General features: G+C 43.3%; 5 protein-coding genes across 5 annotated transcripts; 2 read left to right on the top strand and 3 right to left on the bottom strand.

Annotated features, from left to right (window-relative positions):
* Window positions 1-2,873: 2,873 nt before the first annotated feature.
* ints6 (integrator complex subunit 6) lies at window positions 2,874-23,679 on the top strand. The gene is made up of 18 exons (XM_041950355.1): window positions 2,874-3,299; window positions 3,438-3,515; window positions 4,101-4,250; window positions 8,871-8,960; window positions 10,181-10,364; window positions 13,771-13,896; window positions 14,203-14,354; window positions 15,103-15,255; window positions 16,249-16,381; window positions 16,564-16,658; window positions 16,744-16,854; window positions 17,562-17,777; window positions 18,237-18,363; window positions 19,703-19,845; window positions 19,964-20,150; window positions 20,782-21,159; window positions 21,428-21,521; window positions 21,864-23,679. The coding sequence occupies exons 1-18, from the start codon at window positions 3,189-3,191 to the stop codon at window positions 21,955-21,957; spliced, it is 2,622 nt and encodes an 873-aa protein (XP_041806289.1). The 5' UTR covers window positions 2,874-3,188; the 3' UTR covers window positions 21,958-23,679.
* A 304-nt stretch (window positions 23,680-23,983) lies between these two features.
* On the bottom strand, window positions 23,984-29,751 carry serpine3 (serpin peptidase inhibitor, clade E (nexin, plasminogen activator inhibitor type 1), member 3). The gene is made up of 8 exons (XM_041951463.1): window positions 29,487-29,751; window positions 27,766-27,993; window positions 26,553-26,795; window positions 25,682-25,880; window positions 25,470-25,570; window positions 25,168-25,254; window positions 24,939-25,022; window positions 23,984-24,036 (listed from the first exon to the last, which is right to left on the bottom strand). Exons 1-8 carry the CDS (start codon window positions 29,749-29,751, stop codon window positions 23,984-23,986), a joined length of 1,260 nt encoding a protein of 419 aa, XP_041807397.1.
* Window positions 29,752-41,500: 11,749 nt separating this feature from the next.
* On the bottom strand, window positions 41,501-66,742 carry LOC121616524 (protein FAM124A). Its single transcript, XM_041951326.1, has 4 exons — window positions 66,544-66,742; window positions 61,636-61,667; window positions 47,851-48,611; window positions 41,501-42,822 (listed from the first exon to the last, which is right to left on the bottom strand). Exons 1-4 carry the CDS (start codon window positions 66,597-66,599, stop codon window positions 42,001-42,003), a joined length of 1,671 nt encoding a protein of 556 aa, XP_041807260.1. The 5' UTR covers window positions 66,600-66,742; the 3' UTR covers window positions 41,501-42,000.
* Window positions 66,743-68,454: 1,712 nt separating this feature from the next.
* Window positions 68,455-73,521, top strand: tsn (translin). The gene is made up of 6 exons (XM_041951182.1): window positions 68,455-68,622; window positions 69,175-69,268; window positions 69,379-69,475; window positions 70,030-70,145; window positions 70,233-70,312; window positions 71,171-73,521. The coding sequence occupies exons 1-6, from the start codon at window positions 68,557-68,559 to the stop codon at window positions 71,399-71,401; spliced, it is 684 nt and encodes a 227-aa protein (XP_041807116.1). The 5' UTR covers window positions 68,455-68,556; the 3' UTR covers window positions 71,402-73,521.
* Window positions 73,522-74,866: 1,345 nt separating this feature from the next.
* Window positions 74,867-90,581, bottom strand: si:dkey-91i10.2 (uncharacterized protein LOC555224 homolog). The gene is made up of 6 exons (XM_041951012.1): window positions 88,891-90,581; window positions 82,303-82,501; window positions 80,718-80,916; window positions 78,468-79,060; window positions 76,015-76,160; window positions 74,867-75,701 (listed from the first exon to the last, which is right to left on the bottom strand). Exons 1-6 carry the CDS (start codon window positions 90,579-90,581, stop codon window positions 74,867-74,869), a joined length of 3,663 nt encoding a protein of 1,220 aa, XP_041806946.1.
* Window positions 90,582-117,788: the final 27,207 nt, after the last annotated feature.

Genomic DNA, 117,788 nt, shown 5'->3' with positions numbered 1-117,788 from the left:
GTGGAGAACAGACACATTAATCTTTATCTCAACAGGAACAGGAGACCTCTCAAATGGGTGTCTGCCTTCTGATAAAGGCCTGCATCTGGACGATAATTTATTTACAGTAAAACTCGCCAACATTTACAACTGCTGGCTTGATGGGATACAGTGCAAATTATTTACTAGCATTTATAGCATTTTATTGGCATTTCTGGCTGCATTGGTCATTTATTAAAACACACAGTCACTCATTTTTAAGGACTTTTATATCTGCTGACCTTACTTGATGACTTATTGAAAAGTAAGTAAGTATTTGGAAAGTGAGAAACCAACAATAGTAATAGCACTTTTTCCTAAATAGCAACAACATGTCATTACCAATTTATTTGATCAAAACAGTACTACTGATGCACTAGAGTCTAATCAAACAGCACAATGAGAACTTTCTCTCTTGAACTCCCACCGTGAAGACCTTTCCCCTCTGTATTCTCTGCATCTTAACTGTTGTAAGTGTTGATGGTGGAGTTGCAGCTAGCCAAACTCAATAGATAAGTCATAGAGGAGCAGCTGTTAAAGTACCCATCTTAATGTTTTCAGAATAATAAATACGACATACATTGTGCGGGCTGCAACTTTAGGTGCTTTTATACTGAAAAAGACAACCTAAAATCGTTTCAAGGTTATTCTTGGTAGCTTCACACACGTCACTGTCGGACCAAGACAATAATCAAGGCTCTTTTGAGAACAAAACACTTCACTTCCGGTTATGACTTTCATACTAAAACACTTCTGACGATCATATGTTTTGATAACGTAAATAATCATCGTAAAACAAATACTTCAAACACATTTGGGTGTTAAGTGTTGTATGTTAAATCGACAAACACAACAATAAGTCACATCGTATGAAAACACCTCAAGTAAAAGTAGCCTACCTTGTACAGACTGTTTACAAAAAGTCGTGATACACAAGGACAATTATTTCCGCTCACAATATGTCTGGACTTCAGAATAAAGGCCTAAAACAAGTAAGGTAAGTACAAGTAAATTATGTGGAGAACTATGAATTTGTGAATTTGAGCTCTTTGAGTATTCTTTAAATGTCTTTTTTTTTTTTTTTTGGAGAAACAGCACTAGAACATAGTAATAAAGGTATGATGAGAGTCAACTATAAAAATGTACTAAGTTTTTCACAGAATATTACTGTTTTGCCAATTTAACAAGGCAAAAAAGAAAACATTTAGACTCCAAATATTAGATGGCAAATTACTTATATTGTGGATATTTTTTCATTTTTATGCAAATTTATATCAACTCTAATCAAGTGGACTCGATGTAGTTAAATGGGGAAATCCTATTTTAATGTTGTAGCTTATCAAGTTAGAGCTATGACAACTTTATATACTGTTGAGTATTTTAACCCATATCGATGCATCATATTTACAAAATGATCATATGTTTTGTTTGTCAAATCTGGAAAGTAGCTAGTAACACAGTTAAATAATTAAGCATAATGTTTTTCTTTCTTTTGGAGTTTGCCAAAAAATGAAATGAAAAGTGTCTGAAATTTGTACTTTGGGTAAAATACTTGAGTAAATGTGGGCTAGTCTTTCCTTTCCCCCACTGACTTAATGCATACCATATTATCAGTTAGCTCACACTGCCAAAGTATATGTCAATGCAACTAGTGTAAAATTTTGGGATCCTAAATGCCATTACACCGGCTACATAAATAATTTTATTCTGAAAAACGTGTCAATGACACACCGGAATATGAAATGTTGTGCGTGTTGCTCCAAAGAACTATGTCAAACAAGAGGCAATAGACCTTCCTCCTCTTTGCTACCACCGGATGGTTTCCTCTTATTTTTGCGGAAGTGATGATATTTTCCAAGGAGCCACATTATGTAAATTGTATTGCACAATCGTGCATATCTGGCTGAGTGTCATGTGGCATTAAGAGTGATCCTCAATTCAACCAGGATAATGTGGAGCATGTTGGGGATCAGTTGAAATAATTCTGAAAGTGTGTAGTTGTTAAGACACATGATCTGACAGAACATGTTTGTGTAAAGCCAAACTGATAGGAAGCAACATCAGAAGTCTGCCTGCTACTTTAATAAACCTCACTTATTAGATCTCTTTTCAGAATAATGCAGCCATCATTTATTACTATTAACGAAGTATGTACCTGATTGCACAAATGGGAAAGAAAGACAAAGTATAGCCATCTTAGAGCTGCAGGGTGTGTGAGTGCGTGCGCGCGCATGTCAGTCCCTTGCAGTGACTATTCGGCTAAAGCTGTCTTCCTTCAGATCGTTTCGCAGAAAGGGCTGTCTTTATTTGGTCAACACATGAAAACCAAGCGCCACAGTGTCAGCGAATACTTTCTGTGTACCCTGGATGCACTCATGGGTTAATATCCCACTGCTTTTTGTTTCATGTTGTCCATCTTTGCCTTCAGTTTTGTCTCTATAGTCTTCAGGGGTTGTCTTTCACAGTAGCCCACGCCCGTGCATAGGATGAAGTAAATGTTGATTATGTAATCAGCTCTCGGGTCAGACACAGGCCCATCACTAAATAACATCTGCTAAAACAAATACAGTAATGCTCCGAAAAAAAGCGCGTCGCCACATATATTGCATTCTTTAACAGATAATGCATGTACAGAATATTTTCCTCGCATTCCTGCCTCTCGGGCAAGCAAGCATGCGCATGAGACGCTCAGCTTTGGCCTAATTTGGATATGGTAATGAGGGGCTTCATCAGCCAATGTGGAGTGAGTATTCGCACACGTGACCCTCAAGGACCGCTTGGAAGGCGGGGTCAAGCACGGAGCTTAGGTTAAAACCAGTGGAGAAGGCACAGCGCATTCAGTGTAGGGAGAAGCAGGGACTCACTATGAGGGGGAACTTTGTTACTATGAAACTTAGGAATATTTGCAAAATATAGTAAAAATTATCAAAATCCCTCGTGAATCAATAACCTGCCCCTAGGGTTTGAGGTTTTTAGTTTAGTTTGCCCGGAAAGGGCTTCTACACTCACTATTCTTACACTTTTTTGAAAGAATGTGTGAGACAGACAGTTAGCCAGCTAGCTAGCTAGCTGAGAGGTGATACAGGCGGCAGGAGAACAAAAGATTTTTTTTGCGTTTTGGCCGGTTGTACTGACACCAAGTCCATGCAGAACGTGTCATTACCATCACAATGCCCGTTTTACTTTTTCTGATAGACACGTCCGCTTCAATGAACCAGCGCACCCATCTGGGCACTACCTATCTGGACATAGCAAAAGGCGCTGTTGAGACTTTTATGAAGGTACTGTAACCACGGGACACATTAATATTGGGAGATCCCGAGCGGGATTGCGGTTCAGATCATCTTTGTGCTGTTGCAAGCTCGCCTGTCAAACATGATCTCTCGATAACCGTAAATAATTCTCTACTATTTCCACAGCTCAGAGGGAGAGATCCGGCGAGCCGAGGGGACCGGTATATGTTGGTAAATTTTGAAGACGTTCCGTTCGGGATAAAGGTAGAGTTTGTTTTCGGGTCATGTCCAGCTTTACATTGCGCAGATTGACTGTCCCTCCATCGCTCCACCACGTTGTGAGCACTACATCAATTGTGTAGAGAAAATCTTCAGGAGAAGCTTTCATACCCCTTTTAAAACATGGCCGACATTTTGTTTCAGTGTGAGCAGCAAGGAACTCTGGGTGTTATTTATACAGCGAGGTGATATCTGGGGGGGAGGAGGAGGAGGAGGAGGAGGAGGGGGAGACAGACTAGCTTACTTTACTTGTTTAGACCAAATTGCCACTTTAGTCACGGCGCACATTGCGACTTCGCCACTTTGTAGTTTGTGATCCCAGGCTGGTCGCAGCAGTCCGGTGGAAGCAGATCAAGGTCTTGGCTGCAGTGCTGTCACATTATTGGCTTGATAGACAGGAAGCGACCTATATATGTTTATCAGTCAAGACTCCTCATAAAACAACCAAGTTAACAATTGACTTCTGTAAAAGTCGCCTGGTGGTCACAGCAGTTGCAGAGTTAGCTCTCTTTAGACACGTGATTAACCAACTGTATTGTTTTTGTTTTGTTTTTGTTTTTTGTTTTAAAGGCTGGATGGAAAGAGAGCCATGCCACATTCATGACAGAGTTGAGGAACCTCCAAGCAACCGGACTCACAACTATTGGCCAGTCCTTGAGGACCGCTTTTGATTTACTCAATCTCAATAGATTAGTGACTGGGATAGACAACTATGGACAGGTATGTAGCACTGAAGAGGCAGAGAAGAAATCAGGGTTATGAAGTGTTGTGACAAGGTGCTGTATGCCCCCACAGACCCCCTTCACCCACCCCATGCCTCCCCTCCCCTCTCCCCAGTCTTACAAGCATCAACCACCTGCATACTGTGACCCCACACACTTTCAGTCATGTGCTCATGACGCAGACATAACAGCAACAAAGAGGAAAAAAAGACAGGAACAACTTTGTTTTCACCTCAGTGACCTTTATTGACTTCACCATTGATCTGGTGACTGTGTGACATACTGCCGCTCTAAATCATGGATCGCTTCATGCTAATATTTTATAATGTATAGAGATTAGAGCCGTTAATTAGCTTTGAAACATCCATCCCATAGAAGTGCATGATGTCTTTAAAATCTTTAGGATCTCTTACAGCCTCACAGGGATAAATAGTCAATGAAGTCTGCACAGATATGCTGCTATTTTATTAGGTACACCTACCTAAAACTAATGCAGATCCGCTGTAACTGCTGCCTTTGAGAGGGTTATAATGTTCAGTTTGGTTGAAACTGTTTTACAGAAGTGTTATTTCAACTTAATGCTGAAGTTGGCGGTGCTGCAGAATTGTGTTCTGTTATCTGAGAGATTTCTTTTTTAATATTTAGTCAACCTTCACTGGCATAAATGGGCTGGACGCAATATTTGAAACACATCTCGGTAAGAGTACAGCTTCTGAAATGACCATAAAGGTGAATGTGACCTCTCTGAAACAGGCTTTAATAAAAACTGGACATTACAGCCCTCTTTAAGGTAGGATTCAGTGCTGGGCTGTTGTTTTAGACTGCATCATTTTTTAGGTAGACCTAAAGAAAATGATAACAGGGTGTAGTTTCCTGCTTGCCAGAGGACCTTTAAACTTTCTAGGGTACTTTGAGTTAAATTCTGTAGCCGTCTGTGCCTTGAAGCTTTTTGTGAAAAAGATGTGTTTTTTATATTTTACTGAAATGTCTGCTGTGTTGCAGAAATTTACGTAGATTTGTGCAGTTCTTTTATTCAAGCCAACAGCAAAAGCTATTTATCTCGCAAGAAAGTTATTTAAATATTCTGTTAACAAAATCATGAATGTCAGGCTATTCAAGAAGAGGCTTTATGATGTCAGACTCATAGATGTTACTTCCATTGTGTTGCTCAACTCCTTTTGAATTTGTGAATTTGAAACAAGTCTCTCCTCCAGCTGAGCAGCAGAGTCGGCCTGAATCGCAGCTGGAAGCCTGCGTTCACGTAAAATTAACTGGGACTGAATATGCCAAGCGGATAGTCAGTGAGCCTGCGAAGTTTGTAACTAATTCGATAGTGGCCCAGCTCCAAAAAGTGCCGCCTAATGACCTCACCAGTTCATGTCTGTGGTCAAACTTCCAGTTTAGGGAGGTACTTTTTGAAACCAGAGTGGCTCTATCCTGATAGAGTCTCATTAGAAAAAAACAAACAACAGAAAACGGCTCGCAGGCGATGTGTCGCATCACCCTGTAAGATTTTCCTTCTTCTGTCCATCGTCTGGCAATGAGATGCAGTTTTCTGTCTGGGGAACAGATATTATTATTATTATTATTATTATTATTATGCATTTAGAAGTCTAGACCGTAGCCAGTTTGACTGCTGGCTGAGTCTTTGCACTCGTGGTTGATACAGAATCTGGACGTCAGTTTCCGAGTGTGGAGGTAAGTCGGGAGGTGGGATCAGTAGTGAATGATTAGCTAGCGTTTCCTGGAAGATGGAAGATGCCTACCATCCAGGGTAATGCATACACACAGCATACATAATGCATGTCGGACACTCTGGGAGTCTGAATGTCAAATGCCAACCACGCTGTCGGAAGCAATATGGACACAGACACATGCCTGTGAACACCGGCAGCACATGCTGAGGTCAAGGTTACTGCGTCCTGCGCCGGTCACCAGTGACCTCTAATGACGGGGTTTCTAATTTAATGACCAGTTCTGTCTTCTGTACCTTTTCACACCTGAAGGAAAGTCAGTCTCCCCTCTACACCCAGTCTAATTTTGACATCATAACTAATGCTGTGATTAGTGTTTTTCATTGTCCTTTCAAAAACAGTGATATGAACATTGTTTAAGGGCTGCAACTAATGATTATTATTGATTAATCTGTCGATATCTGTAAAATTGTCATTAGGTCTTTATAGTATTCAAAAGTAATGTAACATGTAAATCACAGTGTCCTGTGGCCCGATGTGACGTTTTCATATCGATGCGTTTGTACGACAAACGGTCCAGAACCCGAAGAGATTCAGTTTACAATCACATCAAACTGAAAAAACCATCACATTTGATACGTTTTGCTTGATAAATGACTTAAGTGTAAGGGATTATTTTTCTTGAATAATGTTCAGTCTATTAACTAATTAATTATTTTAGTACTAAAATGTTGCGTCGCATCTCTTCTGAGCTGGTTTCTGTTGTCAGATCATATTTTATTACTCTTTTCGCTTCCTTTAAGTGAAGGTTAACCAGTTTTGCCTGAAAGGATTTTGCATGGGAAGTGGAACAAATGCACTTCCACATAAAATGAATTCGTTCATGAGCTGAAGTTGGACAGAATCACCTGAAAGCTTTTTAGGTGCAGCTCTTTGAGGTTTCATCAGCGCTCTGATGACTACACACACTTTTTGGCTGTAGTTTGTGTCTCTGTTTGCTTCAGCAGCTGTAAATCAAAGCCAAACCAAAGTAATGCAGCTCGTGCTCAGTCGACTATGTGTTTGAAGCGTCCCGTATGATAACTCAATCTCATTCGCTTTTTTTTCCCAATTTAATTCATAAAGAAAAGTCGACTTTGATTTTTCACCCTTGTGTTTGTAAGTGCTGAGTGTGTAAGAAGTTCAGTGGGGTATAGAGCTAGAGAGGGAGAAGACAAAGGGGAGTAAGGCTGTGGGGGAGTTAATATTGCCCTGGAGTGCTTCTCTCTACAGTAACAAAGAACCCTCCAGGTTGCCAGGCATCTGAGATGACTCTCCCCTGGGAGATGGAGAGGAGTATGGAGGTAGCGAGGGAGCCAGCCAGCGGGTAATCCTGACACTGATCACAGTTTCATGAAGACGGCAATGAAGGAGAGGACAGGGAAGGATGACAGTGAGGAAATGACATGTCCGGTGATGTGTGGTCGTAAGTTAACAAGTCAGCGGTGGTGATAAACAGGGCTCTAATGGATCTCAGTCAGTCTGGCATTGTGTCAGCACGCCAGAGATCCTGCGGTTTCGGATGAATTTGGCTGTAGCTGACTACATGGACGACCTGTCTGCGAAGTCACTACAGATGACTGAGGCTGCAGTTGCTGATTATCTCATCACTGATTCAGGTGTTGATTAGGTATTCACTTTGTTATCACATACGGCAAAGAAAAGCAACCTCCATGCAACTCTTTTTTTCTTTAAATTTGACTTAAATGAGTATCAAAATAGTTAAAAAATAGGTTGATTATTTTTCTGTTGATCCATTGGTTGACCTGTTGTGTCAGCTCCACATGTAAGGATGTACTGATTACATGGGCAGGGCTGGCTGCTGTTCTGTATTGTCTGTATGGACTGATGTGATGTCCAAAAATCTAATTTGAAGAGCTGTATTTTTTATTTTTTTTGTAAGCCCATTGCATAGCAACAGTAAAAGCTAAGGGAGCTGATGTGACACGGATGAAATCATCACTCGTCTGGCAAGTTAGCCTCATCGGCAACTAATTAGCATGCTAAAGAAGTGTTTGATATCATAAAGGGATTTTGGGCGAGGGCAAAAAAAAATAGCCAGGTTGTCATGGATACCTGCAGTACAGTGGATCTTGGTGGTATCCTGCTCTGTTTACTTTGGGCTGTTTATGAAAGTGGACAGATCCATCATTCAGCAGAGGCCACAGCCTCCAGGTAGGGTCCAAACTGAGTGGGTCCACGTCCATCAATAACTGCACCGCTGTCTGAACAGGATGGCCTTTATGAAGTCTCTGTATGAGTCTGCAGTGCGGTCCAGCGTGCAGACTGTTTGCTGACAGGACTTGGGCTGCGTTGAGGTTTTACACCGTTAACTCACCATGTTATTCTGTAGCCTCAGTGGAGATCCCACAGGGCTGATGCATAGTGATAAATGCAGTGCTGCTCCAGTTTCATTCTATCAGTGTGGAGTGCTGGTGTCATGAAATATTGTGGGATCTTGCAGAAAAGAGGTTTCACAAAGATCCTCAGGTAATGTGCTCTGCCATTGGAGGATGGAGTGAACGTACACTGCAGACACAGACTAATAGTGATCTCAGATGTCTGGATACAGTCACTCTGCTAAAGACTGTCCTCTTACTGTTTTCTTTTATTATTCCCATGAGTTCATGGGTTCTCTCTTTCACACGCCCACTCACTTAAAATAGGTCCTCTGTAAGTTATCTATATAATGATACGTTATATGTGCTCATTTATGCCTCAGACTTTCAAGTGCTATAAATATATGAATTTTGCTGTTGGCTTCTATAAATGCTCTTAGCTCTTTTTGCTTTGACACATTGCTTCTGTCTGCTCTGGTGGTTTAGTTTTAAAATAAATTGTGAATATGTCTTTTTTTCTCTCTCTCTCGCTCTCTCTCTTTGCAGGGAAGGAATCCCTTTTTCCTCGAGCCTGCTATCATAATCGCCATCAGCGATGGCAACAAGTTGACCAGCAGCAGCGGAGTCCAAGATGAGGTCAGCCAAAATGTCCAATCAGAAGTGCTTCCTGCACGGTTGGACGACCGCTCAGCAGCCTGTCCGATCACACATCCATATAGACGATGTTCACTTTAGCACAAGCATCTGTTACCTCATCAAACTCTGCCCCACTATCATAACAGACCAGTAAACCAGCAAATATTTGCATTTCAGGACACACACACACAGAGTTCTGGAATTTTTACTTAAGTGACTCATACAGTGATTTTTATTGTCGCAAATCCTCTGTCTTTAAAATGTTAGGGGGGCATCATAAGCTGTCATCTGCCGTCTATGTTGAGTATTTGTGCTGCTACTCCTTGTGAGATGGAGAGGACTCAGTTAAGCCATATAGTCAGTTTGTCAGCCACATAAGAAAAACTCATGGAGGTCAAACATATACAATGAAATCCTTGATTCTGCAGCCACAGTCTAATTTATGGCTTCTTTGATAATTCCAGGCTTGTGCTTGTTCAAACCGGGCACAAATTACTAAGTGATGTTCGGTGGGGAAGTTTGACTTTAATTGCAGCTCTTCTGACAGTTATTTAAAAGTCTGCTGTGTAAGAAATGTCTCAAAAGAAGATTTATGAGAATCAGAATCTGCAGTCGTGAAGCAGTCTAATGGAGAGAAGCCAGTTTCTGTGAAGGGGCGATGCATCAATACTGTAAAATCTTTTCATAGCATGTCATTAGCAGTGACTCTCTGCTGAAATGTTTTGAGGAGTTAATTGTTGTTGTTTAATTGCCCACCTTAGACCTGCTTTTGTATACATGATGACGACCCAAACAAGGGGTGGGCAATATAAATTAAATCTTCTGTTATGCTGTATAATTTTACATTGTTGTAGCAGTATATTCTAGATGTACACATTTTTAATGCAATTTCAGTTGAAAAATGGTCTTTAGGTTAGATAACCAAATGGGAATATCTGTTTTTGGATAATGCAAATACCTGATAAATCGACATCCTTTTTCAATATTCCCATAAAACATCACAGTCACTAATTTTAGTCTGAATCAGTCAGTGACATTGCAAGGAGAGCTACCAAGGTATAATCAGTATAAATAAATCTCTACCAACTTATTTCTGTCCTCTCTCGTATATACATATCATCAAATCAACCCAAATCAACACTCAACCGTTGCCTCTACTCATGATCCATGGTTCATTTTGTCATACACACTCAATCCTCTGTTTCCCCTCCACCGTCCAGCTCCATCTGCCTCTGACCACCCCGCTGCCAGGTAGCGAGCTGACCAAGGAGCCCTTCCGCTGGGACCAACGTCTGTTCGCTCTGGTGCTGCGCATCCCCGGCAACGCTTCAGTGGAGCCCGAACCCCTCGGTGGCGTCCCGCCTGACGATTCTCCAATCACCCCCATGTGTGAAGTCACTGGAGGTAGGTGGTCTGAGTGCAAGCTGGCGTTTGGTTACTGTATAATATATGTTTGTAGAGTGCAATGCTTGAAGGGGCAGTCCACCAATTTTCCACGTAAACATGAGTTTACTCGTGATGAAGACTCCCACTCAGCCTGTTAGTATAATGTCAAGTGTGAGAAAATATCTGAGGTGTCTTGAGATAGGCTTTGGACTTGAAATGACAGAAAACCTACATCATTAACTGGAATGGAGTGAGAAAGATGAGGATGTTTAACAGGCATGGTAGGTTTAATGAAGCATGCCATGAAGTTGCATTATGGGAGTTGTAGGAGCCAGTGTTTTTGGTGCTTGACCCAGAGGATATCTCAGCCTATGCTGCACCGATTTTGACCATTATGTTTTCATTCTGTCTCTTACAAGACTTACAAGTCTTTTGAATAGTCAAATGAGTAACAAGCTAGAACCATTATGGATTTATCCAGAGCATCCTTTGAGTTAATTACTTAGTGGCTCCAAACACAGAGGGACATTGTGACTTTGTTTTAATTGCAGCAGTTAAACTGGTGACAATAATGAAGTTTTTTCTTATTGTATCTTAAAAACAAATATGCCCAGCCCTCATAGGATTACACAACAAATCCATTAACCAGATCCAGCATGTAGCCCATACATTTTCAAACAATACGACATAGTCCAGAAATTAAGAAATCCAATTCACATAATGTACATAATTTGATTGAGGCCTTTGAGTCTGCAGCTTTTATTGATTATTAATGAAGTCTACCTAACCTGCAAGAGAAATAAAGGTCAGTCAGACTACAGTCATTCTTACCTTCTTACAGACAGCAGGCGAACCCAAGTATTCAAATACTTGATCATCTGGACACAAGAATACCCATGTTACTTGTTATTATTTACACAATACCATAGGTACTTTTATTTTGTACAGCCAATCGTTTGTAAATGGATGTCATTGTAACCTTATTTTGGAGAAACATCATAGACGTATTCCTCTCGGGAGGGGCACCAGCCTAATTTGTGCAGCAGAGCCTGGTGGAACATGCTGGGACAAGCTCAAAGTATTTATAACACCAGATCAAAATAGCTATTTGTTAAATGCTTTCCGTAGCTCAGCTGATGAATCATCTCTGTCAATACAAAGAAAGAGGAGAATAATGGGGTGGGGTTTTTTTTGTATTTTTGAGGGGAAAAAACTGAGTGATAGAGAGAAAGCTTGCCTTGACAGCTGTTTTTCACTCCAGTGAGGGACAGCCCCGAGCTCTGTCTCAGCACCGGCTTGCTCAACATTCAGAGTTACCTGTGTTTACAGGTTTGCCAGTGGGAGCTGAACAACCCAGTACAAACACAGTATGTTCTTGTTTTAAGCATTGAGCGAGTCTGCTGGAGCTGTTGTCGAGGGGTTAAGTGCTTTGCTCAAGTGCACTTCAGGAGTAATTATTGATTAAGGTTAGAAAGCCCAGATTTTTCCACCTGGTCCAGGATTGGTGCTGATTTTCTCCCCGCTCACAGGCCCGTCAAGATACTTTCGGGCCAATGATTTTGATCCGGCTTTAGAATAAGCCGAACCCTGACTGTCTACCTACCAGTGTTAAAGAACATCCACTTGTGGAAGTAGACTTCTATCCCTCCTGTCTCCAGTCCTCGCGCTGCCTGGTGGTGGAAGCAGCTGGCGGGAGGAACACACTAGAACGATGCTGATGGCAGGTTAAGATTAACACACACACACACACACAGACATAGAGAGACAGAGCAGAGCAGAGCACACCAAAGCTCTGTGTAGCAGTCAGTGGTGCTGAATGCAGAACATGACACAGCTCCATTGTCACTGACGGTCTACAGTACATGCTGCCTGCCTGTCCATTACTGCTGATGGCAGACCTGACACAAAGCCACGGCCTATTGAAATGAGCGAGTGAATGGGTGCATAACAAGGTCATTAGAGGTGAAGTTAGAGGTGGTAAATGGCCAGAGGGCTGAATTAGGCTAATCAGTAGTAGCTTTGTAAAACAGTGTGTCTGATTCATGTGACTGTTGCTGCCCTGACTGATGCCGTGACAAATAAACTAAAGCAGGTTTGAAGCTTTACAGCTGAATTTCATGCAAATGGGCCTTTTTGAACGGCCGTAACTTCTACTAAGTGCAAAGGACTGATACAGCACCATAAAGATGAGTACGGTGTTAAGCAGAGAGCACTTGAAATTGCACCGTATCTACAGTCAGGCTCTGCAGTGTGTTAAATTCAACTAAGAGTACTCTACGTTCAATTAATGTCATGCGCTTATACTATGGAATGTTTTCAGGATAAATTCATGGTTCGGTTTGGGACTTCTGAAAGTTGCCACCATTCTGGATCTGGGTTGAAGTTAAATGCCCGTATTTGTTACATTTGAGCCAGGCACTGATCAGAAAGTCCTGATTTGATTTATTTTGGGTTGATTTGATTCTCCTGAGGTTCAGATACACCAGATAAATGCACAGATGTCAAAGTGGTTCTCAGAATTTATGCGTAAAGCATAGATGTCTGTAATTCCTCAAGCATATTACTTTTTCACAAAAATATAGCCTTTTTGTTTTCGCTCTAATAACTTAATTTCCACAATATAGACATTTTGCACAGCATGTAGCCCAGTAACCACAGTCTACACATTTTATTCAAAGTACACACATTCTGCTCTGACTACCTGTAATGTGAAAGTGGTCATTCATTGTGACAAACCCACAGAGGATTATCACACATCTCTGTAGTTCCCCTCAGCTCCATGAAGTCTTCCAGCCTCTTGTAGTTCAGTGTTTTATTTTTATGGCTAATTCACTGTGTGATTCAGTCTTAACCCCGTTCCAGCAGCAGCAGACTGCTGTTTTCAGCCGTCAAGCTCCGATAAACCCGCTGTACACTACCTGCTCAGCACCAAACAGCAGGCAAAGCTAGTGACCAGCTGGTGAACATAGTGGGCCTTCAACAGCTGAAGAGACAGTTTTTTTTTTTTTCCTCAGGTGCTGGTGGAGCTGAAAAGAGGGTGAATACTAGACTTAAATACGTCAAAGGGCCAGAATTGCGATTCCTGATGGATGTGTTCTGATTGCAATGTTAACACCTTAACACATTTGTTAGAACAACCTCAATTTAGACAATTTCACAAGTGTTGGTCTTTCAGCTTCTTCCACTGCCCCCTGGTGGCCCAGAAAAATGAAAGCATGCAGTTTAAAACCTTAGAAAGCTAAGCCTAACTAGATTTGAAAGGGTCCTGCTTTAATAGGTGGATTCAGTTTTAATTCATATTCAGTTAAAAGCCACCGAACTCCAAGCCTAGAACAGTGTTTAATTTCTTCACATTTTCAGGTCTATATATATACAGTACATAAAGAAATACATATTTAGTGTGTGTGTTTGTGTGTTGTTGCAGGACGTTCTTACAGCGTGTTCTCTCAGCGTATGTTGAATCAATGTCTGGAGTCTCTGGTGCAGAAAATCCAGAGTGGAGTGGTGATAAACTTTGAGAAGACCGGGCCCGACCCTCCTCCTTTAGAGGGTAAGAGAACATTTCTTTGCAATTTATTCCTGACTCTGCTTCTGAAACACCATTTTAACAACTGCTGCACTGCATCTGTTTGATTAGCAGAGATTCTCTTTGCCGTCTCCCACTCACTATTCTTTACTGGTGTTCACAAGCAGCTGGTGGATTCCGCTATTTAAACCCCCACCTTCGCGTTGTAACTGCCCACACACTGTTACAGTTTATCAAAATCATTTTGTTGTGTTTTCATACCTTACAAACACTGCTGATGGTTGTTTAACTGTGAAGTCAGCGTTCTCCGTACTGTATCTGTCTGTGCAGATGCTCCAGCTGAGGCGTTGAAGTCCGGTGCACAGCCATGGCATTGTTGTCACAAACTGATTTACGTCCGGCCCAACCCTAAAACCGGTGTCCCCATCGGTCACTGGCCCATCCCTGAAGCCTTCTGGCCGGACCAGAACTCTCCAACACTGGTAAGAAACATTGGGAAGAATCAATAGAAATATTTTACTTGAAAGCATTGGAATGACTTGACCATGCACCTTTCATACTGTTGTACCCTTCAAGGTCTCTGCTAAGTCTTGGACATTTGACTAACAGCTTTATTCATGACACAAAGTGTCAGCAGAACAATCAGAAAGTAACTTAACAAAAATTATCTTTATATCTAATTATTTTCAAGTTGCATCCAAAAGAAGTCCGCTTATAACAAAGATGCAATAATGGTAAATAGACAGACATAAAATCTTTGTTGGGTTACATGGACACGAAACATTAACTGTCACACAGTTCATTCAATAATAATAGAGCAAAAGGGGAAGTAGTGAAGGCAGTAAACCAGAATTACACAGGATCACATATATTGGACGATGTAACAGTAAAAGTACATCATAGGAAGGTTGCAGCAAATGTTCAATTTCATCAGGTGTGCAGAATATTCACAACTGACATTAGTTTATAACTGATGAATACAGTGTATGTATCTAGCAGTCTATGTAGGATGTTTCCTGTCTGTTGGCATTTCATTTTGAATTTACTTTAATTTTCATATTGTAAACAGAGATTAAACAGTAAAAACAAAAGAAAGAAAGAAACAAGCACTCTTATTTTCCATGTCAATGTTTTTTAAGTACTAGGACTACCAGCTATACAATTGGAAGTTGAATATCAGAATGTATATGTGATGCAACATGCACTATATCCTCCACACCCCCCCCCCAGCCCCCGCGCTCAGCCCACCCCCATGTTCGTTTCTCCTGTCTGGACGCGGAGCCCATGGTGATAGACAAGGTGCCCTTCGACAAGTATGAGCTGGAGCCCTCGCCCCTCACTCAGTACATATTGGAGAGGAAGTCCCCTCACACCTGCTGGCAGGTACAGCACCGTCACAAGCACAACACAAAATAACAAAGGACCTCAACACTACATCTGTGATCCCTAATGTTTTTAACCTTCATTTAATCCTGTCACATAGCTGGATAGGAGCAGCCATGTAGTCAATGCAACATTAGACGTTCCACCATATTTGCTGGGTGTTGATGGAGACAGTATGTGTGAATTCAGAGATTAAGAACATGGAGTCACTGAATGTCTAATATTTGAGGAATAATGACTTAGTCAATAACTGTCATATACTTTTGACATGCTAACTTACTAAATGATACATACTAAATATTAGCAAGCTAAGCTAATGTGGCGTGCAAACATATAAAATGTTCCAGGCTAAAAGTCAGTATGTTAGCATTCAGATGTTTTTAAGATGGATGTTAGCATGGTAACTCAATGTATGCTAGTATGCTAATGTTAGCACAACAGCAGCTGAAAGGACAGTTGGGTGTAAGTACATCTGAGGCGGAAAAAGTCTGTCATTTTTCATTCATACCACAATTTAGTTTCTCCATACATCCTCAGGGGGCTGCTAGCCTGTCTGTTAACTTATTTTTGTCTGCCTTCTACCAAAGCAGGCAGTTGAATACATAAATGGAAATGCTTGCTTGATATTACAATAAGAAATGCACGGCCCTGTCCTACTTTTCCACATTGAATGTGTGACAGGGGTTAGTTGAGGAGAAAACATTAGCTTAAAAATCACAGAGGGAGTGTTGAGAGTGCAGTCTTCTTTTTTAAAGAAAGAGTTCACACTTCTCTGCATTAGATGTATGTGCTAACCACTGATAGTGATATTAATGGACTGACATGGCTCAGGTACACATCCTGGTGATGGTTATATCCCAGTGAACCAGCAGCTCATTGACCCAGTTAACAAAAACAAACCTAACCTAAATGTCTGCAGGTTGTATGCTCTCTGTTCCTGGTTGAAGACTTCTAATGTACCACATACCCATTGATCGTCTGTCTGTCTTTTAGGTGTTTGTATGTAACAGTGCCAAGTACAGTGACCTGGGCCAGCCGTTTGGCTACTTAAAGGCCAGCACAGCCCTGAACTGTGTCAACCTGTTTGTGATGCCCTACAACTACCCCGTGCTTCTGCCACTTCTGGGTAAGACTGATGATCCATGTCACATGTGGTCTTCTTCCTTTTTTTTGTATGTGCTCCTGTGACATCATTACTCCTGGCTTATATATTTACATATATTTATTTATAGCGAAGAGGAAAGATGTTGCAGATTAATGTCCTTTTTTCAATCCATACTTCTTTCTTTCTTTTCTTGCTTAATGCAGACGACTTGATCAAAGTGCACAAGTTCAAGCCTACCATCAAATGGCGGCAGTCCTTTGAGAACTACCTGAAGACCATGCCTCCATATTATATCGGGGTCAGTGTTTTTTTTCCCCATTTGATTGCCATGCAAAGACCACAAGAGACGCTGCACCGGTCTTATTGCTGTGTTCTTTCCACAGTCCCTGAGAAAGGCGCTCAGAATCATGGGAGCACCAAACCTGCTGGCTGACAACGTGGAGTATGGCCTGAGTTACAGCGTGGTCTCCTACCTGAAGAAGCTCAGCCAACAGGTTAGAAGCTGGGCGGTTGTGCCGTGCTACCTTTGAGCACATATCACAGACAACCTGTGCGTGGCTGACTGTGTAACAATGGGGCTGGGCATCTCTAGCACCTAACTGTGTGTGTATCCAAAGCCTGATATATTCCTCTGTGATAGAGCTCCATTGTTCTCCAGTAACTATTAAAAACCCATCAAGACACACCATTCCTTCTTTACAATGAGCACTGTTTTTAATTTTAGTCATTCGCACATACACTGTCCTGCTGCCATAATTACTCACCAAAGCACCAAGTGCAAGCCTCCTGTTTGAGCAACTTTCGATCACAGATAATAGTACTGAGACATGGACTAAAACATTGTTTGTGGTCTTTTCATGATGTTTGTTGACAATAACAAGTAGTTTTCAAGTAAAAAAATGCATGATCAGATTTCTATTCCTGGTTACTTATGCTCTAAATCAGGAAACACTGATTTAGATCTTAGAATAAGTTTACACTCATTTTCTAAGTAAGCAGGACAACATTAAAGTAAATTAAACTTATCAGCTTTTGCTGTGGGTGCCAAAAATTCAATATCTTATTGATGCCTGGCATCAAAAATTATACCCAACCCCTAGTGTGCATGCTATTTATATTGTCTTATTCATCAAGTAAGAGGTTGAATATAACTTAATTCAAAATGCAACCACTCAAATTACTGCTTTGCTCACTTTTACAGTCAAAAATCGAGTACGACCGCCTGATTGCCTCGATTGGTAAGAAGCCGCCACCAGAGTCCGGCATCAAGGTGCGTTGGCGAGGGGGAGGAATATCTCTGGCTCAGCGCAGGGACTTCATCCAGCAGCTGCAGAGTCTCACAGGAGAGACCCCGACTCTGCCCATGGAGCTCAACCCCAAAGAGTTCCAGGGCTTCCACCTGGCTCTGCTCAACAAGGTAAGTTTGGATTGCTGTTAACAGTTTCTCAGCAAAGTTTTCCTGAGTGTACACGGCTGTCATAAGCATAAGTTATTCAATCATGATTACACATATCAACATTTGTCTGTACTGAGCTGTATTTACTTATATTCAATTTAAGAGCAGTACCTTGTTCAAATCTCACTTTTACTCATTCGTTTTCTGCTCAGCCTTTCACTGACTTCCCGTTTTTCAATCCAACAGTCCTCCTGAGGCCTTTATTGAGATGCTTTGTGTAGTTTGTTTGGGTGCTTGAGGGCTTTGGCATTTGAAAAATGTCCATCTCTCTCAGACTGTATCCACTGTAAATCTGCTCTGTTATGGCCAAAGTGCTGCAGTATTTCACCAGAAAGCGACCGTCTTTCCTGACTTGAAAGAAGGCCATATTTAAAAGCAATCGCTCACTTTCCACTCCTCTCTGTCTTTGGTCCACACCAGGGCCTGAAGCCACAGAGCTTTAGGAATCCCTACGACATCCCTCGCAGCCACCTGCTAGACCAGCTCAGCCGAATGAGGAGGAACCTGCTCAACACCAGCGTCTGTAACCTCAGAGGGCAGGACTCAGGTAAGTCAAACTCTGTCTCCCACGCCCATCGTTGGGTTTAGTCATGAGTGTTGTCTGTTTTTCCTGTAACCGCACCCATATCTGATGCCTGGGTGAACACTTAAGCTGCTGACTAAAGGTCAGTAAAAAGCAAGATTTTCAGCTGGCTCTTTGTACTCTGCTGTACTCTTTGAGAGCAAAAAGTGTTTAAAAATATTCGACTTTCATACCACTACCAAGATTAGTATCATAATACTCAGCACCTAATAGATCAGGAAACATCATCCCATCTTTGGGGTTCTTTTGTCTTAATTAAATGGTGTGGTAATGGTAGGTTGAGCATAAGATCCACAGAGGGTCAAATGTTATGTATTATAGAACTGCCCTGCACAGTGCCTATGTATTAATCTATAAATCGTTCAAATCAGACAAACCATGATTCTACCAACAGGCCAACCACATAAACACTACTCCATCAAGCTAATCACATTTTGTTAAACCAGGAGCATTATGTTCACTATGGCCAATGTTGTGTTAAATTTGTGACATGTAGCTAGTAGCCCTGTGCTGTTTGGCTAATTAATCATTTTAAAAGGCGCCAAAATGCGAAATAACTGTAGCTTAATACGCTTTTTGTTTTGGAACTCACACTTTCTGGTATGCTTGTCATGCTATTTACCACACAGGGCAGGCTTGACACTGACACGCTATGCTACTGATACACTAGATGTTTCATCATTCAGTAGCACATCACCAACCTAGCAGCTGGCTAGCCAGCTAGCTTATTTGCTACATTGATGTCTTTGGTTCTCCTTGGAGAGATCCTGGTGTCTGTCAGTGAGATGCTTGGCCAGGACTGAAGTGTTTCCTCCCATGCATGACACTGTTTTAAAGCTATTTTGAACACATGTTTCGTTATGTCAGTGGGTTCTCAATCAGCACCAGCTCTGTAGGCAAAGTAGTCCCACAGCAGACTTTGGCAGCCCGTTCTGTTTACCAGTACAGGGCGTGGAGGTGTTATTTCTGAAGATGACACGCTGTTGGTGTCAGTAGTAGATATGTTTAGGCAGAGACCTTGCTTCTCTCGCTCAGCTGAGGCTCACACTGGGGATTAATGCACAGGTGCATGTCCCCTGACCACAGATCATACAAGCGCCTGACTTGACAACCTCTCTAGTACTACCACCTAGTGGAGATTCAGAAATATTACACATATCATCTTCTGTCACTTATTATATTTGACCTACAACTATACCAAAGTTTGGGAAATTCTAATGGTGACCCATGTTTAGTAGCTAGATTGTGGTATTCTGTGCAACACTTCCCTCCATGTTGGTGAATTTCCCTGTCGGCTGTCCAGACCAGCTCCACAGCGTGCCAATAGCCCAGATGGGCAACTACCAAGACTTCCTCAAAGCTGCTCCTCAACCTCTTCGAGACGCGGACCCTGAGCAGCCAAAACGGCTGCACACATTCGGCAACCCTTTCAAACTAGACAAGAAGGTCAGTCCCAGCGACTCATATCAACCCTAACCCTCAGCCTCTTTCATTAGTGACAGGCAGAAGCAGATGAGTGATTGAGAAACATGCAAACTGACCATCTCCCTCACTCCCCTCTCAGGGCATGATGATCGACGAGGCGGATGAGTTTGTGACCGGCCCTCAGAACAAGGGGAAGAGACCCGGAGACAGTAACAACATGCCCGGCGGAGGACCCAAGAGACGTCGCTGCATGTCTCCTCTGCTGCGTCTGGGCAGGGCCTACACCCCTCCAGTCACACCCCCTGCCAGCCCCCGACCAACAGCAGGTGCGACTATGACACATGTGTAACAACACGTCTTAGTAACTGAAATGATAACTTTTTACGATTCAATCACTGTTGTGTCATTTTTGACTGCTTGTAACTTTCTGTGACTTTGGAATTGAGGCCATTTCTGCTGACACAGTTCTTCTGAATCACTCTGGATCAGGCTCTTCACTGGTATCAGCAGTGGCACACAGTGCACCAGCTTACACTGTGAAAATCTGACTCTGTCCCTTAAGGTCCTTCATCTTTCCTCCTGCCTTTGTTGGCACATTGATCCTTTGCTCAGTGCGATAATGTGAATCCACGGCAGGAATATGGATCGCACCACACGTGCACATATATGTACACAAAGCAAACAAACAGGGGGACCACTCCTAAAAACCGACAGAATGAATATATATAGGATTCATAATTGATCAGCAGACACAGAGATGCCTTGACTTTTTGTCTCGAAAAATTGATCAAGCTGCAAAAACAGTGTATTACTGGTATTATTAGTATTTGACGTTACTCAATGTTGCCTTTTGTTATGCCTCAGTAATGTTATATAACACTTTTAACACATTTCTGCCTTCCATCCTACATGATAATATGTGATAAGTAACTTTTTTTTTCATTTCCCAATCTGCAGACATGGACATGAATGACGGAGCCCCTGAACCGGACCTGATCATCAACCACCTGAACCAGAACCACTACGGCTCAGACAGGGGCTCTGACTCGGAGGTGGATCATCCCTCGAGGCCTGCCGACCACCAGGAGAACCACACTGCTGCAGACCCCCAGGACCTCCGGCACGGCGACGGCGACGAGGACGAGAACGGGCGACCCCAGGCGGGAGAGCTGCCGCCGGGGTGCGAGGGAGGAGCGGAGATGGTGCTGGTGGAGGACCAGCTGCCTCGCTACCTGTCTCCTGCAGCTCTGAAGAAGCACATTCACACCGAGACGACGAAGGTCAACAACGAGCTGAGGGCGCTCATCACCAAGGAGATCAGAAAACCTGGCAGACGTATGTAGCCAAACAAAAAATTAATTGGCTTCTTTATTGAACAAAAAATAATTCAAATAAATAGACCAGAGATAAATCCATCATAGAATTAATCATTATTCGCAGCCATAGAACTTGATAATCAAAACATTTTCTAAGGAGTGCTAATGGTTATTACTTGCTCGCGTTCTACTGCAGTGTAGAGAACTGGATTAAGGACTTCAGATGTCCTAGAAGCACAGCAGTAATGAAGTCATTAATCCTCGTTCACTTGCTCTTTCTTTTTCAGACTATGAGAAGATCTTCCTCCTCCTGAAGCAGATCCAGGGCACTCTGGACACCCGACTCATCTTTCTCCAAAACATCATCAAAGAGGCGGCCAGGTACGGAGCTGAGCCCTCTTCTCACCTCACAGAATGACTGATATCACCATGCTGTCATAAATAAGATGTGAATGGAACAAGTTGGAGTTCGGGTTAAGAAACAAATCACACATTTCTCTTTTGTAGGCCCTGTATCACTCACCTACCTCCCTTCACAGCGTTCATCAAATTTAGAGCAATTCTATGTCCTAGGCTAGGTGGTGATCACCAGCAACACCTCATCATCCTGTTCCTGACAGGATGAAATCTGATTATGAAACAGCTTAAATGTTGCTTTTAGTTGACTTCATTGTACAGAATGCAACCCATAACACTGGCTCTTATCGTTTGTTCAATGCAAAGGTTCAAGAAGCGCGTTCTCATCGAGCAGCTGGAAAACTTCCTGGAAGAGATCCACAACAGATCCAATAACATGAACCACGTGGACACACTCTGAGACCGGCTCATTCCCAAACCGAACTCACTGATAATGAACCTGACAACCCTCCACATCCTCCTAAACCACCCCTCCTGTAATGGGGCCCCTGTGGAGACGAGACAAGACTGCATCCAGCCCTCAAACTATCACCTCTTCAGTGGACCCTCTTCATTATCTCAACATTGTCGATGGTCGTTTTTTTGGTTTGCACAATTTTCAGATACCGAAAAGAGGGAGTGAGGAAGCATTTTATTGCTAAAGGTGAAATATTTTCCTCCACAAGGAGAACATTTGAGCACGGTTGTTTTCTGATCTGTGAAACCGTCCTGAGGCATTCCCCTTGATTATTCTCCTCCCCTGAGTCGATGTTCTCCTTTTTAAATGACAAACGAGCGAGGAGGCTGGAGTCAACGAGGTAGTGCAGGACTTTTCTTGAGAGGAACAGATGGCAGCCTGCGCCTGGATGTTGTACTCAGTTATGTTTTATTTGTCATGATGGGACAGACAGTGTAGGTTGTGTGTGTGAGTGTGTGTGGTTGCGTGTGCGTTTTCAGCCAACTCAGGGTCAAACAGGATCCAGTGGAGATGCTCACGAAACACTTCTTCTTCCCTCATGCCTTTTCATTCATTCACTTTTCCCTTCTCGTTAGGTGTTCGACTTTTTTGCCGTTTTGTTGTGTGGGAGGATGAGAGTCTGTTGTTGTCTTTGACTGTTGAAATTTACTTTCTACACTCCACTAACTGAAGCACTCCACTGCTGTGCTCTTAAATGGGTATGACTTGGCTCAAGCATTGAATTCGTCAACTTGGGGTTCAATTCAAACCTTGAATTTCTCGACTTGTGGTTTACCTACCAGACTGACAATTGATATTAATGAAATAGTAACTTAAGAATGAATAATTTTTGTTCCCCCTCGACGGGGGACTGACACAGTTTTCATTACACCTGGAGACGGCAAACTTAAAAAGTCTGTCTTTTGCAGGTCAGGTTTTCAGAGCGATCAACACAAAGTCAAATCATTTTGAATGATGCAGCGTCATTGGTTACAAATGTTGAAATACAGGGACAAAAAGCTCAGGAACTAACACCAATGCATACTCAGCAATAACATTGGAGCTACTTTTACCCCCCATTTTATCTTTATTTTAGCCTGAAACAGCTTATATGCAACACAAACCGTTGTCCCCTGGAGTGTTGATGAACTGAGGGCTCGGATGCCAGCTTGTCCCAACGTGCTGGTCGCTGCCAAATAACTAATCCCCCCCCCCAACTCCTCCCCGCCATGAATCTCAAACCAACTTCTTGTCACTTAACCGTGAATGCACTTGTGTAAATTTGAGAATGTTTATTTAATGTAATTTAAAAGAAAAACTACCTTTTGTTGTAGAAGTTTGTTTTCCAACAATCTTCTTTATTTTTGTTTTGTCAGACCTGTTCAATTTTCTCAAATATACACAAATAATCTGAATTAAGGTCTAGAGGTCAAGAGTTGATTTCTGATTCAGAGGGCAGCCCTCTTCTGTTCCCTCCCTCCTTGGACAGGGACCAAAATCTGCCATACTTGTCTTTGTTTGTGAAGAGGCCGCTACCAAAAGAGTATTTTGAATACACTGTAAAGATGTAAATAACCCTAGAGTACTATTTAAAGAGAATGTTCAGTGGAAAACGGCCTTTTTGTAAGTATTTCCATGAATAAAGTTTCTATTTTACACTGTGAAGGGCCATGTAAATAAAGTGTTCTGTAAAGATGTGACTCTACGTGTTTTTGTCCATGATTGTCGGTCGTTTTAGCAACGGTGCGTCAGACAGAAAAGAGGCTTTTTTTATTCTGAATTATGGAAGAAAGGAGCAAAACACCCTGAGTGTAAAAACATGTATTAAAATTTTATTTACAGACATGTACAAAAATATTGTCCCTCTTCCTGAAGTGTCCGTGGACCCTCCTGTTGGTCCACAAATAAATACCAGTAGGGAAATAGGGGTCAGGGTAGGAGTATGTGTGGGTGTGTGTGTGTGTGTGAGAGGTGTTTGGGTGTGTCAGTGTTAGGGTGCTTGGTCTGCTGGGTTCATCACTCGGCCCATGAACAAGATGGATCCTGGCATGGAGAACACAACAAAAATAAGGTCAACACAGTTACAATTAATCCATTTAAGGGATTGTACTGCAAGTTGTTTATTTATGAATTTAAATTCCTATGAAATTCATAGAACTGTCCACTAGGGGTCACCAAATCAGAAATGTACAAATCCTGCGCATAGGGCCTTTAACTGCAAATCATTTCATACTTAATATCGTTGCTAAGTGCTGTTTTGGGACTTGATTGTATTTTTCTACCTTCTAGACAACTGTTCGATTCAGTTTGTCTCTGTATTCTATGAAAATCATTAGCAGACTTGTTTGAGTCGCGTATTGAATCACAATGAACATTAAATCTGCATAAACTTTTGTCAAGCATAAGGATCAGGCTGCAGATTCTCTATCATTTTATTATTGTCACAAAATACCGAAAAAAGACCAAAGCCAACAGTGTGTTAGTCTGTGTCTCAATACTTTATGATGTTGCTCCCCTGTCTGGCACAACAATGGCGCTCAATGGCACAAAGCAAAGCTATATCAGACTTGGGATCCACAAACGATTTCAATTTCCAATTGTTTTTGGTCTTTTCATGGGATTTGTTGATATTGCAAATAATATAGAATATCACATGACATATCTGCTCTAAGTGCAGTCTGTTAAAAATGAATGCAGACTGGATGTTTACTGAGATAAATCACACAGCTCAAGCAAGCTCTGAGAGTTTGCTGATAGATTTTCAGATCAAACCTAGTTAAAGAGAGACACTATTGCATGCTTTGCAAAATGTCTAATTGTGGTATAAACGATATGTGATTGGTAGTAAGGAGTTGAAACGTGCAAAACTACTGGTAAATGGTATCATTTAAACAGCACCCCCTGCAGACTGGGATGATGTAAGTCTAGTGTGGAAAAAGAAATACCTGTGTTAACCTGACGAAGCAGAAATAAGAACGGCCGGTCCGCCTTGAAAACAGGAGCACGGGATCGTTTGAGTAGCACCATAGCTGCAAGGATAAGAAATAGTATTTTTCAGTGACTTCATCCCAAAACCATTTATTCTGGTAAAAGACATGGATGCAGGCAAGGAGAGTCATGTTAAAATAACATATCTGTAAAACTCCTTTCATCATGATGCAGGGCATTTCTGACCTGTAGCAGCAGCTGCCTTCGTCCCATCTTCTGTGACTTCTATTCTCACTTCATGGAAGGCATCAGACACATAAAGACTCTCCTCCGCTGCAGGACAGAAGACACAAACTGTCAGCAGTCATTGTGTGACCTGTAGTTTACGGGACATCGCGTTGTTTGAAATCTGGGGTATGTTTAAAGCAAAAACACACTGCTTCGACTGGAGCTTCGTGTGGGTAGATTCTGTGAAAACTGGATGAGTCAGACTACAAGAACTGCAAGAAACATCCAGACTTGATTTTCTGATGAACTGATGTGCTCACCTGATATTCCACTGAAATCAGCTGCTGTCGGATTAAAGGCGTCACTGATGCCCATGGCGGGAAGCACTGACCTCAGATTGAATTTGTTCTGCATTCTGAACCTGTGAAGACAAGACAGAAATTTGATTATACATCAACTCCCTCCATTTTGAAAAAAGAAAATGAAATTGATGCTCAGTGTCTGAGAATAAACACATCATCCATGCATTTACCTTGGTAGGAAAATGTCCATCTTGGTTCGCCGCAGGCCGGTGTCCCAGGAGGCCAGCTGACGAGCGGTGAGCTGTGACTCGAGGGAGGACAGCGGCGTCTTCCTCTCGCTGGGCAGGACCACCTGCAGGCTCAGGGAGCGGCCCAGGTAAGGCAGCTCCAACACAGTGTAACGCTGATCCGACGCTGTCCTGAACTGACCTGCCAGCAACAACAAGTTCACACGTGCAACTTATTACTTGTTCCACTGGTTTCAACATTTTCAATAGTGTTCCCAGTGACTTAGTGAAGTCTTGAAATTGCTTGTTTTACCTGATCAATAGCCAAAAACCCAAAGAAATGTACAATGTTATGAACCAGTGAATTCTCACACTTGAGATGCTGGAATTATAAGGTGAGCAATGATGGTGTGTTCCTAAAATACATAATATACAATATGCAATCCATTTGTCCAGTACTTTGTATAACAAACTAATGACATTTAGTGTGTATCAGCAAATGTTAGCATGCTAACATGCTAAACTAAGATGGTGAACATGGCAAACACTATACCTGCAAAACATGAGCATGATAGCATGGAGAGCGGGACCGTGTTAGTATGTTTACATTTGCAGAACTAACACAGCCACTAGACTGGCTGCCTTTTACAATGATCGAGCTCTGTTCCTTCCTGAATTAAGAACGAGCGACTGAGGCGTTTTCTTTGTGAAGTTAGACGATTGAACTGGCAGCTAGTAGGATGTTAAGGATGCAAAATCTCCTCAAACCATATGCTGGACATTCTTTTTACAGTAAGATTAGTTGATTTCATCAGTTCATCAGGAATTTGTTCTTCCTCTTTCGATGGATAGATGGATGGATGGCATCTCTTACCAAAGCTGACCTCTGTTGCCTGGTACATCATGGGCACCTTGATGGCACTCCCATCAGAGAGGATGAAGGGCAGGTTTTGAGTGTTGGTGAACAGGAACTGTTTCTGCCAGACACCCCTGAAGGTCACCGTGTTTACCAGGGCCATCTGCAGCCGGTGGCCCCACCACAGGGCCTCTGCCTGGACCTCGCCTGAGCCCGACAGGTCCCCACTGCTGCTTCCTGCCTGGAGGTGCCACGTCTCATCTGGGAGGTGACGAGGGCAGGGCACAGTTTAATGTAAAGAGCATGACGTCTTCAACTCAGCAGTTTCCAGATTAGTGACTTATGTGTTTGTGAGAAGACATTTTAAACATAACCCAGCCCCCAAATATGTTCCTCATACAGGGTCACAACACGATTCATAGGACAACAGAAATAATCGTACTTTTTTCTGTGTACATTACTGATAGAATAGAAAAACTATTTGATCTTCATTTACTCCTGAAAAAATGATTGGTGCTGGGCAGTCAGTGTACAGTGGTCTTATCAGAGTGTGTTTACTGCTGCTGGCAACAAGGTTGATGAGAGCAATGAGAGTGAACCCAACGGTTAATGTGCCATAAAACCAAAACAAGGAGCTAAATGAGGCTCAAAAGCTTCATAGAGAATTCTCTATGGTTTCACCAAAGTCAGCCTTTTCATATTCTGCCCAGTTTCAGGGCAGTTTGTGAAATAGTCACGAAATGTATTAGCTCCATTTTTGTGACAGCATGACTTCAAACTAGTAAGGACAAACATGAGAGTACAAAGAGTGAGAAAGTCTGCAGAGCGATGTGATGGACGGATGGATGTGATGGACGGATGGATGGATGGATGGATGGTGTTACATTCCTGTGTGAAACCAACCAAACCAAACTTTATCTTTTCCTAAACCTAATCAAGTAGTTTTGGTCTTTATACTCAACCAAACTGCCGTCACCTGACATGTTTTTCAGCATGCTTTATTTTGAAAGTCTAACTTGATGTTGCTTATTTATTATTGCTAACTTGACCGTGGAATGAGAACGATGGTAGCAAGGTGCAGGCATGAAAGATACTTCCAACTGAAATACACAATATTTAACAAACTGCAGTGAGACTGTGTTGCCATATTACACACACTAATTTCATTTATTTTCAGTATAAAATACACATCTTTAGAGCTCTAACTCTTTAATACGGCTGTCTTGCTTACCGTGGTTGCTTCCTGCTCGCTCCAGCTGGCTGCGAGTGTGGTTGAGTTGGCTGAAGTTGGCTCGGACCAGGCTGGTGTTGGCCCAGACTGCTGCGTGTTGCGTGAACTCAGTCAGGAGCTGGACGCCGCTCTGTATGAATAACGTGCAGGTCTGCTGCAGCCACATCCCCTGGCTGGTGTTGCTCATGTCACTCTGTGAATGCAACAGGAAGTCTTGTACCTGGGCATCTGCAGGACAGGAAGACACAGGACAGGTTAGACAGGGCGCTGAGTTACGAAGGCTTCAGTTTGAATTTTCTAAGCTGTAGAAAAATGGATGCACAAGAACAGTTTTTGCACCACCAAGCTGCAAAAATACTGCAAACTGATCACCTGGTTGACTTTGTTAATCATCTGCTCTGCTTCAACATCTTATTATCGGCAAGTATAATTCACACCACTTTCAAAAATGCTGAAAAATACTTTGCAGATATGTAAAAAATCTCCACAATGGAAGGATCATTGCTTAAACGGATTCAACTCAACAGCCTCTAGCTTGTTTCTTCAGCAACTTAGCTGTATTTACACCCTATCCCTGCAGGACTGAGAGCAAACAGCTGCTCATTTGACTTAATTTTTAGCTTTGCTAGACACACACTCTCTGAGCCCGGTGACCACAGGGATCTTCTCATCTGATAAAATCCAAGAATTTTCAGATAAAAGTCAAACAGCCTCTTTCAGTCTTAGTATAAACTGCTTATCTCTGCCTCTGCATTTGAGTGTCCCTTTGTATATGTGTACGATCTTATGATAAACCTGAGAAAAGCAGTCAGAAGAAGTCTACACTGTGTGGTTTCTACCAAAAGATGGCGTCTTTCCCGTAGCAGTGCGGAACTTATCAACCACACACTGACCCTCAGCCTGTTTTACTAACTTGCAAATACATGACTTTAGAGCTGCAATGCTAAGTCGATTAATCAATTAGTTGATCATCAGAAAATAAATCCACTAACGATTTTAATAATCAATTAATCGCTTAAGTTGCTTATTGAGAAAAAAATGCCAAACATTTGCTGGTTCCAGCTTTTAAAATGAAATGTGAGTATTTTCTTCAGTTCTTTACAGTTTTTTATTATTAAAACTTGAATATCTTTGAGTTTTGGACTGCTGATCAGACAAAACAGTCAAAACTGAAGACATCAGCTTGAGCCCAGAGTCACTGTGCTGATAATTTATAGACAAAACAATTGATGATTTATGCAAATAATAGCCCTACATGATTGTGATGTTTTTAGCTCAGGCTAGTTTAAAATGAACATTATGTGTAACAGAGGGAAATAATTGTCATACAACAGCCGAGGTATCCTGATAAATTAGAGCCCAGTATCATAAATTTCCATGCCGGACTGAAGAGGTAGATCACATCATGCAGGTAAAAGAAACAGCAGCTCCAACTCTCATTTTGTTTGTAATTAAGCACACTGACCTCTCGACCCTGAGGCCGAGCTGCAGGAGTGGTTAATGAGATTAGAGTTGGTGTGGAGGCAGGTATTATGGCTCCAGACACCACTGTGCTCTGCAGGGCCAATGGCAGCAGCTCCACACCACCTGGTACCAACAGCACTGAAGGCCACCAGCAACCTCTCCAACCTCCCTCTCGCAGCATGAGGAGCAGCTAAAGCTACCTGCATACAAGCTTTGCCCTTTTCACCTCCATATCCAAAATGTGGGATGACTCTTACCGTTGATGTTGTAGCCGAGCGTTCCCTCCAGCTGAGCCAGCGTGTTGCCCCTGGCGCCTAGCTGCAGCAGCCCCAGGGACAGGGAGACACTCCCTGGTGACACGATCAGGTTGGAGTTGTTCTGTGTCTCGGTGAGCGTCTGGTAGAGGCTGACAGTGAACCTGGCATGCAGCTCTCCCATGCTGTCCTGAAGGCTGCCGTTACAGTGGCTTCTCTCCACCAACCACAAGCAAATGAAGAGTGAAGCCACGGACAGGCGACACATGTCCTCAGTGCTGCAGGAGGGGAAGAGTCCACAGGGTGCAACAGGTGGCCCAAAAAACGAACTCCTGGAAGCCCAAAAGAAAGAAAATAACTGAGGCCAGGGAGGTCAACCAACAGGCTACTTTTTACTGACGTTCAGTGGAATCCACACCAGTATTGTGGTGATATGAGCATATTGTGAAATCATTTTACAAAAAATGAAAAGAAAAATTAGTCAAGGAGCTTCTTGATGTATTGATTTTTTGGTTTGCACCATTTTACCTGATGTGGGCGGATGCATAAGAATGGGGGACATTTACATTAACATCAGTTTCATCATTTTAGATGTGGGTTTACGTTTACGACAGAAATAGAAATCTGGAAAATAATCTTCTTGCTTGATATTTTGATTTCAACCATTTCGCCCAGAATGGGCATATGGAGCATTATTCATAACTCCCATTATGAAAATACAGAGACAAGACACTATGGGTTCATGTTTTTACTGTGCTATTTAAACTGCACAGGATGAGCAGAAAAATCTGAAAAGACATATATATTACTAAACACAGACATAAGTTGCAATATGGCATAGAGGTGCAACAGCGGCTGCCTTTCCATACAATAGAACATCATTATCAGTTAATCCCACCTGTGTTCATTGTGAAGTATTACATGGTCACTGTGGACAGAATATCACCTCTTAAGCCAATCATGGACAGGTCATGTTCCCCCTGTTGTGATTTTTCTACTTCACTCCATTTTTTCTGCAGCTACAGTAACAAGATAAAACTGCCCCCACCTTGACTGTTACTTACACGTTAATGCACGAAATGATAATAACAATAGTAACAGAATATACACATAATATAGTAGTAAAATAACATTCACTTGGGCCATTATTCTGCATAATTATCACTTTAGCCTCTTTTACATGGTTGCATTTCTACTTTCACTTAAGCAACGGATCTGAACACTTCTTACTGCGCATGATGAACATCTAAATATATGTAGCCCACTGATATGATGATCCTAATGACTCCCATAAACAGGCACACCTCTTACTATGGTAGTGGACTGTTTTTCTCTCCTCAGATGAAATGTAATGATGATTCAAAAGCTCACAGGACTGCTGTGGCGATTTTTCATTCATGTATCAGCTCGGCAGAAGCGATGACAGGTGCATCCCTACCTGCGGACAGGTGAGGTAGTATCCGTTCAACTCCAGCTGTTCTCTCAGACTGGCACCAAACCATTCAACCCCCTGCAGGCGAGCTGTGTCCTGTCTGTCCCCGGCTGCCAGTCACCGTCCCCGGGTCCTTGTCTCTGACTCTGTCCTCTGCGGTCTCTGGTTCGGTCCTCCGGCCGTCTCTCACTGAGGCAGCCTGTAGTCATAAGACCGTGTTTAAAGGGGAACGCTCCGCGCCGTGTTCGCGGTCTCCGTCGGCGATGTCCGTACCACTCGTCCGGGATTCCTGCAGCCTCGGGGCTATAAGGAGCCAGGCGGAGGGAGGCATGTCACTGACCAGCAAATCCCAAACCGGGCAGAGGGGAGAAAAAAAAACACCCACACGCGCGCGCACGGCACGGCACGGTCGGCACGCATGCATGCACGTTCGCTGGAAATGTATTTTGGGGTCTATTAATAGGTTATTCACCGTCAGTAAAGATACCTGTCTGAGATTTCTGCCTCCACCCCAGTAATATGGAAGTGAGAATGTCCGCACACATGTGGACAGTTTGCTGGATTTCCTTACAAAAAAAAAAACATTTATGATAAATTATGGTACAAGAAAAGAGGTTTTCATTGTTTCTACCTACTAACTTGCCATATTTTGTTGTTTATTTGCTTTAATGAGTAGAGCGGTCCCATCCTGTATATGATAGCACACCCATGTGCATAATAACACCACTAATGTAGATACTGTGAGACTTTAAGCAGCAGGCTTTCACTCAGATCTCTGACTGGAGGACGCTCAGTTCATCATGTGACAAATGATTTGACAGGAGGTTCAAAACTTGAAATGTCTGAGTGACAGCTTGTCTTGTCTTGTCTAAACTCCAGATGGTCAATGAGATCCATTAGAGCCTGAGTGATCCTGCCTCCACGTCAGCAATGAGTAGTAATCATTAGTAATTAGGCCAAATTTGTCCCTGTGGCCCAAAAAGAGACCACCATTATCAAAAAGACATCTGTAAAACATTTGACACCTTTAACTGCAAACAAGGTAAATAATTACTCTCTCTATTATGAATTTCTAATCCAGGATGGTTTTGTATTTGTAAAAACCTTACCAGAGATCAGACAAGCGACTTTTATTTATCATCCCAATGTGAAGTCCACAGGCTGTGTGAGAGTGCACGGGTGAGGCCAGCTGGATAAACACCAGTGCACACGTGCAGTGTGCCGCCGAAAGAAGAAGCAAGCCCAGGAGCTAGAAAACAGGACTTTACAAGCAATTTTCATTCAAGTGAATGGGAGCCATCTCTCAGCCTGGCATCCACTTCCTGTTATACTGACCTGATACAGCCATGACAGTGGTCTCAGCGTTCTCATGTAACTCTTAGAAACAAAGCAAATAAGTGTATTTCTCAGACATTGGCAAGTGTGATTAGCCACATGGGCTGGCTACCAACTGCCCTGTGACCCCAGACCCTTCATATTGATTCTGTGTTAACTGGTTTGTGCCTGGTGTGTGTTGCTGTTTGGCAATATACACCTCTTCATTATTAACCGGCTGGTCCTCCAATCTTGTAGGTGGGCCCTGTGTTGACATTTATAAGGAACCTGTTCCAAAATAAATTCTAAGATTACCACAATCTATCTATCTATCTATCTATCTATCTATCTATCTATCTATCTATCTATCTATCTATCTATCTATCTATCTATCTATCTATCTATCTATCTTTTTTGTCATTATTTATGGCAATATCGTACTATCACTATACAATATGACAGATATTGTGATTCATTTTTATAGTGATAATGTTAGGTAAGGTTGTTCGGAGTCCTTTCTAAGATGTACAGAAACAGAAAATGGTTTTCAAAGGTTACACACACACACACACACACACACACACGCACACAGACGCTCTTTTATACAAGTCATTTGGCCTGTTGTTGCGATGATCAAAAGACATTTCTGCTCTGAGCGTCACACTGCTGCGTCAGTGTTTCTAATTGGTGTCACTCTGTGGAATGTGGGCTCACTCATCATGGACGTGTTGCTGCTCCAACATCTGATGAATAACAGCATCTGATCCATTAGGAAGCATTTTATTAATGTTCTGCACAGACATGCACTGCAGCGTAAATACAGAACAATGTACAAGTTATAAAATCAAAAACTAAATTACATTATATATATGTTCATATGTATACAATATTGTTGTTGTTGTTTTTTTCAACAATACGATTTTTGGGATTTGTCTACCAGGGACAGGATTTTGGTATTGGGAGCATTATGGTTTCCAAGTGTAACATTAGAACCAGAGCCAACACATCTGTAAACTACAATCATCATCAAGTCATCCTCCTATTCCTATTGTATCTGATGTTTGTTTTGCTGTAATACAAGTGGCAAACAGCCATTAGAGGCAGGACAACAAGAGGCAGGACTGATAAAATTCTTTCCCTCCATGTCAGCCAAAACTGCTGGACATCTCCTTAATCCCACTAGACCTTAGGTCTTTGACTGCCATTACATTTCAAATCAATTACACAAACAAAGTTTTGTTAAGGTCCACAATATCCATCATTATCCGCTCTCACCAGCTTTTGATGTCATTATTTTGCAGTGAGGGGGAGACTCACAGACTACATGAAACAACTTTAGTCTAATTCACTTTTTAATTCAGGGCAAATCCTGGTTATAAGTACAGATTGGTTGTTTATCCTTCTGACCTTTACCATGCACATATATATATATATATATATATATATATATATATATATATATATATATACTGTATACAGTATATACTCACTGAACACATATGAAAATAAAAAAAATCGTCTGTTGTGAATGATAGCATGCCCTGAATTTCACCTAAAATCAATCTGCTATGCGGCGATCTCCCCTCTACTGTCCCTCTTAATTGGGGACATGACAGTCAGCAAAATAAACTGTGGGAGACAACATGATTGGTAGCCATCAGGTATTTGGCTGCTTTGTCTAACGGGGAATTCCGGCCATTACTGGACTTGACTAATTAGTGGAGCCATGGCTTGGCTTCATTAAACGGCGTTGCCACATTCTTTAAAACGCCCCGACTCTGGACACAGGAATTTGGATTTTTCAGGACTGGGATGGAGGAGATGAGACGTCACGGTAGCTAACCAAAGACAATTGTTTGAAAAGATGCCACCATAAACAGCAGCTTTCATCTGAGCGGCTGCGAGGCCTTTGGAGGAACACCACCAGCTCATATTTGTGAAGTAGAAATAATGATTTGTGCTCTGCGTTTCTGATCCCTGGACCAAGTGCAAAGCAAGCTGCCGCTGCTCTGAGGGGTCGGGATGGAGGGCAACTTACTCAACAGTGTCACTCTGCAGTGTGGAGTGGTGCTCAGGAGGCCTCAGACCGACTGGACCTGCATACTAAAGACAATCATCCTTCACTCATCTGTGCTGGTAATTACGTGTACTCGGCACCGTTTCATTGCAACATGCTAATGTGAGCAGCGCCGCCACTCTCACCGCTATATGAGCTGCCACTTCACCCACAGTTTGGTCAGCTGCCACTTGGTTCAGGTCAGGCCAAGCTGAAGCGGTGATCCAGGATGCCAACCAGTCTGTACCAGGCTGCAGCCAATGCTGCTGTAGTACATGACAGAGCTGTCCTGCCCTTTCAGGGTCCAAGTCGAGTCTCAAGTCTTTGTAAGTAAATGGAAAATGAAAGTGAAAGTCTTTCAGAAAGATGACCATTACGATGACAATTTTCTGGCCAGAGTTGTGTTTATGCATACAGTTCAGACCATTCAGTGAAAACACCTAATGCTGTGAGTTGCAATGCAATACCTGCCTGCTGCTGTCGAACATTTTTAGCCATGTGGCGTGGCTCTGACCTAGCTCACCCACAGCTGGATGGATTGCCATTAAACCAGGAGAAGACCCTGATGGCTCCTATAGGAAGAATCCTGATGATTCTCTGAGTTTTCCTCTGGCGCCGCCATGAGGTGAACATTTTTTTATTCGAGTGCACGGTTCGATGGATTGCCATGATACTTGGTACAGACTGTCATTTTCCTCTCAGGAAGAATAGTAAGAACTTTTGTGATCCCCTAACTTCTCCTCTATCACTACCGTCATGTCAACATTTTCATTTGTCCAACATCTATACAAACCAGTAACATTCCTATTAACCTCAGCTTTGTGTTACGTTTTAATTAGCAAACGTCAGCGTGCTAAAATTCCAAGCTGAGATGGCAAACATGGTAAACATGGTATCTGCTAATTTTCAGCATGTTTTCAAGTTGCCATGCTAGCATTAGCATTTAGCGCAGCCTCACAGAACTGCTAGTGTGGCCAGCATTCACTGGTGAATTTATTACAATGTTAATATTTGACATTTTAAGTGCACCTCCTGGGAGAAAGGGGATATTTCAGCATTGGTTGGGTTTAGGAGTTAATCAAGTGATGCATGTCAGTGAAATGTCCTTAACAATGCCACTAATACCCAACATGTGCAGGTGCATGTCAGTGTGTCCAGGAGCTTATTATTATTCCATGAGAGTTTTTCCTTCCACACTGAAATATGTTCGCTGATGAGTCTGTGTGACTCTGCGATGCCTCCGCCTTTCTCCGCATGGCAGCAACTTAATCCCTAACTAACGGAGACTGTCCCCAGGCTCTCCATTCAGACCGATCTCCCCAGTCCCCTCTCTGTCGCCTGACCTTTGACCTTGCAGGGGAAATGATAATGAAGGAGGAGGAGGGGGGTCAGTTCACAGAGTGGAATGACCGCAAACCACAGGAACTCTCTGTTGCTCGTCGTCTGTGTTTCAACTTCATCCAGCCTACAGAAAGGCAATTTGTGAAGGAATTTTCACGGAACAGAGACGAAGAAGAATAACAAAAACAACAGCAGCATCAGCTCCATGGGGCTGTACCTCAAAGCAAGCTCAGATTAGTCTGGCTCACTTTGTGTTACCTGACCTCACTGAGCCTAGCATCGATATTCCTGGATAACCAGTATCATAAACCTGGTTATCAGCTGGCTCTGTAAATTGTGGTTTTTCCAATCCAGCTACAAGCTCATGTGAAACAGGCAGAGTCTGATGGGAGACAAACTATTAAGCGTACGTATGTGATGCACATTATAAACTTACATTTAATACAAGCCTGTTTGTGCTGCCAAAGAAGAGAAGTGAGAGGAAGAAATGCAGTAAATGGGCTTCTGACTCAAGTGTTGTGTTTGTAATCTTGGGAGATCGTCATTGTTTTTTAGTACAAGAGAGGGTGTAGGTTTGTTCTATTATCATCACAAAGTCACCTCATGTTATTTGGAGCGCAGCTATGGAGTAAGAGTATAAAAGCTGGACGCTGTCATGATCTTTTGTGCAGTTAAAATGCAGCTAGAACCGTCATTATGTATTTGATGTTGCAAACAATCCCTCAATTTGTTAAAAACAAACAGCAATGTGAGCCTGCAACAGCAAAATCATTCTACCGACCTATAAAAGTGATCTGCTGCTCTTTATTACCTGTGGCTTTATTGGAAAGGCAGTGCTTTTGTCAACACCGGGATCCTGTTCAGTGAGCTGATTGGTCAGTAGTTTTGATCTGATCCTCCAAAGGAAACCTGCTCCGGAGCAGGTTAGCTGTGCAGCATAGGTTACCATGGTGATCCACCCTGGCGAAAAGTGAGCCAGCTCATGATAGTGCAAAACCTGAGTTAAGGCCAAAAACTATAGTACAGTCATAGTAATAGTGGTTTAGTGGTAGAGTTCAATATTGAGCAGAGATGCACTGAGCACAGTTCGGCTGTGTTTGACTCTCTGCTTCACCTCCAGTGCCCTACTTCCCTTCAGGCTCCTGGGCCTGTGGGCAGTTCAGGCGGGGAGGGATTAGAGGGGATGCTGGTGTGCGGGGCCGGGCCAGGCTGCAACAACGCCAGCAGCGCTGTGAGCCGGTGTCGCCAGAGCGATCTGCCAGGTACGCCACGGCGGATTAGAGCCACTAGTGCTGGCACTGTGAGAGGGGCGACGTGAGGGGACGTGTCCCACGTAGCCCTCACCTCGCAGGAGCATGGCTCTGGAGAACCATGGGAAAAATGTTGGTGGTTGTTGTTTTGAACACAAGAAGGTGGATGGCAAGACAGCGGCTGAGGAAGACATAAGAAATACATTTAAATGTGGGAAAAATATCGTGAATATTCTCTACTGCAACAAAGAGGAAAAAGAGCCAGGACAAGGTCGTAGATCATTCTGGCTCTAAGAGCGTATAGTTGAACTGTGGAGATTTTTATTGTGAGGCTTTTAAGAATCAGGTTAGTTTATTGTTAAGCAGTTGTTGTAGCCTTTTCATCTCATATCTGTTGCGCTGTAGCACCATCTGCTGCCATTTGCTACTGAAGTGAAAAGCTTCATTCAGCTTTCAAGGTTCAGTTCAGGTCTGTGAGGACTGACAGTCAAAGGAGCTCTCTTTGCAACTTACCTTACAGAAATCCAAGGAACAGCACAAGAGTATTAGTTCACGCAGGTTTCTGAGAGGATTTGTCATTTCAACCATAAAAAAAAAACAGCTGAAATTTCAACCAAGTTTCAAGTGTACAAAGGATTCCCATTTATCAGCCATCAGATGATCTGCATGATCGACCTGATCTGATCTTTCTTTTATTTATATGGATTAAATTAGTGAGACACTCATCAGTGACTTAGCTACATACATAACCTTAACATTAACATGGTTTTAGCCATCAATCTGAAACACATTGGGGCAAATTAGATATTTTTTGGCTTTTGCCTATTTACTAATAAGGTTAATGAGGCATTCTAATTCAGCAGATATGCAACCAATGATCAGCCTGTACTTCATACTGAAAATTTCAACTTTCTATATCTTTGACCCATTTTTAAATCTAGTGCTTTTTTTATTTGTACCATGCTTGAATGCATGACTGTATGTCATATCCTGTGGCATGCTGTGCAATACGCCATTTTTTATATTTCTCAATCACGTGTTTTGTTGTTACCGTTTCAAAATAACTTTATTAATCTGAATGTATTTCCCTCTCTTTTTTAATAAGATACTGGTGGTCCCCGTCTGAACCTTTTATCACTTTTGCTTGTCGTACCCCCATAGTCCCATCGGATGAGTGAGTACCCCTTCAACCAGGCCCTTCAGTACATGGGATAGTCTTTATTGATTTGGCAAAACACAGTGGCTGTGGTGGAACTATTTTCTGCACATGTGGGCCTGGAATTGATCCCTACATTTTAGTTTAGTCTCTTTTGCAAAGCGGGACCTTTCCAACATGTATCTATTACTTTTGGACATCCATTTCTATTTTTCTACTTGTGGGTTGATCTTCCTCTTAAAAAGACATATGAAGGATATATTTTCTTGATTTTTTTTTTCAAATCAAAATTTATACTTTTTAAAATTAGATGAGCTAACCGCAAAATCTTTCCACGGACCACCTGGTACTGCAGCTGCAGCAGAGCCCCCTGAGGTACTAGAACCCCTGCTTAGGAATCCCTTCTGAGAGTGGTACATGCACCTCCACTGGCCTCGTGTATGTACCTGTAGGAGATAATGTGGGGTGTGTGAATGACTTCTTTCTTTAAAAAGCATTGTGGTTTATGGACAGCTCAACTGCATAAACTCTTTGGAAGACATAAGGTGATCATTATAACTGCTGGAGCTTTCTCACTCTCATCAGCACACAACACTAAAAAATCTTTGAGTCTGGACAAACATGAGTTACTTTCGAAGAAGAAGAAAAATGAAGGGTATAAATTTAACTTAGACTGTTGTACAAAGTATGCAAAGCTGTGTCGGGACTCTGGATCTGCTGAACTCCACTCGCAGACTGATCTGTTTTCCAGACGTCTTCATGTGTAACCTCTGCACCGTGGAAGCAATACCTTACACCACCCTCTGTGTTGATTGGCTGATGATGACGTCGCCTCTGCAGGGCTGAGAGGAGACTTTGCCATGACAACCGGCTTGCACTATTATTGGATTTCCCTCTTCAGACTGTTTGGAGACCTCACAAGGAGACTCACACCTGTTTAAGTGCTCACACTGTGGAGAGGGGCAGGTTTCACAGACTGAGCAGAAACAAGAGGTCGTTAAAGATTTCCCCAGACACACAGCAGCGTTACAGACCGCCGTGAAGCTGCTCTGACATACAGTGATGCTGCTTCAGGGAGTCCTGAAAAACTTCAGGATGGAGTATCTGAATTTATTAATTTAGAGATTAGTCTAAAATCAAGATACAACTCTTTAATGATGGCATTGTGACTGGATGGAAATGCATATTCAAAATTCAACACAAGAGGGCAGCATTGTATTGGATTAAAAGACTTGAAAAGACAGCACAGTCTGGTAGAAGAACATGAGGAAACATGTTCCTCCTTTGACCTGGAGGTCTAAAACTCTTGAATCTTTATTAAGCAACAAGAAAGATTCAATACTCATCTTTAGTCAACATTTGTTGTGTCAGAATTTGACATGACTTCAAATGTGTTATAGTAAACATGCCTCACTGTCCATCATGATTGTGATTGACTTCCGCAGGAAAGCGCCACAGACTACACCGGTTTGCATCCAGGGTTTGGACATTGAGATCATGGAGGAGTACAAATACCTGGGTGTCCACCTCAACAATAAACTGGACTGGTCCACCAATACTGATGCCCTGTACAGGAAGGGCCAAAGTCGTCTCCACCTGCTGAGAAGACTGAGGTCGTTTGGAGTATGTAGGACATTACTGAGGACTTCTGAGATGACAGAAAGAGACTCAATAAACTGGTCAGGAGAGCTGGCCACCACTGAGGATGTAGGTGAGAGGAGGATGTTAGCCAAGCTGACATCCATCACTGACAACCCCTCCCACCCCTTGCATGACACAGTGGGTGCTCTTAGCAGCTCCTTCAGTAACAGACTGCTGCATCCACCCTGTAAGAAGGAACGCTACCGCAGGTCCTTCATTCCATCAGCTGTCAGATTATTCAACTCCAGCACCACTTAACATGAGACTGTGTTGATGTTGTTGGACAAATTACGCTCATATCCACACATTTTGTGCAATATTGCATATTTCCTTTTACATTTTACTATATATCATTGTATGTATGTATATTTTATTCTTCTGTGCAATAGCAATAACACTATTTATTGTTATTTTTAATCTGAAGGCACCTTACATTGTTTTTTTTTTCCACAGCTAGTGGGGCAATACATATTTTATACATATTTTTTATATATACATTTGTTTTTTCTACATATTTTATTTTTCATTTATATAGTCAAATTCCATTCTGCTTGTATAATATAGTCTACTTTTTATTTTCTTTTTTTTTTTTCAAATGTTCTCTACCTCTGCTGCTATTTTTCTTCCCACTGCTACATGCTGCTGTAATGCCCAAATTTCCCTGGCTGGGGATAAATAAAGTTTTATCTTATCATATCTTATCTTATCAAAGCCCCTTCAACTTTCCATATTCACTTTGAGGTAAAATAGGTATGGAGTATGTAATAATCAGTTTCCCCTTTTTTCAATTAAGGGGTTAAACAACTTATGGTATAAGCAGCTTGTTTCTTAAACTTGCCACGTAAAGAAGCCTTAAGGCATAAATAAAAAGAAACAACTTTGCAGTTTAGTCTGAATGAACGTAAAAGTGTGTGTAGACTGAAAAACGTGAGGTACTGAAGGAATTCAAGGTTAAAGTATTTAAGGGATCTGTTTTAGTTGTCTGAAGGGATGTTTGCCCTTTGATGATTCCTAAATAAATGACTTGTGAACTAGGTTGCACTGCTAGGTGACTGACTATCTACAGAACGGCAAACTGGGCAAAGCTGACTGCATTTACTACCTTAACCTGACTTTCAGTATCTTCTTCCTTCTTCACCAGCTGATGATACTTTTCTGTTAAAATGCAATGTGAAAGGGAGCAATCAGAATGACAAGGCTGGTGGAGACCAAACCAGAGCTAAAATGAGAGCAAATATTAGACTTCCATTCATCAGTTGGACAGAAATACAACATTAAATGAATGATTTTGTCACTATGTGTCTGTTAGATGTGAAAGTAGGCAACTGTGCTTAACATTATGTCAGTGCTGCTTCTGTCAGCTTGGTACTGAAGTTCTGCTGCCCCCAAATGGCTAAAAATGCGATTTCAGGTCTCACTAATTTCTGCTTTCATATTGTTGACGAGGTTTGCACCCGGGAGTTTGTCCTGCAGGTCAGTATCAGGCAGTGACATAGTTATGGTGGTGGTCCACACTATAACGCACCTGTGCATTTATTTGTTGTGTATCGGTGCAAGAGAAGACACAGTTCATAACAAATAAAGAAAATCCATAAATTGCAAGACTACAAATCAAACTTGGAGTTCACAGCCCTGCAAGCCATTTACTGCAGGTTCATGTCTGTCATGTAAAGAAACAAACTCAAGCCATACATTTATATCAGTGCCAGTTTACCAGCTTAGCTGCTTCGCTTCCAGAGTGTTTGTTGCTATTCAGGAACCACACTGAGACACCAGCTGACTGAGTTTCTTTAATTTGTGATATATAGACTTGCTTGGGGAGTTTTTGTATCTTTTACTACACACTACTCTGCTTTCTTGCCATCTTGAATCTCCACAGAGACACTGTCACAGTGTTCGGATATGTTCAATATATAAATACAGTTTATTATATTCTCACATTAATGCTCAACCCATGAAAGCTGTTTGGATAAACACTTTAAATAAATATGGAGAGTAAATGTTTGAAGGTTGTTTTAAAGTGGTAGTGTGTAGCACACATGATGGAGAGAACTGTTTATTGAATAGTATCTCTGTACACAGCTATGTGACTGGTCCTTTAAATGTGTAACTTCATTTACCTATATATAACCGGACATTTACAAAGCTTAATTCTACATGCAAAAAAGCAATATTCACAAATACACGAGAACATCAAACAGAGTCCAGTTTATACTGCAGTCATTTTAGTTGTACTATCAAACACCAGAGTAGAGCTGTGTGACTGTCTCAGCCCTTCAGTCTGTCCTCAAAGGTCAGACTGAGTCCTCTCAGCCTACAATAGTAAATCAAATGTAGAATTCTTGGTCTTCTTCTTCTTCTATCTTGTTCGCCTCTTCAACTGGTGCACTAATAACGCTACAACTGTCAGACTGGTTTATGGAAACATCACTCAGGGACGGTGCCCCACTCGTGTTCATGCTGGTGCTTTGGATACGTAACCCCTGCAAGGTAGAGGGAGTGTTGGTGGTGAAGCTGTTTGGAGTCCGGCCCAGTGTGGCTGCCCTGTAGGCATACTCTGGGATGCCAGGAGACAGGGAGGGTCCCAGGTCTTCTGGTGGCGCCGATAACGGGCGAGAAGTCTGTGGCAGGCTGGATTTGATGTATGCCGACACCACTGTGAGGTCCACACTGCTGTCTGGATTTACTTTGTCCCCTGTGTCCACATCTGTCTCCTCAGCGCCAATTAAAGCGTCCACGTTGAGGCGGAAGGGTGGGACAAGGGAGGGGCTCCTGTTGAGGGAGTGGCTCCTGTGATGGTGGTTGGGAGAAGGGCCAGGGGAGGAACAGGTGGAGCGGGAACTGGCTGAGCCCAGGTTGGGTAGGGAGAAGAGGGAGCTGGACCGATGGCCCCTCCACTGGGTCGTCCAGCTGTCCGGGTGATGCCTGTCAGTCCACTGCTCCTGCTCGTCCGGGTCCTCGCAGGCCAGAGGGTGGGAGCTGTGGGGGGTCTGGTGGACTCTGGGACGGGATGTTGCCCGATGGTGATGCCGACGGTTCCTGTAGGAGGCTGCACTCCGGGTGAAGGTGGATGGAGCCGAGGCTGATTCACTGATAGCAGATGGTATATGGCAGGGATCATGCTGGTGTTTGAAGTGTGCGCCTTGAACCTGAGGAGGAAGGAAAAGAAAACCTGCTAAAATATATACTGCGAAGTTTATTTAAAATCAGACAGTCTAATGAGAGGTTTATACAAGAGGTACACTGCAAAAAGGACTATTCAGGAAAGTCATTATATCTAATTTGTTCTTCTAAAAGATAAAAAAAAATCTTGTAAAGCACGTTTCAGCTGCCAAGAACAAGTGAATAATTATACTCATGTGCCAAACATCTGCAAATTTCAGACCAGTCTTAAAACTACTTGCACTAAAACGAAACAAAATGTATTTTTTTTAAGTATCTGTAATTAAAATAAATCTTTTTTCTTTTTATTTTGTTCCACTGGTTGACAGGCACAGCCTTCACTGAAACACGACAGTGTATACCTCATTAAAAAGAATGGCTATACCTTATTCATGGCAGACATTTTGATTTGTCACAGCAGGAAAAACACAGATGGAACCAATAACATTAACGCTGGCTCCGCTCCATTAAGTGTCTCAGTAAGCGAGGACAGTGAGCCAGCGAAGAAACCAGCAGGGATTTAGAACCAGCTAATCTGGAATGCAGTTCTTATTAATGTTATTGATTATGCCCGTGCCCTACACAGCAGACTGCAGCACTAGTATCACAAAACCACTTGATTCTAGAAAACTCAATCTGCATATCGATACTCCATCACGCATCAGGCCTGTCACTGAAACAAAAGACAAAGAAATGCAGTTTGACCCACTGTGTTACATCAATGAGGTTCAGAGCAGCTGCCAATACACACAAATGTCATGTCGGCTTGGTCATTTATTGCACCCATAACTTTAATTCACTTACTTCATACCTGTAAACCATCAAAGTGCTTCACATCTGAGGGTAAAATGACTTGACACATGAGGAAATAATGTAATGTTGCCACTATCAAGTACTATTGACCAGAGGTCTGTTTACTCCATTGGCAGCTTCATTCTTGACCTCTGAAACAGCAGCTTGATAAGATTTTTGTCAACCATTTTCCATGTTTGTAGACGGAGGCTGTTGTGGTGCGAGCGAGCACAGCTTTCTCCCATAGGCAGTTCAATATGAGGTCGCAGGGGTTACAAAGGAGACTATTAACCTCTCCCCGTCGGGCTGTCATGCAACCAAGCTCTCCTCATGTGACGTACAGGCAGCAAAGTGAAGGAGGAAGGGGTACGAGGAACCCCACACTCCCTTTATGAATCACACCAGCAGCTGGAGAATTCATCAGCGTCCAGAGGAGCCCCACGTGTATCACACCTCCATTTAAAAACAGAGACTGCTGTTCACAGAACCCTGGTATATGACAGCCCTACAGTCTGATCATCATCCACAAAGTACCAGGTCTGGAAAAGTAGGAAGCAATATGGTAGATCCCCTTTTAACATGGCTGCTGCAGCAGTATTCATTTCACTGCTCTGTCAGTTCAGTTTCTCAGCTATGTGTTCCTCCTCTATGAGGACTAAAATGCACGTGTCTCGATGCTGATAGTTTCTCCATGTTTGTCCGCTCTGTCATCCGGCTCTCCCACCAAACAATACGAGCACAGGCAATAACTTTCCACGCAGCAGCCTCAAGACAATAATCTGCAGGAGCACGGGAAGGGAGGCGGGGCCGCACATTTCCATATGTTCATGCTTAACAACAGTAACTGTCAAGGAAGCAACTCTTAGTTTACTGACAACTAGAGTTAAACTGTCATTTACCATGTCGTCATGAGTGATGTCTGACTTCCAGCAGGAATAAATATTCCTGCTGATCGTGATGGATTGAGTCAAAATATCTATTTAGTACATGAAGCTTCAAATCCCAGCTGCTTCATTACAAACTGATGCGTTTTGGCTGTTGTTATGTAAAGACCTTTCATCCTCTGGGGATCATGCACAGTGAGCATGGCTAGCTGGCTGCTATCTTGGAAGAAAGTGAAATGTTATTCCAAAAAACAGAATGACAGAAGAACAAAAATGCTGTTGACTGTTGTGTCTCTACAGTAACAGAGTGGCGCTCATTAAGCAAACGGCTCGTTAAGGGGACGCCTGTTTCTATGAGTGTCTTGTTGAGCAGACGCCCTGCTGATTGAGAGGCGAGCAATCAGACCAGCTCTCTGGGTAAACAGTGGGGAAGAGAGCATTGCTTCCTAATTTTCTTTCGTGGTGTCATTTTCTGGCCACAGCAGGCAGCTGTTTCCAGTGAACAAAAAAAGCCCAACCCACTACCTGCTCAGCAGAAAACAGCAGACAGACGCAGTTAGTGACTCGCAGGTGAACGTAGTGGAGTATTTAGCAGCTAAGCAGTCAGATACTTTTCTCAGGAGTTTGTATAGAGACCAAAAACAGAGCTAAAAGAGAGTCAAAGTCACCCTTTCAACTTTAAATGTGATGATATGTTAATATTCACAGCTTGTTTCTGCTGCCAGTTGCTGCAGGTTTACAGTTAGGACTGGATGAAAGTACAAATGTGTCAGTGTGTGTGGAGGAAAAGTAAAAGAGTGTAACAAGGCCCCAGTGTCTTCCTCGCTCCCTGCTCAGTGTCTCTCCTCTCTCTGATTAACTGCCTCTGTTTCTCCTCTTCTCTCTCCTCTGTAGCCCTCCTGCCTCCTGTTTATCCTTCTCTCGCTCCCTCTTTCACTTCGTCTTTCTTCTTCTGCCGCTCTGAGGCATGAAGCGGCTGCATACTTATCTCTCCCACACAGGAAAGAAAGGAGCAGCGAGTGTTGCTGTCTACTGTTGATGCTGTGATCTAAAACTTAATGACACACGAGGGAGGCCAAAGCAGGAGCTGTGTGTGTGTGTGTGTGTGTGTGTGTGTGTGTATTACTGATGTTGTGGGCACATAAATGTGTTTACACAGTCACATTGTGGGGACTTGCCTTCCATAAGGGGAAAAAACACAAGTTGTACATCATTACATTTTAGGGTGACAGCTTGGGTTAGTATTAGTTAGGGTTTAGTTTTGGGTTAGGCAAGTAGCGGTTATAGTTATGGTCAGAGTCAGTCTCCGGAAAACGAATATAAATCTATGTAATGTCCCAAGAAAGTAATGGAAGCATAACTGTGTGTGCATGTGTTGCCATCCCAAAAGATGCCGCAGGTCGACTGCACACACTTGTTTTCACAGAAATGATTTCTGTGCATGTCTGGGTGAAAGCGCGTGTGCCTCCGTCAGCTAACAGGACATGACAGGATCTGTGCAGTTCCCCGTGAGGACAACGTGCTACAGGGCCGCTGAGGAGCCGCAGCAGGGGGTGCTGGGTAATGAGGTTGTTGACATGGCGATGATCAGACCCTTTACTCTTGTAAGCTTTAGTTATCGTGGGATAAGCAAGGTCAGCCAGAGACCTGACCTCAGCGCGCCAAAAACAGCGCAAATGAATTCTAATCCTCAGCTGCAGCGCACTGCAGAGCAAATCTGAGATTTAAGGTGATGAATGTAATTCTTCATCTGCTCGGCAGCTCTGACTCGATCAAAGCTGAAACAATTAGTCGGCAGAAATATACCTTCAACCACTTTTTTTAGAATTGATTAATTGTTTTAGCTAAATTGAGAAAGTAAAGAGCAGATTAAGTGTCATTAGTTGCAGCCAACAATAGCAAACATGTGCCACAAAGCAGTGTTTTTGTTCCAGTTCCACAGAGAAAGATAATAATGTGATAAAGTTAGAGGATTTCTTCTGCACTCAGTGTTCTGAGAGCAAACGTATGTACTTCAGGAGAGCAGTCAACTACAAATCCCAAGGTGCACTTTGCTGTGAAATCTGATCACAAAAGTTAAAATGTCACTGAATGCGCTGCTAACAGCAAGCTGAAGCTCAAAATCACACTTCGTAAAAACCTGAGAAAACATTCAGCAGTTTAAATTGGTTTGCTTTCAGATTCTGGGGCACTTTTGGATGAATGTGGCAACTGAAGTGTTTAGTTTCCAATTCTGTCAATGAAGGGTTTGGATCTGACATAGTGGGACATTTTGGGAAATTCGCTTACTACTACTTCTGGCCGAGAGTCAGGTGAGGAGATCAGTGCCACTCTCACACTGTGCTGTTGCTTCATTTAATTTTTCCCACTGTTTCCAGGCTTTGTGCGAAGCTAAGCTAACTGGCGCACACAGGAATACAGCGTGTTAGAGTACGGAGGTCCGCATGACTTCAGGACAGGTGGCAGTTAAGCATCATGCATATGGTCCATTGTCATGACAGATCAGCTTATTGTTTCTCTCAGTGCTGTTCCAATCCCAGTAATGGACTAATCAGCTTGAACTTTCAAAACTACTTATCTACCACCGCCTGGACACATATCACCTCTGAAACTGATACCCTCCAAACAAAGACCATTTTGTGTGTGTGTGTGTGTGTGTGTGTGTGGCCATGTATTCCTCACGCTGTGGGGACATAAATCTGTTTACACACTCACATTGTGGGGACTCGCCTTCCTTGTGGGAACAAAATGCTGGTCCCCATAATGTAAATCATAAAATTTTAGGATGAAGACTTGGGTTAGGGTTAGGCAAGTAGTGGTTACGGTTATGGTTAGTCTGCAGGAAATGAATGTAAGTCTATGTGTGTGTGTGCTTAGGTGGGTGAGTGTGTGTTCATTCACACGCATTTTCTAACGGCGTACATCTTTGTGTGATCATTGTGAAACAGATGTGTACACGGCAACTTTTTACAGTTTGGATGAAGGATATGTGGACGATGACGGATAATTTACGGTTGGGTGGCTGCATTGAAGGGGGATAAAAATGAAGGAGACTCAATACTGCTTCGTCTGCTGTGTGACTTTGTTATTTTTGGCTGCAGGATCAGTTTTAAATCCTTCTCCGAACCATTTTTTCTGACTGACATTTTTCTTACAGACTGTAGACAATACAAGTAAAGCGTCCTTCTCTTTATGTTTATTTTGTCCTGCAATAGAAAGCTGAACCGAAACCGCTCGCTATTTACTCTAAACTTAGAGAAAACTAAAGTATTCATGGCGCAGACATCCAAGATTTATTTGGCACAGGTAAAAACTGGCACCAGCTGAAAGCACTCTCACCTGCAGCAAGATCTTATTTCCATCGTAGTCCTCTGTCTGCCAGCGGACCTCACTGATTGGGCTGCAGGGGTGTGGCAGCAGAGGCACCAGCGCCCCGACATCTCGTACCCTGACCTCCATCACCGCTGACTCCAGCACCACCGGACTCTGGCCTCGTGGGAGCCTCTTGAATGACAACTGGATCTCCATATCCGGGTTGGAGTACACCACAAAGAAACAAAAGTCCTCTTTCTTCTGCGCCACCCTCCGCTGGAGCAGCAGCTTGTAAAGCCGCACCATGTCAATGTAATTTTCATGTCGGCAATAAACAGTAAATCGCACGATTTCTTTGCCGTAGTGGACCTGCCGCACAGCCCAGAGCGGCGTGCCAGGAGACAGAGTGAAGAAGTCCTGGCTGCACGGCGCCAGCGGTAGCATCCGCCGGCCATTGCTGACTTTTTCAGTGTGGTGGTAGCGCCAAGGCGGCCTCTGCAGGGTCCGGTGCAGCATCAGTATCTGCTCCTCGCCGCCGTACGCCTCCTGGAGGAACAGGATGACCGCCAGGGCCGGCTGGCAGGCTGCAGCCAAGCTGCCGTTTTGATGGTGCTTGGGCCGGGGCCGCTGGGAGGCCCGCTCTGACACTCGGAAGAGCTGCAGCTCAGGGTGAACCCACGCCAGCACAGCGTCAGCAGCACGCTGCAGGAACTTTCCGTGGCCGGGGTCAGCGATGAGGTGGACGCTGACGAGGAAGGGGTCCTGGAGCTCCCCCATGGATAACTCACCTCCACAAGACAAGACAAGAGAGGGTGGAAAGGGCGAAAGGAGAAATGGGATGAAACAGGGGAAGAAGAGACAAAATCAAATCAGCTTGTTGAATTTGAGAAACCCAAAGTAGACATGTTAAAAGTATCCAAAAAATTCAATTCCAATGTTTTTACAATGAAATGTTTGCATGGCATACAGCCTGGCTACAGTAGGAAAAGATCCTGGTTGTGGCAAAGAAACTTTGATTAAAGTATTGTGTGGTTGATTTAACTAAAACGGGTCAGATGGAGATCAGACAGTAATTGTAGGTCTATGGCACGACGCAAACTCAATTTTCATCCAGAATGAACAGAATTCCTTCGCATACTGAGGCTGTTGTTTCTCCTCCATTTTCTCTTTCTCTCCTTTGTTTACCTCTTTGTTCAGGTTTTCCCATCCTCTCCCTTGCTCTTCCCCTTTTCCCACAGATCTCTCACTGCCGTCCCTCTCCATTTCACTCATCCAAATCTAACTCCATCTTTCTCCCGATGTCTATGTTTACCTTTCTCCCCCTCTCTCCCTCCCGTCTCTCTCTTTTCCAGGAGACCCATGTGGAGCAGGGCTCCTCTGTGGAGGCTCATTAGTGCCATTAGGAGGTCATTACTGAAGCCCAGAGGAATGTTCCAGACCACAGCACGAGCGATGCATTCAGGTGCAGCCTCCCTCTGAACCCCTGACCTGGAAAAGCTCGGGCACCCTAGTGCAGGTACTGCCAAACTACCACTGAAACATTCCCGAACTGCACTCATATTTAGCCAGTGTTTGCACTCTTGCACGTCTGTGCACACTCACACTGCATCTCCTCATTCTTTCTTTGTGGAGCACCTTTCCTATGGTCTTTATCTGGCTTCTCGGGGGACTTGTCCCATTTCGTCTCGCTTTGAGGCACTTGGGAAAGGACACGCCGCCTTCTTGTCCCTGGCACAGCCGACTGTTTGGCTGTTGCCAGAATCCCGCCATGAAACAGAGAGGCCTAACAGGGACAGGTTCAGTCTCACGGGTCCCACTGGCCTTTGCAAAAGGACAGTTTCTGCTTGACCAAAGAAGTGACATTTTCTAAATGTTAAGCTCAGGTTACGAGGAAACCTGGCTTAAAGGGGGCCTTCAGGGTTGTAACGACACATCAGCTCAGGGTCCACGTACGCAAGACAGGGTTCACAGTTTTTAAGAAATGAAAGCAAAGTGTGACGGCAAGTATAGAACGTGCAAAATCTATGTTCATATTTTTGTATAACACTTTTTATATTTGTTTTACAAGCCTGATTCCAAAACAGCTGGGACACCATGTAAAACTCAATAAAAACAGAACTGTGAAGTGCTCCTGAGCCCATGTCATTATATCCTGAATACAATCCAATCATGACACTATCACCTGTTACCAGGTTATCGCCTGTTTACCTGTGGAATGATCCAAACAGGTTTAATGTTACCTGTTGATTTTATTCTGTCACTTAACTTTTTTACAAACTGAACCTAAGTAGATTTGATGAGGTGATACGAAAGGAATCAGATTCAATAAGCGGGTTTAATATTGATTCTACCTGCAATAAAACACCATGAAACCCCAACACAAAGTGTCCTCGTGTGTCTCAGCTTGTCTGAAGAGATAAATACAGCAGGATCAAGAAAGATCCAGTGCAGGTTTAAGCTGGATGCCAGGGCACAGACATCCCAACACACACTCACACACACACACGCAGGGCACCACGCTCGTTAACGACTACTTGATCCCATTAGAATCAATGTCTGTCTCCCTGACATGTATCTGGCATCAAGACACCAAACACAGGGATGATAGGGCTCTTTAAGGGTATTTACTGTACAGCACATTGTACTGTCACACAGAGAGCTTGATTTGTCTACAGTAACTCCTGCTATACTGTTCTCAGTATGCTTCTTCAGGAGTCAGGAACAGGAACAGAGACCTCTGTCCAAACTGTTAGACTTCTGCCTCGCTACAACTGATGACAAACAATAAAGCAAACAGAGCAGCTAATAAGAAAACATCATCCATTAGTTTTGCTTTGGCTCTAAAATATCCTTCACCCTAGCCCATCTTTTCATGTGTATACCTGTTTAGTCTCTATCACTTTTCGTTCCCTGTCTCTCTCCTGCACTCGTCCCTCATCTCATGTCTCCTCGTGTCTCCAGAGTTCTTGGGAGTCATTAACTAAAATGACTCGGGGATTAAAGAAGAATCTAAGTTTGGGTCAGGATGGAGGCCACAGACAGGCTCCCACACACACTGAGGGCCGCACACTCGTTTATTTCTGTCTGAACGCATTAGAATCAGTATATATCTGCTTGGTATCCGACTGACATCTAGACCAAAACCACTGTGGATGATTGGTGTCAAACTGGATATTTAGCATTCTATACAGGGTCTCAAACCTGGAACAATTCCACCCTTCTCTCTCTGCCTAGTCTCTACAATACATTTTCAGTACCAGCTGACTTACGTTGGGTTTCAAGTACCAAAAGTTGTTCCAGGTTTGGCCAGGACCACAGCAGGTGCATCAAAAATGCAGCTTTCTTGTTTATTTCAATGAGTCCTCTGTGTTGGTGCAGCAGGGGTACTGCCGCAGCAGGCACTGATGAACACAATGAGGGGAAAATAGATGATACACCAACATCAACCAGCAACCCACTGCACTAGCCAATCAAAATACACGCAAGCATGGAGGGGAACATTTCATACCAGGCAGAGATTAAAAAAAGAAGAAGAATTCTATAATTTGATTGGTTATTTGTGCAGTAATAACTATATATCAACCTTATTGCTGCGCCTGCGTTGTATCTATCCTCATCACTCCCCGTCACTCTGACAGCAGGATAATGATTTTGAACCAAGACCAATATGCAAGGTCATCAGTCCGTCATCACACACTTTGAAACTTGATCTGCACGTCCCGTGTTCCCACTTCTGCAACTATAGCTAACACGAGGAAAAATAATTGTTGTGCGAGGGTTTCTGCACAGGAGGTCGGGGAGACAAACATGAGTGTCAGACTGTACATCCAAGTGTTCCAGAGGCAGCTTCGATCAATGACAGACATACAGGAGGCCGAGTTGAGACGTATTTTTTTGGCACACTTAACCAAAAGATACAACCTTGTACCTTCAAGCCGATGCTTTCCTCTAGCAATAAGGGTTAATGGGAAGCTGGCACAGAGAAGAATAAGTTTGAGATTAAATCACCTCAATCCTGTGAAGGGAATGAAGGGGGTTTGTGTGTAAAGCTCTGGAGTAGTGCGTCTCTAAGCTCTTAATCCACTCGAGCCTTCAAACTGAAGCTGATGTCGACTGACTAGATACACACTCATGCATGTGCACAACCATCCCCGACACACACAAAATCCATCTGCACATGCACCGTACGGACGGGCCCGTGTTTTCTAATACGCGCAGACTTTTACCTTCGCTCCGCGTTTAAGTGTTAACTGGCAACACATGCTCACAGCCCTACGCGCAGATGATGACGTGAGATAAAACAACACGCCTTCCACCGGCCCCTGCACACATGAGAGTGATTAGCAGCGAAAACTCAACTAAGGCCTCTGATTGCGCGTGCGTATGTGTGTGTGTGTGTACGAGCACTGCAGTCACGGCTCCGGCTGGCTCGGCCCTCGGCGTAAGTCAAAACAACCGAAGGAGGAAATTCAAGATGGGGGCCCCTTTTTGTCGTCTGGTGAAAAGAAAGAAAAAAAGATGTGAGTTCCAACACGCGTACGTCAGTTTGCCTGGTGCCAAGGAAACCAAGATGTAAAGACTTCACTATAATGTTGAAGTCCTGTAAGTTCAATAAAATGTTAGCCTCTTACTTTTCATCATTTCCAAAGGTCATACACACAAGCTTTACTTCTGCAAGACCTTTTGTAAGTCTCCTATATAAACTGACTGTACGTGTTAGTTCATCACTTTGAGTGAGCCCTCAACCTAAAACATATCGATGAACCACATCATTGAACTGGATGTCATGTTCCTCCATTACCATGAACACACCACGCAGTAGCTTTACTGCCACATTCACTGCCTCGCTGCTGGAAAGACTCACCTGAGCAACAAATGCATTATTAACTACAGTTTAAGTAATGTTTGCTGAAAACTACAGCGGCCAGCTGTTTTAGGAAATTAACAAGCCATTTTTTAAATGAAACTGTATATTTGTGAGTCATTTTTAAAGATTCAGTAGGAAGCGATGGGCTTGGGAAGTGAGTCACAGGCACTAGGTGGGAAGGGACAGACTAACACATCGTTGGTTTTGTTTTTTCATGGGATTTATTGACAATAATAAAAAAAAATGGAACGATTCCAGCCTCATCCTTTAAGCATTTCTCATGTGAGTAAGCTGCCAACCCTAATGTGTCACAGAAGATAAAAGCAATTAGATCAAAATGTGGAACCACTAGTTTCTAGCATCAAACCACTGCTGGTTTCAAACTGAAGAATTAGATTAGATAGGTAACGACAGACTGTGGTGGGGAAAGATTAGAATGGGAGGCTTAGTGAGGAGACCAGAGCTAGTCCAAGTTCATGCATGTCATGTGACCTTCACCATCCGAACAGACCTGGGATGTGGTAGCTTGGCTTAGTAGAGATACAAAAGGTTGAAGAGGTGCTAATGCTGTGACCCTATTTAACTCCATTTTTACACAAACATAAACACACAACACGCTCTGTATGTGTTTGATAGTGACTTTTTCTGGTGTTTTGATGCTGTGCTGTGTGACTATGGCACTGTAAGTGCACTCAGTGAGAACACACTCACTGACTCATTATCACGAAGGGCCCACAACAAGGCTGACAGACAAAACTGTTTCAATTAAACTACTAACAAATGGCTGACTGCAGCATATTCAGCTGCAATCACGGCCTCGGAGTCCAAAACTTATTTTGGAGGACGCACATTTGGTAACACTTAATCCAAGCTGCATTATCGCAGAGCCGGAATCATACGGCATGCTCAACGAGAGAGCGTGTGTGTGTGTGTGTGCACTGTTACGGGTGGTCCTTGATCCATCAGGTGCTATTCAATCTGACTGTGCTGAAAGTGTGTGTTTGGCATGTAAAAGGATACTCAGCGCTGTCCTTCTAACACAGACATGTGCATCATCTTCCCCAACGTCTGAGTGTTAATATGCTCGCTGATGAGAGGCAAAGAGACGGTGAACACTCAGCTCGCTCTTCAAGGTTGTAGTATTATGCACCACGCTCTCTGTTGCACACACAGTGAAGTGTGAGGTAGGACTCGGAACCAAAGGTGACGCTGAAAAATGACACTAAAAATAAATGTAACATTTCTTTTTTAAAACACATTGAGTACAAGTATTTTGTGATTTATGTACTCGAGCTGGGTTTACAATTAAAGGGTTACAGTGCAGCTTCGAAGCCTATGCATGCACAATAAGTGAGATGCAAGGCACGTGTGAATGTTACTACGAGTCCGGGCTACGGTGGCGGCAGAGACGCCACGTGGGGACCTCAAAAACTGTGATTGGCTTCTATTCTCCTACAACTTTCCAATGTCAGTAGAGATCGTTGAGAGTGAAGACAACATCACAGCTGAAGGAAAACTATGCAGTTCCCCCTTTTTCGTAACACACATCCAGAAAAGTCATCTCCACTGTAAACTTTCTGCTCACCGCAACCCCTGCTCTCTATTACAGCGAATGAAATAATGTAAACACATGATTGTATGGAAGCAGTCTCTGATTCAGTAATGAGACAAGGAGAAACAGAAGTTACCTGGATGTGGCTCCAGTTATATAAGAACCACCACTCCATATCACACAGCGACAGTGGTAAAGAATAGAAAGGATGGTTGTATTGAAGATGTCTGTTTTTTACAGCCAGGAGAAATATCCTGCAGCAAAATCAATTACAGTATCTTGACACTGTCTGACTTATGACTAAAACATTGAGGCAAAAGACTAAAATGTCCCTTCAAACCAAATACATTTCTAGTAAGCGACTAAGACTAAACCTAAATTCAAAATCCTTGTCAACATTAACACTGACTTGTACAGAATACAGATCAAGTGTATAGATGTTTCAGGCCAAGCCTTCAAACTAGGAAAAGTAAAAAACAGAATGCATCTTAAAGCACCTTCACGTATCCCAGTTTCTACGTGCAGTTCTAGGTGCCACTTAAAACCACAGCACACCTTGAACTATTTTAGGGAAGGAAGTAAAACTTTACAGGCTCCTGCACTTTCTCCGTAAGTATCATATCCACTGCCTGATAAACAACAGTGTGGTTCATGTACAAATTTTGGGAGGGTGGATTTGGAGTAACTTGCATGCACATGTGTTCCTGGTTCTGCTAATCTGCTGCCTGTCTGAGCAAAAATAACAAGAGCAGGGCCTCAGGCATTACTGGATGCACAGGCAGTCTGGACGAGCCAAGTGTTCCACTTTGTGGTAAATATTCATCATGTTACCACTGACGACTTGAACACACTACGACGAGCTATGACGGCTGGGTATAACCCCATTAGTGACATTATTCATGGCCAGTGGGTTTTTTTTCTAGCAATAACCATTCAATATGTTTACATTCTGAATGTACAGTACCTCTGTAGTGGTTTTCATAATGCGCCTTTTGTGTGACTCAAATTGCTCACTAACGCAGAAAAGGTCCACTGTTCCTGTTTGTGATTTTACCTAATTGATATCAGCCTCTTTGTTCACTGTTCACTGTCCAACAGTTGTGTCAGAGCTGTATGAAGTTAATGCAAACCAAACATTTTGTACTGCTGCATGTTCACATGAAGTGTTCATGAATGCTCAGGCTTCTATTGTGATGCACTTACAGGAAATACAGTGTATTTGTCACCAAAGTTGGTGCTGCTGTGTCACTGCAAAACAAGACATTTGTATGATAATAAGATAATCAATGATCACTTTATGCAGATTTCATCACATTTTTGTAAGCGAGTGATGAAACAAGAGGGAGGAGCCACGGTGAGCTGTTGGATGAAGAGCTGTGGCTCGTCATGGCCAGACTCTCGTGTTAGCTTGTGAGTGAGGCAGCGGAGGCACCAGAAGGAAGTGGAGCAACATCCACCGCACAAGCTCATCTGACTGCCCACTTTGTTGCCACTCTCATCCTCAGGACAATTGCCAGAAGGCCGAAAAAACAGCTCAAAATCATCATTTATAAGCATGTATGCCACCATTGTATCTGCATTACAAAACGTAGAAACTGGGATTTACTGTGATTTGTGAGACAAGCACATGTCCAACCAGGCATCACGGTAAAGGAGTTATTTTACTGAGCTTACTATTGTGTGTAAAACTATTTGAGCCACATGTTTAACATGAGATCAGTTGTTGAAAGCATGACGGAAAAAGGACAATTGTTGAGTTTCTTTCCTATTGAACCAATGTGAGCCTGGGTTTGTTTGGCTGCACTGTAAACCTGCTGCATTTCTAACGGAGCAGCTGTCCAGCGTGACTCTGCTGCCCTCAGTGGTCAATACATGTGTCATTTAGAATGAAGCTCCTTTCAAAACGCACTTGCTAACACAAGTAACCACAGATGTCGCCAAATCCACCAGGACTATATCTGTCAATTTATAAACATTTATAAATCTAACACATAAAATCCATTCAACAACACACACGAGTGGAGTATAAAGAATTCTGGTTTGTGGCCTTCATCAGTTTACGATGACATAAATTATTACAGAGAAAATTAAAGTGAGATGGGTGTGAAAATGTTTTTTTTCCCCCCCCAGTCCAGTAGAGAGGGCAGGGGTGTGCCCAGTAATGGACATGGGTGAAACCAAATTTTGGTCCATAAACTGCATACTTCAAAAACACAAAGAAAACAAACAAGCACTATAAATACTCATCACAAGTGTCTTAAAAATGTAAAAGCTGATATAAAATTAAATTAAAAGAGAAACAGCTAGGTGATATATTGTAAAAACATAAATATGAGGTTTGGAAAATTTAAGTACTTCAAAAGCACAACTAAACAAACTCATTAGTATCTGATCGGACAATAAGAATAATTAAACAAGATTGGTGGTATTTGGTAACAGCCTGCAGTATCTGAAGGCTTTTTCCAACTCAAATCGATCAGCACTCAAAAAGCATTCAGGTTCGAGCACTTGAACACTCTAGCAAGAATGTAGTAAAGCAGAGAGACACTCACATGTTTACTCACACGAACAAAATATATGTGTTTGTCTCAGAGAGCGAACATCTGCTGGTGACAGACTGAGCCCTGCAAATAAACCCCAGACGTCAACCGGCGACTCACAGGCTTTTATCAGACTGCTATCAATCCTGTCTACATCTTTTCAGTATAAAAGACTGTGAGTTCAATATGCTGATGCACACATACTATACTCACTGTTCTGAAATCTTCCTCTCATTCTTGATTTCGCCCTCAAGAAGAAATGTTTTCATAGTCTTTATTTGCTTACTATTACCTGAAAAAGTTGGATATTCTCGATTCATCTCATGTTTTCTCTTCATGTTTCATCCAAGTCTTTCTCTTTGGGATGCTGGCTGTGGTGTAACTTTTCATGACTCGACATCTGCGAGTAATAAATGCGTCTCCAGTATATTTTGTTGGGTATTCAAGTGTGACAAATCGTGCATGTCCTCAAGTCTGATTATGCCTCTGTTCGTAATATTTGCATTTGTGTCTCTGCTCTGTGTGTTTGTGTTGACACAGTCTGACCTCTCCCTCCTTCTGGACCAAAAACATTCATTACTCTGACAGCCGACCCCTCTGTCTTCCATGTATGTACACAAACACATGCAGAAAACCATTAGGGGGGAAGGTCACAGGTCACTCAGGCTGAATGGACACTGGTCTGCTCTGACCAATAGAAAGTGAGGTTAGGTGATTAAGTATTTGGGGTGGGCCTTCTAGTGAATGCTGGACACACCAGCTGCAGACAGCATGACAGATAGATCAAACTTTTCATTTTCCATCACTGCCATTGCATAAAATTCTTGCAACTACAATTTCCACTTCGTAACTCTGAGTGACAAAACTGCTGCACAAGCCTTTGCATCTATGATGCCTTTCAAAGACACAAGTGATGTGAAAGAGTTAGTGAGCAGAGCAGTGGCAATGTGACGACAGGGTGCATGGATGATGTGGGAACAGGCGATGGAGGACATCTGGAAGTGGAACCCCCAGAGGATCAAGCTCTTGATTCAGGGACTCAGTGATGTCCTCCCCAACACATCCAACCTGTTCACATGGGACAAAGTACAAACACTGACATGCCCCCTGTGTTCCAAGAAAGAACCCCTTGAACACATCCTGATGCTCCACCAAGGCACTGGGCGAGGGGTGCCATCGCTGGAGAGCGGATCCTCAAGTCCAAGTTTTAGCAATTGGATCAGCAACAGTGGATAAAGCCATGCTACGGCTAAGACGGTCATGCTTGTCAAAAGAGGGTGAGTGGCCGACCCCAGACCCAAAGACCCAAGAACTGCTGTTTGTTCGCTTTCCGCCACAAGAGGCTGGATGATGACAGCTGACGTAAAGGGGCAGCTAAAAATTCCACCACATATCACCCAGACCTTGTTGAGACCAGACATCATGCTGGTCTCTGAGACCACAAGAGGGCTCATCTTGCCAGAACTAACTGTGCCCAGGGAGGAGTAGGTGGAGGAGGTGCAAGACAGGAAGCGGAGGGCGAAGTACCAGGAACAGATGAACGAACAGGTGCATGTCAGTGGAGGTGGGCAAGTCATTCCCTCAGCAAAGCCTATGAGACCTTGGGGATTACAGTACAGTAATAGAGGAGCCAACAACAACAACATGGAGAAAATGTCTGGACGACTCCAGCTGAGGAGGGGTGACCACCGGGGATAGCAGAATGGACAGAGGCCGGGACCTGGCTAACCTCTGCTGGGTCGCCTGGACAAGGGTGTCTGTTGACCTGCAACACCCAATAACTCCAACTCTGACACTGACGGTGTGTTCAAGAAGATGTATGTAAAAACTCAAGTGCCACACTTTACTGGCTGGCATGTTCCTTCATGTCACGCTGTGGTTTATTTTTACTCCTGAAAGTGTGTTTTAATCTGCTGCTCAAAATAGTCTGCAACAGGTTCACGGTTTCCTCCTGTTTGAGAAACATCTGCTAGACCTGCAGCGGCCCAGTGTTTTAACACATGATTGAGCCTTTTTACAAAATTTAAATATATTGGTGACATGTTTATAAAGATCTGGTTTTGGTTTTCAGTGGGTGCTCTTCATTTTCATTTACTGACACTGAGAAAAATCTAGAATAACCGGCAGCTAATCCTTTCAGGTCAGACAGTGTTTTGCAGAGGCTTCCTTTTCATGTTAGTTTCACAAAATCTTACGAGGCACTTCTGCTCACTGACGTTGGTGGTTTAGCATGATATCAATCTGTCTCCAGGGGGCTTATGGCTGGACTGAGCTGGGGTCAAAGGTCAGGGGTTAAGACCACCTGTGTAAACATGAGTACCCTCTCTACCAGAACCTAAATATACGTCTGTGGAGGCCGAAGACGAGGAAGACTGATGCAGCGTGCACCTTTGCGAATGAACTCGTCGGCGCACAGAGACACGCATGAACGCACACACATGGAGGACAAAGACAGGCAGCCACACACAGCACTGAGACAGATGAGTCCTCTGTGTTGTCCTTTCAGTCTGCGTCCATCTGTCCCGTCTTTTCTGCTGCGATCGTTAGTGCGAGCCTCCGTTTGACAAATGAACTGATGCTGCTCCTCTCACTGGGTCGTGTGAGTTTCATGAACTAATACTGAGTCTCAGACAAAGAACGAGTACGACCTGGGATTTAAATCCTTTCAGAGATCATCACTGATCTCCTACCATGTCCTTAACACCTAAACCCTTATAGAAGACATCTTCCCTGAGGGGCAAAAAAAGGCTTTACATACTGCAAGTCACTCTGCATCTCCGTAGCTTAGAGACTCTCTTTTTGTCTTTTCTTTTTCAAAATTACATTAAAAATTACTTATTTCTTGAAATTTTGGAAAAAATAAAAAATGCATGGGAACAGGTGACTACAAAGTGACAATACATAGCAAGAAATGAACTAAACATGGACGAACACGCCACAGCCAAAGCTGATGTTTTGTACTCCAGAACACCTACAGAGTGTACTACTGCACTGATGCCACAGCCAGCTGTTTGCTGCCAGTTTAACCCACGGCCTGGTCTATTTTACCAGTAAGAGTCGTTGGGCATGCAGCATCTTGTGCCAAGCTTACATGCAGTTTGATGTACTATGTGCACTAATTCAGAAGATTGATTCAAAGGGTTGGTTCATCCGGTAACCAGCATTCAAAATTTGTCTTTTGAGATTAAATTCACCTAATGTTAATAATATATATTTTTAATGTTTATTATAGTCCATTTATTGACAGAGATGGACTATAATATAATATACATGCTCCATTATAATATATGTATTTTCATTAGTGTATAATCACCTGAAAATAAGAATCACTATGTTTTTGTTACCTTAGAATGAAATTATTAGAAATTATTGCTAATATTGAGTCACACAGAGTGTTGCTGCCATGGTTACCAGCAGTTAATCACATTAATGGTGGACAGTGGTTTAACTGACCAGATACATCTGTGGCGCCCTGTTAAACAAATACCTGCCAAGCCAACCAGACAGAAGTATTTTCCATGAACACAATATAAATTCTATTACATTTCAGTCACATCTTAATCCTTCAGATGAGTTTCAGTGGGAGTCACACACAAGCAGAATAAATTCCTAAATCACACTAAGTCCGTAAGTGCAGCAGTGTCTTTTAATTGTGGTCACACTTTAACACATATTTAAAGTTGTGTGTTCTCTAAAAATGTGCCTGTGCATGTCTTGTTCCAGTCCTGACCTCCACTGGTGACAGGGACAATAGTGGGCAAAGACTCATCTGATACTGGAAAGACACAGGAAACATGAGGGGAAAGGCCAAACCAGACACTGCTGGATAATTCAGTGTGTGTGTGTGTGTGTGTGTGTGTGCGCGCACATGTGGTCCTATGCTTCCTGACTCTGCGGGTGTGGTGCTGGTGGGATAACACTGCTTCCTGTAGACCAGATTAATGGGCTAATATTGGATATAATCCTCCCATTGTGAAAGGCCTGCAGACCTGGCAACCGGACCGGGGGAAGGTCACGACCTCTGCAAACACACATCTTCACAATCACACACATTCACACAAAACTACACTGTCGCACTCAGACACGGTATACACAAAAGCACGAGATGGGTAACTCAGCAAGTGGCCTCCTCGTAGTTCAAGCACTGCTGGCACTTACAGCCACACACACACGAGCGATATCAAACAGCTGATCTTTAACTCAGAATGTGGATTTAGGAAGCTGATTTCTATCTTAATGATAAATACAAGGTGATCTCTGAGCTGTTGCAGTTTGAATGACACATTAAAAACAACTGAACAATAACAAAACAAAGTATCACAATGTCATATTTTGTCATCATCATATTGTGACATCAATATCAGCGTCACAGAAGTATCACAAAAAAAAAGTTAAAAGCCACAACCACTACTGATCATTTTGTCCACATTATGATTTTTGATTATTATTGATCACTTTTTTTTTATTTATCATTATTTACTTTTACTTCCCCCATCAAAGCAAATGTTCTTCAGTTAGTGACTGACAAACATTTGCTTAATCTTATGTGCAAAATGTTCGGTGTCTAGCATCACAGTTAATGTACAGTAAGGTGGAAAGAGGACAAAAAATAACAAGCAGTCAAGCATATAAAGACTCCTCCCTGCTGTAGGCCATCCGGACCACTAAACACACACACAAACACACACACACACACACACACACACACACACACACACACACACACGCTCAATCCTTGGCTTGAGTGGATTTATTTTGTCAGTGTGTATTAGGGAGATAAAGTCCTGCGGGCCTGATCCGTGTGTGTTTGAGTCACTGTTAGAAAAGCCGCGTGTCGCCATCGGTTTACTTACTGCTCGTTGAGGACAAGGGACTGTAATCAGACCTGCAGAGGACGACAGAAAAGAGAAAAAAAAAACAGCGTTAGAAAGGCCATGTGGACAGGAGAGGAAGAGGAGGACGAGAAACAGAGAGAGGAGACAGGAGTTTATATTACAGTGTGAAGTACAATCAACATGATTTACAGGATGACACACTCCTATTTCAAATAAAGTGCTGACATCTGGCTAAACAGTAGGAGAAGTCCAGCTGGAAAGGTCACCAAAAATGCACACACAGACATTTCATAGGGGTTTCTATCTGAAGGGATAAACCACCGGGGCATTTGCTCAAGTACTGTCTGAAACACTGTTTCTACCACTATACTCTGCTGAAGTGAAGGTTTCAGGTTGGCCTAGTTGTAGGTTTTTGTTTTTTTTGACTATTTCTATTTATGCTACTTTATGCTTGTACTACATGTCACTATTTTTCAGAGGGAAATGTGGTCGTTTTTACTTTTTTACATGTATCTGATGTATCTGATCTGATTTGCAGATTTCCATACATCTCGTAAAAGATGATTTGTCGTTATAGAATAAGCTACACCATCTAATGGAGTTAAAATAGGACCCATCTCAACCAGCCACAGCATTAAAATACATGTATCAGTAATAACAAACCAACAATGTAAAACATATGATGATATGACACACAGAAAGGGGCCATTGTGCAATAATGTGTTTTTTTTTTCTTTTGAAACATGAGTAAAAGTACATTTACTTGTAATGAATTATGACATTGTGTGATTTTTGCTTTTACTTGTTGGCAAAAGAGACTTGCTTTTTTCTGAGCGACAGATGAGAGGGCCGCTATCAGTCTCACGTGTTATGTGTGGTAAGGCTGCGTTCAAGTCGTAACACTCACACCGTAATTATGAGCAACTGCGTCTGAAAAAAAGGTTCGCGTCAGACTCTGTGTTGCAATTCTGTGTCGGACAGATAAAAGAAGTAGAAGAGTCAACAAACTGCTGGAGACACGGCTGAAAAGCCACCATGACTGGCAGCTACAGCTACACAAATCCAATGTTAGTGAATTCAGCTAATTTACAGGAAGCTGTACACAGTTTGTGTCTGGTTTCTTAACGAACTTCTCCAAATACCTAACACAGCAAAAGCAGCTAATCGATGCTACTTCAGTGATGTGACTACAAGGCTGGTGGTGGTAACAGTCTTAGATCAATGTGTGTTTTTACACTTTTTTCCCATTCTGCTGGCTTTGTGTGAATGCAGCATAAGTACAGAGCTACAGCAAGGAGTGGATTAGCCTAATAAAATGCACCTACCATCAGCTCCAAAGATCAGTATTTTACACAATGTACACTGCTTGTTTAATTTGGACACAAACAGAAAACTATAATGTATATCTTAAACAAATAAGATAGAGTGTATCAGAGTGGGAAGGTATACTTTTACATGTTTCTATTCCTTCTGATCTTTATGCTAACTAAATTAACCATGTCCTGGCACTGATCTAACTCTTTTCAAGAAAGCGTGTCAAACTATTTCTTCAAGTAAAGAATCCTACTCCTTCCACTACTGGGGACACATGTACGCACACATTCATCCTCATTCAGGGAAGAGACGCGTCTAATCTAACCATCCCATCTTTGAGCCGCAGCAGAATTAGATTTCTGCTAATCTGATCTCCACAGATTAGAGAGAGAATTCATTTTGTGTAATTACATAAATATCTGTGTGTGAAAGGGGCCGGCTGTAACTGACCCCTCAACAGAACCGCAGCTCTCGTACCTACACCGCCTGAGATTATTAGTCCCACAGGAGTCATCTGACAAGCAGAGAACCACTGTTCCTCCACATACACCCTCCCTGTGACTCCATCTCTAAACTAATAAGGCCTCTGGAGCCACAGGACAGCAGGAAACAGAAGAGCGAGTATGCTTCCTGCAGCAGGACGTTATCAATCTCACTAACCGGCATTAGTGGTGTGGGGAAAGGAGTGGATGGGAGTATGGGAAGAAGAAGAGATGAACAGAGAAAGGTAAAGAGAAGAGATGATGGGGTGCTGCAGAGGGGAAAATGCTGGCGCAGGGAGCGACGGAAAAGACAAATATACCGAGCAGATTATAAACGACCGGAAGGTTCCAGCAAAAGGACGCAGAGTGAAACTTTGTCTCAGCTTGAACAGAGAAAAATGACAAAATGTGGAAAAAGGAGGAGAAAACTCTCTTTTTAAGGTTTATGACTCTGTGGAGCAGAGTTGGAGCCAGTCGTAGTGTGTAGTTACAGCTATGCTTTGATGGCTCTCCTGGGTGTGTGTCTTTGGCAGGCCTCCCGCAGCAGTGCCGGTTAGCATCTCGCCTGGCTTTCCCTGTCTGGCCGCGCTGCCTCGCTTCATCTCCGTCCAAAGACAATAAACACAAAGCGAAGCGAAGACGGACAGCAGCTCGGTCAGGCACACGAGGTCCGACTGCAGGGTGACCTGACGGGCTCTGACGTGAGTCTAAAGCGCTTGTCTGGCATGTGGAGAGCTGAACAGATTCAAGGTGTCTGTTATTTGATTAGGGTGGAGACGCAGGGAGGGAGAGCTGAGAGGAGGAGGAGCGGAGGGGAGCTCAGAGAGAGAAACTAAACAAACATTTAATCCTCAATGCAATTTGTTGCAATTCGCCCTTATTGATCTTTTCCACTTCAGCCAGGCGTAAAAACACTTCTGCAATGTTTCGAGATTTTTCTTTGAGTTCTAGAAATGCAGCTGACTCAAATGAGCATTTTATGGCCTCCCACCTCTACAGTTCTGGTTATGGTTGGACCCGCTCCTTCTGTAAATATAAAGAGCTCATTCTAAAGAAATGAAAACACATCACTTCTTATTTTCACGTGATTATCCACTAATGAAAGCATAATTGTGGGTATTATATCAAATTTGTGTCAACAGATCACCGTAAATCCCACACACCAGCCCTTTAAACTCAATATCCACTCTCCTTTTAGCTCTGTTTTTGATCTCCTACAACTCCTGCTGGGAGTATCTGGTTCTTCGGCTGCTTCAGCCTCCACCGTGTCGACCAGCCAGTCTCTTGCTGTGTCTGCCTGCTGTTTGCTGCTGGACGTGTAGTGTAAGGTGGGTTTATTAGAGCTTGTTTGCTCAAAACAGCTGTCTGCTGCTGCTGGAAACGAGAACGATGACAAAATGATGAGTTAAAAAATGCTAAAACTTTCTGTAGAGCTGCAGAGATTGTGCTTATTTTCTGTGGTTACACATTGCACATACCACTGATTAGCACAGCTTTAAGCATAGGTCACTTAAAAGGTTGGAACGAATTCTGTCATTTGATGGCAGAGACCGTCGTGACGTGAGGAGAGTCATTAAAAGCGGTGGATGCAGGAGCTGAACGGGAAGTGGAGGCTGCAGAGTTGGAGGATGTGACCTGGTGGAGGTGGTGGCTCTCTGGTTATCAGCTGGACATTCCTGCTTTTCCTTTCACATCAGCACTTTGCACAGGGGCCTGTGCTGCTTTTCCCATGAAACACATGCTGTCTCACACACATTATGGTGTTTGGTTCCAGTTCACAGCTAATGAAATGGAATGGTCCCGGGTGACTCTGACAGCGAGAGCGCTGGTGCACTGATGACAGATTACTTTTCCCAGCTTACTGATTTAAGAGTACAGAGAACTGCAGAGGCTAAAGGCTTTGTGGTCTTTTGTCAATTAACTTTTGTATGCTTAATCCTCATATGTACGTGTGTGCTTTTAAAGTTGTTTGTCTGCCTTGTCTTTATTTATCAGTGTTGTTTTTCATTTTTAACATCCATCTGTCCAGGCATGTTATATGTGTATGTAGATCTGGGTCATTTAGGCCAAATGTACTAATAAACAATCATCTGGACATGAAATCTGGGCACTTTTCACAAAACATTTTGAGACATTAAACAGATTCATAGTTTTCAAATACGTTCCCGCTCTGTGCCTCATCAGATCTCCATGAAGTAAAGACAAGATAATACAGAATAAACTCTCTTCAGTTTTAATAACGTCTTTAAAGGGGATATGGGTTGTGTAGGGTCTGTCACTAACACACACACACACACAAACACAGGGTCCTTCACTACTGCAACACTACACCCAGCAGTCACATACCACAGCAGAGACCGGGGCTCATCTTTGTCTAACGGCTGGAAACAGAGGGAACAAGACATTCATTTAACTCTGGTGTCAAAACATTCTTTAATTAAGCTCCACGTGTGGCTGTACTCTCATTAGCAACTCCGGTGGTGATTAAGACTTAACTTTCCAACAAAGAATTAGGATCACACGTCCTCCTTAAGTCCTCATCAAACACTGTTACATCAGTTATTGCTATAGGGACGCAATCCAATAACATCGGCAGAAATAATAATAGACTGATGATAACAAAATTTAGGATCAATAAATAACTGTCTACCGTTAGCATAACAGATTAATAAGAGATAATACACAGGAAAATACTTTTCCTAAAATATAAATTTGCTCTTCTGTTTTGTTTCGTTTCACGTTCAGTGATGTCCGATTTCGTTGAGATGGGTCACACCAAACTTCATTTTAAAATCTGTCGATTTAAAGTCTTGTTTAACTGACAATGTGCAGCTCTTGTGCCATAGTTACAGACTTCTTAAAGATCCCCTTCAGACATGTTTAAGTGCTCGGACTGATAACTTCAGTCTGATACAATTTTCCACCAAAAAAAAGTTAAATTCGCAATAGGTTCTAGGTAACTGATGTATATCATGATTTTTCAATCACATGTCCTTCTACTCCCTCACTTAACATTTCAGAATATACGAATATGCAAATTTTGTCAATTTCAATTGCTGAACATTTTGAGAGGTAACGGTCATTAACTAGGAGGCTAAAACCATCTGAGTCTGACCTCCGCTTCACTCACCCTCCGGTCTCGGCCCCCGAATCCACGCAGTCATCTTCAGCTGAGGTTTTCTCCATCTCACAGGGTCGGCTGAACCGCAGTGAGCTGCATTGTTCAAAGTCCCGAGGAAACGGATGAAACGGGCCGTTCAAACACGCGGTGCGGTTTGGATGAGATATTTATACTTTGTAGGACCTGCCGGAGAACCTAATGGAGCCGGTTTAACTCCTGACCTCCACCGAGCTGAACTAGTTGCAGCAACAGGCGGCGGACCGCTGAGACTCTGCGTCAGCTGCGCTCTGCGATGATGCCTTCGGGAGTCGTCGGAAATCTGACAACTTCTAGTGGAGCGCTCATGAGCCAGAACGTGTTTGATTTAGATTTTAAAAATAAAAACACGTCAAGTCTGAATAATGCGTCCTAAGTCACGTTGTAAGGTGATAATTCAGACTTTTGCTTTGTAAAAGAAAATTCTGATATAAAATGTCAAACTTTTGACCGTCTGAGTGATCATTTTAAAATAGCATTCCAAAGTTATAAAATCATTTCAAAATAGTAATACAAAATTCTGAGATGGTAAAGTAAAGCCAAAGTAGAGTAAAAAAAAAAAAAGCAGTTTGTATTACCATCTTAGAAATTAGGGTTTGTTTTGTTTTGTTTTGTTTTTTGTCATTTTAAAATCACATTCGCATTTTTCTGTCAGAAATTGGCTTTCACAGAGATGAGATGTTTAAATGATAGTTATTTCCGAATGTTTTCAGCAAATCTATACTAGAGCAAAAGGATAGCAGTAGGCAACCGGTTAGAATAAAAAAATGTTGTCCTTAAATGTAAGTAAATGGTAATTATAAAATAAAAAATAAAAATACTGCCTCTGCCATCTAAAAACTAAAGGGGTGATATTTGTGTTACTATTATTATTATACAATATATTTCAATCTTACTGGATAAAAAGCTTTTAGAGTAGGGGCTAACCGATTTTGGCCAGTGTTTATCTCGAAATCCTCTCCAACTGAAATAAAACATGCCACATAACATGAAGAAGCCCTGACTGGGGGACTAATAAGAATGTGACTGTTTTGCGTTTGGTATTGCTTTTTTCGAGCAGCACGTTAAGGCAACATTATCAAGTTTGCTGCTTTGGCTCCATCATCAGGTAACGATGAGGTAATACAGCATGTCTGTCCACCAGAATAAACCCTGGCAGGCAAAGAGGAGTCATTTAAATGTCTGATTTACAAACAGTTTGTATTAATCAATTAAACCACATACCTACCGGATGACCCGCCTTCTAAAAAGAACTATGGTTTTGTGATCAGTGGCCTTCATTAAATTAGATTAATATCTTTTCTTTAGAGGTAGCCATCATTTGTGCAAAAATAATTACCAAATTTATTTATTTCTCTCATAATGTTGTGAAATGTGTGTTACTTTCCTAAAGATTACAGCTTGTGCAAACTGATGTGCTTGAAATGTACACTGAGGTGATAAAAATAAATTATAGTATATTAAAGTGAGAATAACTAAAATGATATTAAATAGCATTAAGGTTGTCCTGGTAAAAGGTTGTTAATCTTTTGAATATTACAGTATGATAGTAATAATAATTAGTTGTGCTGGTTCATGATAGATGCATTTTCTTACATCTGTCTTATTCGAACATTTATTATTTTATTTCAGACAGCTGGGTCTGGGTTTCAGAATAGACAATGTCGTGAATGAGATCACTTGAAGTGGGCGCTCCAAGAAGTTCTCACTGTGAAGCTGCTATAGTCCAGTAGATGGAAGTAATGCAGTAAGTACATGCATGCCAACCGCCGTAAAACTCCGAAGAAGAAGAACAAGAACAAAAACACGACGAAGAAGACGAAGAAGCGCGACACCAAGGTGACGTTGAAATGATGATATCATCTCCACGCGCCGCGCAAAACACTGAGGCGGAGGGAAACGCTCTCGTGCACATTGATGTTTGTATGAATTAGCTGCGTACGGCTCATCATCGACTTCACACGAACAGCTCGACTCGGATCACAAATGTCTGTTACCGAGATGTTCAGTTACATTCAGGGCTTCTTGAGCGCCGACCAGGACATCAGAGAGGTATGAATGAACAGCCCGTGACACCAGCTGCAAGGCTGCGATCAGCATTCCCTCTCAGAGGCAGCTAGGTAGCGGCTAACAGAGTCCACATCTTCGCGCACACTGAACATTTCTCATCCCATAAATTAGTTCTGTCCTGTAACGACAGATTAGGCAACAGCGCGCCCAATGACATACTAACGTCGCGTCATTTTATCCTTGTTGATAAGAATTAATGTTACTTTTCCTGTAAGATAAATTACATAGTTACTTCCAGTTTTCGTGAGATGGGAAACACCAAACTTCATATGAAAAATGGTTGAATTAATGTTGTCTTGCTTAACTGACAAGGAGTAGCTGTTGTGGCATGATTTGTATTGTTAATGTGTGCTCACTTTAATTAGGCTTATCATTACACTTCCTACAGATCCATCAGACATTTTTTTTGCCATTATTTAATTGGGGAAAATCAGGTATTGACTTGATTTGGGGTTCATAGAGAAGGTGTCAGTGAAACATTAAAAGCTGTGGCCTCTATGTGGATTGTACATACCCTAATGGACTGTGTTGCAGGATATCCGTAAGGTGGTCCAGACATTGGAACAGACTGCCAGAGAAATACTAACAGTACTCCAAAGTGTCCACCAACCGTCTGGATTCAAAGAAAGTAAGCGTCTGACACAGTCTGCACTGTTTAGACTGACGCTGAATGAGATTTGTCTGTCCAGATTAGACTTTTCAATCTTTAAAATGAGCCTTTTTCCTTTCTCCCATTAGTTCCCAGTAAATGTGCAAAAGCGCGGGAGCTGTTCTGCACAGTCAGGACACAAATTGCTGACCTCAAAACAAAATTCCCTGTGGAGCAGTATTACAGGTAGGCTTTAAGACACACTTCCAGATGTGATTGGAGGTCTTGTATTTTGAAAATTTATCATGTTTCTTGTTAATATTCTGAATAGATTTGGCTAATATTTCCAAGTGTTCATATTTCTGTTGACATCAGTAGCGTTGACTCATCCGTTCACATTCTCTCTCAAATTTGACATCTGTTTGAGCTTTTATTGTGTCTGGTGCCTCAATCTATTTTTAGACTGTTTTAAATGTGTAATTCTGAGTATGCGTCTAGCTTTAATCTACATGTCTAATGGATTTTATAATTTTATCACCAGAACTTGTATCTTAAATCATGTAAATAAAGGCAACACATGTTTCTTCCTGAATCACAAATGTGTTTGTCTACTCTAAAGTAAATTTGATTTTATTCAGGAAAGTTCAGAATATTTTGAACCTCTTTTGTGAAGTCATTTGATCAGCAGACTGTTCTGTATGTTTTTTGTTTGTTTTAATGAACAGTATGTATCCAGATTTATGCTGAGTAAATGAAGTGTTTTCGTCTCTCTTTCTCTAATCTGTTTGATTCCATTTTAGGTTTCATGAACACTGGCGGTTTGTCCTGCAGCGCTTGGCTTTCTTATCAGCCTTTGTCGTCTACCTGGAGAGTGAAGCTCTTGTGACTCGAGAGGAAGTGGCCCAGATACTCAGCAGTAGGTACCGGTTTGTGTGATAGTGTTTCACTGTTGCTGAGTAATGCGGCTTTACCCTTCTTCCTCTCTGCCCTCTTCACCCTACAGTTGAGGTGGTGCGAGAGAAAGGCTTTCACCTGGATGTAGAGGACTACCTGGCAGGTGTGCTGATCATGGCGAGTGAACTGGTGAGTCTGTAGCTGATGATGTTAAGTGAACAATATGCTAAAGCTGGAGCAATGATTGTTCCTGATTGTTGTTTCCCAGACCTATCAGCACAGAAGTCATCCTGTGACCTTTATATACTGTGCAGTTTTGGGCTGGACTAGCTAACTACAAATGAAACCATCAGAATACAACATTAATACATTGACCAAACTGAACCTGTAAGCTTTGTAGTACTCAAGTATGTCCGGGGTTTTCACACTCATGTGGCAGTTTATTACACATTACAGGCATGTTGTATTAGACTACATTGGTGTACCTGATAAACTCAGCATAATGTCTGCTGTATGAGTATATGTTGTTGAAGGCGCTCAGTGTTATAACAATTGGTTTATAAATCGATAAATAGAAAGCTAATTTTAAAAAGTTTTTGGATAGTTAATTGTAATTTATAAGGAAAAAAAGCCAAACCTTCTCTGGCCCCAGTCTCTTAAACGTGCGTATGTGCTGCTTCTCACTGGTTTTATTGGTTTTATTGTAAATTGAGTTTCTGTGTGTTGGGCATATTTGTATCTCAGGTTATAGAGATTCAATCCAATCAACTGGACCTCATGAATCAAAGATTCAACCAATTAAAAATAAGTGACAGATGACTTGGGAATGAGGAGGCCCAGTGGCAGTTATTTTACTTTTTCAGCTTCCTGCTTGAACACTAAAAGCTCATAACTGCCCTTAAACATGTTAGCAAGTCAGTTGTTTGAACGCATTTCTGCATCTACATCATAAAAGTTTAAAATTTTAAAGATTTTCTTGATAAACAACGTTGAACATGGTTGCTGAGTAACTTAGTGTTTAATTCGTGCTGTTGCGTCTTCCTCCAGTCACGGTTGGCAGTAAACAGCGTCACAGCAGGAGACTACAACCGGCCACTCCGCATCTCCAACTTCATCAACGAGCTGGATTCAGGCTTCCGCCTGCTCAACCTGAAGAACGACCCGCTGCGGAAGCGCTACGATGGCCTGAAGTACGACGTGAAGAAGATCGAGGAGGTGGTTTACGACCTGTCCATCCGCGGGCTGGCCAAGGAGCCCGAGTCCGGCTTGGATAAGTAGAGCTCGAAGGTTGTGACTGGCTGTGGGAGATGGAGGAGGGCTGGGACTTCTCCACAGCTGCTGCACCTTACCCCACCTGAAAGTCAAGACCCAGGGATCTACCAGAGGTCCCAGCAGCTGAGGACAGACTGTGTGTATGTGTGTGAGTGTGAGTCTGTGTGAATGCATGCATGAGAAGTGCTTGAGGTGGATGGCAGTCTGTCAGAAGGGTGGCAGAGTTGACGGAGTGTCGCCCCCACGTTCACTACATAAGGTCAAAGCTTCAGTTTGTCGCTGTTTTTTTTTTTTTTTTTTTAATCCGAGCACTGAATTGGTTTTGCAGCTGCTTGATCTCATTTGCGACAGTCAACTTCCTGTTTTAAATTACATTATATTGGTGTTCAGTTCCTCCGAGCAGACAGGCGGAGTGTTTCAGACATGCAGAGCTTACTTTTTGTGGATGTTTGTGTTCATTTGTAAGAACAAAAAAAAAAACCAAACGTGAAATGTGTTTGTGTTATTCACCACGTGACTTTGATGCCTGGTGATATTTCCTAGGACTCTGAATGATTGTCAAAATGGAATGGATGCAGGCACTGGGAGCCTCATTTTTGGAGGAAATATTTGATGCAACAATCACATGATAAAATTTAGAATTCAAAACCAGACAGACAGTAACAATCAATACTTATTCCAGCAGGAACGGGGAACCTTTTTCCTATAAAGGGCCATTCATAGGGGTGACACACACAGGGAAGGGGCTGGCATCAATGGTGAAGCTTATTACACATGTGCAACAGGAGAGGGGGGTGCTCACTTGGAGGGCCCAGCAATTGTACCAGGGTGGCTGTGGCCCCCTGGTCCCCCCTTGGTGATGCTCCTGGCCACTAAATTATTGAACACATTACAAAGTAATTGTTTTTTTGTATTTCTGAATTGCCCTGTGGGCCAGATCAAACAGCTCTATACGCCCCAGCGCCCCCCCTGTTTTTGTAGCATTCTTACCAGATTTTGGTCACTTCTGACTTTCATGAAGAAGACTTGGTTTGGATTTTGATCATTAGCACCGAACCAGCATACCTAATTTCTATAAATGAGGCTCCAGGAGAGGAAGAGCCAAAGAAATGACAAAGATGCACTTCACATGATATAAAGCTACGTTGAGAATAGGTCGATTTCTTTTTTTGAATGTTTTTTTTTTTTTTTCCAACAGCAAGGAACCCTTGCAGAACAGTGCCAATGAATATGTCTGTTCAGCCATTTGAATATTTTGGATGTCGGGTGATGAGCGAGTACTCAGATTGTCTTGTACTGCATGTGATTTGTTTACTGTTTGTCTTTTTTCCACTTCAGGAAACATCTTGAAGTTGTTTTTTTTCTATAATCCATGCTTCTGTTTGCTTCTATACTGTAGTGGAGCTGGATTGTATTTTCTAGAAATAATTCACGTTCACTCTCTTCCATCTTGCGCTTTTGTTTCCTGGACTGATAAGTGCATTCCACTTGTACTCTGTGTATTCCTGTCTTTGAATCAGTTGTCTTAAAGATGCTTAAAATGACTGTAAATATATTTCTACGTTCTACTTTTCCAGCTTCATCGGACTTCACAAATAAGTGTAATATCACACAGAAAAAGACAGCAAGCTAGGTCGTGTTTAAAATCTTTTAATAGAATTCACAACATTGGAGAAATAATACATCAGGTTTTTCAGATGCAAATGAGGAAAAAGAAACCCTATGCAATGCAGCAGGCTTTTTTTTTTTTTACATTTTGAAAGGGTTCATCTGGAACAGCGTCCTCCGACAGCGCAGGAGTATTGGTGTGGAGATGAGCAGCCCTGCCCTCCAAAACACAGTGAGTCGCTACCTGTTTTAGTGCTACTTCATAACAAACATAAAACAGCATCAGTCTTAAATAGTGGTTTTGGTTTGATGACTGGCTTGACTGAAATCGACTGCAGTCAACTAGGTTCTTTCTAATACGAAGAATTGTGAATAAACAAGACTGTAACATGTTTTACCAGCAGTTATACTGGAGAGCTTTCCATTACAGAATAAAGTGCATTAAACAAAATAAAGCCATCATAAATAAAACCGCACTAAAATAAGAGGATCAGGTGATCACATATTAGCAGCCAGGGACTGTCAGAGGAATAATTATATTGCCTAGAAATTGGTCTCAATCAAGTGCCAACAGAGGGCAGTCTAGTCCGAATCTCAGAGGTAAACACTACGGTGACAGACTGCAAATATTTCAGTACGTTTTAGCGTAACAGTAATCAAGTACCAAGGCACAACAGCTCATTGCTAGGTCACATTAAAACTGTGTCATGACAAGATGGTTAGGACTTTTTTTCTTTTTTTAGTCTGAGTTTGTCCAGTAAGGAGGGTTTTTCAACCCCTAAGGTTAGGGTCCAGCAGTTTGAGATGACCATTTTTCACCAGATTCATCACATTAATCAATGAAATACAAATATCCTTGCTGCAGCCCTACAAATGCATCAAACAAATATTAACACATCTGTCCCACAGCCCGGTCTGTGCGACCTGACCTGGAACCCAGGGTTGAAAAACTCTCTCTTAAAGTGGGGGAAATTGTAGTGTTTGACTTTACCTATTCAACATGATGTTAACACAAAGGAGATTGACTAGACTTCTCACAAACTGTTTCCATGGCACGAAGACGATCTTAATTCCACTGACTGGAACAGCACGCACTGAAGCAGGATGAACACCTGAACGCCAAAGTATATCTTGGGAAATTAAATGCATATACAGTAGCTACTTGTTTTGAAACTGGCAGAGATTATTGCTGTTAATGTGAGTTCTCATTTAAACACAGTGATACAGGAGGTCTGCTCAGCCTGTAATAGAGGCTCTGCTCAACTGCATCTCTGGCAGTGAAAGTTACTCTACCGCCAACGTCCAGTAGAGGGCGGCGCACGGACAGGAGAGGGCAGTGACAACAAACAGAAACCACTGAACAAAGCTCTTGACCACATTTCCACCTCTCTGTACCAAAAACAGATGTCCCCCCCTCCCCTCCCCCACTGCCTGGTATAAAAATGACATTACAATTTCTCTCGTCTCTTGCGATCAGTCATGTTCAGTCATGCTTTTCAACAGACACGCCTCACTTTGTGAAAACTCAGTTCTTTTTTCTCCAAGAGCAAACAGTCTTTACAATCAAGGCTGACAAGCACAGCCCAAGCGTTTTGGTTGTCCAATAATCTGATATTTTTGAATTTTAACGATCTTCGCACATAATTTCGTGACAGTATGGCGCACTTATAGCTTTGTAAGAAAAAAGTGCTGTTATCTTTCTCTTACCCTTATGAGACTTCGAGAAAGATTTTTTTTTTTTTACCCAAATTTAACAAATTATAACAGTGGTGTCACTCAGAAATGCTTCTTGTCATCAGTTTATTTTTGCAGTAGAAGGATTCAGCTCATTTACAGTGTAACAACGGTGGGGGGTGGTCAGTCTCAGGAGCGGCTCTGGTTTGTGTTGATCATGATGTTGGGCAAAGCATTGCGTCTTTTCCTCCAGGTGCCTAAATCTCGAGCGTATCTCTTAATCTGGTGGAACCACTGCTGAGTGCGAGCTTTGTCTGATGCGCGGAAAACGAAAGACTCCCGCCGAATATCGAGCACCTCGAATGTGTCCTCGCATTCCGGATCCGTCGACACCACACAGTTTCCCAGACGGATGGGCTCTCTCAGCACCGTGAACTTCCCGCTGCTCTTGTCCTTGATTAAAACCAGCACTCCGTCTCGAATGCCATCTCCACCACCCTCCCCCTGATCCCCCCGTGCCCCTTGGTCGCTGACCTGTCCTGGGGCGTCACCGGCCCGCTGTGTCCTCACCATCAGCAGACTCTGGACATTTTGGAACTTGAGGGCCTTGCTGCCCTTCTTCACCCACTGACCATCTGCTGGCTGGGACAACTGAAGGGGTCCCTCCATGACGAATCGTGTGTTTTCTCTTGCCCAGCCCACCGTCTTCATTGACACCTCTCGCATCTCGATGTTGATGACCTCCCTGTTTTTGCGGCTGTCGCGGCGGAATGAGCGGAGGGACCAGGTGACACCGTTGCCCTCCTGCTTGGTCTTCATGTTGATGTGCTCTAGATGGGATTCCACCCGACTCTTGGCCTCACGAAGACGTGCATAGTCGGGATGACATTCGGGAGTGACCTTAATGATTCGGCTCAACAGAAGGGGGTATTTAGTCACACGTTGGAGAGGCGCCATGAGGAAGGAGCGCAAGTTCATACGACGCAGTGCCGTGTTGTCATTCTGGGAAACATCCAGGAAGATTCTGAAAAGACAAAGAACAAAAAATGAAGTTGAAAACAGAGTTTCGGTGTGTGTCCAGGGAATATTCTTAAACATTTGATTAATGGGAATCACAGGACAGCCTGACTCATGGATGAGCTGTGGTTCTGTCTAAAAATATAAATCATTGCAGCTCTACTCTCAAAATAGAACTTCTTCTGAATAAGTGATAACCCGCTGTCTTTTCCATTAAGAATTATACTGAACAGCCGAGGCAGGAACTAGAGAAAGCTCCCAGAGCAACTTTTCCATCACACAGACTAACTGGAGGAAGAATCCTTGTTCTTTGCGTGTACCTGAGCAGTTCTTTCTCCTTCTCCAGTGTGTTGAGCATGTTGACCGAGGTGGACTGCTGCAGGCAGTAGGTCTGGAAGGCAGGCAGCATGCTGACGAACTCGAGAAAGATCTCTCCTATGTACACTGTCAGTAGATCTTCATCTCCCTGAGGTCAAACCACATGAGAGAAAATGGTCAAGTCAATGTTCAGCTTATTTACATTATGCCCTGGGAAACAATCTGACAATCTGTCAAGTCACTGTTATCTATTTTTGTCCCTAAAAGATCAGTAAAATAATAGCTTTAACACTGTTGGCATTATCTTAACCAGCTTCTTCAGGGAGTCACCTGGAATGTTTTTTAGCTACCAGGTGTGCCATGTCAAAAGCTAATTTGTGACATTTCTTGCCTTTTTAATGCATTTGAAATCATTCTTTGTATTGTGCCAAGATAGTGTTGGTATCTAGTAAATAGCCCTATTAGACTTCTGTAGTAATCCATATTATGGCAAGAACCGCTCAGCTAAGTAAAGAGAAACAACAGTCCATTACTTTCGGACACGAAGGTCAGCCAGACTTTAAGTGCAGTCTCAAAAACGCTATGACAAAACTGGCTGTTGTGAGGACTTCCCCAAGACCAGTAAAAACCAGAGTTTCAATATCCGGCCTCAGAAATCACCAATTATTGGCACCTCAGATTAGAGCCCACAAAAATGCTTCACATCAGTCAAGTAGCAGACGAATCTCAACATCAACCACTCAGAGGGGGGACTGTGTGAAACAGGCCTTCATCGTGGAATTGCTACAAAGAAGTCACTACTGAGGGAAACCAACAAGAGGAGAATTTTTGTTGACCAAGAAGCACAAGGAATGGGCATCTTAGCAGTGGAAATCTGTACTTTGCTCTGATGAGTCCAAACTTAAGAGGTTTGGTTCCATCCGCTGTGTCATTGTTAAAGAATTATTCAAAATTCAATGCACACTGAACCAGCAAGGCTCCCACATTATTCTGCAGCAACATGCCATCTCATCTCGTTTGTGCACATAGCAAAGTTACATCCAGTAACAACTATTTTCCTCGCTATAACGGCAACTGCAGTAACAGTGCAGTCAGGAAAAACTGTGAGAACGTTAAGCCTCATTTGAAGCCAGTTAATCAGCAGAGTAGTAGATGTGGGAAACTGTTTTTCACGTTGCTGTTTGTGTCATCTGGCATAGCCAGACCTAACATTATCACTACACTTCATACTGCAAGGCAAGCTCAGCTGGGTTTGTTGGTACACGAAAGCCCCCTCTGCTGCATGCTGTGTCGGTATGCTGATGCTGCTGTTTTTTTAATCCTTTTCTCTTTCTTAAGATATGTTCCCTTACATTGCCAAAAGAGTGAGAAGAAGCCCATGTCTTGAGCGTAGTATCCCTTTTATTCTTGTAATGCCATGATATACTACCATCACAGTGAAAAACGAAAAACAAACAAACAAAAATACTATGATGGAAATTTGGGGTCGTATCGCCCACCCTTACCTGAACCCAACTGCGATCACTTGGCATGGGTTGTACCGCAGACTGAAGGAAAAGCAGCCAAGTGCTAAGCATATGTGAGAACTCTGTCAAGACTGTTGGAAAAGCATTCCAGGTGATTACCTCACGAAGCTGGTTTGCCAGCAGTGCGCAAAGCTGTCATCAAAGCAAAATGTGGCTACTTTGAGGAATCTAAAATATAAAACATTCTGGGGTTTATGAAATGCTTTGTGAACAGCAAATGACTGCTGCAGCTACAGTATGGAGCGGCTTTCACGTGAACATTGAAGCAGAACGCATTACAAAGTGAAAGAATGACCAACATATTACAATTGGGTGCACTGGAGATGTGTTGCCGTGAGAAGAGCGTCATGTGAGATTTATTCTAGAAATCAGTGGAAATGGCCAAATCATGATACTGGAATCAGGGAAAATGACTGGAGCTGTTCAAAAGCTTTCAATTGTATCAAACAATCATTATCAGATGGACCTTCCCCAGTTGTTTTCTGAGCATTTTAAGGACTTGTCCATTGTGGCCAAAGAATTGAGTCCTCGGAAACAGCAACTGACCAAACGAACTCACGACAAGCTGCTTGTTTTGCCAAGGTCAAAAATAAACGTATAGGTCATGAAAAGTAAGTCTTGACTCTTGAGAAAATGTAAAACAACCATTGGGAATGATTGAATGTTGTGGTTCTAATGTAGTATTCTAAATAGACTGAAGAAGCTGAAATAATAGATAGAAAAATAGATTTTATTCAGTTTTTTAAAAAATGAGCCTTTTGGACTCAATAACGAACTAAAATGGTTTGTTAAGGTGGATATCCTAGAAATGTACCATAGGCAGTTGCACTCTGATGAAATGATGCCTTTATAAATGTGACAACCTTGTTTAACCCCTGATAGTTTTGTGTGTGTGTGTGTGTGTGTTACAGAGAGAGACAGTGGGTCACCTGGTCAAAGGCCTGGTCGATGCTGTCCTGCAGGTGTTCAGTAAAGCGGTCGTTGACATCTATCAGCTCCTGAACGTTACCGAACACCACAGTGAGCTGCTCAGCTGTCAGCAGCCCGGCGCTCTGCATGGGGCAGTAAAACTCCTCCTTAATGATCCGCAGATCCTCGCCGTAGCTCGACTCTGTGTTCAGAAACTCCAGGATGGCCTCCTTGCGCTCGGTGCGCAGCTTCGAGCAACGTTCACACATGCGCTCTCCTCTGTCTCTGGAGGCCCCGTCCCTCAGTCCACAGTCTGGACAGGGTCTCTGAGCCTCCCAGGCCCTGAGAGAGGCAGATGGTCTCTTCCAGGTGCGGGACAGACCCGGGCCGATGCCGCTGTCCACCCGCTCCACCTCGGCTCCCCGGCCTCTGCGGTGACGGTGAGGCTCGCTGTCCTCCTCCTCCCGCTCATCACTGAGGCCCACCACTCCGCTGTCGGCACTCAGGCTGCTGATGGTGCTCCAGCGATGCTGCCCGGACCGAGTCACGCCAAGACCTGCCTGGCGCTCCTCACCAGGGGGCTCAGAACGACCACGAATTGCTGCTGGAGCTGGGGAGAGAGAGATGGTGATGGTCGGAATCATTAGTGCTCACAATGTTTATGGATTTACTCTCTGAGGTCTTTGTTATTCACACCGTGTGGAGCTACACACACACACACACACACACACACACAGAATTAATAGCTGCTTCCCTAATAAACGCCCATTTAATCTGGACTAGTCATTACTGGTCATGTCAGAATGAAAAAAACTATTATAGATATCATCTTTCTCCAATAATTAGATCCCTAACCCTCCAGTCAAGGACTTAGCCTTTGTCCACATGCATGTCAATACTATTGTGAGAGCCTGTGTGAGCGTTCAAACAGAGACACGCTTATGTGTTTGCTGAGCTGCTAAGACAGGGATTCAAATGTCTCATTCAAACACCTGCTTCATTATACAAGTGCCATGCTAATTATGCATTTATATGAAACCACCTAATTTTTTTCACACTGAGGAAAAAGGTAGTTTTTAAAGTCAGTATTCATTTTATCCACCGGAAAGAGCAACAAGGTCATCATTAGCATATGCCATATTGACTGACATTCTGTGGCCAGCGTCCAGTGTCAAAGAGCTTCTGTTGACAGGAAAGTGCATGGTATCAGCAGGGGAACTCTATATGTGTGTGTGTGTGTGTGTGTGTGTGCGGTGGGTGAGGTGAGGCCTGGGTGCAAAGGCCAAAATAGTCAGAGACAAGCATGACACTAAGTTGTGTAAGAGATGCTACAACGAAACAAACACAGCTTTTAACAGCCTTAATCTTTGTGAAATGGGATGGATTGTGAAGGTTCACCTCCTCTGATGAGGTGAGGGAGATGTAATAAGCACATGGAGTCCTGTAATTATATCAATTCTAATTACATTTATGAATAGAAGAGGCTGGATGTGGTTCTCCACAGGAAGGAAGCATCAAGTCATAACAGCTGATGCAAAGCTGGGGCCAAAGCCTGTTTCTGGACACACTCGTTTTATTATTGCTCTGGCGAGGTCCATGGATCAAGTGATAACCATGGCACCATCTACAAGGCACTTCACGTTTTTTGGGGTCCAACTCTTCTGCCATGAGGTGAAGAAACAAAATAATTTTTTTGCCCATGTCATGCTTTAAGATAAATATTTCAGGAAAGGCCTCTGTTCATCTCTGTTGCTATAAGTGGTTTCCACATTATTTTTGGGTGCCACCTTGATAAAAACTTCAAAATTCAAAAAGTGCCTTGTTTAGTTGCAGCTAAATGTAGACATATGGACAGACCAATGTTCAGCAATTCTGCAAAATTTAATGGTATTTCACACTAACCCTAATGTGCTGCTTCAGGTACAATGACGGAACATTGAATGAACTTAACATTTTGTAGAAATCATTCTTCTTCCTCGATAGGATTAAAGTATTTTTAACCATCTGCAAATCAGCATTACTGTCTATGTATTTACTTGCAAATTTGAATTTAGATGCAGATTAAAATGGTTAAAACATTTATTTTCTAAATTACAAATTTAAGGGATCGTGAGGCCTTGAATTATTTAGTTAAGTTTGCACAGATACATAAAAAGATGGAGTAAGAATTAAAAAGATGGTTTTATAAAAATGCAATGGATTACAGGCAGAAAACAGGTCAAACACTGTGACACGTGTCTAGTACTTACCGCTGTCTCTGTCTCGGTCTCTGTCGCGGTCTCGGCGATGGCTGTGGAGTCGGGCGGCGGCAGCGATCTTCATCTCCAGCTGTTTGCGCTTGGAGGCGTCGGCTGGCATGGGGTCGCTGTAGTGGGGCCGGAGACGGCACTCGCGCTGCGCCCTCACCGTCTCAGCCAGCTCATAGGCTGCATCCGAGCTGGAGCGCCTGCAGCCCAGACCGGTGTGCTGCTGGTTGGAAGGACACGTGTGTCAATCAAACAGTCCCGTTGCCATGGCAACAGATGAAAAAGGGCACAACTCTCCGAGGAGATAAGGTGAGAATGATGATAAGAGAGGAACCACAGCTTGAGTATCTGTGTGTGCGTCTCTGTGAGGAGCTTTCATGCACAGTGTCACCATGCTCACTGTCATGACATCATTACATAAGAAATCTTGGTTATCGCTCTGATCCCCCCTCGTAGAACTGACAAGAATCCAAATTTCATACTGAGATGCAGCACTAATCATCTGCCAAGTCTTGTAACAGACTCTAAACACAACAAGGCCACACATCCAAAAATCTGCTCTGATCACATCTTGAAATCACCCAGCCTTGAAGATAAGAAAGGTCCCCCGAGTGACAATTCAAAGCATCCCCCCGCTTTTTTCAAGGTAAAGAAAGGAATTCCCTGACACAATGCAGCATTCTGGACGGACAAACGCTCCTCATGTGGCTTTAAAAAGCATTTTAGGGTCTATCAAGCCCCTTGAGAGGTGACCTAAGGTGGAAAGTTCAAAGGTCATCGCTGTGACACACAACTCCTCACCCCAGAGACGTCACCCTCATGCACTGCATCTGATCAAAGATTACCTCCTCACATGTTCTGACAGTTCTCTGACAACGACCAGCTACACATGACGGAACGGCGCAGAAGGGTTTTCAGTGCTCCATACCAGAAAACAACATGATTGAGCTTGCAGCCATCAGGTAACATGAAGAAGAATAATTCATGATCTACTGAATTATCAAATTGCAGCCCTTACTTTGGGAATGCAGAGGCAGGCTCCACTGTGGAATCAAAGCCAAATTTAAGAAAGGCAAGAAGCAAATGCGCCTCGACATCTGTTTTCCAAAGCACCTACAGCCTCGTAGCATGCAAGCAAAATGTGACTCCATGTCAGTCCGGCTCCTCTGTTCTGCAGATGCACAGCGAGGAGCACAATGCTCGCTGCAGCTGAGGCTGGTGTCAAGCTGCAGCCAGCCGGCGGAGAGGAGCCATGCAGAGAGCAGGAATGAAGCGCTGAGTTACCAGCAGCCAGCTGCTGGACGGGGGCTTGTTCCTGTTTTCACTGCATCGTCAGACGTCGAGCTGTTGCTAGAAGACAGACCGCTGCATGTCTTGTCTGAACAAATACCTCTGCATCAGTATGTGTGAGTGATGTGCATGTGCGTGTGTGTGTGCGTGTGTGTGTGTCGCAGTCCCCTTGCTTGTCCCAGTCATCCTTGAATACCAATGGATCTATGTGTTTCTGTGCACTATGAGACAGCAATGAAAAGCGGTGAGCAAAGACAAGCACAGACGACACATTTAAGACACAAAAAAAGGAGGAAAGAAAATGGAAAAGAATCCTTACGCATTCTCCTGCTTCCTCTCTTCCTCCTCCTCCTCCTGCAGGCGTCTCGTCGCCAGCCTCGGCTCTGCAGGCCGTTGCCGACGTTGCCATGGCAACGGCGGAGGGCTGACTGTCGGCCGAGGGGGCGGTGATGTCACAGCCGCCGTCCCGATCACCTGACAGCCTGACGGGGGCCTCGGCGGAGATCTCTGCACTGCAGCTGGTGGAGAGGAGAGGAGACAGCGGTACAGGGGGAGAGAGAGATGGATGGAGAGAGGGGGGGGAGTGAAAGGGAGGGACGAGGGGAAGAAGGCAAGGAGAGGGAGAGTGAAAGAATGGGAGGAAGAGAGGGAGGAGAGGCGAAAAGGGAGGGACGGAAATGAAGAAAGCCAAAGGAGGAGAAAGAAATGCAGGGAACAGGAAAGAGAGGAGGGTTGAAATTGTAATTCTGGCAGAGCTCTCTTCTCCTTACAGCATCCCTGTCATTCACTCCACCTCATTCTTCCACTGCTTCCTGCTGTGTCTATCCCCACCACCCACCCTCCTCCTCCTCCTCCTCCATCATCATCATCCCTCTACCCCCCCTAAACACCCAAATCAATGCCTCTCCTCCCTTCCTAAGCCACCCCTTACCCTCAACCCCTCCTCAGGAGCGCAGCAATTAGACACATCAGTGGACATTAACACCTGAACCCTTGGACCTCAGGGACCCTGCCTGCACACAAACACACAAAAACACACAGAGGCGTCACACTTTTCCTGCATTCCTTTGTCTGATAACTGGGGATCCAGGCTTGCAGCACAGAGCCGGCGTGTGTTCTCAGACAACCTGCAAAAGCACACAGGCTGTGGCAAACACGCTACTACTCCACCGGAATAGCACTACACACGCACACATCCACGAACACAAGCCACGAAAGCAGGCCTGCAGGGACGCCCATGCATGCATTAGTAAGAGAGGGTAACAAACACACAGCAGAGACAAGACGTCTAAGCTAGCAGTGCGCCCTCAGAGCGAGACGCTGATCATGCGACAGGCTTGCATCTGGCCAGGGACCTTTACTGCAAGTCATTCCCAGTGTCCCTCTCCCCCATCATTGACGGTCCAACTATGTCACAAAAATACCGAAAAATAAAGAAATCCACTCAAGTTTGTTGTAGACTGGTCTCACCATTTTACTTAAAGCTGCACTGCTTCATTTTTGGCCACTTAGGGGCAGATGAACACCACAACACAATGATAATGCCTTACAAAGTTGTTATGGCGAACAAACTAACAAGTAGAAAATATATATAAATGCTATTTCCTGTGTTTATATACTTTCTGTACATCAATCTAGCAAATAACATATCACTATAGAATTAGATATGAGAATTTCCAATTGAATAGCAGTCTACGTGGAGAGGAGTTTTATGTATTTTTATCGCCCTGAGTCATGCCTGCAGGTGTTCTAATCAGGCTGCATGTGTAATCTCCACCAGTCAGAGGGTAGAGCAGTAGCATCTAAAGCATATAAAGCCCCATTAAACCTATTAAATGTCTCTGTACTGTTTTCAGTTAAGTATATTTCAAAAAAGGATTATGAAGTTGTCACATTCTGTTTTATTTATGTTTTACATAATGTCCCAACTTTTCTGGAATTAGGGTTGCAGCCTGACAGGCAAATCTTGGGGCCAAAAAGTGCAAATAACTCACTGCTGCTTGTAAAGCTTAATTACTGCGAATGCACCGTAATACCTGAAAGCAACCGAGAAGAACGTCAGCTCCCCTGGATTTTGGCAGCTTGACAGTCCGAAGACTGTTTAGAGGGATTTTAGAGAGTAAATCAAATTGAAATCTTCATAATATGGGGGGCAACAATAGGAATTGGAAAAGTGAGGGGCACCCCCAGATCCCCAATGGAAATTATGCCCTTGGGTCTCCACCAATGGGTAGGTAGTGTACAGTTTATCAGAGAAACCAGCTGCCTCTGAAGCCACTGAGGCTGAACAAAACAATAAATGTGCCATCAAGCCAAAACAATGAATTAAGCAAAAAGAGCTAATTTAAAAAAAAAGCTAATTCCCAGTGGGTTGCTCACTACAAGCCACCCATTTCACATTACATGTAGTCACATTGATTAGCCGCGCTCTAAAATAATACACACATCTTTTGCACTACAGTATATTGATTTTGTTCTTCAACCACTGATGAGCTTCATAGTCCAGCAGACGTGAGAGTAAATATAATATCACAGCAAGAAAATAAAAACCCTTGTAACAGCAGTTTTAGAGATTATTATATTTATACTCAAATGAAAGGTGTTTGTGGTTCTTTATCGGCTCAGCAGGTTTAATAGGCCCAGGGGCCAGAGCCCATAAAACAGTTGCACAGCGTATGGCTCTCCGGATGAAAGAAAAGCTGCACATTCCTGAAATATTGACTTCTCCAACTTCTCCTGTTTCCAAAGTGGTGTATGTAACAAGGGAGGGGGTTGGGTATTCTCAGGAGCAGGTGGGGTTAGTGCTGATGGTGAGGTTGCATGGTTTACATCCAGCAGCAGCTGTACTGAACACACATTCGAGATTCAGTGATAGTGGCTCCTGAGCTTCAGTATAATATGTGAGCTCCTCTTTTCTCTTTGCATCATCAGTTAAACCGCGGCTGTAACCGTGGCTACTGCACACATCTACGTTTGTCCTGTCCAATCTCTTAGTTCTTATTGTTTGTTTTAAATAATTAGATATTACCCACTTATTATTGACTGTCATTCACTTTTTTGATTAACTGATAAATTAAGTCTATGAAATGTATGAAATGCTCATCGCCAGAAACCAGGACCCAGGGTGACATTATCAAATAGCTTGTTTTGTCTGACGAACAGCCTGAAAGCCAAAGACATCCTATCAACACTGATACAAAACAGAGAAAATCACATTTGGGAAGCAGGAACCAGAGAGTGTTTGCGTGTGTGTTTGCTAAATGAACAATTAACGGATTACTGTCAATCCACTAATTAACGAACTAATTCTTTCTAACCTCTGCTATGATACGCAGGTCACTTTGGCCTGTTATGCATCGTCAAACATCCCTGTGGCGACTTAACATGCGGCCTCATTATTCTAATGGTTCTTACATAACTATGTCTTTTCTGAGCTCCCTCCCTTCAAACCAGTTCAACTGCTGAGCTCTTTCTGGACACGTCATGAAAATAGTTTCTCAACATCCCTCTGATGCTCTGCGGCACTCACACGTTTTTCATATTAAGCACAAAAAACCCGGGTAGCCTATACTGTTTAGAACTGCACATGTAATCAACAAAGCCAAGAGGGGACAGCAGATAAAAAGTGTCCAAAGGTCTAAATTAAACTGGTGCCAGTGTGGTGAAAAGACAGATATAATCACTTCAGTTTTGAGGACGCACCTCTGAAGCGTCCAATCGGTTTTCCCTTGGACACGCTGTCATTAAAAGCCTTTCCTTCACAGTATTTGCTGTCACACAGAGGATGATGCATGGGCAGTAATAACCTACAGCTTAATTCATCAGGAAACTGCTGCATGTGATAGATCGCCACTCAACACGGTACAATGTCACACTGAAATTAGCCCGGCTGTCAGTTCCACTGATGCATATACCACTCCAGTGAATTCAATATATTTTTCAGTGTGTGCCTCTAACAGATACAAATAAATATAAGACGTTAGATACAGTGGACACGTGCGTCCCTCGACACGCTGCACACAACTGGTTCACCTTTACTGCAGTATACAATTAATTCAGCGGTGCAGGTTTAGTGCTTCCCTCCATGTCTATAAAACCCTCCCAGGTGTAATAACATGAATGTTGCTATAATAATATAAGGAGAGATGCATTGTGCTTTGTATGCAAGCTTGGCTGCGTGATACACTTAAACAAAGAGACTTATTGGTGGAAGTCAAATACCTCAGGGTGCAGAGATCACACAGAACACTGTCATGTTTAATTAATAAATCTCCACGTATTAAAACATTCACAGAGCCTCAAGTCAAATTTAAATCACGGGGGAGCACACAGTGTGTTGCACTATGGGTTCTTTTTGAACATAAAAGATTAATCCACTTGGGATAAACAATGTTGAACGTGAGTTGCCAGAGCTTTCCATGGGGTCTGGGAGAGAACTGCAGCAGTGCTGAAACGATCAGCTGACTAATTGGGTGACAATTAATCAACAATTTGGTGATCAATAAATCGTAGCTCAAACGTTGCATCTGGCCTTGATCAATCAATTAGCAATCAAGGAAAATACAAAACACAATCGAGTTCAAGCTTCTTAATTGTGACTGTTTTATATTATTGCAAACTGAAAATATTTGGTACACACATTCATGTCTCACTCGGGATGACTTGCAACAACTTTGGCGAGCCTCTGACTTTTCATCTAGCGCCATCATCAGGTCAAAACTTCAATTTGCACTACAAAACTGGTGACATTCCCTCGAGTCTCCATCGTACTTTGTGCAATAGCGAATGTTAGCAAATGCTAAACTAAGATGGTAAACATGGTACACAATATAGCTGCTTAGCATCAGCATGCTAGCACTGAGACTGTGAGCATGTAGCTCAAACACCACAGAGCCACACAGACCTGCTGGCATGGTTGTGTTCTTGTTATCGTGTTGATTGGCTTAAGCAAGATGACACGATTCATAGACTTCACCGTGGGCATTTTCACCATTTGATGATTCTATAGATTAATTGTAAAAAGATCCTTTGGTTGCAACACAACTGTAGACTGTAGCTCCACACTCTCAGATGTTGAACATACACTGCATATAAACAAAGACACACACAGCACTTATTTTTCTGCTGCCTTTATGCAGTAGAGCTTCAGACATCCATCATCCCTTCTAGCAGCGCAGACAAAGGAGCGACAGTGGAGAGTCCTGACAGGCAGGGAAAGATATTGTCTATATCTCCCATCTATCACAGCCTGCAGCCTGCAGGGGGGTGGAGTTTATTTTCTTCAGTAGGCCTTATCAAGTAGCTCCTCTGTGTTCAGGGTCTAATATTTACATTGCACAGAGGCCCGGACCCAAATGGCACCACAGTGCTGTAAAACACACCCTCCTCTTGTTTGTCCTTGATCAGAATGAACCACAGTGGAGTGAAGCCTGCATTTATTTAGCCAACAGCTGACACCGAGAGAGAGAGAGAGGATAGACAGGAAAACAGTAAGTCTGTAGGGATGGTGCCAGTCTTCCAGTCTGTCATGCTTCATGCCAGCCTCTCGCCCACAGTCTAGTCTTCATTGCCAACCCTGTTAGCTCCGACAGCTGTTATCACAATAACTGAGATAAATCGATAACACAACAACACACGCGGGCTTAAACAGATGGACTCACACACACCGTCAGAACGCTCTGGCACTGCAAAGCACACAGAAGTGTGCTCACACACACTTCACTGATAGGTACACACACCTCTGCTGCTGGGCTCAGATGATGTGTACTACAGGATCTATTTTCACCATCAAAAAGATTAACTGGATTTAAAAACGATATGCTTATTGATAAAATACTCAAGTCTCGTTGCAAGTACAGTGCAGCACAAACAGAGAAAACAGAAATAAATCAGAGCTACCTGAAGCCAGTTTGTATTGATGATTGTATTGATGGAGACTTTCATTCTCCAGTCTGATCCTGGCTGTGATGGGAGTATTCAGATTCTTTGCATAAGTAATAGCAGCAAGTGCTCAACCACAAGGAAAAGTCCAGCATTGAAAGATTTTGCTTACAGGTTAGAGGCCGCATTAAGCTATAGATACATCCTATTGGTGTATATGTCAGGCGACAACTAAGAAATGTTTTAATATTGTAATGTTTTAAAGTTGTAACTGGTGAAGGTGGAAAATATTTTGCTCCTGTCTACACAGTCGGATAGATAGTAATATTTAATAAAAAGTACAATATTTTGCTTTGAAATGTGGTATAGTATAAAGATAATGGAATAAAAATAATGGAAAAAACATCATGCATAAATAAATATATTGAAAGAAATGTACTAAGGTAGAATGCTTGAACACTCACCCACATCTTGATGTGTGTGGAAAGCTTGTGTGTGGGTCAGAGCTGTTTTCAGGTCTATTGGATCAAGTCAAGTCTTCAGCTCAGGTACGGATGCTGCTTTCACAATAAGAGCTGAACTTCTGTCAGTTGAGCACTTTAAATGCTTTTATCCACTCAAAGCAGGGAACTGAAATTACACTTATATTTGTATCTTATTTGGCAAAATGAAACAATACACACAATAATCAATGGTGGAAAGAGCCTAAGTACATATTTTCAAGTACCTCTTGAGGTACTTGACTTGAGCTTTTCCATTGAGAGGCACTACACTGATATGATGTAAATATGATATAATACGTGTTCTTTCTTTTTATACTCGAGTAAAGTACAAAAGTGCGATCAGCAAAATGTGCATGCATAAAAGGTTGAATGCAGGACTGATGATGATGATGATGATGATGATGATGAACTATTTTGATATTGTCATATTTTCAGTTTTACTTAAGTTAAGACTCTGAATACCTCTGACAGTAACAAACACATAAACCCCACTCCTCCCTCTCCTCCTGCTCCCTCAGACCAACCTCTTCTTGATGAGGTCCAGTGCGGAGCCGATGAGGCCATCCTTCATCTTATAGATCTTGGCTCCATAGCTGGACAGGTCCGTCCCCTCCAGAAGGAGTGCTGGGCAGCAGCTGGAGGGCCGTTCCCAGTTCTCCCTGCTTGGCGGGAAGGGAAACGACCCAGCAGGTTCCAGACTGCTCCTCCTTCGCCTGCTGCTCCCATCATCTCCACCTGCAGTAGAGGCCTTCTCCTGGGCGGAGCTGGCCAGGGGCTGCAGGGGTGAACGTGGAGACGGGCCTGTCCGGATGGGAGAGAATGTGCTGGTGATGCAGGTGCTGGAGGAGGCGGGAGCTGCGGTGCTGTTACTGCTCACAGTGTAACAGGGAGGTCTCTCTGAGGAAGTGACCATCTCCAGGGCTTCACCACTCTTGCCCGTCCTCTCACCTCTGCTCATTTCTCCCTCCACCTCCTCCGAGTTCTCTTGCTGCTCTCTATTTCCACCACTAGAGTTTGACTGAGGAACAGTCCAATCAGATGGAGGTACATTACTGTCTGCCGTTCCTGTTTCCTGGGGCAAGTCGGCCTCAGGTTTTCCAGATACCACAGAACCGGCTGTGGACTCTTTGCTCTGTTCGCCCTCCTTCTGCCTCATCCTCTTAAACTCCTCAAACGTAGGGATGTGTAGGCGTCCCACAGGAGGTCTGCAGCGCTCCGATGCAGAATCTGATCCACGCCTGTTACCTGCAATGTTGTCTGTTGTGTAGGACGTCTTAACCGCTCTCGGGCTGGATGGGGAGCTGTGGAGAGCCAGGTTGGGACTGCTGTTCTGGCGCCGGAGTTGCAAGCGCCTCAAGACCTCCTGCTTGATTTCCTCGGGGCTTGTAATGCGCATTGTGCATATCGGCCTGGACCCAGCACCTGTTGAAGTCAGGTGATGAGCACCCTCCCGTTCAAAGGGGGCAGCACCTGGGGTAATCTGAGGCCGCAATGGGAGGGGCTTCAGAGGCTCAACTGATGACCTTGCACTCTGGAGGCGGAGTTTCTCCCTCAGGCCCTTCCTTGCATCCCATTCGTCAACGCCACCTGGAAACAACAATTGAGGGAAGAGTGGTAGTTCTTTCCTGGGCAACCCATGTCGAGGGTAAAATGCCAGGCTCTCTGGGTTGGGTACCAATCCATGGGCCCCTATCACAGATCCATCCGGAGGGCCACCACACCAGTGGCTAGTTGAGGTGTAGCGTAAAATAAACTCACTGTCCATGCTCCTGTAGGGGGCAGCGCTGAATGTACACAGGCCAGAATCTGCCACAGTGTTCCAGTTGAGGTTCTCCATACTCCTGTAAGGCCTGCTGCTGTTGTTTCCTGTGTGGATGCAGGAGCCCGGGGCCGGGCCCTCACCTGGTCCCGCCCCCAGAGGACCCTGCCTGCTGGAGCAGTACCTCAGCCCCAGGTTAGTGAGCAGGGTGCTGCTGTTACACCTGGCCATGAGTGGGAAGGGAGGCCCGTGGAGGCCCGGGTAGTGAGGGACACTGGGTCTGTGTCGGGGGAAGGAGGACAAGGGATCGGGGGACAGGGGGAGGTTGGCGATGCAGGGCTCCATGTCTATGACGAGGTCGAGGTGAGAGGCACAGCCAGCAGGGGAGCCGGCAGAGGCTGCGACGGAGTCGGTGGAGGGGTAGTCACATGGCGGTGGAGGCTTTACGTCTGGCATGGCTGTGGGCTGGGCGAGTGGACCCCAGACACACAGTCAGCAGGTACGAAGAACTGCAGCCTGCAGAGACGAAGACAGAAAGCATGACGATAAGATCAGAGATATAAAGGATCCATGCAGACAACAACTGACAGGACAACCTGTCCTTCACACTGTGACTGTGGTCCTGCTGTGTTCACGCTATGTAGCATCAGTATATAGAGAGAAGACTGTGGAGGTTGTTACTATCACCAATATCACTATAAAATATCAACTTTCTCATTTTGCACATTTTAACCCTTTTTTTTAGCATTTTTTTTTCAAATTGTACAGGCAGCCATTGTTTTACATTATTTTCTGTATAGTAAGAAAATGAATAGCAAGCTGTTAGAGCCTGCGTGGGCTGAGCTGTGAAATTCGCCATCTGTGAATATAAATTCTGCATTAATTGTAGTGAATGTTACATTTTTGTGGCATGTTAATATAGTTAGTGTGAAAATTATTGGTGACTTGATGATGTCCACCCTGTTGGATTACACAGGGCCAAAAACCTTAACCTCTATAACATACACTGAAAAACATTTCATTTCAGCTCCCAAGATGCAATGTGGCTTCGTCAGTAGATCAAATAGACACTTTCTACATTTATTTGTGCATTAATTTATGCACAACATTAATTTTACTACATGTACAAAATGCAGATACAGATTCAGAGAAGTATGTTTGGAAGCTTTATGATCCCTATCAGAAATTAATATGGAACTGGGTTCTGAACAGAGAATGGCTGCACAACATAGGTTTATTGGGTTGGAAGTTACTTAATTTAGCCAATTAATTTATCTGATCCTGAATCTGAAAGTCAGAGATAAAACTGATCTAAAGCCTAAAATGGAAAATATAAAAACAAAAATTCTGCTATCATATTGTGGTCATATGATATCATGTCCAGTTTTCTCCAAGCAAACGTAACTAAAAACTGACAAATATATGAATTTCATTATTTTACATGCATTTTTGTGTATATTTTCTATACTGTGACATAGATAAACATTAGCAGAAATATTCTTGATTTGAACCAAAGCACCTTCCCCTTCTGTTATCAGACTGGACTCTTTGATGGTCTGTGTTAAAATCAGCCTGCTCATGCAGCTCAGATCTAATCCTCGATCACTGAATCCACAGTTCAGACTTAACGTGCAGACTTTTGGCCATGTGACAGATTTGTTAGGGGTCTTCAGCCATGGGGACAGCAGCACAATGCACCCCTACGTTGGATAACCACAGCCCTGGACACAGAGACACTGTCTCTGACGCGTGGTTCCTTCACCAGAATAATCACATTCATTTGATATAAATGGCTCCCTGTCTACCCCCCGCTGGCTTTTTCTTTTTTCTTTCTCTGCAGCAAGAATAATAATGGAGGGATTATTGCCCTGCTTGTCAGGCTATTAAAACATGAGATTGAGAGACGGATACAGAGAGACAGACAGTGCAGGAGGAAGGAAAAAGAAGGAGAGAGAGCTGGGAAATGAGACAAAGATGAGAGAGAGACAGAGGAAATGAGTGTGACGCGAAGAGAAAGCTGTAAGCTGAGGCGACAGTAATGAAGATAACTGCTCGGCTGTCCACTGGCGGCTGGCTCTGCTCTTTCCTTCTGACTTATCAGACAGCAGTTGTAGATTAGCCAGAAACCGAGAGAGCTGGCAGGACGGTGCTGGGTGTACTGCAGCTCTCTCTCTGTAATGAGTACAAATAGCATGTCGACCGCCCAGCCCAAACGGCCATCATCCCTATCTCACATTCTGTCTACATCACAGTTAGGGTTAGAGCTGTGATTATGACTATGATTATGAAACAGGGACTCAGAGGGCTCATCCCCGATGCATTAGGTGAATAATAAAACCCAAATCATCTTTAGACTCAAACGCTCCCTAATGCCAAAGCACGAACAGGCCGCCGCGCTTCTCCGCAGCTTTGCACTAATAGATAAATCTCCATTCCACACTTGCTTGGAGGTAAGCAACGCTGCGACTGGAGTTAATCAGTAACCTCCAACATAACAAGCACAGGCGTTTTCCCTTCTATCCTATTTGCTGGCTGCTTATTAAATGATGCTCCAAAACAAAAACCAAGGACATGACTGCTGATCTAAAGTGAATCCTTTCAACACTGAGGACTGGAACTCAGTGGAGGTCAACAGAAACACTGGCTTTTCTCTCTTTATAAACAGCATTCATCAAGGACAAGGTTGGAGATGTTTTATATCTTTCTCAAGAAAAGACCAAAAGCAGTAATGAACTAATCTTATTGACAAGTATTGTCTCTGCGTCTAAAGCCATAGAGCTCCACTGCTGTCTAAAAAACTATTACAAACACATCAGTGAGCCACATCATTGTACTGGCTGACATGTTCTTTCATTATCATCAACACACACCCTGTAGTTTATTGTGACTCAGTCCCACATACACCATCCTGACAGGCTGATGTTTTGTTGGTCTTCTCATATAGAATGCAGAATAATGGCATTTTGAGATGGTTTATCTTTAATTAAACCTATTGATTGGGTTGCATCATATTGTAACAAGATTTGGATGGCTATTATTTAAAAATCTTTATTAATATTTAGTTTTTGTTTGTTGTGATTGTGTCTTTTCTTTTTACGTGTTGGACATTTAGTTACGTGATGGAATCATTTTCACTCCTGCTATGTTGTTGTATCATCGATTGGTGATGTGGATAAAATCTCCATCACAGCACATGTAATTCTATTACAGGATATATTGTTATATAGCACATTTTCTAGGAAGTCTTTTGAGAAACTGTTTATGGATACAAAATCCAAACATAAAGGTCAGTTTTTGGGTAATCGAGTGCATCAAACACCTGACAAAATCAGTTTATTTCATCACATTTATGCACAAATCACACACCCAGACGAAGAGTCTTCCATGCTAAGCTACAGTGGCAGCTCTGTGTGCTAGCACAAGTATAATAATATGCTCACAATGACACTGTTAACACTCTACTGCCAATCAGGTAACGTCAAACATGTATACCATCTTAATTTAGCATGTTAGCATGCTAGCATTTGCTAATTAGCGCTATGCACAAGGCACAGCTGAGGCTGACAGGAATGTCAATAGTCATAAAGCAAAGCAAGACCTGATGATGGCGCTGTGAAAGTCAGATGATCACTATAGTTATTGTAGCTCATCCTACAGGGAGCATGAATGTGTGTTCCAACTTTCATGGCAATCCAGTAAAAATCAGGGGAATCACTGAAGTCCTCTGGTGACCATGAAGGCGTGCACAAAATACCGCCCCACAAAATGAGCTCATCCAATCAGAGATACTAAAGGAATGACTACGACGGCATAAACAGGAAGAAAAAACACCTGACATTTGACAAATTCATATTGCCTCATGGACTCATCTCATCGCCCCTCCCTTATTGTCCATTATTACCTCTGTGCGGCTGAAGACCCTGTGAGGTCCAAACTGATCAGTGTATAACGATTATCATGCCTGGCTAAATAATGGCTTTAATACGCTTTTCCTCTTTGCTGTGCCTCATGCATTCATTTCTAGGATCAGTTTTATCATCTTAAATTCTTAAATTCCTCGGGCATGACAAACTGAGGGAGCGCCTGGCCTCTGCATTCCTTCACAGGGTTTCTTGCTATCCTGTTTGGCAGACACAAATACGTGAGTGTGCACAGTTCTGATTGGAGAAAAAGGGCTGATATGTGGATTTAGGTTTAATTAGCGTGAGCGTGTGTGTCTGAATAGCAGGCAGTGTGCCGCTCAGCATGCCTGTGCCTCTCTCCCTCTCTCTCTCTGCCTTTCTCTGGTTGAATTACTGCCAGTATAAAGGCTCTCTGGAGGTCCGCACTCTCTCTACTCCCTCTGCCACCAGAGCTAACTGAGGAATAACTCATCCTACCAGCAGGACAGTAAATCAGCCACCGTGTCCCAGCATGCTCAGGGGCTGGCTTCTCTATATATGATGGCAGAGTGTGTGAAGACGACACCATCAAAATGAGGAAATAAATCATTTATGTGATCAAATTCACTGCATTATTAAATACACACACAAATAAATACCACCTTACCAAGTCAGTTTGTGCACTATTGAGTCCCTAAAGTTTAAATTGTGTGGCCAAAAGTATGTGGACACCTGTGTTGTTTACCTTGTCCGGACTGTATTTCATGGTTGAGACTTGGCCTTTAGTTCCAATGAACTGATTTTTCTTTTAATTTTAGATAATAACGTGCTTCCAACTTTATTTTTTGTTTGTCCTTCTCCTGTTTCAACATAACAACGGCCCTGTGCAAAAAGCCAGCTCCACAAAGACATGGTTTTCCCCATTTGGTGTGGAAAAACTTGCACAGAGCTCTGACCTCGACCACATCCAACAGCTTTGGGATGAGCTGGAACACCGACTGTGAGCCAGACTTTATCACCCAACATCAGTGCCGGAGCTCACTAATGCTCTTGAATCTGAATAGGAGCCTATTACTCAGCACAAGCCAATGTAAAGACATTACGCTAGTGCAACGATTTACCTAATGCTTCAAGATACTGATGCTCATTTATAAAACTTTTTCTAAAAACGGATCCTGCACTTGGCACAACTGGAAATTTGTCAGAATAAAAATTGTTGGCTCTAAGATTAAATGACTTGGTTATATATTGTTTTTGTAACATACAGAATCTTAATGCAATTCACAAACATGTTGAAAGACACAGGATTGGCTGGTTTCCATGTGTGTCTGTGCATGTGTACATCCCTGTGTTATATGTGAGTCAGTGTCTGTTTTGCTATCGGCACATCTCCCCTCCTCTCTGACCGGGTGGAGGTTACCTAACAGCGAGCATCGTGTCGCAGAGATCAGGTTTGGAAACAAATCCTTCTGTTGCAGCCAGCAGTTGCTGCAGCTGCTGGCAGCGTGCTGTCTGATCTTCTAAACTTACCCCATTTTAATCAAGCTTCTTCTCTGCCGCCTCGCTCCTCGCACAGGTCATTGGCTCAGATCCCAACGCGCCCGGCTTCCTCTTCCAGTCTCCTCTCAGTGCAGCAGCCTGTCTGGAGTTTCCACCGAGTCAGTCAGACATGGCCCTGAGCTACAAGTTAGGAGAGATAGGAAAGAAGGGAAAAAAGCTTATCAATCAATGAGCTGCTCTTTCTAAACATAACAACAAACCACCACCGCAGAGATGCTCGCCCTGCCAAGAGCTGCTGCTTTTCACTCTGCTAGACAGGAGACACACACAGCAGCAGAGACTCGAGGCTTGAATGGCAGATGTATCCTGATACTGTAAAACAAGCCGTGCCCTCCTTTCGCAGATTGAATTAGATGCTGAATCAATTACATAATTACTGTTTCTCTGTCAGGAGTGAGTAGCAGATTACACGCATCGCGCCAGGACCTGACTACAGTATGTGTGTGTGTGTGTATGTGTGTGTGTGTGTGTGTGTGTGTGTGTGTGTGTTGAATCAGTCAGAGGTTTAACAGCCTGTGGATAATTATTCAACATCATATTTCCAAGCAACAGCACAGATTTCCTTTATACTAAATACAATAATTACGTCTCATCAACAGTTATAGATAAGCAAGGAAACAAATACTGGTGGTGCATGCCGGGGACCACGGAGGAAATTTGTTTTCAGCTATATCTACTGCGATTTAAAATAAACAATGAAGAAAACAAAAAATAAATCAAAACAGACATGACCTTGTCAAATAAATAATGAAATCTGGAGCAATATGTGTATCATGCTTTGTCCTTGTCAAACAATCAGATAAACATTAATGAAAAATAAAAACATTCCTAACATTAAATAAATACATTCATGTGTTGCTTTATCTGCCAACATATCATCAAATAATACAAATAAATGAATACAGTGCAAATGGGAGTTGTGATTATCCCTTTCAAACAAGGAATAAATGAAATCAAATAAACAGCAGCAGCAGTAAAACACCTTAAACGTACAGTTAAAGAAATAAACAGCTGTTTTCTTAAACCACTGTAAATAAATACTACATCTTAACTGACATCAGCACATTAAAGTTCCACGTTAAGTGCATTTAAAAATGTAGACTTTAAAATGTCACTTTACACAACAAAGAAAAGAATAACAGCAGCAAGATAAACGACACAAATTCCAAACATAACTGCACAGCACACTTGAATGTAATGTAGGCCAGCGGGCCTAAAATAAGACAAAAGAGTCTGAACTGTGCATCACACAACCAGCTCAGATCAGAGACGCAGCTCAGACTGGGAGAGTCCGCTCTGAGGGAGTGACGAACAATCAGAAAAAAGATCCCCACCTCGTCTTTAAACTCAGCTGCTCCACCAAACCCTGCATCCACCACTTCAACATCTTCAGCCACAGGATGAGAAACCAAATGTTGCCACTGAAAGCTCAGGTCACGTGTTCTCTGACGCTAAAACCCCCCTCGCCCCTCCCCTCCCCTCCCCCAGCGGGATGCTGGGATGGAGAGTGCTGTGGCTGCATCATCCGAAGCTTTGACAAGTGGCTGTCACTTAGAAATGAGTCTCCCTCAATCCCAGGAGTGCTGGATGATTGACGGGTCTTCCGGTGGACCCTCCCTCTTTTCCCATGCTCCCTCCTGCTCCTCCTCTGCGAAAGCAAGGCAGCTTACTTCATTCACATTTTGCTTGTCACCAGATCTGCTGATTTCAAACAGATTTTAAGACTCTGAGTTTGTATTCTGTCTCTTCAGCTGCACTTTGCACACAGGGAGACTTCTCTGTCAGCTGTCTTGCTCACGGAACAACCTCTTTCTGACAATCCCACTGAAACCGATAGGCTTTTCTGAGGGGGAATAAGAAATTGGCTATCGGCACTGACTGAAGTGACCCATTTATTTATTTTATTTTCTCTCTTTTCATCCGGCAAGCGTTTAAATCACTGAGCCAATTCCCTGCCGTTCCAGCCCGTTTCATTCATCCTCTCCTGATGGGCGCTTCAGAACCTCTTAAACTATGCAGAAGTGTTTCTTAGCAGACTGGGCAGGCTGTCTTATTACTGATCTGTGTGTGTGTGTGTGTGTGTGTGTGTGTGTGTGCGTGTGTGTGTGTGTGTGCGTGTGCATTGCAGATTGAATGTCTTACGGATCCTGTGTGGTGGCAGCAGAGGTGATAATAATGTGCTCCATGGTTTTTGACACCTTCAGTGTACCCTACAGACATGCAGGCTCACGCATCCGTCTGTCTGGTCCAGCTGTGGAGGGTGTGTGTGTGTGCATGTGCGTGTGTGTGTGCATGTGTGTGTGCATGTGTGTGTGTGTGTGTGTGTGTGAGTCTGTGTGTGTGCGAGTGGGTGAAGGAGAGACAATAAAAGAGCCAGAAAGTGAGTCTGGCAGTCTCTCAGCCACGTCATGTCATCATTTCATCTTCATAAATTTTGAATACTACATGTTGTGGTTCCATAAAAAACAGATCAATTTTAAAAAGAAAATATATTCTGCTTTCTGTCAAATCATTCCTGCATCCACAAACATCCTGATCCACAATAGAAAAAAAGCAATTAAAGGCAAAATAATCCAGCGGTGAAAAACATAACTCAATAATAAGAATATAGGTGTCACATTGACAGTGTTATTCTCATATATACAACTCGCCCCTTCCTTAAATGAAGCACATGCATTTCTGCATTAATAATAAAAGCAGCTGAAAGTGCAGATTTATTTAAATTCTGTTGGAATGATGCATTCATGTGCAGTCGTGCAAAGTGTAAAATTGACTTCACTGTGATTTCATTGCTGTTTTGCATCAGATTTCAGAGCTTAAACCTCCACAAATAAACAACGACATGCACAGCAAACAATGGTTGAATGTTGTGTTGAATGAGTAAAATATTAAAAAAAAGTTACTGAGGCACTGAAGGAATCAAGACAGAATATCAACAAAATGAAAATATAAATGTGACCTTTCTGAAGCAGGTTGCTTTTGGATGACTGTCTCTGAGAGGTACTGATTCAACTCTTTTTTTCCAGGAATAAGGTGCTTTCAAACAACATGCGGTCACAAAAGTGCCACCAATTCTGATCGGTTCCCCTAATGTGTGAAAGTGGGAGGTCAACAACACATTAAAAACACTGAACGATGTAATTTAGTCCAATATAACAACATCAAAAATTTGAGTACTGAATCAACACCACTCTGACACAGTGTTTTCCAGTTTATACATATGGCTGCAGTAGTGGACCGTATCACCTAACCTTGTAACTCAGTGACTATGAACTTAGAGAAACAAATGTCTGAATTTACAATAAGAACCTGGTGTCTGCGGTCTGTAAAAGGACTCAGCAATAGCAGGACCCTCTCAGGTAGCTCGGTGGTTTCTGTTAAGAATATTTAAACACTCTTAAAGCCGACATGACGTGAAGTTCACCTCCCAGCGGCGTGTGCCGGGACTCCGCAGGTGTCTGAACGTGAAGCTCTGTGCTGGGTGTGAGTGAAAGGCAGGCTAATGGCAGCACAGCTGGAAGGCACAGCAGGAGTGTGACAGAAAGCTCAGTGCGAGGCCGAGACTGGAGAGGACGCACCGCCAGACAGACGGTCCACAGGCCAACCCCAATGCATTTAAACTTGTCCTTTTAATCTGTTTATTCTGCCCACGCTGGTCAGAGGTTTTCAAACTCAAAAATGGAGCTTTGTGAAAACAGTCTCCTGAGAGGCTGAATCTGAAAATGCCAGCCATGGCAGCTTTAGGAAAACAGTGACATAAGCCTGTTCAGCCATGGCTGGGCGCTGTGTGGCAGTCAAGGTAAGAGGTCAACTTCTGCAGGCAATTTCATCATGTATGCGTTTCTTGCTCTCCTATTTTTCTACATCAGGTGTGCCAGGTGTGAGTCAGATAGTCGTAGACTGAAAAGCAGGATAGAAAAGTGAATTGTTTCAATCTGAGAATACCTTTGACCAAAAAGCAATATAAAGAATGTTGATTAGTGTAGCTTTATGTTTATCTAAACGGTCAAAGAAAGCCTCCTAGCACTGCAAACGTGTGGGTGTACAGACACACTGTGCTTGCCACTCAGCATGTGGCAGAAAATGGCAGACTGCTGTCCACACACTGCATGCTGGCATGCAGTCTGGACTCAAACACGGCTCGAACACCGACGGCCGCTGTGATATTTCACTCTGCACAATGGCCAACGGTGAAATATAGCCGACTGACTTCTCTTTTCTGAGCCCCTGTGACGTACCCTGTGACAGAGGGAGCAGAGAGCATCAGTGTAAGGCGGGCAGGTGAGGCGAGGAGGCTCGGCAGGTGAGCAAACGGCGCAGAAGTCATGAAGTCATAGTCATCACCAAATGCAAAATGTGCATTATCACTGCCTGTATTTAAATCTCACACCCTTCTATTTGCATGACATTTAGAAAATACAGTGAGACGTTCAAGGTCATGAAAGGACTCGTCGGTTCACTCCTGGTTTCAGGCAAACTCCAACATCTCGTTTTGGGCATCAAACATTTATGGCCGCTAAGCTTGAGAGACGCTTGTAAAAAGTCTGCTTCCTCCTTCAGAGGCTGTCAGCCTGAATTCGGTTGGCAGAAACGCACCAGAGAAACTTTGCCAACCACTTCTGCAGCATAATCCTCTCTCTCCCTGTATGTTCGGTATTTTGCTTTCCCCGCCCCATCTTCTCGCTCTGCCAATAGGAAGAGAACCAGGAAGTTTAGATAAGGTGTGGCCAGCTAGAGTCTCTCTTTGGGACCATGCGGCCTGTTCAGGTGAGTTTGCGTGGTAAGACACAGAGTTGGCTTGTTTTTTGATCTTTTTGGTTGTTTTCCTGTTTTGTTTGCTTCTTGAAGGAAATGTTAGGGTTTGTTTTCCTGCTCTGTTTGCTTTTTGAAGGAAATGGTAGGGTTGGCTGCTTCTTGAAGGAAATGTTAGAAGAGGCTGTTAAATCTAGTCTGTGGTTTAGGCCTCCACCTTCAGCACCTTCTAAATTTTCCACCCCCTACCCGAACAAGGGTCTGTATCCAATCCCTACTTTCATCTTTTGACTCTACCTCTTTATTTTCTATCCCCTACCCGAACCAGGGTTTGTATTCCCACCCCGCTTTTTCTTGGTGCAGTTGGTGAGAGGCAGGGGTAGATGATGGTAGTGTGGCAATCGGCAGTTACATGTGGCATCTAGGCCTGTGGTAGCATTGTAGCAGCTAACAATAGCTAAAGCGGTGAGAGTATGATAGTATCTTAGCAGTTAGTATTGGTAGCTAGCAATTAACATTAACAGTATAGGTGAATCTAGCTTTATTGTCTTCTTCTGTTCCTCTTAGCAGGTAGCGGTTAGCACGTAACATTAGCTAAATGGTAGCATCGGAACTGTATTGTCTTCTTCTGTTCTTCCTAGCGGTTAGCAGTAGCATTAGCAATAGTTAAATGGTAGCATCGGTACTGGCCACTACCTGGAGCATCTCTGGGTCAGTTGAACGTGGCGGTGCTGTTTGGATTGTGTAGGAGCAGTGTGAACTGGCACTAGGGGGGGTGACTCTGGGACGCCGGAGTTCACTGCCTAACCTCCTGGAGGTGTAGTGGGACTAAGTAGGCGAAACACTGTTGAAGGGAGGTTTCCACCTGATGACCCCCAGAGACGTGTTAGGAATCACTGCTCTTTGGCAGGTATAGAGGCAGATTAGAGCTCCAAGGTTCTTCACTGAGAATGAATCCTCTTTTTGAGCACAAGTATCTTGTGTTTAAATTAACTCACAACTAGCTTGGCTAGTGACTGTTGTGAATAGAGCAGCTGACAACATGGGAAAGACCATGTGACTGCTTGGAAAGACAGCTGACAGGAGGGAAAAGACCCCACAGGTGCTGGTATGGGCTAGCAACCCATGGCAGCAGTGGCAAGCCTTAACCTTGCTACAACCAGACTTAGCTACAACCAATATAAGGAAAATACCCCAAGAGTCAGCGAGAGCAGGGGTGGAAGATGACTCACAGGTGGATTGCATGGTAACGAACAGGATAACGGATATGACTATGCCTTGGATACATGACTCAGTGAGGGATGGGGGCACGGACCCATCTCTTAGGGCCAGAGGTAGCAGTACTCAGGTGACAGGGAAGGCAACTAAGGAGAGCAAAAGTTGTGCAGCAGAGGATAAGAAGCTTCAAGTTTGCCCATGTGGCTGGCAGAAAAAAACATCAATCCGAGGCCTTAGAACTCATCAGGGAAGGAGGAAGTGTTTAGCGGTGGAAGGGCAGAGTGGCCGCATCGACCAGTATTTCTTGAGAAGTCAGTCGAATCAGTCGGATGAAGTCCAGCGACAGGTAGAAAACCACAGTTCGCAGGATATCAGTAACACTATCCCTGGAGAGGAGGATGTACGGAGAGGGGATGCAGTTGGTGTTGAGGGCAACAGGCCAGCCAAGGAGAGAAGCATGGAGCAGAAAGCTAGAGTTAGGTGGCCGAGGGCTAATGATAGCAAAGAGTGGGAGGCAGTTGATAGAGATTTATCAGTCATATTAAGCAGGCTTAGAGGAGATGTAGTGGAGAAATTGGATAAAATTGGAGATGTGATCTACTCCTATGGTCGAGAGAGATTTGGGGTGCTTGTCAAAAGGAAAGGCGAGAGGGTGCAGGTCGGCAAGTCTAGGCGGCAAAGAGAAATAGAGAAGTTAGTAAAGGAAAGGAGGCAGTTAAGAAAGCAGTGGAGGAAGGCGACAGAAGAAGAAGAGAGGGAGGGAATTAAGGTGTTGCAGGAGGAACTGAGAAGCAGGTTAGCAGTACTCAGAAGGGCAGAACACCTTAGGGAGAAGAGAAAGAAGAAGGAACGTGCAAGGTCAGCATTTTTTAGGAACCCCTTTAATTTTGTGAAAGGCTTGTTTAATCAAGAAAAAGGAGGGCAACTTAAGGCAACGAAATCAGAGATTGAACAGTATTTGAAGTCGACGTATTCAGATTCAAAGGAGAATAGGAACATAGGTCTTCCACCTGACATGCCACCATTAGGGGAAGTGGAGCAGGAGATGGATGTGAGCCCACCTAGGTGGAGAGAAGTGGTGGAGGTGGTTAGGCGTGCAAAGGCTTCTTCGGCCCCAGGGCCTAATGGAGTCCCCTACCGTGTCTATAAGAGTGCACCTGGCATCTTAAGGACACTATGGAGATACCTGAGAATAGTTTGGGAGAAACAAAGTATTCCAAGAGCATGGCGCAGGGCAGGAGGTGTCTTCATCCCTAAGGAGAAGGAGTCATCGGACCTTAGCCAGTTTCGGATGATTTCTCTCCTAAATGTTGAGGGAAAGATTTTCTTTAGTATCGTAGCACAGAGGCTGGCTAAATACTTAGAAAGGAATGGTATGATAGATACGACAGTGTAAAAAGCAGGGATACCAGGATTTGCGGGATGCTTAGAGCATACTAGCATGATTTGGCATCAGATTCAGACAGCTAAGAGGGAGAAAAGAGACTTGAATGTTGTATTTTTAGATCTGGCTAATGCGTTTGGGTCAGTGCCACATAACCTTATTTGGAGTTCCTTTGACTACTTTAAAGTGCCGGAGATAGTTGTTAACTTGGTGAAAGCATATTTCCAAGACATCAGACTGTGTGCAAGTATCGCAGAGCTCACAACAGGCTGGCAAAGATTGGAGGTTGGTATTATGGCAGGATGTACAGTGTCCCCGCTAGCTTTCACAATGGCTATGGGGGTAATTATTAGGGCTTCCAAGTGGGTCGTAGGTGGAGAGAGACGGCAGAATGCGTCTTCCACCAATTAGGGCTTATATGGATGATATGACACTGCTAACTTCAACAGTGCCATGTACAAGGAGGTTGTTAGATAAAGTCAATCAGAATCTCAAGTGGGCTAGTATGAAGATTAAGCCTAGTAAGTCAAGGAGTATTTCAATATACAGAGGGAAAGTAAGTGATAGAAAGTTTGCTATAGATGGTGAGGAAATCCCAACAATTAGGGAGAAATCAGTTAAGAGTCTAGGACGGTGGTACAATGTGGACCTGAATGATGTTGAACAGGTTGTGCAATTTAGAAAGGATGTTGCAGAAGGGCTGGAGAGAATAGATAAATCAGGGCTCCCAGGAAAACTGAGGTTGTGGTGCTTGCAGTTTGGCTTGTATCCTAGGTTAATGTGGCCAATGTCAGTATATGAAGTCCCATTATCTGTAGCAGAGAGAATGGAAAGGCTAGTTAGCTCTTATATTAGAAAATGGTTGGGTGCTCCCAGGTGCTTAAGCAATGTAGCTTTGTATGGGAAAGGAATGCTTCAGCTGCCAGTATCCAGTCTAACAGAGGAGTTTAAATGCACTAAGGTTAGGACAGAACTTTTATTATCTGGGAGTAAGGACAGGTTAGTTAGCAATGTGGTTCCGAATCCTTCTGGGGGGAGGAAATGGAACCCAAGGGCAGCAGTGCAGGAGGCAGAGGCAGCTCTCAGGCATGCAGAAATAGTAGGAAATGTTCAATTTGGCCGGGGAGGCTTGGGGCTTGGCCCAGGCAAACCAGTGTGGAATAAAGCAGGTCTAAAGGAGAAAAGAAAGCTTGTAGTGGAACAGGTGCGTAGGCAGGAGGAGTTGTTAAGAGGGGCAAAAGCAGTTGGTCAAGCCAAACAGGGACAATGGTTGAATTGGGAAGGGGTTGAGAAGAGGAAACTTAGTTGGAGGGACCTGTGGAATATGGAGGAAGGCCGTATTAAATTTCTGATAGGGGCGACATACGATGTGTTGCCAACCCCGCAGAACCTAAGTCTCTGGGTACAGGGCGATCAATCGTGCCCACTCTGCTCAGGTACAGCAAGTTTAAAGCACATTTTTTCAGGTTGTAGAATTAGCTTATCACAAGGCCGGTATACATGGCGGCATAATCAGGTGCTGAGAAGCTTAGCCGCAGGCATTGAGGAGAGAAGGAAGCAGGTGAATTCTGGAAGTTCTAGAAAGGAGAGGTTAGATGTGCAGTTTGTTCGAGAGGGGGAGAAAAATAGAGCTGCTAAGTCAGGGAGAAAGCATGTAGGTGGCTGCCTGGTAGGGGCTGATGATTGGCAAATGCAGGTCGACTTGGGAGGAAAGCTAGTTGTGCCCCAGGAAATAGTTTATAGTAATCTGAGGCCAGACATTGTCTTATGGTCCATGAGTAAAAAGACTGTGTATTTTATTGAGTTAACAGTCCCTTGGGAAAATTCAGTGGAGGCAGCTTATGAAAGGAAGAAGACTAAGTATGCAGATTTAAAGACAGAATCTGAGCAGAGGGGAAGGGAGACCAGGGTCTGTCCGGTTGAAGTGGGGTGTAGAGGTTTTGTTGCAGGGTCAGCTGTTTCACTGTTGAGGGAGCTGGGAGTGCATGGGCAAAATTTAAGAAAGACAGTGAGGGAGATGTCAGATGAGGCTGCTAGGTCTAGTCAGTGGATATGGATCAGGAGAAATAATAGTAGTTGGGGGGTGAAATAGGGACAGTGGGGGGGGGGCAGAGGACATGCATGCCTAACCCGGCAAGAGAAGAGGTTAAAGTCTGAACAAGACACCTCTCCTCTGCTCTGCTTTCCCCGCCCCATCTTCTCGCTCTGCCAATAGGAAGAGAACCAGGAAGTTTAGATAAGGTGTGGCCAGCTAGAGTCTCTCTTTGGGACCATGCGGCCTGTTCAGGTGAGTTTGCGTGGTAAGACACAGAGTTGGCTTGTTTTTTGATCTTTTTGGTTGTTTTCCTGTTTTGTTTGCTTCTTGAAGGAAATGTTAGGGTTTGTTTTCCTGCTCTGTTTGCTTTTTGAAGGAAATGGTAGGGTTGGCTGCTTCTTGAAGGAAATGTTAGAAGAGGCTGTTAAATCTAGTCTGTGGTTTAGGCCTCCACCTTCAGCACCTTCTAAATTTTCCACCCCCTACCCGAACAAGGGTCTGTATCCAATCCCTACTTTCATCTTTTGACTCTACCTCTTTATTTTCTATCCCCTACCCGAACCAGGGTTTGTATTCCCACCCCGCTTTTTCTTGGTGCAGTTGGTGAGAGGCAGGGGTAGATGATGGTAGTGTGGCAATCGGCAGTTACATGTGGCATCTAGGCCTGTGGTAGCATTGTAGCAGCTAACAATAGCTAAAGCGGTGAGAGTATGATAGTATCTTAGCAGTTAGTATTGGTAGCTAGCAATTAACATTAACAGTATAGGTGAATCTAGCTTTATTGTCTTCTTCTGTTCCTCTTAGCAGGTAGCGGTTAGCACGTAACATTAGCTAAATGGTAGCATCGGAACTGTATTGTCTTCTTCTGTTCTTCCTAGCGGTTAGCAGTAGCATTAGCAATAGTTAAATGGTAGCATCGGTACTGGCCACTACCTGGAGCATCTCTGGGTCAGTTGAACGTGGCGGTGCTGTTTGGATTGTGTAGGAGCAGTGTGAACTGGCACTAGGGGGGGTGACTCTGGGACGCCGGAGTTCACTGCCTAACCTCCTGGAGGTGTAGTGGGACTAAGTAGGCGAAACATTGTTGAAGGGAGGTTTCCACCTGATGACCCCCAGAGACGTGTTAGGAATCACTGCTCTTTGGCAGGTATAGAGGCAGATTAGAGCTCCAAGGTTCTTCACTGAGAATGAATCCTCTTTTTGAGCACAAGTATCTTGTGTTTAAATTAACTAAGTAGTTTTGGCAAAATATGGCTGAACACAGCAGCAGAGCCTCAGAGCTTGGAGACAGCAGCAGCATGATAAAGAAGCAGTGCATGTAGACATATTTTGGCAAATCAATGACTGGAACATCCTGAGCCAGCTTATAGACAGAGAAGGAGTGGATCATGTTGCAGGAATAGCTGACTAAGTGAGTGTGTAAACTACATTTCTAAAGCACTTCTCACAGCTGTAGTTACACAGTGCTTTAGAGGAGGGAAGATAGAAGACATAATGTATAAAAGAAGGACATGAGGTGCACAAACCACAGAAAATAAAGCTATGAGATCAACACCAAACCAAAGTAAAGATGAGAGTTTTAGTCACCAGTGCCATTCAAGATGCCGAGTCATCATGCTTTAAAAAGACCAAAACTACAAGCTTTTTACCTCCAAGGTGAGCGTTCGTATCAATTTACTGGACTTTTATTTATATGTGTGATTTGTGCCTATGATAATGCAGCCGCACATACTTTCTACATGTCAGAGTTTGGCAAAAATATATGTGAATACATTCAAATACTTAGTAAGTGACATTTTCTAGTGATAGAAAATGTCACTTACATGACTGACAATGCAGTTTAATACAAAACCAAACACACCTCATGCACATCTCAAATATTTGTCACATGCGTCCTGCCGTTTTGGATAAACAGTGTGCTTACCTGCCCGCCTAGCTCTTAGCGTGTAAATCATCTGTTAATCCAGCAGTTTGCCTCTTTATCCCTGTGAGTCTATCCACACAAAGCTCCAATCCCGCCAGCTCCATCTGGGCTCGGCGTTGCTCTATTGATTTCGATGCTTATCTGCAGAGTCTTACATAAAAAGACTGACCGGCGTTATCACTATAGATTCTGGATACAAGCAGGATTTGTGATGAGAGCAAATTTCTCCTTTGCAAATGATATTTCTGGCTCAGATGTGATCAATATACTGTGTTTTATGGTTAAAGTTACAGGCAAGCATTTATGAGCATAAAATAATTAACAAATAATTAACATTCAGCTAAAATTACTGTAATTAGTTAATAACAACTAACCAATGACAGCATTTGGTCAAGTAAAGCTTCAGGCAGCATTAAATACTAAGAGTATTTGCTTGGTTTTCTTCATTTTATATAGTTGTAAATCAAATATTTTGGGTTTGTTTCTTTATTATTTTGTTTCACTGTTAAGACATAACTTCAAGGTGTGGAAAACAGGAAAACTTGGGAATTTGTCTAAATGTTTTGTCATTGTGCAAATGATTAAGTGATGCATCAAAAATATTCAATAAAGAAAATAATCAAAATCCAGCCTTATAAGTAATGTAACACACACACACACACACAAACACACACACACACACACACACACACAGAGGAGAGGATTGAGGCACAGAGCCCAGCAGGTAATAAGAAACTAGTATCCTAATGAAGTGAAGTGGCTCTCCATCTCCTGTCGGGAGGAGGATGGATGCAGGAGAGGGCTGGAGGTTAGAGCTGTGGAGGATCGGTGTAGGCCGTACATTAACTGCTACTAGAAGGATTAGTTTACTAAACGGCTGCAAAAGGATGCAAATTAAGGAGGTGAGGAGGGATGAGGAAGAAATCAGAGAAGCAGGGATGAAAAAGCAGATGTCGGGGAGTGGTGGAGCACCTGGATGGAACAGCTGTGGGATCTAAGGATGCACATGCACTTTTGCAGCCTCACAGAAGCTTCTGACTGACAACATGTGTCCAGGAGACCAAGTTCACCAGCATCATGAGCATCAGGAGTTTCTACACCAAGGGAAACTGATGGGTGTAGCATCTGTGGCACCTCTGCTTGAGGGTAGCAGCTTGAGGCCATATTAGCGCCTGCTAGCATAACACACCCAAACTCCAGACAAACTGCTTGTGGTCGAGTTGCATTGTGGGTAATGTAGAAGCCACTGTCCACAGATAATGTTATAGGAATGCAATATTAAATCTCTTTTAATGCAGCATTACCAATGATAAGGATGGTGATACATGGGGAAACAGAGGGAAAACAGGAGAGGGAAAAAGAAACCTGGTGGGTCATGGCAAAAAAGAGGACATCCATGCACACTTTAGACTGTTAAAGTCCCTTCCATGGACTGGTTTAATGCCTCAGTATGTCGATATATATTTATAAATTGCTTAAATCTGTACAATTACATGTTTCTTATGCTTATGAGCAGCCAAACACTTTGCTGCATCCTACACGTTTTCCCCACTTCGGGAGCTTAGGCATGATGTCGGAAATGGTGCCTTTCCCATTTCTAAGCTCCCACTTCCAACCATGAAAGAACACAGCATCCAGCACACGGGAGGAACTGGGTGATCTAAACCAGGAGAAAAGGTTGTAAAATGAAAAAGAAAACAGCTTCCAGCTTCTGCCATTCTCGCACACAGATGCTGGAGAGTTTCTTCAAAGGCAACGCTCAACATTACCATTTCTCCCCTCTCAGACACATTCCCACATGTACACACACACAGACACCGAACCCCCCTCGCTGTTTCCCATCAGCCAGTGAAATGTGGGTTAATGAGGCACCACCCGGGGGCACTGTCAGCAACACCTACACTCAGAGGGAGGGGAGGCGCGAGAGTGGGCGTGGGTCTGCGAGACGCTGAGCGCGGGTAACATCAAAGGTGGAAGAGTGGAGGAGCACAGCTAATTAGGCAGAATGACTGTGGTATGTGTAGAACGACAAGCCTCTGGGGAGATGAACGGAGTTGTACAGTAGAGACGATTTACTCTTGCAGCTGAGAGCTCAACTCTGCAGGAATCTGAAACTGGTTATTTTGACCTGCAGAGTTAAGAGCAAAACTGCTATAGATAAAGGCTGGCTGTGTGTTGAGTAGTAGCAGGAAGCAGGGGTCAGCTTTGCTAGAGGTGCATTAAGATATCTGAGGCCTTCTTCAGCTTGCTCAAATGTACCCTGCATAGGTTCTGACCACTAGTAGAGCTAAAGAGTATAGAGACGCATGCAATTCACTCCCTGCTGTCACTTATACAGTATTCTGCTGATTGAACCAAGGACCGCAGCAATGCCCTGACAAAGACAGTGAAGAAGTCTGCATGTAAACATGGATGTGAAAAATGATGGTAAAAATTGGCTTGGCAAACATTCTACAAGGAAGGTACGTAAACAGAAGAACTCCTCAGGGCACCTTTCAACTTGACTATCATCTCCAGGGGCATCAGAAATGAAAGCAGCCCAAGCCCAAGTGCGGGGTCTCCGCAGCCACTTTCAACATTGCTGCAGCAGCTACTCGTGTGTTTGTTCTAAAATACAAGCAAATACTCCAAACTGTAGAATGGTAACTGCCGAGTCAAGTCTTACTGCACTCCATTATGAAGTTAAATGCACTACGTAAGGTAAAAAAAACATGACCATATCACTTTATAGTGTGGCGGTAAAGAGCAGCCTGCACTGTTGTGTCCTTCTTCTTCTGTCCAGGTCATCTCGGTCTCATTCATATTTCATGTGTTGGGAGGTGGAAGCATCACAGATGAATTATACAGCGAGAAGATGACCGGGGAGCAAACACTCTGCTTCTTTTGCATGAGGTTTTTCATGAGCAGCACAGCAGATCAGCACATATTCAAAGAGGACAAAAGGGGGAGCCTTCTCCGCCGAGGAGAGACGGTTCAAAGGAGCCAATTCATGCAAATGATGACCGGAGCTATCATGAGATATGAGGCCTTGTAATAAAGATAAAGTGCTCAGAAAAGACTGGAGCTTTGAAGTGATCCGTGGAGGGTCTGATATTATGCTTGATCTGGTTGTTATTTTAAATGGAGAGTTCTTCAGGTTTACTGTATTATTCATTTATCTAACTGGATTTCTTGGTTGTTGTTCAATCCATATTTTCTCTTTCCTTCCATAAAGTGTCAGGATGTGATTGTATTTGAGAAGGGCCTTTTCTGCAAACATGCCTTACTGAAATACACTTTTCATCCTCACATTGTTGCACCAAGTATTGAAAGTTTCAGCTCTTGTTTTTTTCTTCCTTGACTATCAATCTTAATCTAAACTATCTTTTACATTTTAATCATACTTTCATGGAGTATTTTATTTAGAAAAATCATTGGCAGCTGTTTTGATGATCAATTCATTGTTTCTGGCATTTTTCAAGCAAAAAATGACAAGCTTCAAATATCAGCCTGTCAAAGGTGAAGATGTGCTGCTTTTCTTTGTCTTATTCAGTGTTTTTGGTGCAAACAGGTTAAACAGGCATTTATGTCGACATAACATGAAACACCTGAAATGATACCCGGGTCGGGAGCCAAGGTAAGAGAAAGAAACACAGACAGACGCTGACACAAACACGCACACACACACAATATCTCCAATATCTGTGGTCAATGCTAGACACAATTGACGCGCACGTCTGTGGCTCATGTTTAATCAATGAAGCAGCAAGCCATGTAATTACCCAGAGATCACAGAGGAAAACAAGTCCTGATAAAAATAGGCATAATCTCAATAACAGTGCATATGCGTGTGTGTGTGTGTGCGTGCCTGAGTATGTATATTTGTCACTCGATCAAAAGTGTGGTTTTCTGTCACAACACAGCCGGCCTCTCCTATCCACTGATGCAGGGTTATGGATCTCACTCAGCTTGGTAACTTGGTGGCTGCATCCTTTACAGCCACAGGTAGAGACAGGCTCCACACGCAATATGTAATGACTTACATTACGGGGACCTGCACAAGGAAGGCGAGTCCCCACAATGTGACTGTGTAAACAGATTAATGTCCCCACAACGTAAGGACTACATGGTACACACACACACACACACACACGTCATTAGGACAGGGTTTAGGTCCCAACAATGTTGGTGCTTACACCCGGAAAGGTCCCCAATAGATAGTAAGTACACACACACACTCACACACTCACTGACACATGCACACACTCAGTCAGGCACACACGCACACACTCACACCCACCCACCCACACACACACCAAGTCAGACGACTCAGCGTCTTTTAAGTGGTGATTACAATGCCGTGTGACAGTTAAAGTTCTGATCTTCACACGGGACGTCTGATGAAGCTCTAAGTGTGTGATGTATCTTTTCCTTTGAGGGAGCGAAGCATCATCGTCATCTCAGAAGCACGAGAGACAGAGGGAGAGACATGGAGACAAACAGACAGAGACAGAGTGTGTTTTAATGAGTCATCCCTACATGCAGCTTTGTATAATAGTGCCTGCAAAGCCTGAGCACAGTACTGGCATTTCAGTGACACAGAGAAATAACGAGTTCAGGATGAGGCCACTCGCCCGAGGCTGAGCGCTCTGATGCGCCATTTCGAACCACAAGAACATCCTCCATATCTTTTGTCAGTTCCCTAATTCATCCCAAACTGACCCAGAATCTGAGAGTGAACTGACTTAGACTGCTGAATGTTTCATTAGGTTTCTACAAAATGTTAAGCTTCAGCCTGTGTTAAACGCTCTCACAGGATATTATGCTCTATAATTGGATGTTTTTTAAAGGCACGCAGCTTAGGAGGCACGGCTGACTTATCTCCTTCGGCTATAATGTACACAGGCTTGTGCAGCTCTGTGTTTTATACCAGGAGAGTTCATCCATCCAAGCTGTAGAAGTGCTCCAACTGTCAGTCATCTAACACTTTCAAAACAAGACTTTTACTTCTGGAGCCCTTAATGTCTGAAAAAAGTCCCCCCACTTCACTCATGGGGGATTCACCTTCTCAGGGCTTCATTGTTGGCATAAACATTATTTCCACAGTGAAACTATATACAGTATATATTAAAACATATATAATGTTATGACTGATCTGTCTTCCTTTTTGCTTTGTGTGCATGTTACTGGAAGAAGAACTGATGTTTGTATGTGCAATGACCCAAATATCTGGCATAAATTCAGTAGCTGACCAACTCATCAGATCATCAGAATCTATCTATCTAATATTTAAAGATGCCTTGTTAGCCTAGAAAACACAGCAGCTCCGGTAAGCCAAACAGTTGAAACCATGAATGCTATATCTGGCTCTAATTACTTCACAAGGCCAATGTTTGTGCTCAGTCTGTGTGTGACCCACACACACACACACACACACACACACACACACACACACACACACACACACACACACACACACACACACACACACACACACACACACACACACACACACACACACCCCAGGGTGTTTTCTTGTGACTGTTGTCATTTCTGCAGGGGATCATAATGACATCAGCAACAGCAACACCTACATCAACAAAACATCAACAGGCAGCTCACATTCATATCCATATGCTCTCATACACATATACACACATGCGTGCACGCATGCACATACATGCGTGCACGCGTGCACACGCACACACACACACACACACACACACACACACACACACACACACACAGTGTCTGACCTCATTCCTACAATCTGTCTCCTGGGAGAAAAAGGAAGAGGTGGATGAAAACATGATATCAGGTGAGATGAGGGGAGAGTATTCAGCCGAGGAGGTGAGAGGGAGTGTAAGAGGAATACATGATAAAAGCCTGATTGGACAGAAGAGGAGGAGAGTTTTCAGTGATTAGAGAGAGGGATAAGTAGAGACAGAGGTAGATAGAGGTATCACTGTCGTCCCAGGAGTCGCGTTAATAAACAAAAGGAGGGTAATAAGGCAGGAGAGGATTTGCTAGGCAGCAGATGGCTCAGTGAGTCACTCCCATCACTGGGAATGAGGGGAGACAGGGAGATAAGAGAGGGTGAGGGTGGACAGAGAAAAGAGAAACAGAGACTGATGATGGCGGCAGAGAGAAAAAGAGAAAACCACTCATGTATACCATCAAAGCACTTCTGCCTCTACTTAACTGCCTGTCACTCAAGAAAGGAATAATCAGATTCTGCTGTGTTTTATTTACCCACTGGATCACAGGCAGCTGAATAAAAGAGGCAAATGTTTCATTGATGCCTTGCTGTCAGCCTCTTTTCAAAATAAGAGACCCTAGTTTATTTTAGAGTCGATTTGAAGTTGGCTTTTTTGGGGAGTTCCTAAACGAGACTGTCCTAACCAGACAGGCACCACTGTTTGTTTATCGGCCCTCCCTCTCCAAGCATGTAGGAGGACCTACAGAGGCTGAAAAAATCACAAAAACCATCAACTCTCTAGAGCCGGTGTTTGGTTTGTCCGCTCTGGGCTACTGTAGAAACACAGCGGTGTAACATGGTGGAGTCTGTGGAAGAGGACCCGCTCCCTCTGCAGATACAAAGGGCTCGTTCTCAGGTAACAAAAACACGACTCTTATTCTCAGGTCAGATTATACACTGATGGAAACATACAGTACTTATCGTTCGCATCCACAATTGAAGACCGAGAAGATTCCCTGAGCTTGACCAAGCAGTTCTTGATTTGATTTTACAATTGATTAAAAAGTGGGTAAAAGAATAATGTTTCAGTGATGTCTTGCTTCTGGCAACTGAAGAGCCTCTGTTCAGAATAAGAAACCCTCCTTTCTCAGAACCAGAACTGATTAAAGATGACACCTGATTCCATCCAGACAATTCAAGAAGAATACTGAATATGTGAAAAAGACTCTATGATCCTATAAAATAAAGACTGCCAAGATACTAAATCAATTGTTTTCAATTCAGCCACGTGTTCTCGCAGTCATCCTCCTTTCTCTGGATCAATGCTGCCCCTTGACCTTGCTGAGGGGGTGTCAATGTTTTCAAAAAGCCTTTGTTGTCAGCTCATTGTCAGCTTTAACAAGGATCCATCAGAGCTACATCATGGCCTGGTTATCGACCGACTGGCTCCTACAGACGCCTATAAGGATCTGTTTCTGCTGAAGGCATTCTGGATATCATCGCATGACTCACACCTTCTTTGAAGAGAGGGAGAGAAAGAGGAGGAGGGAGTGAAATAAAAGAAGGGAGAGGAAAGCAGGAAAAGCCCCTCTTCTTTCTCCTCCAGAAGCCAAGGACATGCTCGTAATTGGCTTAAACTGTATGTGGAGAGATGAGAGGAGAGGAGAGGAGAGGAGAGGGGAGGAGAGGAGAGGAGAGGAGAGGAGAGGGGAGGAGAGGAGAGAAGAGGAGAGGAGAGGAGGAGAGGGGAGACAGGACGAGCAGGGAGAAGAAGGGGTGAGAGTGATGAAAGGGTAGAGCTGCAGGGATGTGAAGATTAGCAGCATGGAGGAAGACGAAGAGGAGGGAAATGTGTGTGGGGGGGTGCTTCTGCGTTGGGACTGGGACAGCCATTGATCAGATTTCACCACAGTTTACAGGGACCTGACTAACCAGCATCAACACTTGAAGGCTGTATGACCACAGCAGCGGATCTGTGTATTTACATGTGCAGTGTAATGTAACAGACTACGGCCTGGGTGCATCTTCTTTTTGGGCCAGTGCCAATGCATGACAAAGGCCTGGCACACATACCAAAATGTTACTCAGTGCCCAAGGAATTATGTTCATAGTGGACACTTCTGCACATAAGTGATGTCCGATGCCAGCTTTCATTGGCTGAGTGCCAGTTGAAGGAGCAGTGTGCCCTGAATCGTACGCAGCAAGGCAAAAATAAAGGAGTCACAGATCTGCAATTAATATTCTTTAAACTGCAACTACTAGAACCTCTTTGCTCTGCCTTTTTAAGCTTTGCCACATCAGCTACCCTCACCCTAACCACACCCCTGCACCTATCATCCTTGGGACGTGGCCCATCTCTCCTCTAAACGACACCTACTGTATAGTTTGTCATAGCCTTTACCTAAGCATTAACAATATTTTAGCTGCCTTGCACAATTAAAGATTTTGTAAATGCTGGTATCAGACTTCAATATTGATGTTTTTGAGCATAATTTAGCCACAAGTTTAAAGCCAAAAGCAGAAACTGTCTGACATTAAACTCCAAAATGTAGCCACCACAGAGTGGAAGGAGAAGATGCAAATGACTACAAAGAAAAGACAGAGAAGGCGAAGATAAAGAAGAGAGGCTTTCACTCATATCAGTGAATCGTCACATCACTCACACGCTGTCTGTCTGTCTGCTCTGAGCCATCAAAACACTCCGAGCTCCAAAAATCAAACCTGACATCCCACACTGGGTGCCACTTTATATTCTGACCAACACCATACACAAGATCCTCCCGCAAGATGCTCCAATAATAGCTGAAATATGTCTGCAGGCTGATTCAAAACAATTGATGCTCGAAGAACAAGGCTTCCCGTTACTCATTCTGACTAATATATTCCAAAGGACAAACTCAAGTGCCATTTAATTAGACACAAAGGCAGCTAGCAGCGGCCGCTAAAGAGTGGCTGCTGTATCTTTTTATCAATGGCAGATGGAAATTCCTAATTACTAACCCCAGGAAGCCTTTTGGTCGTCCTAACCGTTGGGTACAGAGATGATTAGCCTCGCGTGAACCTTCTAAGCCCAGAGTCCAAACCTCTCTCCTCCCACTCCCAGGCATCAATATCACTATGCAAAACCTGCCTGTGTCAACTCAATTTATTTTCCAATTTCCCGCAGGGTGAAAGAGTACCTCTCTCTCTGTCTCCCTGTCTGCCATCTATCACTCTGCCGCCCTCTATTTTCTGTTCCTCTTTTCTCTCCATCCCTCCATGTGTGCACTCCTCTTGTCTTGTACTTGTCTGTTTTGAAATTACAGCTCGCATGGTGTGTTGTCTTCCTCCTCCACATGCTCATTCAGAGGGAGCAGACTGAAGCAAACTACTCACGCTTTATGTAAGACCTGAAACAATTAGTATCAATTACGTGCACAGTGGACTGACAGAAAATTAAACAAGAACGATTAAGCGTGAATCAATATCTTTGTATTAGCAATGAATCAAAGGACTAATGCGAAAAGAGTGGCTCTCAGTGATGAACCCACAGAGATACACAGTACAGAGACGACAACCAACTCCACACCTCTACTGAGTGGCCTCTTCTAGCTCGTAGTTTTGGTTTTTCTGCACATTTACCGTGTGGTTCGGTCTGAGCTCCAGCAGCATCAGACTGAACATGACGTGCCCGGCAGCAGACAGCAGACACACACAGCAAGAGGCTCGCTGGTGATGACAGTGGAACATTTAGCAGCAAAAAAAAGGCCACATATGTTTCAAATTTATATTCATCAGGTGGAAACATGACTCCAAATTTCTGATGACTCCAAATAAATGATATCATATCATATCATGTGTAAACGGGCAACTGTTGCTAACATATTAGCCAGACGTCACACAGACATGTCAGCGTTTTTCCAAGAAACCAAGTCATTTGTCGAGCACAAACATCTTATATTCTTTGCTTCTGAGATGAATAAAGTTGCCACTTCTCTGTGTTTATTAATATCATAACATTATTAAACTCTTTTGGGATTTTTATATATATATATAAATAAACAAACTCCTTCGGTGAGGTCTGCATAAGTGAAAGCTGGTTTTAAAGAAAATATCTCTTCACAGTAAAATTTATAAATGTAGACACTGTTCATTAATAAACACCTTAAATCCACTTACAAATCGAACAAACATTTATTAAATGTTTATATTAGGTTAAAGTAAAGTGTTGCCTTTTTCATACTGAAAAGGAATCGAATCAAACCACATCATCCAGCCCTGAATGCACCTATACTTTACATATGAGGCCACAGACCTGGCCAGTTGACACACACACACACACACACACACACACACACACACACACACACACACACACACAAACACAAACACAAACACAAACACTGGGGCTGGCCGGCTGCACAGGAACACACTATCGACCAACCAGGAATTTACCAGCCACAACAATTAATCTTGTGGGAGGCGGGCAGTGACTCTGTGTGTGTCTGCCTGTGCGTGAATTTCTAAGTGCACCTCTGAGAGAGAAATGGGGCGAGACAACAGGATAAGATTGAAGGTATCTTTTGCGACGACCGCCCCTGACAGACGCTCTCACACAGCCAGACAGACCACATACACACCCAGACACAAGATTTTAGAGGGTCAACCAGGCAGGAGGAGGAGCTCCACACGTTTGCTCTGCACCTGCAGATCATGTAGCATTTTCAGAGCTGCCTGAGCATCTAAACCAGGTTGGATCTATTTATCTCCCATTTCTTCTCACAGACACTTCCACTCTTTGAGTCATATCTGCAGGTCAAGTGAACGTACAAAGAACAGGCTGTATCATGCTTGATATGCAGTATGAGGATCTGAATAGGCAAACAGAAGGTTGTAAAACTGAGCTGAACTGTCAGAAGAGCCTAAAAGAGCTATCTGTGTCCATGCAAAGCATCACATTACACCTGCTGTCATCCCCTGACTTTCCTCCATACAAGGCTACATAAATTATTGAGCGATCCCTGCTTTGTCAACTACTACACCTCCGATTGAGCAGAATAAATATTCAACTTGCTTTAAGACATGATCCATGTCTACAAAACGCGTTTCCCAAGATGGAGCAGAGGGAGAATTTGAGTATAATGATGCCATCATGCTGAGAAAATAGAAAAGAGAACACATGCAGTCCTGTCACTCACAAAGCAGAGCACATGCTTCCTCTTTATCCATAGTTTTTCCACCAGCAACAACTGT

Source organism: Chelmon rostratus, chromosome 13 (genome assembly GCF_017976325.1).
Source record: "Chelmon rostratus isolate fCheRos1 chromosome 13, fCheRos1.pri, whole genome shotgun sequence".
Lineage (NCBI taxonomy): Eukaryota > Metazoa > Chordata > Actinopteri > Chaetodontiformes > Chaetodontidae > Chelmon > Chelmon rostratus.
Note: the sequence above shows the minus strand (reverse complement) of the source record. Positions and strands in the feature narration are given on the sequence as shown.

Coding starts and splice junctions, on each gene's coding strand:
- ints6 (XM_041950355.1), top strand. CDS start 3,189: ATGCCCGTTTTACTTTTTCTGATAGACACGTCCGCTTCAATGAACCAG. Junction 13,897..14,202: donor CGACCCTCCTCCTTTAGAGG/GTAAGAGAACAT, acceptor CTGTCTGTGCAG/ATGCTCCAGCTGAGGCGTTG. Junction 15,256..16,248: donor CCCCTCACACCTGCTGGCAG/GTACAGCACCGT, acceptor TCTGTCTTTTAG/GTGTTTGTATGTAACAGTGC.
- serpine3 (XM_041951463.1), bottom strand. CDS start 29,751: ATGTGTCGCCTGTCCGTGGCTTCACTCTTCATTTGCTTGTGGTTGGTG. Junction 26,796..27,765: donor GCGAGCAGGAAGCAACCACG/GTAAGCAAGACA, acceptor GTCACCTCCCAG/ATGAGACGTGGCACCTCCAG. Junction 25,255..25,469: donor TGATTTCAGTGGAATATCAG/GTGAGCACATCA, acceptor TCTGTCCTGCAG/CGGAGGAGAGTCTTTATGTG.
- LOC121616524 (XM_041951326.1), bottom strand. CDS start 66,599: ATGGAGAAAACCTCAGCTGAAGATGACTGCGTGGATTCGGGGGCCGAG. Junction 48,612..61,635: donor TCCCTTGTCCTCAACGAGCA/GTAAGTAAACCG, acceptor TGTCTTGTGGAG/GTGAGTTATCCATGGGGGAG. Junction 42,823..47,850: donor GAAATAAGATCTTGCTGCAG/GTGAGAGTGCTT, acceptor CTTCCTCCTCAG/GTTCAAGGCGCACACTTCAA.
- tsn (XM_041951182.1), top strand. CDS start 68,557: ATGTCTGTTACCGAGATGTTCAGTTACATTCAGGGCTTCTTGAGCGCC. Junction 68,623..69,174: donor CCGACCAGGACATCAGAGAG/GTATGAATGAAC, acceptor ACTGTGTTGCAG/GATATCCGTAAGGTGGTCCA. Junction 69,476..70,029: donor CCTGTGGAGCAGTATTACAG/GTAGGCTTTAAG, acceptor ATTCCATTTTAG/GTTTCATGAACACTGGCGGT.
- si:dkey-91i10.2 (XM_041951012.1), bottom strand. CDS start 90,581: ATGCCAGACGTAAAGCCTCCACCGCCATGTGACTACCCCTCCACCGAC. Junction 82,502..88,890: donor CTGGACCTCATCAAGAAGAG/GTTGGTCTGAGG, acceptor CCTCTCCACCAG/CTGCAGTGCAGAGATCTCCG. Junction 76,161..78,467: donor TCGACCAGGCCTTTGACCAG/GTGACCCACTGT, acceptor GTTTGACCTCAG/GGAGATGAAGATCTACTGAC.